This window comes from Macaca fascicularis, chromosome 1 (genome assembly GCF_037993035.2).
Source record: "Macaca fascicularis isolate 582-1 chromosome 1, T2T-MFA8v1.1".
Lineage (NCBI taxonomy): Eukaryota > Metazoa > Chordata > Mammalia > Primates > Cercopithecidae > Macaca > Macaca fascicularis.
Window position 1 is genome coordinate 46,995,497 of NC_088375.1, and position 144,179 is coordinate 47,139,675.

At 33.5% G+C, this 144,179-nt stretch overlaps 1 long non-coding RNA gene across 1 annotated transcript; it reads left to right on the forward strand.

Moving 5' to 3' along the window:
* Positions 1–30,236: 30,236 nt before the first annotated feature.
* LOC123574020 (uncharacterized) lies at positions 30,237–112,857 on the forward strand. The gene is made up of 3 exons (XR_010583407.1): positions 30,237–30,677; positions 78,080–78,146; positions 112,545–112,857. It is a non-coding gene; the product is annotated as an uncharacterized lncRNA (long non-coding RNA).
* Positions 112,858–144,179: the final 31,322 nt, after the last annotated feature.

Consider the following 144,179-nt stretch of genomic DNA (forward strand, 5'->3'; position numbering starts at 1 on the left):
CTAATTCTTAATTTACATTTCCATGGTAAATTTTATAACCCATGAAGCATACAATAGAATAGTCAGAGATCAAAAAAGTTTGTTGCCTGTAGCACAATAAGTAAGCAACAGCCTCAATAATATAAATCATCCTTAAAAATATTAAGATAGTTTGGATTTAATATCTCTATGGAATTTAGAGCAACAGGCAGTAACCTTCATTGATAATTGCATCAATGTAGATTTTAACTTCTCTAAAATATGATAATTTCCACCACTGTTTAATGCATCCTTAAAAGAACAGAGTTACATTTTCTTCTTTTCTATATAGATTTTAAGAAATACAAGACAATTGCACTTTACTTATTATAATGTTCATAATGTTTTATTGATATTTGTATTAAACTTTTTACTATATTTAAAAGACTATTTGTGATGTACTAGAAGAATAAATAACTTAACATTCTACCAGGTGTATCTTAGGGAGGATGTGTGAGAGAGTCTTTGGCAGAATTACATTTACAGAGTTGTTAAATCATATTAATTTAAATTTTAATAGCATATTTCAAAATGGGTATTCACAATGTCAAAACATTTCGTGACATATTTTATGATAATGTCATTATTCAAAACACTAAGAGGAAATAAACATAGAGAAGAACATCCTTTCGTCTATGTCTATATGCCACATACATGTTATTAAAATAAATTACTTATTAGATTTAAAATATGGCATGTATGTTTCAGATGAGTATTAACAAATGCTTCATTAATTTTTTTTAGAGACATAAAATCTGATCACAGTGATTACAACATAAAAATTTAAATGGAATTTTAAAATGACATCATTTTTGATGTTTGACAAATTTTGTTATATTTTAAAACCTTTGAAATATTAAAGGTTATTAACATATATATGTATTTGAAAGATAAAACTATAGCTAGATCACATGCAAAGATTTAAAGTTTACCTGAGTCTGCATATATATTTATTTACAAGAGAAGATAAATATTTATGACAAATCAGAACTTTAGTTTTAACCATATGTTTTGCCTTTAAGAATTACCACAAACAGACTACATAGGTGCTAAATGCTTCTGAAAGTAGAACATAAACTCAGTGATGTGATATTCTACTACATGAGAAGCAATCCAGACAACAAACCTTTGACACAGTCAGGATATTGGCTTTTCTCTTGCCGTGTCAATTTCATGACTACCAACTAATTTTCAGTGGCTTCAGTCAAGATGTTTTGGTTTCCCGAGCCTCTGTTTTCCCATCTGTAAAAGATTGAATTCAAGTATCTTTACTTTAAAGAGAGCATTAAGGCTTTTGTGTACATGTCTCAAATTTTACTAAATAAATCAGTAAATATATTTCTAAAGTTTTATAAATTTTTACAAAAAATAAATATTGTAACAATTACCAATAAAATCTGTATTTTGTAATATTTCTGACAACCTTTAAATGTTCTCATAGATGCTAAATATTTCTGCAGTTTTATATATGTTTAAACAAAATGAGTAATACATATTTACATTTCCATATCTCATATATATGTGTATATATATCTTAACAGCTTATCCAAATAAAGTATAAATTCGAAAGTATTGTCTACATTCCTACCCATGTAAAAATAAGCACAAAATAATAATAAACAACAATCAAACAAAAAGACAAGGTTCCTTCTAGTTCTTTGCTTTTGATATAACTGTACTATCTGGGGATATAGGAGTCATATTTCATGCACTTGTTTTCTCACTTTTTTCTATCCAATTCTATTGTACATCCATGATACTGTACTTCATAAATATCTCTTAAATATGTTATTTTTTAACCAAAAAACTAGAAACATCTCATAAACTGTCACGGCCAAATGAAAACGAAGGAGACAAAATGACTAAATGTAACTTAGCTTCCAAGATGGGATCTTGGAAGAAAAAAGACATTAGGTAAAACCTTAGGAAATCTGAAGCATGTTTGTTCTTTGTTAATAATAATATATCAATATTGGTTCATTAATTGTGAAAATGCCATACTAATGCAAGATGTTAATCATATGGGGAATTTGTTGTGAGCTATATGGGAACTCTTTATTTTTCAGTATTTTACTAAATATTTTGAAATGTTTTAAACTTATTTAGAAATGTCAATGAATTTAAAGACACTGCAATGGTTTTGAAAGCAAAGGGATAACTATCTTTTAACTTTCTGCTCTTCGAGATCCAATGTAGAGCTTAGAATGAATCAGATGAAAGGTATCTGGTCCTCATGAGTAATGAAAACAGAATGGAAATGTTGTTAAATCATCTGACACTATTTTTTGTGTACTTTTCTTCTCATCACGTATTTAGCGGGTTTCTGAAAATCCACCAGTCCACAAGAAGATGTCTCTAGAGCCATTTTGGAGGTTTACGTTTGTTCTTGAATAGGTACTAGCAAAGGAAGAATGGGAAAAAAATTCTGAGTTATGGAATGTTTATAAAAAGTAGTCTTTGAATTTCAATAATTGAAGATCAGTTTGGCTAGATTAAAATAAAAATATAAATACATAGATAAATATGCATATAAAAATAAACATTTATTTCAATTAAAGCAAAATCATGTATATTTTCTTCTTGAGTGTCTCAGATAAGCCACTCAGTTGTTTTCTGGCATTTTTCTATTTAAAAAGCTCTGAGGATATGGATCTGGCTTTTTTCTTTCACAAGCAGCGTTGTCTTTTTGCCTAGATGTTCAAACCTGTTATTTATTTATTTATTTATGTTTAAAGATCAGTCATTTTACTGCATATATTTTTCTCTTTGCTATGTAGTTCAATTTTCCCAGATACTAGGTCTATCCTTTAAAAGCTTATATGATTTCAAGAACTTTTTGAGATTTTAGATAATTTTACATATATTACAATGATGCTTTTTCTGTTAATGGTGAATGTTTCTCTTATTCAGGAAATCATATATATATTATTATATATGTATGATCATGTATTATATGTATCATATGTATATGATTAACTGAAAATATACATATGATTGGTGGACTATATCAATATCTAGAATCAAATTACTCCTTTTGGATGAAGCCGTCCACTGTTAAATATCAATTTAAGTTTTATTTCCTGGATGAATATATATATATGTGTGTTATATATATATATTTATATATATGTTATATATATTTATATATTTTATATATATTTATATATATTTTTATATATTATATATATATTTATATATATATAATATTTACCTGTGTTTTCTATCTATAATTGTTAATGCTTACTATACCTTTGTTAGTTTTACTTGTTATATCATTTTTTTCCTTAGTCATCTTTTAGTTCAGTAAGGCTGGGGTTATTCTCTATTATTTTCTTCATGGTTGTCTTCTCAAAAAAATCATGTTCTTTTGTATTTTCTGACTGAATTCACCTCACTTTTAATTTTTATCTCTAATCATCTAATGTCTGATTTTTTTTTTCTAATTCTGGTACGTTATTTTTCATAGCTTTTATTTTGCTCATTGAAAATATTACTTTATAATACTCTTAGGTTTTGGAGAAGCGTTATTTTCATTATTTTCTGATTTGCTTCAGCCCTTTTTGTGTGGTCTTCAGATCTTTTATTTTTCCATAAAATAACTCACATGATAAGTAACTACGATTTTTTTTTCTGTTACCTATCTAAAATACAATGAACATTATCAATACTTTTAGAGTCAGGTAGCTAACTTTTCCTAAGTTAGCTTTTCTACTTTCATGACTCTAGAGATGTCTTTTGTTGTTTTAATTGTGTATTAGAGATATGGTCTTGTAGTCACTGAGATAATCCTCCACAGTTAACCCCCTCCCATGTTATCTAGAAAGTATCCTTATTTTCTCTTTTGCAACCATCCTGATCGTTTTGAATACTCTATCCAATTGATATTCAATGGTGGGGGGCGTTGTCCAAAAAGAGTAACTTGCTTTCAGACATTCATAAAGCCCACCGATTATTCTTCTGTCTCCTTGCGCTTAAACAAGGTACAGTCTATAGGTCTTTTAGTTTAGATTAATTCCTATTAGTCTTTACTGTTGTTTGAATGACCAGTGGGGACTATAGAAATTGCTACTGTCTGGTTACGCATGCATTATTTTGCCTTTTTTTTTTTTTAATTACTTTACACATATTTTTGTTACATGTGAGTAATACAGCTGTTGGTGGCCTGTCCATATCTGCATACATTGCCATGGATTTTTTGTTTCATTCTAATAGAAACCATGCATGTGTGTGTGTGTGTGTGTGTGTGTGTTTACTCATTTAAAAAAATAACAATTTGTCTGTGTGTGTATACCTAGGTAGAAGCATGAAATATTATGTATTATGTTAGCAACACGATCCCATGAAGTTCTTCAAAGAGGTCTAGAGAGGGATAAAAACGAATTAGTGACTATTCCTGTCTTTTCTGGCCTATTGCATCACGAAAGTATAATTTATATTATTTAAAATATCATAAAGTAGAATGAAATCATAAAGTATGGCATACTGTAAAAGACAGTAAATGACTCTTTGATGTTCTGCTTTTCAAATATGATTTCTACACCACTCATATCAGAGAAAGCTAGTATGATTACTTAAAATGCAGATTCCTGTTTCCCATCTCCTAAGTAACCAACTCAAATTCTGCATTATTAAAATAATCCAAAGGTGATTCCTTCACACATTAAAAATGAGTAACCATTTTCTTAAGGGGAGAAAATTTACAATATTTTCTAAAGTTATCTTTATGGCATTTTGGCATACTTACTTCCTTTTTTACTTCTATGTACAAAGTAAATATGTACAAATACCTTTGTTTAATTATATACCAACTTTTGCTTCAGATCACCATGACAACCAGAGAAGTGACAAGCAATAACATGGCATGCATTTTCCTTATACTGAACATTCATGTCTAGTTCTCATTAATTCACTACAAAAAAGTTTCTCTTTCTATTTCTGCTTTCTTTTAGTTCCACAAGGCAAGCAACAATGCATATTTTAGTAGAGGTTGGTTGATTGTGAAATAGTTCTCATAGATCAGAATTTGATTCCTGGTGTGGGCAATTCAATGAATCATTTATTATATCATGCACAGGTGTTCATTAGGAAAGCGTCATACTCTAGTGGAAAGAACAGCTATTCTCTCAAGATCATTCAAGTGCAAAATTGCATTAGGGACAATGATAAGTGATTAAATGACTATAAGTGCTATCTTTATGCCTGATGTTATAAGCAAAAGAAACGACCCTTATAGTCCCTATGTTTCAGGCAATAATGTATAGTCCTTTTAAAACTGATCCAAAATGATCAGCACTTCCAGAGAATATCACAAACTGGGCAGACTCATACCGGGCTTTCAATACTGTTCCACAGTTTTTCTCTTTTCCTAGTAACCATTTAATTCAAATTTCCAAAATTTCTATTTCATAACTTCTCTATATCTCAAGCCTCTAACCCAGTAGCTCTATCTTCGCTCTTGGCATATGATCTAATCACTTATTCCTTATAGAAAATGGAAATCAATGAAACAGTCACAGCCTTAATCCTCAAATCTATAAATCTATTTTTACTTAGATATTCACTTCTTCGTTTATAGACAAAACAACATAATTCTCCTCTTCAGATGCTATCCATTCCTTTTTCTCCCAGAATAATTTCTTATAAGGTCTTGTGTTTACACGTATTATCTCATTTCTTTATATCCCACTTGTTACACTGTTACAGCATGTTGTAAACAGAAATCTAATTCCATCAGTTGATTTAAAAAGCTTTATTTAAAGTCCAAAATGGTCCGGGAGCGGTGGCTCATGTCTATAATCCAAGCACTTTGAGAGGCCGAGGCAGATGGATTACTTGATGTCCAGAGTTCGAGTCCAGCCTGACCAACATGGTGAAACCCTGTCTCTACTAAAAATAAAAAAAAATAAAAAACAGTTGCCAGGCATGGTGGTGGGCACCTGTAATCCCATCTACTCAAGAGGCTGAGGCAGGAGAATCGCTTGAACACTGGAGGCAGGTTTGCAGTGAGCCAAGATCGCGCTACTGCACTCCAGTCTGGGCAACAAAGTGAGACTCCATTTCAAAATAAATAAATAAAGAAGTCCAAAATGACCTCCATGACAGTACACTGAGTAGGCACATTCAAAACTTCATCTTGCTTGACTCTCATCAATGCTTCATATACCTCACCACTCTTTTCTGCATAAAGTATAAGCCTTCTGTTTTCCATGACACTGAATACTTCTGAATTTCTCTTATTTCTTATTATTCACCTTTACTCTCCAATATTTGCTTCTTAAATGCTAGCTCATATCTCTGCCTTCAACTTCCTGCTTTGTTAAAACACAGGATCTCATTAAGAATTCCATCTACATCATTGGTGTTAATATCACCTGGTCAAGGTTATGTATAATAAAAATGATAATACCATTCAACCCTGTGACTAAGATGAAATTATTATGGCATAATACCCATATATACTTTAAATTGTAAATGAGTGCTTGCAATTAAGTAATATAATCTCAAGATGTGCATCTATTTGTGGAGTGAGAAAGTGGAGAAACAATAGGAAAACAAAGAAATATGTGACTTGAAACCATCAAGAAATTATCATCTATAATATGAGATATGATGTGGAATTATAACTATGTGGTTTGTGTGTATGTATTTAAGTATATGTATATGCCTGTGTGTACATATATATAATCATGTCACATGTGTATATATCATATATCTGTGTGTGTGTGTACTGCAACTTCCACCACATTTTCTATTTCCTTTATAAGTTTATTCTACTTCACAATACTTAGCACCATCTGACGCAAATATATATGATGAAAAGAGAAGAGATTCTTAGTCTAGGAAAATCAGGGAAATTTTCATATTGAAGATTTTAATCATTAACATTGACAATATTATTTTAAGGAAATGTCCCTTTGCAACATGTAGCATTATACTTGAGCCCATACCAAATGTTACAAACCTTAAAAAAGAGGAGACAATAGATATAGACACATTTAGGATAGTTATATGGGTATCAGCCATGCTAATTCAATAGGCAAATAGATAAAGAAAAGTGAGGCTGACTTTTAGGTATGTTTGTTCATGAACTACTGGCACTTGCCCATGCTCTTCGTCACTTCTATGCTATAGATATTCTCTCTATGCTATATTAGCTCTATTCTAATCATGTCTGTTTTATGAAGATTATAACCAAAGAATCATATTCAACTTCTAATATCTTAATTTGTTTCTCATTACTTTTGTCATAATTCTCTTATATATATTAAATTGGTCTGTTATCATACTTAAAAGTCAAATATTAAGAGTGTTCAATCTAAGCAAATGGTGCTGATGATTATGGTGGAATTCTGACAAGTTGATTTCTGCTACCTAAATTTATTCAGCTAATTTGCAGAATTACGCTGTGTTTCTTATTAAGATGGTTAAACAGAAATCACTTTCCATAAATTAAGACTTCCTTCTAGCTCATTCATTCTGTCTCAACACAGTTTTTAAACATTTTCCTGGCTACAGTAGACCCAATTCTCAGACAGTACACCCTATGCTCAGTTACATTGTAGATAAACCTTAATAACTTGATTACTTCTATCACCTAGTTAGTTATTCTGTTATTCTGCTTTTCTTACCAGATTGCAAAATATTTCTACAGGTAATCAAGAATATGTGTGCAAATGAGTGGCCCCCTCCAACATTATGCATTGGGACCGCAAACTTTGGTGAGTTTTTGTTTGTTTGTTTGTTTGTTTGTTTTTAAGATGTAGTCTCTGTCCATTGCCTGGGCTGGAGTGCAGTGGTGCCATCTCAGCTCACTGCAACCTCTGCATCCTGAGTTCAATTGATTCTCCTGCCTCAGCCTCTGGAGTAGCTGAAACTACAGGCACACACCACCACACCCGGCTAATGTTTGTATTTTTTGTAGAGACAGGGTTTCATCATATTGCCCAGGCTGGTCTTGAACTCCTGACCTCAGGTGATCCACTCGCCTCGGCCTCCCAAAGTGCTGGGATTACAGGTGTGAGCCACATGCCCAGCCTCAATGAGATCATTGCTATGACATAGAAAGATTTTTATTCCTTCTTTTATTTCCTTAGTAAATGCCCCCACAGTAAGCACCCTAAACTATGTTGTCTCGGTCATTGGTTTTGTTATTTTTGCTACTTTCAATTTGAGTAGGCAATACCTCTTCATAATCTATTTTAAAATAACAAGATTATTCTACATAACTAGCTATTATTATGCTTTTATTTATTTCAATGTTACTCATATTCCCTCTACTTTCAAAGAAAAATGTTCATTTAATCTAGCAAAAAATAAGATATGTAAAGAAATAGAGTACAAGTATTTAGGTCCAGAAATCTACATTATTGAGGGGATCAGACAGAGTTTAGAAGTTTAGAAGATGAATAGACAGCCAAAACATGAATCCCTGGCCATAAAGGTGAAAAGGAATCCATGGAGACCGTAAGTGAGAATACAATTCTATGTGGCATGACTTCTTATGAATCTTCCCCCATTACTACTGTGACTTAATTGTTTTTCACACTACATGTTACATACCATCCCCCTGACAACCTTATTATTTAAGCATGTCACACACTCCTGCAGTTCCTTTGCGCTTTCTTTCTCTGGCTGGAGTGTGCTTCTGTAAATGCCAGTTACCAACTTTCCTACCTCCTTCCTGTCTTTGTTCAAATGTTTCCACAGCAGAGGAGCAGGCCTTTCTTGATCACTGTATGTAGGTAAAACTACAACCTCTACCACATCTTCTAGCTCCTTTTTGAATTTATTGTACTTCACAGCATTTAGCACTATCTTACAGAACACAGATATGTTTTATTTTATTTCTATCACCTGTCACTTGGATGAAATTTCTCAGAAAGTAAAAACTTCCCCAGTTCCTGTAACAGTGCATGGCATACAATACTCATGCAATATTTAATGAGTGAGTAAAATAAATCTGATATCCATGATACAGGGGCATGTTGAGAGTAAAAATAAGCATCCAGAGCACTTGCAGAAAATAGTCTTACAGGGAAGAGGTCAATAACTCAGTCATAGGTGGTAAGTGAAATTCTCGGTCTGAGAATTGATTCACAAGTAATGAGCTTGACTGTGAGAGACTTATTTTCCTTCCCAGTCTGTATGTAAGTAGAGATGGTGGCATTATGCATTATTAGCTGTCACTGACTGTTTGTGAATTCACATACTTGCTGGAGCAAGGGTGGAGAAATAGGATACAAGTATGTGTTTATATCATTCAAGCATTAGCATCAGGAGCCCTGGCACTAAATCCTTCATCATATAATAAAATTTAGGACTGTTGTTCCACTACTACTGTCATCCAAATCAATCTTTCCATTTTGCTATAGAATTCCAAACAAGCAGTTTCCTTGATTTCAAATGGTGACATTCAGTACTTCCTAATGAGCTATTTCCGTGGTCTACTATTATTTCCTCTCTATCCATAATAAACTTTACAAACAGACATCAAAATTTTATTTTTTTTTTCAAAAACCATCCATATAAAACAGATGTAAGCTTCCTATTCTTCTTGGCATGGTAAGAAATGTAACTATCTACAGGGAGTATAAAAAATTTCAGAAGTTAAGTTCAACTCAGCTGATGATTCAAGCTACCAGTCACCTGCTACTCATCCACAGAGTGTCAGAGTTCTAGCTTGACAAGATGAAAATGATGAAAGGAAGATTAATTCTTGTAATTGTAAGGAAGTAAAAAAAAAATACAATTTGTGCTTTGCATAAGTTTACCCAGTTTGCTGTGATTGTTTCTACTTTCATGTCTTTTCAATTGCAGTGGAATTTAAGGATATTGTGCCAGATTCAAATCCATCAACTGAAATTTTCCTATAGTTGCAGATACCTCACCAGAGGATACACATTATGTAGTCAATTTTAAAAGGGTTTAGTTGGAAAAGATTGTGTAGACTTGTTAGGAAACTATGTTCAGTGTTATGTACCAAACATTAAATTTATAGCATAAAGTTTTATAAACAAAATCTCACCAAAATCAGTAGGCAGATGGTGATGTGGAGAGACAAACAATGTTGTAATGAAGACATTGTAATAGCTGATGTAAATGTGGCACTGCCATTGTCAGCCTATGTAGTTAAGCTGTAATTGCCATCTAAAAGCTCTCTTGATACTTTACTTTAAATATCTGCCATAATTTCCTGGAAAGAAATGTTCTATAATAAACACACAAAGGAGATAGATGTATGAACTTCTGTGATGTTACTGCTGAAAATCTTAGGATTTTATGCTCTATAAGATTGTCAATATATATCAAATGAAGATTTGATAAATGAGGATAGCCAAAATGAATGTTTTAGTAACCTATTCCTCCTTACTGGGTATGCACTCTGAAATAAGCCAGAAGAGAAACAGCTAATCTCTGTCCTCATACTGTGGGAAAAAATCCTTAGGGCATCTCCTGCCTGTGCACTATTACCCACAGTATTGTAGATGAGTCCATCACAACCACACAAGTTTAGTAGCTGGAAAAAAAATAAAGAACACCACCAGTCCTGCCTTTGGGACACTGGCACAACACTACTCTCAGAACTAACCACAGTGGAATTTGAAGGAATATATTGTGAACGTTCTTGTCCACAAATGAAGTTCAGAAATGTTGCTCTGAGCAAACAAAAAAAAACTTGCATTTAGCTACACCACAAATTTTATTTTAGTGAGAAGACAAGACATTTTCATCAATATATTTTTTTAATTATATTAATTTAACTTCATAAAAAATGTATTTGAACCATTTTTTTCTAATAGCCAATATTCTTGAAACTAAAATGTACTTTACATGTAACTATTACTGTACTGCATGGTTCTATATTGAATGATACATGTAATGTAACCACCTCTACTTCCCTAGGAAAATAATTTCAGGGGGAAAAAAAAAAAAACACATGAAAGAAATTATCAAGGACATAAGGACATAAAAAGAGAACCAATAAAATACCAGGCACAACTAAGTACTCAAGGAGTAAAATTATGTTGATTATTCCCTAATGCAACATGCTTATTTTTTCATGAACAATTTGTGTTTCAATGAAAAGAGACATTATTTATAGCAGACATTAGACTAGAGTTGAATATGTACTTTAAACACTCTCAGTAGCTTCTTAATTTTGCATATACTGTTTTATGCAGCTGAGTGTTTTTCTCCCTTTTTTTCCAATGTCTGCATTCTAGTATATTTGAAGATCTTAATTCAGTTGTATATACTATTTAATATTGTTTGTAAAGTTTAGTATTTCAAGATTCAAATATTGTTTACAAAGAAAAGAAAAAAAATAATGAAATATCATTAATCAATTAAAGATTATTGTAAGATCTCTGACTTTAAAATTGTAATAAATAAAATGTTAGTAGCTATTAATATAAAATAATTTTTATATCTTTTGGACTTAGCATCCAACATTTCTTTTCTACTAAAGAAAAGAGTTCTTCTCTTGTGATGTATTATGATTATTTGGGTTTTGAAAATAGATGTTTTCTAAGTATGCAAAGACAAATTCAATGGTTCTAAATTTTTAAAATAATAATGTTTAGATGCCCGCAGTTCTCTTATTATTTCTATCCTTGTTACATAAGTGGGGATATGCAATCTCAGAATATTTCTAATATCTAACCATTGAGCTTAAAGGAGAAAATAATTTTAAGTAAGACTAAACTTTCTAATTACCCAGATTATGGTTGTGTCTTTCCTAGGGCATTAAATGGATGTAGAGAACGATAAATTCTTCCCTTTCATTTGAGCAATAAGTTCTTGTTCTTAACTTGTATCACCCAAAATGACCTTTAATTTTTATCATCAAGTACATCATTATCACTAGACATTTTAGCTTCTAATTTAAATTTTAAAATAATTTTGTAACTGAGAATATATTATTTATTTTGACATGTATATATATTAAACATTATATATTACTTTTTGTTTTTTATTTTTATGGGTACATAGTAAGTGTATATATTTATGGAGTACATTAGATGTTTTGATACAAGCATGCAATGTCCAAAAATCACACCATGGAGAATGGGGCATCCATCCCCTCAAGTGTTTATCCTTTATGTTACAAACAATCCAATTACAGGCTTTTAGTTGTTTTAAAACATACAATTATTATTTGAATATATTCACCCTGTTGTGCTATCAAATACTAGATCCTATTCATTCATTCTATTTTTATTGTATCAGTTAACTATCCCCAACTCCCCCCTGCTCCCCGATTCCCCCAGTGCCCTTCCTAGTTTCTGGTAACCATTCTTCTACTCTTTATGACCGTAAGTTAATTTGTCTATTTTCAGATCCCCAAAATAAGTGAGAATATGCAGTGTTTGTCTTTCTGAGTCTGGCTTTTATCAATTGATCTCCAGTTCCTTCCATGTTGTTGCACATGATAAGATCTCATTCTTGTTTATGGCAGAATAGTACCCCATTGTGTATAAGTATCCCCTTTTCTTTTTTTTTTTTTCTTTTTTTTTTTTTTTTTTTTTTTGAGACGGTGTCTTGCTCTGTCATCCAGGCTGGAGTGCAGTGGCACCATCTTGGCTCACTGCAAGCTCCGCCTCCCGGGTTTGAGCCATTCTCCTGCCTCAGCCTCCCGAGTAGCTGGGACTACAGGCACCACCACAACGCCCAGCTAATTTTTGTATTTTTAGTAGAGATGGGGATTCACCATATTAGCCAGGATGGTCTTGATCTCCAGACTTCGTGATCCACCTGCCTCAGCCTCCCAAAGTGCTGGGATTACATTTTCTTTGTCCATTTATCTACTAATGGATACCTAGGTTGCTTCCAAATCTTGGTTATTGTGAACAGTGATGCACCAAACATGAGAATGCCAATAGCCCATCAATATACTGATTCCTTTCTTTTGAGTATATACCCAGCAATGGGATTGCTGGATCATATTGTAGTTCAATTTCTACTTTTCTGAGGGACCTCCAAAATGTTCTCCATAATTGTTATACTGATTTGCATTCCCATCAATAGTGGGTAAGAATTCCCTTTTCTCCACATCTTCACCAGCACTTTTATTGCCTGTCATTTGGATATAAGCCATTTTAACAGAGTGAGATATCTAATTATAGTTTTGATTTGTATTTCTCTGAGGATAAATGATGCTGAGTGACTTTTCATATACCAGAGATATGGTTAGGCTTTGTGTCCCTACCCAAATCCCATCTTGAACTGCAATGCCTATAATCTCCATAATCCCCATGTGTCAAGGGAAAGACCAGGTGGAGGTAATTTAATCATATGGGTGGTTTCCTCCATGCAGTTCTCATGACAGTGAGTGAGTTCTCAGGAGATCTGACGGTTTTATAAGGAACTCTTCCCGCTTTGTGCAACACTTCTCTTTCCTGCTGCCTTGTGAAGAAGGGACTTGATTCCCCTTCACCTTCCTCCATGACTAAGTTTCCTGAGGCCTCCCCAGCCATGCTGAACTGTGGGTCAATTAAACCCCTTTCCTTTATAAATTATCCAGTCTCTGGCAGTTCTTTACAGTATTATGACAGTGGACTAATATAGACAGTGTGCCATTCATATTTCTTCTTTTGAGAAATGCCTATTCAATTAGATCCCATTTATCAATTTTGGCTTTTGTTGCCATTGCTTTTGGTGTTTTAGATATAAAGTCCTTGCCCATGCTTATGTCCTGAATGGTATTGCCTAGGTTTTCTTTTATTTATTTATTTATTTTTTTCACTGTGATAATATGTTTATTTATTTGGTATTAAGCTTTGAAATATTTTTATGACTATGCATTATTGAAGCATCAAGTAAAGCATAGTAGGTACTTCTCCAAAATAAGAAGGAATTGCTTAATTATTCTCAGGGTTTTATGGTTGTAGGTCTAGCATTTAAGTCTCTAATCCATCTTGAATTAATTTTTGTATAAGGTGTAAAGAAGGGATCCAGTTTCAGCTTTCTATATATGACTAGCCAGTTTTCCCAGCACCATTTATTGAATAGGGAATCCTTTCCCCATTTCTTGTTTTTGTCAGGTTTGTCAAAGATCAGATGGTTGTAGATGTGTGGTATTATTTCTGAGGGTTCTGTTCTGTTCCATGGGTCTATATCTCTGTTTTGGTACCAGTACCATGCTGTTTTGGGTACTGTAGCTTTGTAGTATAGTTTGAAGTCAGGTAGCTTCTGTACAGCAAAAGAAACTACCATCAGAGTGAACAGGCAACCTACAGAATGGGAGAAAATTTTTGCAATCTACTCATCTGACAAAGGGCCAATATCCAGAACCTACAAAGAACTCAAACAAATTTACAAGGAAAAAACAAACAACCCCATGAAAAAGTGGGTGGAGGATATGAACAGACACTTCTCAAAAGAAGACATTTATGCAGCCAACAGACACATGAAAAAAACGCTCATCATCTCTCGTCATCAGAGAAATGCAAATCAAAACCACAGTGAGATACTATCTCACACCAGTTAGAATGGCAATCACTAAAAAATCAGGAAACAACAGGTGCTGGAGAGGATGTGGAGAAATAGGAACACTTTTACACTGTTGGTGGGATGTAAACTAGTTCAACCATGGTGGAAGATAGTGTGGCGATTCCTCAAGGATCTAGAACTAGAAATACCATTTGACCCAGCCATCCCATTACTGGGTATATATCCAAAGGATTATAAATCATGCTGCTATAAAGACACATATATGTTTATTGTGGCACTATTCACAATAGCAAAGACTTGGAATCAACCCAAATGTCCATCAGTGACAGACTGGATTAAGAAAATGTGGCACATATACACCATGGAATACTATGCAGCCATAAAAAAGGATGAGTTTGTGTCCTATGTAGGGACATGGATGCAGCTGGAAACCATCATTCTTATCAAACTATTGCAAGAACAGAAAACCAAACTCCACATGTTCTCACCCATAGGTGGGAATTGAACAATGAGAACACTTGGACACAGGAAGGGGAACATCACACACCGGGGCCTGTTGTGGGGTCGGGGGATGGGAGAGGGATAGCATTAGGAGATACACCTAATGTAAATGATGAGTTAATGGGTGCAGCACACCAACATGGCACATGTATACATATGTAACAAATCTGCACGTTGTGCACATGTACCCTAGAACTTAAAGTATAATAATAAAAAAAAATAACATAACATAAAAAGAGAGAAATGGCTATTCAAGTATTTTGCCCATTTTGTTACTGAATTGTGAGGTTTTCTTTTTTTTTTTTTTTTCCTATAGCTGTTTGATCTCCTTATATTTCTGGTCATTAATCCCTTGTAAGATTGGTAGTTTGCAAACATTTTCTCACATTCTATGGGTTATCTCTTCTTTTGTTGATTGTTTTCTTTGCTGTGCACAGCTTTTTAATTTGGTGTGATCCCATGTGTACATCTGTACTTTGGTTGCCTGTGGTTGTGGAGTGTTGCTCAATAAATGTTTCCCAAGACCAATGCATTTGAGATTTTCACCAATGTTTTCTTGTAGTAGTTTCATAGTTTGAGATGTTAAGTTTAAGCCTTTGACCCATTTTGATTTGAATATTTGTGTATGGTGAGAGATAGGGCATAGTTTTACTCTTCTGCATATGCATATTCAGTTTTTCCAACATCATTTATTAAAGAGATAGTTTTTTCCTCAGTGTATATTCTTAGTACCTTTGTCAAAAATAAGATCATTTTAGGTGTGTAGATTTGTTTTGGGGTTCTCTATTCTGTTCCACTGGTTTAGATGTCTGTTTTTATGCCATAAACATTATTTTTCAAGATTAATTATAAATATATCATTTTCATTGCTTCTTCTTTTTCCTGTATGTGGAAATTTTTATTGAAAGATGGACTTTTTCTGTTCTTGTGATAGTTTGCTAAGGAAACTGAACAATGAGATCACTTGGACTCAGGAAGGGGAACATCACACACCGGGGTCTATCATGGGGAGGGGGGAGGGGGGAGGGATTGCATTGGGAGTTATACCTGATGTAAATGACGAGTTGATGGGTGCTGACGAGTTGATGGGTGCAGCACACCAACATGGCACAAGTATGCATATGTAACAAACCTGCACGTTATGCACATGTACCCTAGAACTTAAAGTATAATAATAATAAATAAATTTTAAAAAAAGAAAGATGGACTTTTTGCCACCTATTTTTTTCTAGTTATTTCATACTTTTATTTCTAAGTTTTTAAAAATGATTTCAACTTTCATTTTAGATTCAGGGTGTACATGTGCAGGTTAGTTACATGGTTATGTTGCATGATACTGAGGTTTAGTATACCAATGATTCTATCATCCAGATAGTAAGCATAGTATCCAACAGCTATTTTTTCAATAATTGTCCCACATCCTTCCTCCCCACCCTATTAGTCCCCAGTGTCTATTGTTACCATCTTTATGTCCATGAATACGCAATGTTGAGCTTCCGTTTATAAGTGAAAACGTGTTATTTGGTTTTCTGTTAGTGTTAATATACAGACACTTCTCAAAACATACAAGTAACCAACAAACATATGAAAATGTGCTCAACATCACTAATCATCAGAGAAATGCAAATTAAAACCAAAATGATATATTTCACCAGTAAGAATGAGTATCATTAAAAATTCCAAATCAACATAGATGCAGGGGAGGCTGTGGAGAAAATAAAATGCTTATACCCTGTTGGTGGGAACGTATGTTAGTTCAGCCACTCTGGAAAGCCATCTGGAGATTTCTCAAAGAAGTAAAAACATAGATACCATTCAACCCAGCAATCTCATTACTAGGTATATATCCAAAGAAATATATAAATCATTCTACCAAAAAAAAAAAAAAATTATACAGTCATATGTTAAATGCAGCACAATTCACAATAGAATATTCTTGGACTCAACCTAGGTGCCCATTATTCAGTGGACTGAATAAAGAAAATATAATACATATACACCAAGGCCATATGAAAGCCATATGAAAGAACAAAATTATGCCATTTGCAGCAACATGAATGCAGTTGGAGTCCATTATCCTAAGCAAATTTCATTGCCTATTGATGATGCTCTACAATCTATTCATATTGCCACTTCCACATAGTAATTACTTTTCTTGTACATGTACTTTTCTTTTTTAAAAAAACTAAATATCCTCTGTTCCTTGTAAAGAATATTATTGTTGGCACTCAAAAGTCAATGAACAATACATAATTAACCTGTGGCCTAACTAATTTCTTCAAGAAATCACGCTAATTACCCATATAGTACAGTTTTATTGATGCATTATTTCTAGAAGAAATAAATACTACTAACATGGCATTAGTGAGAGAGTAAAAAAAAAAGTATTTTCTCAAAAATTGCTATCATTTTAGAATAAACTTACAGTAAAAACTTATTTATAAACTCTTTACACACTTTTTATTCTGAGACAATTCAAAAAACTAAAAGAAAAAGAACCATTCTTTATTCACCTTATAAGCCACACTGTTGAAAAGTTAGGGTCTGTATAGCCAGTATAAGCTGTTTTATATTGAGGTAACAGAATAAAAAGCAAATTCCTTCTATTGGGCCTTGCCTTATCCAATAATACTGTTCAGCTTTGACTTTTTTTGTACATAACATAATTGAGCTCAGTATTCTGAAATAACATCTTGTCTTTATATTGATAAACATTTAAAATACTAGATTTATTGATACTCTTGTACCTTGATTGTACTGGAAGAAGAATTTTCTCTTGAAGAAGAATTTTTTCTCTCATTCCACAAAACCCAAGCTGCAGGGAAAAATATGTAGACATTCAATTGCAGAGAAATGTGTCTTATTTTCTGTAACTTTAAACTGTATACTGAATGAATTAAGCAATGTTTTCATTTTCATTTTGGCTCTTTGGCAAATATTAACATCCTCAAGTTTGTCAATGTACTATCATCTCTGTAAAAATCTCAAAAAGTTCTTATAATAATCATTTGAAATATATATAGTATAATGTTAAATTTTATGTCTGAGACCATGTTTATTTTTTCACTTCTTGTATTTAGTTCCTTACATATGACCTAACAATACATTATCAAAATGGATCTGCTGGAATTTTTAAAAAATGTATGTAATGTGTGCAATATGTACTGGAAAAAATGTACCAACAATTTTATTTTGTCTGTCTTTTTATTGGAGAATATTTATTGTCTTTAAGAGATAATACAGTTTTCAAGTTTCTACAAGGACTTTGTAGTATTTTTACCTATATAAAATAGTATTTCCAAAAATGTAATACAGTCAAGAAATATACTTTACAATGGTACATTATAATATCATTATATAAAATGCAGATTACATGTAGTCAAACATTCTCTTGAAAAAATTTAAGTGACCTATAAAATGCTGTATTCATACATATAATTCCATTATAATTCTTAAGCAGTTTGCTGTTCTTTTGGCATTAGAACAGATAGTTGTTTGATTGAACATCAAATGCAGATGTTTTTGTTCCTTTAAATGCATATTTTAAATAAATGAATATATTTTAACAACAGAATCATATATAGTGATAACATAGAACTTGAAACCATCTGAAAAAAATGCAGAACAAAATCGTTCATCTATATTCACTCAGGCACATATGTTTATTGATAAAATGAGAAGTGGAAAAATCTGAATTATGTAAAATTATCTCTCCTTTACCTTTTCAAATTTACATAACATAATTAAACTCTTCATTATTTAGTAATGAACAACATAATACTTCATTGCATATGCAATGTATTGTGTGCATAAAATCAATATTAGGTATGAAAAATCCACGGCAATAAGGCTAGAAAGAATGTGCCATAGTAGTGATTATCTCATAGCAAAAAAGTACAACAATATTTTTTCCTTCTGACTCCTGGATTTCTCAATTTTCTAGAAACAATGCAGATTGCTTTTATAATATTTAATTACAAACCTTTTAACATTTAAGATAAGTTTTGAAATATTCCATATACATTCTAATTTTAAAAGTTTTTGTTGTGATTTTGCATGAAGTTTAGGAACATTGAGATTCTACTTAAAAATGTATCATGTTTTGTGGTAACTCTCCATTGCTTTTTTTTTTTTTAAATCTTGAAATTTTACAAGCAGTGCCATCCCAGAGAAGGTGAAAATAAAAACTGAAAATGAAAAAGAATTTTTGGAATTGGATCATTGAAGAACGTGGAGTGGAAAATACCAGAAAAGTAAAGGGAGCCATGGTTTGAAAGCAGAATAAGTCTAATATTAGTATAGTGGATATTGAAAGAGGCAGAAAGACTACTATCGGCAAGTCAAAGCATTCTTGTAAGCCAGAAACACAATTGTGTTTAACTGAAGACAGGTTAGCTGCAACAGCCTCGAATGTCAAACATGGACATGCAGTTAATAGGGAGTCATTAAAGGTTTCAGAAAAGTTCATGATATGATAAATGGTAGTTTTGGGGATTACTATGGCTCATGAAATTTAAAATACATTTTATTCTGATATTTTTGACATTTAAACCTACAAAACAAAGGTTGCAACCACATAATCTTATCGTGATGTATCTTACTAATAAAATTTATATCATGGTTTATATTCAGAAACTAACAACACAATCTGAAATTGAAGCTAATAAAATCAGCATGGCATATGTGATTAGTCATGTGTAGAAGTTTCCTGCCACTAGAAATAGTATGTAAATGTGTTACTGGTATAACTTAAGAAATTTCTAAATTTCCCTCATGAAACTAATCTCAAATCATATTGAGAAGACTAAAGAAGTAACGCAAGATTTGTCTTACATGTTCAACATAAATCTATGGCAAAAGACAAGTGAGCATAAAGATAAGAAATACAAGCCAGGCATAGTGGCTCACCCCTGTAATGCCAACACTTTGAGTGGCTGAGGTGGATGGATCATTTGAGACCAGGAGTTCAAGACCAGCTTGACCAACATGGTGAAACCTCGTCTCTATTAAAAATATAAAAATTAGCCAGGTGTGGTGGCGTACACCTGTAATCTCAGCTACTCCAGAGGCTGAGGCGGGAGAATAGCTTGAACCCAAAAGTCAAAGCTTGCAGTGAGCCACTGCGGAGGGGGAGAGGTTGAACCCAGAGGAGAGGTTGAACCCGGGAGGCAGAGGTTGCAGAGATTGTGCCACTGCACTCCAGCCTGGGCGACAGAGCAAACCTCTGTTTCAAAAAAAAAAAGATAAGGAATATAGAGCTAAACAATGATTTTTTCTGTGTGTGTGTGTTTGCAGCATTGACCAGGAAATGATTTTATGTTTAGTAATGAGTTATGTAACACTAACCAAACAATTACAATAATAAAAATTGATGAATAATCTATTAATTCTTGGCAATAATCTTCACTATAATAATAAACGTTTCTTGGATCCCATGCTACCTTCACCTAGGTCTCTGAAGTGTTTGTATGATTGTTCTATGAACGTGAACTTCCCCAGTTATCTTGTGTCATTTAGTGGTTAGGTAAACATTTTTTTGAAGCTTTTCATACATGAGACAATATGCGCAACCTAAGTAAGGGCCACAAAGGTGCAAAAATCACCATCTGTGCCTTAAGGAGCCCATTGTATATTAAGAGTGGCAAACATGAAAACGGTGGTTTCAATGTAGTGTAATAAATACAATGATTGAAGCAGGTAGAGAGTTAAGGAGTAATTGGTAAGCTTAAATAGTCAAAAGTAGTATCTTCTTATATTTCTCATAAGAAGTTATTATAACAGAAGTCATCTAAGATGGGTATTTAGGAATAAGAAAGCTTTAAAAAGCTATGAAAGTTAAAATTGGCATTATAGACAGAAAGAGTAATTTTTTAAAAGACCTTAAAGTACATAATGAATAGAATAAATAAAGATAGCTCAGCAAAACTGCACGATAAAAATGTAAGTTTAGGCAAGGTGACAGATTGGTTACTCAACGCCAATCACTGAAGGGATGACATTTTTATTTCTTCTAACTCTATGAATTGAAGCTCAGCATTTACAGTGAGGTTAGTATTTTTAGCATCTGCCTGCCCAATTAAATTGATTCATTTTCTTGTATTAGGCAAAATTTTACCATATTCTACCACTTTTCTCAGCCAATCCCTCAGATTCTTTTAAAGTCACTTTTAGTGCAATATTACCCATGATTGCTTTGAGGAATATGAGGTAATTTTCCTGTGCATCCTACACTTGGATCATATATCACATGAAAATCACCTGAGAGAGACATTTCCAATGCATATTAATCGGTTTCTTCTGGAAATTTTGTTTTCATCAGTCTGGGTTTGTGTTAATTTATCTGTACTTATTGTAGGACTTTTGAATAATTCTGATGCAATTAGATAACAAAGCAGAACTTGAAACAATTGGTGTTTGATGTATTTCTGGCAGACATTTGATTATATAAAATAATTACAAAATAAGGTGAGAGGGAATTATGTTTAATGTTTGAATATATTTTAATTTATATATATTATTTATATATAATTTGACCACATATTTGATCTCTACAGTACTAAGATTAGAAATGTGCAGAAATTTGTTTAAAAACAAACAAACAAAAAACAGGCGGCCAAAAACATGGAGGAAAAGAGTTGGAGAGAAAGGAAAACTGACAATTGTGTAGTATGGAGAAAAGAGAAGGGAAGAAAGTGGCATATTTTTTGTACATTATTTCATTGTATCTAAATTACAAGCAAATGGTAATAATAAGAAAGCCAATAATGAAGTGTTCAAATTGTAGAACCAACATTGATTTATGGGAAAGAGAAGTGTACTCAATTTTGCTGCAAAATGTTAAGCAGGAAAAAATAAATAAAAAAAAGAGTCATTCTCCAAGAAGTGTGACTTTTATTACTGCTAAGTTATTTTATTTCATACTTAATTGAAAATAAAAGGTCTAAAAAGTACTCAGGTTGAACACAAAGTCCTTTGCTATAGGTAACATCTTCAGGAACTTTATTAAGTGAAGGGATGGGGTGGCAGTGGTAGAGTGGATGACTATTTGCTTCTGATAGGGTGCCTGTTTATGTATTATACAAAATAATATTGAATATATATTATTAAGAAATTTGTTAAAAATTAAGTAAAACTCATTCATGTTTTTAAAAGACACATTTGCTGTAGCAACAAGATAAAAAAAGTTTAAGTTCCAAAAATGTATATTAACTGCAAACTTTTTCATATAAACAAAACAATGTATCTATGTATATCAATAACTCATATGCCTAAAAATATTTTTTAAAAAGATATAAATAATTTTATACATAATAAACATTACCACTGTATTCTAAAATAATATATATTATTTGCATATATATAATATAAATAATTTATTTTATGTTATTATTAAGTCAACAAATCATTATTTGAAACCTACAAAATGCTGCTTTCTGTTATGGGCACTGAATATAGAATTGATATAAAATGTATTATTATGGGGGAGGGGCCAAGATGGCTGACTAGAAATAGCTGTGGTCAGAACTCCCACCAAGAACAAAAATGGCAAGTGAATTCTGCACAGGCAACTGAGGTATGCAGATTCTCTCATTGGGACTGAGTAGGCAGTTGGCACGACCACAGAGAGTAAGAAAAGACAGGGTGGTGTGACGGCCAACCTGGGAGACACACAGGGCAAGGCGAGCTCCCACTTTCAGACAAGGGAGGCAGGCAGTGATCATGCTATCCTGATGAGAAACCATGCTTTTCTCACAGATTTGTGCAACCCACAGATCAGGAGATTCCTTTTTTGAGCTCATGCCACCAGGACCTTGGGTTCCAATCACAGAGCTACTTGACTACTTGGCAGATTCTCAGTGGCCACTTGGCTGGAGACTGCCTGAGACTACCGAGTTCCCAGGATGAGGGGAAGCCATCATCGCTGTAGCTACCGGCTGCCTAAGACAACTTAGCTCCTGAGGGGAGGGGCAGCAGTCATCATTGCAGCTCCATTCTGCCATTATTCCCCTGCAGATGCCTGAGAGACAGGACCCTTAGAACCCAGAGGGAATTCCCCACAGTGCAGCACAGCCGCTGTGGCAGATTGTGACAAGACTGCCTCTTTAGGCTGGACCCTGACCTATCTCTCCTCACTGGGCAGGACCTCACTGCAAGAATTTCAGCAACTCCAGCCCAGGGTATAGGGACATAACTCTTATCTCCCTGGAATTGAGCCACTTGAGGGAGGGGCACCAGTGGTCTCCAGATCAGCAGATTCAGTCGTTCCCCTGGATGGCTCTGAGGAATCCAGGTAGTTCAGTGGGATTTCCACAGGACAGCACACCCCCTTCACCAAGGGGCAGCCAGAGTGTGTTGTTAAGTGGGTCACAGATCCCATGCCTCCTGACTGGGTGAGATCCCCTAACAGGGGTTGCCAGACATCTTATAGAGGAGTATTCCTGCTAGAATCAGGTCAGTGCCCATCTGGGACAGAAATCCCATAAGAAGAAGCAGACAACCATCTTTGCTGTTATGCAGCCTCCACTGGTGACACCTTCAGGCATTGGAAGGACCCAGGTTAATAGGTTCTGGAGTGGGCCCAGAGCAAACCTATGGAAGAGGGGCCTGATTATTAAAAGAAAAACAAACAAAGCCACAACAGCAACAAAAATGTCTCTACAAAAACTACATCCACATGTTAGCAGCCTCAAAGATTGCAACTAGATAAACGCATGAAGATGTAAATGAATCAACAACAAAACACTAAAAACTCAAAAAGCAACAATGTCTCTGCTCCTCCAAATGATCACAACACCTCTGTAGCAAGGGCACAGAACTAGGTGAAGGATGAGATGGATGAATTGGCAGAAATAGGCTTCAGAATGTGGGTAATAATAATGAACTTCGTTGAGCTAAAGGAGCATATTCTATTCTAATGTGAAGAAGCTAACAGGCATGAAAAAACATTACAGGAGCCATTAACCATAATAAACAATTTAGAGAGGAACATAAGTGACCTGAATGAGCTGAAAAACACAACCCAGGAACTTCACAGTGCAACCACAAGTATCAATAACTGAATAGACAAAGAATTTCAGAGCTTGAAGACTATTTTGCTGAAATAAGACAGGCAGACAAGATTAGAGAAAAAAGAATGAAAAAAATGAACAAACTTCTGAGAACTATGAAATTATTTAAAAAGACTGAACCTATAACTCACTGGGTTACCTGAGACAGGGAGAATGGAACCAAATTGGAAAACATACTTCAGGATATCATCCACGAGAACTCCCCCAACCTAACAATACTGGCCATCATTCAAATTCAGGAAATCCATAGACCCCAGTAAGTCACTCCATGAGAAGATCAACCCTAAGACACTTGATTATCAGATTCTCCAAGGTTGAAATGAGGAAAAAAAATGTTAAGGGCATCCAGAAAGAAAGGCCAAGTCACCCATAAAGCAAAGCCCATCAGCCTACCAGCAGACCTCTCAGCAGAAACACTATGAACTAGAAGAGACTGGGGGCCAATATTCAACATTCTTAAAGAAAATAATTTCCAACCAAGAATTTCATATCCGAACAAACTAAGCTTCATAAGTTAAGAAGAGAGAAATAAGTTTCTTTTCAGACAAGCAAATGCTAAGGGAATTTGCCACCACTAGACCTGCCTTGCAAGAGCTCCTCAAGGAAGCACTAAATATGGAAAGAAAAAACTGTTACCAGTCACTAAAAAAAATACTGAAGTACACAGAGCAGTAACATTATGAAGCAACTACATAAAGAAGCCTACAAAATAACCAGGTAGCATCATGATAACAGTATCAAATTCACACATAGCAATATTAACCTTAAATGTAAATGGACTAAATGCCCCAATTAAAAGACACAGAATGGCGAGCTGGATAAAGAGTTGTGACCCATTGGTGAGCTATATTCAAGAGGCCTGTCTCATGTGCAAAGAAACACATACGCTCAAAATAAAGGGATGGAGGAAAATTTACCAAGCAAACGGAAAGCAGAAAAAAGCGGGAGTTGCAATACTAGTTTCTGATAAAACAGACTTTAAACCAACAAAGATCAAAGAAGACTAAGGGTGTTACATAATGGTAAAGGGATCAACTCAAAAAAGAAGAGCTAACCATTCTAAATATATATGCACCCAGTAGAGGAGCACACACATTCATAAAACAAGTTCTTAGAGATCCACAAAGAGACTTAGACTTCCACACAATAATAATGGAGGACTCTAACACCCCTCTGTCAATATTAGACAGATCTTTGAGACAGAAAATTAACATGGATATTCAGGACATGAACTCATCTCTGGATCAAGTAGACGTGACAGATATCTACAGAACTATCCACCCCAAAACAACAGAATGTACATTCTTCTTAGTGTCACATTGCACTTGCTCTAAAATCAATCACATAATTGGAAGTAAAACATTCCTCAGCAAATGCAAAATAACTGAAATCATAACAGTCTCTCAGACCACAGTGCAATCAAATTAGAACTCAAGGAAACTCACCCAAAATCACACAACTACATGGAAATTGAACAACTTGCTCCTGAATGACTCCTGGGTAAATAATGACATTAAGACAGAAATGAAGAAGTTCTTTGAAACCAATGAGAACAAAGAGACAGTGTATCAGAATATCTGGGACACAGCTAAGACTGTGTTAACAGGGAAATATATAGCCCCACATACACACACCAAAGAGCCAGAAAGATCTCAAATCAATACCCTAACATCACAATTAAAACAACTAGATAACCAAAAGCAAATAAACCCCAAGTCTAGCAGAAGACAAGCAATGGCCAAGGTCAGAGTGGAACTGAAGGAGACAGAGACAAGAAAAAAATATTCAAAAAAATTAATGAATCCAGGAGCTCTCTTTTAAAAAATAAAATAAAATAGACCACTAGATAGACTAATAAAGAAGGCAGAATAATCAAATACACACAATAAAAAATGATAAAGGCAATATCACCATTGCCTCACAAAAATACAAACAACCATCAGAGAATACTATAAACATCTCTATGCAAATAAACTAGAATATCTAGAAGAAATGAATAAATTTCTGGACACATACACCCTCTCAAAACTGAAACAGGAAGAATTTGAAACCTTAAATAGACCAATAACAAGTTCTGAAATTGAGACAGTGATAAATATCATACCAACCAAAAAAAGCACAGGACCAGATGGATTTGCAGCTGAATTCTATTAAAGATACAAAGAAGAGCTGGTACCATTTCTTCTGAAACTATTCCAAACAATTGAAAAGGTGAAACTTCTCCCTAACTCATTTTAGGAGGCCAGCATTATACTAATACCAAAACCTGGCAGAGATACAACAAAAAAAGGACACTTTAAGTCAATATCCCTGGCTAACATCAATGTGAAAATCCTCAATAAAATACTGGCAAACTGCATTCAGCAGCACATCCAACAGCTTATCCACCACAATCAAGTCAGCTTCATCTCTGGGATGCAAGGCTGGTTCAACATACGCAAATCAATAAATACAATTCATCAGATAAACAGAGCTAAAGACAAAAACCACATGATTATCTCAATAGATGCAGAAAAGGCCTTTGATAGAATTCAACATCCCTTCTCAAGTTAAAAACCTCTCAAGGTTTTCAAGAAACATACTTCAAAATAATAAGAGCCATTTATGACAAACCCACACCCAATAACATACTAAATGGCGAAAGTGGAAGCATTCCCTGTGGAAACTGGAAAGACAAGGGTGCTCTCTCTCACCACTCCTATTTAACGTAGTATTGGAAGTTCTGTCTGGGGCAATCAGGCAAGAGAAAGGAAGAAAGTTTTCAAATAGCAAAACAGGGAGTCAAACTGTTTCTCTTTGCAGATTACATGATGCTATACCTAGAAAACCTCATCATCTCAGACCAAAAGTGTCTTAAGCTGATAAGCAACTTCAGCAAAGTTTCAGGATAAAATCAATGTGCAAAATTCACAAGCATTCCTATACACCAACAGTTGCAAGCGGAGAGCCAAATTATGAATGAACTCCCACACAATTGTTACACAGAGGATAAAATATCTAGGAACACAGTTAACAAAGAAAGTGAAGGACCTCTTCATAAAGAACTACAGACCACTGTTTCACAAATGGAAAAAGAGTCAACGCTCATGAATAGGAAGAATCAATATAGTGAAAATGGCCATAGTGCCCAAAGTAATTTATAGATTCAATGCTATTCTGATTAAGCTACCACTGACATCTTCACAGAATTAGAAAAACTACTTAAAATATATATTGAACCAAAGCTGAGCCCATATTGCCAAGACAATACTAAGCAAAAAGAACAAAGCTGGAAGCATCATGCATCATGCTACCTGACCTCAAACTGTACTACAAGGCTACAGTAACCAAAACAGCATGATACTGGCATTAAAACAGACCTAGACCAATGGAAAAGAATAGAGATCTCAAAAGTAGCACTGCACATTTACAACCTTCTGATTCTCAACAAACCTGAAACAAACAAACAAACAATGGGGAAAGGATCCCCTATTTAATAAATGGTGTTGGGAAAACTGGCTAGCCATATGCAGAAAATTGAAACTGGATCCTTTCCTTACACCTTATACAAAAATTAACTCAAGATGGATTAAAGATTTAAATGTAAAATTCCAAACTATAAAAACCCTAGAAGAAAATCTAGGAAATACCATCCAGGACATAGGCACTGCAAAGATTTCATGATGAAAACACAAGCAATGGCAACAAAAGCAAAAATAGACAAATGGGATCTAATTAAACTAAAGAGCTTCTGCACAACAAAAGAAGTGAACAGACAACCTACAGAATGCCTGAAAAATTTTGCCCCCTATCCATCTGACAAAGGTCTAATATTCAGAATCTACAAGAAACTTAAACACATTTAAGAAAAAAAAAAATTAAAAAGTGGGCAAATGACTTGAACAGACAACTTCTCAAAAGAAAACATTTATGCAATCAACAAACATATGAAAAAAAGCTCAACATCACTAATTACTAGAGAAATGCAAATCAAAATCACAATGAGATACCATCTCATGCCAGTAAGAATGGCAATTATTTAAAAAGTCAAGATACAACAGATGCTGGTGAAGCTGTGGAGAATAGTACACTTTTACACTGTTGGTGGGAACATAAATTAGTTCAACCATTATGGAAGACAGTGTGGTGATTCCTCAAAGATCTAGAACCAGAAATACCTTTTGATCCAGCAATCCCATTACTGGGTATACCCGAAGAAATATAAATCATTCTATTGTAAAGATACATGTATGCACATATGTTCATTGCAGCACTATTCATAATAGCAAAAACATGGAATCAACCCAAATGTCCATCAATGATAGACTGGATAAAGAAAATGTGATACATATACAACATGGAATATTATGCAGCAATAAGAAAAAAAAAAAAAAAGATCATGTCGATTTCAGGGACATGGATGGAACTGGAAGCCAGTATCTTCAACAAACTGTCAACAGATAATCAAACATCGTGTTTTCTCATTTATAAGTGGGAGCTGAACCATGAGAGCAGATGGACAAAGAGAGGGAAACAACATACAGTGGGGACTGTTAGGAGGAGGGAAGAGAGAAAGCATCAAGATAAATAGCTAATGCAAGTGGGTTTCATCTAGGTCATGGGTTGATAGGTGCAGCAATCCACCATGACACACATTTACCTATGTAACAAACCTGCAGGTCTTGTACAGGTATCCTGGATTTTAAAATAAAATTGAAGTTATTTTTAAGTATTCTTTGTTCTCAAAGAGTGGTAATTTTTTTTTAAAAATAGAAAATATAATTAGATAAAGGTACTGCTGAAATCAGAGACTTAATTGCTAATAAAAACAACTCAGGCTATGCAGTGTGATTATTTTTAATAACAATGGACATTTTCATATGTCTTTTGTTTTTTTTTCCTCCGGAAATACACTAAAATATAAAATCTGGGGATGTTTGGTATCTTGATGTTTATATATAGCAGGTATTATCAGTTCTCCAAAAATATTTTACCAGCTTACTTGCCCATCAGTAACTCATAAGTTAATATGTGGAGCCACATACTATCCAACAACCTCTAGTATCAATCTTTGTAGTTTGTCAATTAAATAGATGTAGGTTTTATAGTTTATTATTAGATTATTAAAATAGAATAAATAGAATAACTAGATAAATAAAAGCAGAGCACCCATGGACACATGTTTAGAGTGTATCCTAACCCCAGAATTAAAACTAATCCTATTTGTGCCTCTGCTGTCCAATAAAATAATTCCTTAAGAATACAGAGATCACGTATTCATTTGAGGAGCCATTCCAATATGGTTTTCACCTACTGATGCCAACACAATTACTCCTATCAAAGCACAAACAGTATCCATATTGTTAAATTGTGAACTGAAGCACAATTTTTTAGCTTTCATCTTAATTTATGTATCAGCAGCATTTGGCACAGTTGATCTCTCTCCCCTTTTTTGAACAACATCCTTGATAGAATTTCAGAACACCACACTAAACCTACTTTTCCTTCAGCATTTTTAAGTGCTAAAGAACCACTAGGGTCAATACTTTGACTGCATATCTTTCCTATCTTTGATTATTTACTAAGTTTTGTCTCATTATTGTTCCTGTATTTAATGTTACACCTGAACACTAAACACTACACCCAACACTGTCTGACTTCTCCACCTGGATGTTGGCTAGGGATCTCAAAATTAATATGGTCAAACTGAGCTACTGATACTCCTCAGATTTGCTCTTCCCTGTTTTGTTTAGTGTCAAATACCATTTTATAGTTCCTCAGCTCAATGTTTTTGGTGTCTTCTTTTAATTTTCTGTGTCTGTAGCTCTGTCACTGTTACTTTATGTCGCTGATTCTCATTCATGCTCTCTTTCTCACATACATACACATTTTCACATCTGACACATATGAAAATCCTGTTAACTTTACCTTTAAAGTACAGTGATTCCAAAAGGTATTTTTGAATTCACCTTCTCACTCTTACCAATATTACTTCCCTCACAAAGTCGAGACTACTGCAGAGACTTCTTGGGGAAATATCAATGATTTTTATGAATTCTTATTTCAGGGAGCTTCAAAATTGTAGGATAGCCATATTTTATCCTAATTTAAACTTCTGTCATTGCCTTATATTCAATCCCATCTCAACACAGCAACACCGGTGTATAATTAAAAGTCTAAGCTGTATTATGACACTCCTGTTTTGTTTTTTTTTTTTGTTTGTTTGTTTGTTTTTGAGGCGGAGTCTCGCTCTGTCGCCCAGGCTGGAGTGCAGTGGCCGGATCTCAGCTCACTGCAAGCTCCGCCTCCCGGGTTCCCGCCATTCTCCTGCCTCCGCCTCCCGAGTAGCTGGGACTACAGGCGCCGCCACCTCGCCCGGCTAATTTTTTTGTATTTTTAGTGGAGACGGGGTTTCATTGTGTTAGCCAGGATGGTCTCGATCTCCTGACCTCGTGATCCGCCCGTCTCGGCCTCCCAAAGTGCTGGGATTACAGGCTTGAGCCACCGCGCCCGGCCGACACTCCTGTTTTAAAGTCCCTACTTTGATTACTATTTTTTCTCCCTCTGTAGGACTGAAGCTTGATGAAGATGGGCAACTTTACATATGCTTTCACTGCTCTCTCTCTCTCTCTCCATAATATGAAGTTCAGTTGACGGAAGGTAAGTGATCAGTAAATATTTTCAAATAACTGGATCAATAAATAATAGTTTTCTTTCTTTAAGTGCATAGACTTTTAAAAATAGTCTTTTTGTGAAGGAAATACATCAGTCTAGAAAAATCTATTTAATTTGGTTTTATTGCTTGATTACATTATCTCTGTTCCTGTAAATTTTAGTGTAGAAAGCTGTGAGCATTTCCTAAATTTTAAAATAAAATGCATGGAATTTAAAATATTTGCTCCCTTTATTCAAGGAACAAAAAAGGGCAAACATCTTTTTAAATATATTTTATGTAACTTAAATTTATTTTTCCCTATTTCTGAATACGTTTAAAGTCATTTTTATGCCCTCATTATTATATTTAAAAGTCAACTTCAATAATAACATTTTAAAATGTATTTGCAACTTCCCTAAGGATATCTTTGTGTTCTACCAAGTAGCTTGTCAAATAATACAACACTTGCAGTCTCATTTCCTCATGAATATTCTTTAACTTGATTTGTTAAGTTCATAGATTTCCTATTCTCAACCCATAATTTCATTCAGGTATAATATATCCTACTAGTCCTTTATGGGGTTTTCATACCATATATTTATTACTGAAATTGGTTTTTTGATATTTGAATCAGAAATGTTTAATTTTATTGCTGGTTGGCTTGGTCTGTTGAATCTTTGTTTTTACTATATTGTTTATTCGTTACAGGTTAGACGTGAAAAGCTTGAAACACTTTCTAAATTTTAAAACAAAGAGGGTGGTAATTAAATATCTATTCCTTAGTATTTGGAAGACATGTTAACACCAAATAAACCCAGAGTCTGTATTTTTAGAGTAGTAACATGAAGATGTTTTCAGTTTATTCTAATGTTTTTTAAAAATAAACATTTTGTTTTCAGAACATTTTTAATAACAGAATAAATATTTACTGTTTAATTAAAAGAAATGTGGTCTCATTGAAAAGGAAATGGTTAATATAAATTAGATACATTTCTAATTTAAAAACTAATTTAAGAAAAATAATACTTGAAGATCAGTGGTCATGGCATTTAATCCAGAGAAGGGAGGTTTATCCTGTTCTGCTTGTAGTAACAAAAGAAATACGGGCCAATATTATAAGGATAGACATAAAAATATAGCATAACATTTTATTTTAAAAACTAAAGTCACTTTTTTATACATGTATTAAATGTTTGTTAACAAAGAACAAAAAAAGTGAACTTTTCATGCTCACTTTTGGGAGGTATTATGGGACACAAGCACAGAAAACTGTGAGAAATAAAACTTTCATCCTGGCTTTGTGTGGGCAGAACCTAACAGCTTGAGGATGACCTCAGTATGTGAGGTTTTGTTAGGCCATAGTACCTCTGTAAAAGCTGTGCTTATGGCCAGGCATGGTGGCTCACGCCTGTGATCCCAGCACTTTGGGAGGTCGAGATGGGTGGATCACGAGGTCAGGAAATTAAGACCACCCTGGCTAACACGTCAAACCCTGTCTCTCTAAAAATACCAAAAAAAAAAAAAAAAAAAAAAAAAAAAAAATTAGCCAGGCATGGTGGCGGGTGCCTGTAGTCCCAGCTACTCAGGAGGCTGAGGCAGGAGAATGGGGTGAACCTGGGAGGCGGAGCTTGCAGTGAGCCGAGATTGCACCACTGCACTCCAGCCTGGGTGATAGAGCGAGACTCTGTCTCAAAAAAATAAATAAAATAAAATAAAAATTTTAAAAAGCTGTACTTATTTAATGAGAATGGAAGTCTTAGTGAGAAAAATTACTACTACTAACCTCAAAACAGCATGTATGGCTCATCATTTGAGGTACTCTGTGACTATATAACTTGTTCAACTGTGTTACCATTCTATAAGGTTTATAATTTGTATCATTTAAAACCAGAATAATTTCAAATTTGAAATAAATTACTTAGAGATTTAAATGTTAAGATACAAACCCCATATATTTGTTTCATTAATATCTATGTCTATACTTACATGTATGTTTGTGAATATGTGTGTGAGTCTGTTATGTAAATGCTTCCCTCAGACAAACAAGCATTCTTCTACTTGCAATTAAATTTGCTCTTTTTAAATTTGACCTTTTTACCTGAGACATTAGACTGCACAAGTATATAGAATTTTGAAACATAAAATAAGTAAACCTTTCATTCTATAAAAACGTATTAAAATGTTTCAGAATAAAAAATTGAATCAATTGAAAAAGTATTTGCTTTCCAACTAAATAATAAAAGGTTAGGATAATGTCCTCATTACTTTAAAAACTTTGCTTTTCATTATATCAAATACATTTTATCTGCCACAATATTTTATTGAGAGCATAAATTTTCTGATATATGGCATTCATTGACATGTAAATAGTAAAAGATTATTGGTGTTAATATCACATGAGCCAATTCAGCAGAGAAGCAAATGCAAAAGCATTCTTCTGTGTCTTGTCAATTTTATAGGAGCACACAAACGTTGACACGATGGTGACAGACACAGATGTTAATATTATATGGAAAATTGGTTGCACTTATAGTATTATTAACAAGCTATTAAGGTGTTGGTGATCTTAGACATTATTTCCCACAAGGGTCCACATCTTTGCATGAGAAAAATAAGTAACAGAGGAAGAGTGAAGAGAAAACACTATCATTATTCCTAGAGAACTAAACTAGAAAAATATGAAGCAGACTAGAGGATGATTGTCCACATATCACTTTTCATTGAGGAAGCTATCTCACAATTTCTGCTGAATATTTTTACTATAATGATAAATTATTGGTTTGAGTTCATTAAATACAGGTTGGTTTGTTTGGGTTTTTTTTTTGTCTTTTACTGGGTTATAGAAATTGTCTCCATCTAAAATTTTACTGTTTTATTTTTCACCTTTATTGTTCTAATAGAAATTTGTTTTATGCAATTAAAAATTTTAGTGCAGAAATGTAGACATGTTCCAGGTTGATCTGATCTATCAAACAGGCATAAAAGCAGAGGAAAGGAAATATGCAATCAGTGTCATGCAATAAGGATACCGATAGGGTCACATTGACATATTTTTATGTCCAGGTTGTGAGCAAAGATGCCAGTAAATTCTGACAGGAAGCAGGAGTACTTTTGCTAAATTGCTATAATAAATCGTTAAGCTCTTTTAAAAGCTGGGAGGTGTCGTGGGTGGGGGATGTGTAATACAGAACTTTATAACTCGTGAAAATTAACTATAAATTAGGACATGAAAGGAACAGCAAGAGCAAGATGTAGCTTTTTTAAAACTGTACTTAAAGATTATTTGATCTTCATTTATAGATCCTTTAAAATAATATTTCATTAGTTAGCATATATCCTAATGAAGGGTAGGCATAGAGTCAAAATAATTTTATGTAAGATGATATATTTTAATAAATATGTTTTATTTTTCTTTTTGTTTTAGGCTATCTCTGAGTAATGAAATAGACAAGTGAATGATATCAATATTCTCATATTTAAATTTATAACGAATATCTCTTTAAAAGCTAGAATATAACATTTTGTCTTTGTCTATATAATTGAGACCATTGAAAGGAAAAGGAAATGTATCCATATGTACTTGAATGTTGGTTTAAAAAGTAGAGACTAATATGTCTCACCACATATTTTATTAATCATATGTGTTATGCCAGACTGAAGGGATGCGTCTAGTTAATTGACTATGTGTGGGTCATTAATTTCCCACATGTAATAAATAATGGAATTAAAGGATATGGTATTTATAGAGAAGGAAAATAGTACTAAGGACATTAATTGATTTTCCTACTATCAGGCTATGTGCACTCAGAGCAGGATACAGAATTTATAACATGATGCTCATTTTCAACTGTCTCATTCTCAAATTTTGAATGACAATTTGAGTAATTTAAATATTATTTTTAAATTCTATACTTTTAATATTATCTTTAATAATTTAAAAGGCAATGATATATTTTACATCTCTAACATAGTTCATTTCAAATTTTCCCTTTTTAATTTCACATTAATTTAAAACACAGTACATAAATACATTTTTTGGTAAAAATGAAAACATTATGGATATTTCAAAGTTCAGTTTTACTCTCTATTCCCTGTGTTGTTCTCCTCACCAAAAGTAACCTTTTTCAGTTACTATGACTGAATAACATACAAAGTCATAATTTAGAGGTTTATTATAATTTTTTTTTTGTTCAGAAGTCTGTGATTTTTTCAGGGCTTAGGGAAGATACTTAAAGCTAGTGGCTAGAACAATCTTAAGGCTGGTTCAATTGCATTTGATGATGGTAATTGGCTGAGTTATTAGATGAAAGTGTCGGTTGCAACACCTGAACTTTGCTTCTGCATGTGGGCTGTACATTCTCACAAGATGGTGGCTAATTTACAAAGCTAAGTGTTCTGAAAAAAAAAGGAAGTCAGAAACTATCTTCTTTTATAATATGGCCTTAGAAATCACACAGAATTACTTGTGCCACATTCTTGTCTTCAATCACAAAACCACTCCTAGTTTTAAAGGGAGGACATAGAGATTCTACCTCCTAATAGAGGGTGTGCACAATTCTGGAAGTTCATGTGAAACCATACATGTTGCTGTAATCATGTTTGGAGAATGCATTCTGACACAGTTCATCCCCTTTTCACAGCAATTTGCATTGCATCACATGCAAAATGCAACCATCCCTTTCTCAAAGCCTCTTAAATGTTCATCTTATTACGGCTGGAAGGTGAACCAGTCACCTAACAGCTCTGAGAACCAATCCAATTAGGTATGAGTTTATGTGATGCTCCTTGAGTGTACTTCCTTAATTATAGATCCTTGAGTATAATTCTTATCAATCTGAAAAACCTATGTACAAGAGACTTGACACACACCCAACACATGATAGTGAGACAGGCGTAGGATAACCACTACAGTCCCTTCAATTCAAAAGAGAAAGCAAGGGGCCCACATGAGTCAATGGTCCATAGCAATTGCAAAATCCAGGTAGGTATACATTGGCTTAATTCTACTGCCTGAAAAGGATTCTTCACTGTTTTGTAGTTCTTCTTATTTCCTTCTGAAATGTCCTTCCTTTTATATGTATCTCTCTAGCTTCATGTAAGTAGTTTTCTCGGTCTGGCACATCTGGGTCATCTGGGGATGATGTCGAAATATGTAAGAGAAGTATTTTTAGACAGATGCCATGATTAGTCTCAATGACTTAAAGTAAAATATGCTTATAGCAAATGAAAATATATGAAATTTCAGCAGAGAAATACAAATTATAAAAAGGAAACAAATAGAGTTGAAAAATATATCAAATACTAAATTTATGAGTATGCTAAACTACAGAAAGGAGTTAGATAATTGAATCTGTGAACTTGAAAATAGATCAGAAGAAGTGATAAAATCTGAAGAAAAATAGTAGAAAGGTAAAAGTAGAAAACATAGGATGATATTAATGGATATAACTCCCAGAAGTTTAAAGAATAAAATACCAACACATGACAAGTATTTTTGTCCATGTATGTAATCTGCATACTATTATGTGTGTAATGTGTGTGTATATAATAATAATAATATTATTATTATTATTATTATTACATGAAGAACTATTGGGTAATTTTTTCCCAAAATTTAATTTAAATATAAATTGGTAACTAGATATTGTTCCAGCCAATCAATACTCAAATCAGAATTTAAGAGTTGAGTACATGAACTAGTTGTAATAGTAAATAATAAGTTTAAAATTTTTATTGGAGTATGTGTCATGGGTAATCTATAGTATTCAGTGAAATATAGTTACTTAAGTGTATCACTTATGCTCATGAGGTATAATATATGTGCTAAGGAAGTCGTGGCAATTCCAGTGGCCACTACACTAGAACTATTTTAGATATTTCAGGAATACAGCAACTACTGGGAGCAGTAACTGTCTGATTGCACTGGTAAGCTTAGAAAGAAAGCACCTAAGTTCAGGATTTTAAATTATCAATGTAGCTCACTCAGAGTATCAGAAATCTAGTATGACTTACCCCATAAAATTTATCTTTTAGCCAGGTGCAGTGGCTCACAACTGTAATCTCAACACTTTGGAAGGCCGAGGTGGGTGGATCATTTAAGATCAGGAGTTCAAGACCATCCTGGCCAACACGATGAAACCGTGTTTCTACTAAAAATATAAAAAAATTAGCCGGGTGTGGTGGTGGGTGCCTGTAGTCCCAGCTATTTGGGAGGCTGAGACAAGAGAATATCTAGAATCCCAGAGGTGGAGGTTGTAATGAGCCAAAATTGTGTCACTGCACTCCAGCCTGGGTGACAGAGCAATACTCTGTCTAAAAAAAAAAAAAAAAAAAGAAAAAAAAATTATCTTTTAATCACAGCCTAATGTCTGACCCTTCAAGTTGCTAAAGTAGCATTTCATTTCTTTATAATAAGTATTTATTGAGTGTCTTTTATATGCAAGGCATTACTTTGAGCAATGAAATTCAGTTGAATTCTCAGTGATAGGAGGTAAACTAGAGACGAACAAAATAAATGAGAATTTGTGTACTATGTCAAATGTGGAAAAACTCTATGAAGAAAAATAAAGGTTAGGAGTTCCTATGTAATTCCCAGGAAGCAATATCATTTTAAGTAGGAAGATCAGATACTGTTTCACTTGGAAAGGGACATTTAAGAAAAACAATTTCATAAGATATCAAGGTAAAAGAATTCCCATGGATGAGAAAGCCACAAGGAGAGAGAATTGCATATGCAAAGGTTGCGAGGCAGAATTAGTCAAGGTGTTATAAGGAACTATCAGAAGGCTAGCAGGCTGGAATGAGTGAGAGGAAGTAAGAGGGTAAAAATGGTGGAGGATGCATAAGAATTTGAGAGTATTAAAAAGTGGATTGCAATTTATTCTCTGAAACAAACCAAAAAAGCCATTAGAGGATTTGAAAGATGATTTTTAAAAATCTGAGTTACATGTTTAAAATATTTCTCAGTAGAAAATAAACTATAGGAGGATAAGAAAAATGTTTCCCAAAAATGTTAGGGAGTTTTGCAATATTCAAAAAAAAAAAAAAAAAAAAGATTTTGATTTTCACTGAGGTGAAGACAGTGAATATAAAGAAGGCCTGATGAGACTCTATGTATACCTTGGGACTAGAGCTGATACCGATGGCGGAGAGACTAAAGGCATGAGAAAAGGAGGGAAGTTAGAAATGACACCAGGAATTGTTAGTTGAAATAAATGAAAAGATTTTCATTTACTGAGATGGGAAAGACTGTGAATGAGTAGATTTCAGGTTATGGAGGAAACCAGAAAATCAACTTGTAGATGTTAAGTTTGAGATATCCAATGAGGAGTTGCACATGGAAACCTGAAGTCCAGGAAAAAGATCTAGATTGGAGAAATTATCAGTTTATTGATGGTATTTAAAGGCATAATACCAAGAAAGTGAGCAAAGAAGCAAAGATGTATGTGAAGAGACCATGTCTGAGCTATGAGACTCACCAGTATTTAAAAGTCTGGGAATAAGGACTAATTAAAACATGAGGCTTTGAGTAAGTAGGAAGAGGATTGTAAGGATAAGCAGTTGAGCATGGTATACTAAAATCCAAAGAAAAATGTGTCCTTGGAAAAGTATATAATTAATTGCATTAAGTCCTACTGTTAACTAAGATGAGACTGAGAATGCATTCTTATAGTCTATGGGTGTCACTAGTGATTTTGAAGAATCTTTTGGTAGAGAGGTGTACAAAAATGTTGTATTTGACTAAAAGGGGCAGTGGGAAAAGAGGATAAGAGGATGTTGGAACAGTCTACATAAACTTTCAGATGACATTTTGTCTAAAGGTGACTTTGGGCACAAACGAGAAAAGAAATTGGAGCCAAGATAGATTTGATTTTCTACAGAATGGGAGAGATTAAACTGCACATATTTAGAGTGTAATACATTTCCATGTAAGTGTGTACTCCATTAAGGCACCACTACAATCAAGAAAACGAACATATTTCTTGCCTTAAACCTATCCTCATGCCCTTTTATAATTCCTTCCTCTTATTTGTTTTCTCATATCCCCAGGCAATCACTCCTCTGCTTTTTGTCAACACAAATTTGTATTTCCTGTAATTTTATGTAAAGTTATATCACATATACTCCTTTGTCTGATGTATTTCACTCAGTATAATGTTTTATCATTCATCCATTTGTTCAAATCAATAGTTATTTCATTGTTTTGCTGAGTGTATATTTTTCCTCATTTCAGCCTTACAATAGATCCCAGCTCTGCACAACACCTTGATTGCTGCTTAGCAAGAGGCTCTGGAGCAGAGGGTCCAGCTTAGACATACCTAGATTCCTGACCAACAGAGACCACAAGATACTAAAGATGTGTTCTTTAAGCTGCCAAGTGTGTTTTAACATTGCTGTGCAGCAACAGATAGCTAATATACTATTCCTACCTCCTCTTTAGTGAAATATATCTTCACATCTTTTGTCCACTTTCTGATTGGGTTGTTTTCTTTCCTATGTGCTTTGACAGTGCTTTATATATTCTGGAAAAAGCCCACAGTCAGAGATATCTTTTACACATATTTTCTCCCTGGCTTCTCTCATCATTATATTAACAGTGTCTTTCAAAAAAAAAAAAAAATTAACTATGATGAAGTCTAGTTTATCTACTTTTTATTTTATAAATTATGTTTTTGGCAATAGACTGACTAATTCTTGACCAACAGTTATCAGGGAAATTTGCCCACAATATTTCAATGTAGGTCCTTTCTATTTTCCATAAGTGTCAGTTGACTGAGAAATAAAGAGAGACAGTACAAAGAGAGAAATTTTACAGCTGGGCCGCCCATGGTGACATCACATATCGGTAGGACCGTGATGCCTACCTGAGCCTCAGACCAGCAAGTTTTTATTAAGGGTTTCAAAAGGGGAGAGGGTGTAAGAACAGGGAGTAGGTACAAAGATCACATGCTTCAAAGGGCCAAAAGTAGAACTAGTAATAAGGGTCTAACAAAGATCACATGCTTCTGAAGGAACAAGACAAAGGGTAAAAGCAGAACTGCTGATAAGGGTCCAACAAAGATCACAAGGCAAAGGGCAAAAGCAGAACTACTGATAAGGGTCTGTGTTCAGTGGTGCACATATTGTCTTGATAAACATCTTAAATAACAGAAAACAGGGTTTGAGAACAGAGAACTGGTCTGACCACAAATTTACCAGGGAGTTTTTCCCCACCCTAGTAAGCCTGAGGGTACTGCAGGAGACCAGGGTGTATCTCAGTCCTTATCTCAACTGCATAAGACAGATATTCCCAGAGTGGTCATTTATAGACCCTCCCCGCAGGAATGCGTTCCTTTTCCAGGATATTAATATTACTATTCCTTGCTAGGAAAAGAATTTAGCAACATCTTCCCTACTTGCACATCCATTTATAAGCTCTCTGCAAGAAGAAAAATATGATTCCTTTTGCCCGACCCCACAAGCAGTCAGACCTTATGGTTGTCTTCCCTTGTTCCCTAAAAATTGCTGTTATTCTGTTCTTTTTCAAGGTGCACTGATTTCATATTCAAATACACATTTTGCAGTCAATTTATACAGTTAACACAAATATCACAGTGGTTCTGAGGTGATGTACATCCTCAACTTATGAAGATAACAAGGATTAAGAGATTAAAGTAAAGACAGACATAAGAAATTATAAAAGCACTATTTGGGAACTGATAAATGTCCATGAAATCTTCACAACTTATGTTCCTCTGCCACAGTTCAGCCGGTCCCTTCATTCAAGTTCCCTGACAACAAACACACATGCCATAAATATTTAGGATGCGATTTCAAGACACTAATTTTCAGAATTATTTGTATATACACTGAATCTAAATCTGGCGAAACAGATTTTACTTGTATCTGCACATTAAAAGTAAAATATTTGTTGTTGCCATTGCTTTTGTTTGAATAAAATAGAGAACTGTAGTAAATGATATAACATTTTGTCATTATATATTTTATTTAACTTTAAGCAAAAATATTCATTGCAAATAAAGTTCTATAGGTACAAATATATTTAGTTTTTAGTTTTGACAAGGAAATGGGTCGACAATATGTGAATAATGTCATAACTTTTTATGGAAAATATTTAGAAATATTTGAGGAAAATTTTTCTTTGGTGGGATCTAACACCAGGAATCTAATCTATAGATAATGTGATATGTATAATATAACTTAAATAAGATCATTTATTTTATGTTTAAATATCAACATGTTCTTTCTTGATTAATTTTTTAACAGACAAGTAATGCTATGTTTCTCATAATCAGATACAGTTCATGAATCTGATTTATTAAATAAGGTTTTAAAATAGTTGATACTGATATTTTAAAATTATATACTGGAACTAATAGTTATGTTTAGAAAATAATGTATTTCCAAATGTACTAATTAATTATTTATAATTATTTATAAAAACAATACTTTATCATTACATGTGCTTTCCTTAAAATAGTATATTAAAAATTAAAAGTTGATTTTATATAATTATAGGTAATATTTGATATGTCATATATAAAAGTTTATATGACTAATATTGTGTTTAAGGGCCAGGCACGGTGGTTTATGCCTGTAATCCCAGCACTTTGGGGGGCCGAGGCAGGTGGATTATGAGGTCAAGAGATAGATCAAGACCACCCTGGCCTACATGGTGGAACCCCGTCTCTACTGAAAAAACAGAAATTAGCTGGGTGTGGTGGCTTGTGCCTGTAGTCCCAGCTACTCTGGAGGCTGAGGCAGGAGAATCACTTAAACCCAGGAGGCGGAGGTTGCAGTGAGCCAAGATGGTGCCACTGCATTCCAGCCTGGGTGACAGAGCCAGACCCTGTCTCAAAAAAAAAAAAAAAAAAAATTGTGGTTATGTTTTTAGCTGTTTAATGGGCAGATGTTTAGACAAGACTCTATGCAAACTGTAAATAAACTGTAATGTTTTGTCCTATTAAAAATATATATTTATGTCTTAAAGGTCAAGAATAATGCTTGCTAACTATATTGCGATTATTCTTTATTCTTAAATTATTGTTCTCTATAGCATGACACTCTTCCACTCTACCCATAACTAAACACACAGAGTGGCAATGGCATTACAGAACAGCTAATACACAGTTAGGAGGTAGCCTAATTATTTTCTCGTAAACATGTGATCATAAAAGCACTCTATCATAGAGAGTGATGATCAAAAACAGAACCAGAGCATAAAGGAGTTTAAATCTCAGACAGAGAATGAAGTAGGTAATACAATGATGTTGGTGGAGAGAAAAAATTACCTAAAGTCATGACTTACCATTGTCCAACAAATAAATAGAGGTACAAAGAGAACTTAGAAGAGACTAGGGGCTGAGTTAACATATTTGTGGAATATTAAGGGAGGCAAGTACTGAACTTCAACTTCTGATCTGAACATTTGCTAGACAATTTTTTTTTTCAATAACCTTCAAGTACCTGAAAAACACCAGTGTGTTTTATGCCTGTCAAAGTAGTGACTCAAACAGTTTCAAGTGAGAAAAATTTCTGTTCTTTTTTTTTCTGGTATATCCTTATAGAAACTTTAAAAATTAGAATCACCGGGGGATGTGTCTGTTCATTTCAATCTCTTAAATTTTCCAAGTGATTTAGTCAGCCACTTTGTTAATTGTCATTAGAAAGATCATGAACGTTTTGCTATTTAGAACCCTTGTCATGTCAAATTTAGACAAAGTGCAGGCTACAGAAATGACTGTGATGCCAGGCCATTAAATTAATCATAATTTTCAAGATCAGCAGACTAGGCTGTTACTCTTACTGTCTAAGGAGGTCTGTGACCATGTAGATAGCTTCACAATATACTGCATGACTGCCTAAATGCAACCAGAAATCATCCAGTGCTGACACCCCACTGCTTTCGTGTTTTATAATTGTTTTGTAATTCAAGCAAAGCATATTCAAATTAACTTGTTTTTAATTCATGGGTTGGGAGATGTGTCTTTTAACTTGGAAATAGGAGCTTTGAAAAAAATCCTGGAGAAACAACTTGTATTTATAATGCTTTTACAACAGCAAGAACATGAACACAGCTTCTCCTTTGAGCTATTGCTTTTTGCCAGCCTCTTTGTACTCTGTGCCAAGGGCTTTATCAACATTGTCTTATTTAATCTGCACAAACATCTTTGAAGTTAAGCATTATTACTGATATTTTACAGATGATGAATCTGAAACTTAGACAGTTGAATAGCGTGTTCAGTGTAATACAATTATTAAATGGCAGGGCTATCAGTGAACCTAGACTGGTTTGACCTCTAAGCTCATGCTCTTAACCACCTCATTATCCTGACTTCATGCTTTGTAAAGCATGATATGGTATGATATATGCATTACTTCAGTTGGCTAATTCAATATTATATGAAGTAGACCTTCCTAATGTTATCATCATCTTATAGATAATAAAATCAACATATAGAGATTACACTAAAAACAAGATTGTTTATTGAACCATATCAAAGAGTTTAAGGAAAACGTTTACTGTGGCATTGCCATTAGTTTTCTATAATGTTTTGCATATTGTGTATTTTGACTTATTTAAAGGTAAAAAATGAGTGATTAAAGTTTTGAGAGATGGATTGGCAGACCCCATGCTTGGAAATTGACTAGTCCAGAAAATAAATAGAGATAAAAAGATAAACGAATAGAGGTCTAAAGGAGAATGGGAGTAATTGTGAAGCTTCTGTGAATTGTTTGATCAATCTACTTACCAATGATATTGGCCTGGACACATATTGTCCAGTACAGTAGTCACTATTCACATATGGCTACCTCACTCAAATGTAATTTAGTTACAATGATATAAAATTTAAAATTCAGTTAGTCACATTAGACACATTTCAAGTTCTCAAAAGCCACATGTGGGCAGTGGTTAGCATATTTCACAGCGTAGATAGAAAACATTTCCAGCCTCAGAAAAAAACTGTATTGGAGAGTGCTAATCTAGACACTTAAACACACACAGAAATGCCAAATTGGGTTAAGGTTCTATCAAAAGTTAATCTTCTTACTTGCTGTTAGACAAATACACATTATCAATGCCCTGCTGATATGAAAATGGAGAATCAAATGTATGTTCCTGATGTATAGTGAATAAACAGTTGAATCACTGAATACAAACAGATAAATCTAAATTCTTGTATTTGGTGATTTGGCCCTGAAATGTAACTGAGTTTGGCTGAACATGAAAAAACACTCTTCTAATTCTAATCTGCTTATTAAAGATGCTTGAGTTATAGCATTACATGCATTATACAAAATCTATATTTCTGAAGTGTTCTAAAATAGCTTTTTATGTATCACAAGATATGTATAGTATGAGGATCAACTATGAAATGACTATTAGCATTTTTCACTGCTTATTGTGTTTTGTATTAAAAAATCAATAAGGGGGAATTTATAATTGAAGTGTTCCTCCAAAATATTACAATTAGCTAGGAAGTTTAAAGAAACAACTCTGAAGATGGAAACAGAAAGTAAGCAGTATATGTTATGAAATGAAATTGTGTTTTCCCCAAAACTTGTATGTTGAAGTCCTAACTTTTAATGTGATGGTATTTGGAGGTAAGACCTTTAGAGGTAATTAGATTTAGATAAGCTCAAGATGGTGGGGTTCTTTTTTTTTTTTTTTAAATTTATTTATTATTATTATACTTTAAGTTGTAGGGTACATGTGCATAACGTGCAGGTTTGTTACATATGTATACTTGTGCCATGTTGGTGTGCTGCACCCATCAACTCATCATTTGTAGAGGTTTAGTGCCCTGATAAGGAGACAACAGAGAGCTTCCTCTCTCTCTCTCCTCCATGTGAGGACACAGAAAGAAAACAGTGGTCTGCAAGACAAGGAGAGGGAGCCCTTATCAGGAACCAAGCCAGTCAGCACCTTAATCATGGACTTCCAAGTCTCCAGGACTGTGAGAAATAAATGTCTGTTGTTAAAAGCACCCAGTTAATAGTATTTTCTTATAGCTGCCTGAACAGACTAATACAGCATGTAAATATTATATAATGCCAATCAACAAAATAAACAATGTGGTTAACTAACAGATAACTAAATAATTTGGGGCCGTTATGTCCTAAAGTTTGCCACAAAAATTTTTAAAAGATGCAAATTTTCATTAATCCAAAGGCTGGTAGAAAATATAAAAGCAATTATTTAAGTGTGTTTATTGTTTCTCAAGCACATAGTGTAAAATAATGTCTACCCAATATATCATTTAATCTTCTTAACAAAATAGTTTCATTCTCCTCTGTAATAAACAAATGAATACAAAATTCACAATTGGAGCTTAAGAAAAATTCCCAGTATTCCAGTTAGTAATTAGTTGACCTAAAATCAGGAAAATAGACTCTTAATCCAAATATAAGATGAACTACCATAGTGTATTTAATGTAAAAAATATATTTAAAAACTATAAAAAGAGGAAAAATGTTGCTAAGTAAGCTTATAACTCAGCAATAACTAAACTAACTCATAGAGTTATTTCCAATATTAATAAACATGGAGAAATTTGTGCATAACATAAAAAAGTAATAAAAGAATGCCTGATAAATGAATTAAAAATGTGGTCCTTTTAAAATATTGAATAAATATTTAGCCAAACTAATGAAGTAAAAATAAAATTAAGACAATTCAAATTATCAGAAATAAGAATAGAGATATAAAATGAGATACAGAAAAAAATTTTAAAATTCCCACTGTGATTTATTTTGAACACTAAATTGGAAAACATGAAAAACTGATTGTGCAAAACCAAAAACCAAAAAAACACATACATTACCACAAAAATTATACCAAAAATGTAAAGGAGTCTTTCCACTTCCACAGAAAAGTTGTTTACCAGCGAGAGTCAAAATGATTTTTTATTTTTAACTCAAGGAAAAGCTCATTTAAAAGCAATTTTATCTATTCTAGGAAAGTTTCCAAAATATTTAATCAAGTCAGCATAAAACTAATACCAAAATCTGTCAAAAAAAAAAAAGCATAATAAAATAAACTGCTTCAAAATATAGTTCACCTGCATCTCAATAAAATACTAAATAAAATATTTACAAACATAATCCCATAACAGAAAACCAGTAAAACAGAGCACTGAGCATGAGCCAATGACGTTTATTTAAGGAATACAAATGGTTTAAGATTGGGAAACGAGGCAATGTAATTTATTATAATAATATTACTTAGATCATGTGAAAATAAATAAAAAGCATTATTGTAATGTTGGATTTTGAAAAGACATTAGAGAAAAATGTACTTCAATTCCTATATTAAAAAATCAAAACTCTTAATAATGAATGAATGGATGGATATCTCTCTCACATGATATATATGATATATATGTTTCACATGATATATCTACCTTTCGCATAATATATATGTATAAATGCATGCATGTATTTGTATGTATAGCCTTATTTTTATTTTACTCTATGTTTGTAATTAGATTATACTTGTGTATGGGGTTTGTGTGTGTGTTTGTGTGTGAAAGAGAGAGAGAGAGAGATTGAGACTGAAGACATCATTATCCTTAATGTTAAAATATGCACAATAATTTCATTAAATATAAAAGCAAGAATGATATGTCCCTTATTTTTTTGTTCAAAATATTTGCATCCACTTTTTATTAGATCCTTCCTACCCACTTGCCTACATAACATGTTTGTTCAATGAAGTGTGAGTGGAAATGACTGTCATTTCCAAGTAGAATCTAGTTTAATAATTATCCTATGTCTCAGATAACTCTAGTTTTCCATCTGCTAGGAGACCAATTTTATTGAAACAAAGGCTACACCTGTGTCGTTGGTCCTGGGATACAAGAGAAATAGGCTCTTCAGCTAAACCAAGATAGACAAGAATGTACAAAGGTTTGTCATTTGTCACCACAACAAAATAATCTAACTTGGCATACCTAATATCACTCTTATTTAACATTCTTCTAGAAGTTGTGAAAGCTGCAATTGCATAAGAGATGAAAAGAATCAAGTACAAATTTAAAAACAGTGGAGATAATTTTCTGTATATGTGAAAAACATGTGTTTAAAATTAACCAAAATCCCTAGTGAAATGTAAATATTTTAGAATTAAAAAATTCTGAAATTTAGGCATTTTTTATTGCCTATATAAAAATGTAGGCAATTTTTGAGAAATCTTGAGAACTGAGGTTTCTCTTCTGCCAGTCTCATATTTTTGCAGTGTGGAGGAAATGTGGTAAAAGCCTTTTGGTATCACAGGTTGTAAGATTTTCTTTATCATGGGAATAAAATGGCAGCAATTTCTACACTTCTACAACATTTCAACATAATCTTTAAATCTTCCATGTCATTCCCTACCAAAAGTGGGAAGTGCAGAACTTTATGGAGGAGTTTATATTTGCTTCACCTATGCCTGAAAAACTACAGCTAAAATGAAATATCTAAGTGTCAAATATTTTGCTTATCGACATTTACTGTTGCTAATAAAGAATAGAGATGAACTTGTCTATTGAACCATTTCAAATAAAGTGAGATAAAATGGAGTCTCAACAGTGCCAATCATCCTTCCTCCACCTAATATAAATAAGCCACTTTGTAACCAGTAAAATCTTTCATGTCATTCCCTACCCAAAGTGGGAAGCACAGAACTGAAGACATGGAGAAAATAAAGACAGGAAGAAAAAAAATATGTATTATCTTCAGTGGTTTGAAATAACAAAAGCAGCCTGCCAAATCTAGTATGTGAAATCACTGTTGCTTAAATTGATTCAGGAAACAATTACACAGGGAAAATACAAGGAATTAGTTTACTGTTAGACTTTTTGATTACCTGAAAAGTTCCTCTATTTTAAAAAAATAAATTAAATAATTAATGTCTAGTAAAGAAAAAGAAGTTTTGATTCATATTGGCAAAATATTCAAACTATCTCATGGTAGGATATCAAACTACTATAAAACTGCTATAATAAAAGTGTTTAGGATAAATCAGGTATAGTCAGAAGTCTAATAAATGAAAACAAATTCTATTCTTGACCATAAATACATATGGAAATTTAGTAAATACAAACAAAGCATTTGACATTTTATATGGGGAAAGAGAGGTAACTATGTAAATTGCCTACAGGAAATCTTTTTTTTTTTTTCTTTTTTTTTTTTAAAGGCTAGATTCCAATTTTAACTTTTCTAGAAAAAAAGTTTTCTACGTGGATCAATAATTTTAATGCATAATAATAAAAATGAAGTTAAAATATTACTTATATAAATGAAATTAAAAATTTTCAAAAATGGTATTAGAACGCCTAGTAAATGTAATAAATAATATGAAAGACATAAAATATTTTACAAATTGACTACAAAGAAATTAATTCATAGCAGGAAATGTCAACAAGAGATCAAAATATAAAATTCATGATTAGAGTTATTTGTTGCAGTTATATAATACAGTTAATTTCCTACAATCAAGGTACTCTTACAAACTCCAATAAAAGAATAAACATTATAAACCAATTAACATATAAATATATGATAGAACAAGAGATCATATAAGTAGAAACCTCTGCATAAAGAAATTTAAAACGTCATTAAGAACATGTAAGAGTGTTGGCCGGGCGCGGTGGCTCAAGCCTGTAATCCCAGCACTTTGGGAGGCCGAGACGGGTGGATCACGAGGTCAGGAGATCGAGACCATCCTGGGTAACACAGTGAAACCCCGTCTCTACTAAAAATACAAAAACTTAGCCGGGCGAGGTGGCAGGCGCCTGTAGTCCCAGCTACTCGGGAGGCTGAGGCAGGAGAATGGAGTGAACCCGGGAGGCGGAGCTTGCAGTGAGCTGAGATCCGGCCACTGCACTCCAGCCTGGGTGACAGAGCGAGATTCCGTCTCAAAAAAAAAAAAAAAAAAAAAAAAAAAAGAACATGTAAGAGTGTTTAAAAACTTTTAAAAGTCTCATGTGGATTACATGTTTCAGTGAAACAGACTGTCATAACTACTGGCATCAGTACTTGTATTTGAGGGGAATAAAATTCGGTAAGTCATAATTTTATGAGTCTAAATTTTACACTAGCAAAATTATTTCTAGAGTATTTTGCAAATAGCTGACTGCAAATATCAATGATCAATAACATGGATTGCATTATATCACTAGGCCTCAAACTGGCAACAGCTATTCATAAATAGAGTCCAATTAAATAGAAATAGCTTAATTGACATATAAAATATATTGTCTTTTAAGTGAAGTTGCTAAAAAGTAGTCTAAAATTTAATATATAAAAATGAAAACTAAATTGTAGAAAAGTATTTTTGATGTAATGCTTGTTGACCACGAACATACGAACATACACAGAAAATTCCTGAGAATGTGGAGAACAACCCATGACATACAGGCATTTACAGAGAATAGATTATTGTGTGAGGAGTATAATACATGTGTTTATTATTTAGAATATTCCTCTTAAAAATAAGAATAGCACATAAAATTAATAGCAGGTTAATTAAATAGAAATTATCATTAAAAAATATCATGACAAGGTCGGGCGCAGGGGCTCATGCCTGTAATCCCAGCACTTTGGGAGGCTGAGGCGGGCTGATCATGAGGTCAGTAGATGGAGACCATCCTGGCTAACACGGTGAAACGTCGTCTCTACTAAAAATACAAAAAAATTAACCGGGCGCGGTGGCGGGCGCCTGTAGTCCCAGCTACTCAGGAGACTGAGGCAGGAGAATGGCGTGAACCCGGGAGGCGGAGCTTGCAGTGAGCCCCGATCGCGCCACTGCACTCCTGCCTGGGCGACAGAGTGAGACTCTGTCTCAAAAAGAAAGAAAAAAATCTATCTATCTATCTATCTATCTATCTATCTATCTATCTATCTATCTATCTATCCATCCATCTATCTATATATAAATATAAAATAAATAAAAATATCTTGACAAATTATAGAAACTTTTATGGATATTGCTTACATATCTTTAGATTTTTGACCATTCTTTCCTAAGAAGATTAGATTACAAACATTTTCTATTCTTCTAAATATATTCATGATTTCATTGACCTCCTTGATAGTTGAGTAGTAATACTATTCTAAAAATGATTAAAGTTATATTTATTATATGTATATATTCTGATGTATATATATATATATATCATAAGGTTTTCAATTATTTTTGAAATCTTTAAATTTTGGCAAGCATCAATATTCCTTGTAAAAGCAGATATATAATATTCAATGAATTAGCTTCTTTAATTCTTAGTCCCTTTATATTTATGGCTCATCTGTTAATTTATATGTTTCCATTCAGTTTTAGTATAAAAGTGTATACATATTGTATATTTTTTAATCATTTATTTTTATGTCTGTGATAGTTTAGGAAAAAATACAGGTTTCTTTTTTGGGAGGTTATAACAACAGCAAAAACATTTACATGAGTATAAATCACTTCATGAGAGGTTCCTACTCTACTATTAAAATTATTTACAAGAGTAATTAATGACAGGTGAAAAATATATGACTGCAAATTAAAATTAACATCTGTAATACAATTATAATTTTTAAAATTACAAATATATGTAGCTCCATGCCAAATGCCATTTAATATTAAATATTCACAAATTATGAAACTTTAGAAGATTTCTTCATAATTTCTACAAACTTCTAAGAAAGGCTAATTCATCCCTTGTCAATCAAACTAAAGAAGGTTTCCAGTTAATTTTTACATTTGGTATGAAACAAGGATATAATTTATTTATTTATTTATTTATTTATTTTTTTGCATATAGCTATCCAATTTATTCAGCACCACTTATTGAGGAGACTTTCATTTCCCCTTTGGTTATTGTTGGTGCCCTTGTTAAAGATTAGTTGACCATATACGTGTGTATCAATTTCTGGGCTCTCTGTTGTGCTTCATTGGTCTACGTGTCAGTTTTTATGCTAGAACCATACTGTTATGATTACTACAGCTTTGTAATAGTTTGAAATCAGGGGATATGATGTTTCCAGTTTTCTTCTTCTGTCTCAAAAGCACATTGACTATTTGGGGTCTTTTGTGGTTACCTACTAACTTTATGATTGTTTGTACTATTTCTATGAAAAGTATTATTGGAATTTTGATTGAGAATGGCTTGAATATGTAGATCACTTTGAATAATATGAATATTTTAACAATATTAATTATTCCAATCTATGTACATGGGATATATTATACTTTTGTCTCCTTTAATTTCTTTAAGCCCTAGAGCAACCTCTAAAACAAAACAGTTCTGTAATCAATAAGCCAAAGTAGATAAAAATGTAATTATTCAACTTTTTTTTTTTTTTTTACTTAAAAGAAGAAAATAGAACCTAAAATGGGGAGGAAAGGACAAAAAACAGATGGTATCAATAGAAAACAAATAGAATGACATATTAAAGTTAACCATAAGAATAACTACATTAATTTAAATTATTTTCACAGTTCAGTAAAGACAGAAATTATCATATTGGACAAAAATAATGGGTGAAGACCTAACTAAATTTTGTCTAAATGAAACCTACTTTAGCTATGAAGAGTTTTGTTTTTAAAATATATATGTTTATGGTAATAGAATTGTATTTTATAGTTTTTTTTAAGTAAATATTTTATTATGAAAACCTGGATATTTTCATTGCAATATCTGCCATTCCCCTTATTTGTGTTTCTGTTTTTTCTCTCTGCCTAATTTTAAGATTTAAGTTTTATTCCAAGTTTTGAAGATTGATTGTGATATACTTTGCTGTAGATTGTTTTTTCATGTTTTCTTGTGCTTTAATTTTTTATATATTTAGATCTCTGTGTCAGAGGCATTCGAACCAGAGCGACTCCATTTTGAGTGAGGGCTAGGAAAATAAGGCTGGGACTTGCTGGGCTGCATTCCCAGAACGTTAGGCATTCCTAGCCTCTAGATGTTTACAGTTAATGGAACAAATTAATAATGTTTACTTAAAAGACCCAGACCTGAGTGTCCGATATCCCAATAGCTGGAGAAAAAAGTCCTTCCTAATTTTGTTTTAAAGATAATAATATCAATTCCTACAAAATGCAGTAATTGAGAAAATTAATCCTCTATCACAAACCCTTGTAGCAGAGCACATCTCTCCATACATACACCCATTGTACCTACGTTGGATGCCTCCCTTCTCTTACTTTTGGGAATGTCGTACTCTGTCTCTAGAGTAGCTGTCCTTTCACCACTTTACTTTCTTAATAAACTTGCTTTGCTTTGCACTGGGACTCACACTGAATTATTTCTTGTGCGAGATCCAAGAACGCTTTCTTGAGGTCTGAATTAAACCCCTTTCATGTAACATTTGGACTTACATTTTTATCAATTTTGGAAGCTTTAAGCCATTAAAAACAATTATTTTCTGTACCTACATCTTTCTCCTCTTTATCAGAGACTCAAATTACATAAACATTATGTGTTTTGGAATCATCCCACAGCTGGCTAAAGCACTCTTCCTGTCTTTATTTTACTTTTCTCTGTGTTTTATTTTGAATATTTTCTATTGCTAAATCTTCAAGTTCACTATTTTTTTTTCTTCTATAACATCTAATATGCCATTAATCCTGTCTAGTGTATCTTTTTAGTTCAGATATGGTAGCTCTAAAGTCTAAAAGTTCAACTTTAGTATATTTTTAATACCTTCTATGTCTCTATGTCACTTTTAAATACATGAAATACAGTAATACTAATTGTTTATTTGTTGTTTTGGCCAATTCTAAGATGTGTGATAGGTCTTTGTCAGTTTAGATCGACTGAATTTTCTCCTAGTTCTGGAATACATTTATTTTGAAATATTTTCATCCACAAAGACCTTGCTTTTAAGATATTTTAGGAGGTACCAGAGCAATGGTATATCTAAACACAATTATTCCCCTCTATCAGAACAGAACACTTCTGTAAAATCTAGGCAATGCTCAATGAATTTTGAGATTTTTTTCATTCCGACTTTTAGAAAAGGCACCTCTAGGCCAAGCACGGTGGCTCACACCTGTAATCCCAGAACTTTAGGAGGCCGAGGCAGGTGGGCCCTGAGGTCAGGAATTCAGTACCAGCTTGACCAACATGGAGAAACCCCGTCTCTACTAAAAATACAAAAATTATTCAGGTGTGGTGGCAGGAGCATGTAATCCCAGGTACTTAGGAGGCTGAGGCAGGAGAACCGCTTGAACCTGGGAGGCGGAGGTTGCAGTGAACCAAGATCACGCCATTGCACTACAACTTAGGTGACAGAGCAAGACTTTGTCTCAAAAAAAAGAAAAAATAAAATTTTAAAAAAAGTTACCTCTATTCCTTTCAGGTCTTTCAGGTGATCCTTTCCTCAAATTCAGGTAGTTTCTTCCCATTAACCTCCTACCTACAAGAAATACAAATACACAGTGGGGATACTCTGCAGATCTTTAAAAATTTCTATATTTAACTTTCCTCACTCTGGTACTTAGTCCTGTGAATTCTAGTAGCCTTATTCTAGCCAGATTCTCAGCTCTATCTCCTCCTGTCAAGGAATCTGATGTGATCCACCTTATTCTTTACGTTATAGTATAGGAAATCTCAAGGCAGTAACAACGAAAATTAGAGCGCCCATATCCTTTGTTCTCTGTCTGTCATGGATTACTGCACTTTGTTGCCTAATATTGAGGATTTTAGAAAACACTATAGATTTTCTTTGTTCTAATTGTATCAGGTGAAAAGGAACATCTGGTCTATTACTCCATCTTGTTCTGAAGCAGAATTCTCCCTATTATGTTTTAAAGTGTTTACATTTTTAAAAAAAATATTTTGTACTTGTTAACATTTTTGCTATTTAAAGCACTCTTAATTTAGTTGTGATAATCCAAATTTTTATCTGGTATAATAGCTTTCTTCTTGTATATGATGTTTAATCATTTCTTATTGTACAAATCTCCTGGCAATAAATTGTATTAATATGCTTGAGAATAATATTTTACCTTCATTTTAAAAAAAATATTTTCATTGAATATAGAATTCTATACCAGATTTGTTGTCATTTTTTTTTTAAATTTTCTTCTCAGTTTTTAAAGATGCTACTCCATTTTCTCTTGGCTTCATAACTTTAATGATTTGTTTGCTGTTATTCTTATGTTTGAAAAATTTTAAGGTGGAATATCATTCTTCTGTGTATGTTAAATTTCCTAATCCAAATGATTTGCCAGATGTAAATAAGGTTGCAATCAGTTGACTTTTAGTTAATTAAGACAGAGATTATGCAAAACTGACCTAGGAAGTTGAGTTTATAAAAGATGTCAGAGCTATTTAATGCAAGAGATTTTCCCTACTGGCCTTGAAAGATCAAACTATGTGGAGAGGGCCATATGGTAGTGGTCTCTAGGACTTGATAATAGCTTCCCCTTGGCAAACAGAAGAAAAGTAGGGAGACCAAGGTGGGGGGAATTTCCTGAGCTCAGGAGCTCAAGACCAGCCCGGGCAACATGGCAAAATGCATTCTCTACTAAAAAAAAAAAAAAAAAAAAAAAAAAAAAAAAAAATACAAAACCAGGTACGGTGGCTCCAGCCTGTGATCCTAGCTTCTGGGGAGGCTGAGGCAGGAGAATCACTTGAATCCAGGAGGCCAAATTTGTAGTGAGCCAGGATCCCGCCACTGCATTCCAGCTTGGGCGAAAGAAGGAGACTCTGTCAAGAAAAGAAAAAGAAAAAGAAGAAAAAGAAAAAGAGAAAGAAAAGGGAAAAGAAAAAGGAAAGGGAGGGTGAGGGAGGGGAGAAGGAAGGGAGGGAGGGAGGGAGGGAGGAAAAGAAAGGATTATATAGTCTGTTTCTTTATGCTGTTAATATGACATATCATGTTTATTGTTTTGCATGTGTTTCACCATCCCACTTGATCGTGGTGAATGAATGATTTTTTTTTTTTTTTTTTTTTTTTTTTTTTTTTTTGAGACGGAGTTTCACTCTTGTAGCCCAGGCTGGAGTGCAGTGGTGCAATCCTGGCTCACTGCAACCTCCACCTCCCAATTCAAGCATGAATGATCTTTTTAATCTGCTGTTGAATGTAGTTTGGTAGCATTTTGTTGAGGATTATTGCCTTTATGATCAGTAAAAATTTGGACTGTAGTTTTCTTTATTTGTGTGTCTGTCTTTGGTTTTGGATAATGTTGTCTTCATGAAATGAGTTTGGAAGCATTCTCTCCTTTTAATATTTTGTGGGAGAGTTTGAGAAGACAGCATTATTTCTTCTTTCAATATGTGGTAGAATTTAGTAGGAAGTCATCAGGTCCTGGGCTTTTCTAAGTTTAACACATTTTAAAGCCAAACCATTGACTGAAGGGAAATATCAAAATACATACCTGACATAAAATTTGTATGCAGAACAAATAAAGAAGTTTTATAGCTCAGTATCTGAAAAGAGAAAGAACCCAATAAGAAATGCACAAAATACAGGAAAAGACACTTTACTGAGGAAGAGGTAGGAATGACCAGTGAACACGTAAAAATATGTTCAACATCTTTTCTCACCAGAGACATGCCACAATGAAAAAACACAGTGAAAATAAAATGCTTTACATGTATTAGAATGGCTAAACCAACAAAAATAAAGACACAGGCCAAATGATGGTAAGTACAGGAGCAACTGGAACTCTCATATGTCTGGAAGGAACTATTTTGGAAAACAGTTTGGCAGTGTATATACACATACCATATGGCCTAGCTATTCCACTCCTAGGTATTTATATCATATATATGTAAACATATGTCCATATGAAAACTTCTGACTAAATATTTTAGCGACTTTATTGAGAATAGTTAAAAACTGGTGCAGAACCCAAATTTCTATCAAGAGATAAATAGATAAACTTATGGTCACACATCCATTAAAGGGAATCCAACTCAGGGGTTGGGGGTAAAATGCATACGTGCAGCAAAATTTAAAAATTTGGAAAATTTTTCTTCATTTTTATTTGTGTGTATGTGTGTGTGAAAGGGGAGAAACCATAAACCTACATATATATTGCTCCATGAACAGGATATTTGAAATCTGGCAAAAATTGATCCACACTAATGGAAATAAGATCAGTAGTGATCTTAGCTCCTATACCTCTTTAAAAGACCATAAGAGAGCTTTCTAGATGAATAGAAATTTTATATAACTAACTTGAGCACTTGTACCTGGGGTATGAATTTTTCAAAATTATTACCTGTACACTTAGATTGTTGCATTTAATTTCCCTTTGTTGGAGAATGAGAAACCAAGATTTGAATAGTAGGTAAGATTTTTGCAATCAGAATATAGTTGCTTCCAGTCCCTTTAAGCTGACAGAACAAAGGAATACACATTTATATACTACCCTGTGTATATACACTTCTATAAATACATCTCTATATATATTCATCTGTATTTATACAAAGCAATTAGATAAATAGAGCTATGATTGCTGAATAGTAAACACATTTTTAGCTTTGTAAGGAACTGCCACACAGTCTTCAAAGTAATTATAACATTTTGCCTTACCACCAGCAATGAATGTGGTTTTCTGTAGTTCTATAAAAAAATCCCAAGATAATTGTGTAGGTTTACGGATGTATTATATAACTAACTCAATCCCTTGCACATGAGGTATTTATTTCTCAGAATTATTACCTGTACACTCTGATTGTTGCATGTAAAAAAAATAAACTATTTATTTAGAATAGTTTTAGATTAACAGGAACATTGTTAAGGTAGCCCAGAGAATTTCTATATATCCAGCACCCAATTTCTGTTATTAACATTTTCTATGAGTAAGGTAAATTTGATATAATTAATAAACCTATAAGTATATATTAGTATTAACTAAAATTCATACTTGGTCCAAGTTTCCTTAGTTTTTACCTACTGCCCTTTTTCTGTTGCAGGAACCCACATGGGGTGCCATACTACATTTAGTAATGAGGTTTCTTTAAGACAGTTTTGGCTATGACAGTTTCTCATACTTTCTTTGTTTTTCATAACCTTGGTAGTTTTGAGGAGGACTAATCAGCTATTTTGTAAATGTATCTAAGTTGGAATATGCCTGATGTTTTTCACATGATTCAACTGGAATTATTTGTATTTGGTAAGAAGACTAAAGAAGTAAAATTCCATTTTAATCACATCACATCAAGTGTAAGCACTAGTAATGTGGCTTCACTGTTTCTGCTATCATTGAGAAACTAAGGTAATCTTTGTTAGATTTCTCCACTGTAAATTTACTCGTTTAACCCCCTTGGCAGCAAACCCCTAAGCAAATTCACATTCAAGCGAGGGGAATTATGCTCCACCTTCTTGAGAGTAGAGTATATACAAAACCTACTTGACATTTTTCTGAGATTAGATTTGTCTTTTCTTCTATTTATTTATTTGTTCAATAATTTATTTATAACAACATAGAATCATGGATATTTATTTTAGATTGGGGACCATGACGCAGTACCATTTTATTTATTTTTTCCCTAAAATTGTTCCAGGTTTGGCTCAACTCCTTGGGAGTCCTTTTAGATCACACTTGTCCCTCTAACATGCCCCCATCATATGTTTTGACCGAGTTCTTTTTCTCTAGAACTATAAGAGATTCCAGGCTCATCTTGTCTATTTTCTGCCTTGGTCCTATAATTAACTATTTTTTCCTAAACGTCCTAGTTCCTTTTGTTGGAGAATGAGAAATCACGATTTGAACACTAGGTAAGATTTTTTCTATCAAGATAGAGTTGTTTCTAGTCCCTCTAAGCTGACAGAACATAGGAATACCTGCTTGTATACTAAATTGTGTATACAAAAATATCTATGAATACATGTATATGTAACTATCCATATTTATATGAAGCCATTAGATAAGTAACTAGAACTATGATTGCTGAATGGAAAATTTATGTTTAGCTTTGTAAGAAACTGCCAAGGAGATCGAGACCATCCTGGCCAACACGGTGAAACCCCGTCTCTACTAAAAAAATACAAAAATTAGCCAGGCATGGTAACACATGCCTGTAATCCCAGCTACTTGGGAGACTGAGGCAGGAGAATAGCTGGAACCAGGGAGTTGGAGGTTTCAGTGAGCCGAGATAGCGCCACTGCACTCCAGCCTGGTAACAGAGTGAGATTCCATTTCAAAAAAAAAAAAAAAAAAGTAGTTATACCATTTTGCAGTATGACCAGTAATGAATGAGAATTCCTGTAGCTCAGTATTCTCACCAGCAATTGATATTGCCAGTTTTTTTTTCTTTTTTCTTTTTTTTCTGATCCTTTTAATAGGTGTGTAGTTGTATATCACTGTGGTGTTCATTTATATTCCCATAACAACATGATGTTGTATGTCTTTCATATGCTTATGTGCCAGGTGTACATCTCCTTTGGTGAGATATCTGTTCGGAAATTTGACTATTTTTAATTGTGTTGTTTCTTTTCTTAATGTTAGACTTAAAAGTTCTTTGTTCATTCTGGATCCAACTGTTTTCAGATATGTGTTTTCAGATTTGTGTTTTGCAAGTATTACCTCTCTTGCTAAGGCTTGTCTTTTAATTCTTTTAGCACTGCATTTTGCAGAGCGAAAGTTTGTAATTTTAATGAAATCCAACCTATCTATTACTTATTTCACAAATCTTGTACTGCTGTTGTATATTAAAAAACTGAGCCACATGAGGGGATCTTTCTTGGATCTTAAATATGAGAATATGGTGAAGTACCTAGAAATAAACTTCTTGAAAGTGTGGTCATTCCCCTAACACTGCAGCTAAGCAATGTATAACTCCAAGGTAGTTTACAGTCAGCCTCTAGGAATTCATCAAAATTACCATTTAAGTTTTTATATCAGTTTATAGCTCCAACAGCTTCTACTCCAGAAAATCAGAACTTGGCTGTGATTCTCTAGATTCACCTGTTTTGCCAGAGTCCATGGTGGCAATTTGCCTTGCAACCTGTTATCTGATGGACATAAGAAAAGCCACTGATTTCATTGATCTTTTTGTTGTCCCAAATGAAATGTTTTGTAAGAACCCACGTGTCAGTTTCCAAGCTCTTTACATGTTGGAGCTGAAACTGAACATCAGCAGTATTTATCTCAATATAAGTTGTACCTCAGTAAATTTGACTTAAAATGAAAAAAAAAATCAAATTTCACTCAGTTGTAGAATATACACCATGGCAAAAATATATATAAAAAGCAATGCATATGAAATCATTTATGAATATGAATTCTGCTGCCAACATGCCACAATGTTTCTCTAATATACTTGATCAATTTAGGAAATGCACCATAATATGCATGTGTGTCATATTTAATTTATCCCTTCTGTCAAGGGATTTCTTTTTGATTGATCATCTTGAAAAGTACCTAAAAAATACCAACTGTTACATAAATATTTAATAAATGAACAAACACACTAAGTATAAATTTATGATGAACACAGTTAATCAAATTTTTAGAATTCATCTGCCAACAGTGTCAACATTGGTAAATAGAAGAAAACTAATGAAAAAAAGAGAAGTTTTCTGTGTTTACAGTCATGAAAGTTCATGGCAAATCTATCTGTGCTATTAATTCACCAAGGCAAACAATTTTCCATTTTGAGTGAATATTTTAAATAGTTTTGAACTTTTCACTTTTACTTTCATTCGCAAATATTCAAGAGTTTATAATGCATTAAGAGGAAAATATTTCTAAGGCAAACATTACATAGATTCTATATTCATTGTGCAAAGATGTCATAAACACATATAGCAAGCATTGGACAATGAAAGTAAATGTAGGATTTTTAGAGAAAAAACTTAAAGGGGGAGATATAGCATAACTACTGTTTCCTGAGCTTTAATATTTAAATGGTATAAGTTGTGCAGAGCTGTCTGTATTCTCACCAGTCAAGATTCTATCAGGAATGAGCCTTTCTGGATATACTGGTTTGGCTCTGCATGGCACTAAGAACATGTGGATAGAGTGAATCCAAATTTTCCTTTGTCTTACATATTTATTTATGGGTTAGCTTAGTAAGGGTTAGGGAACATTTAGTTTTCCTAAGTAATAGGAAATATATCAGTTGATCTTGAAGCCCAAGGATTATATACAAGAGGGTTAAGGTCTGCACACTAAGTACTTTGGAAAGATCTGGCTGTTCCAGCAATGCTTATATTAGTTTTCCCACATAGACTGGCTCAGTCCAGTTGGGCAATCCCTCTGAGCCATGCACACACACACACACACACACACACACACACACACACACACACACAGAGAGAAAAAAGGTAATTAGTCTCCAAGGCAATACTGATTTGTGTCTCATCGATATGATAACTTTAAACATCATAACAATATTTTAAAAATACAAGCCAAGACTGTTGAAGTACTTTGAGGCATTCTGTATTTCATACATCTAAGTGAAATGTACTAGGGAATATGCTATTGGGGTAATCATTTTACTATTAAAAAGATTATAGGAAAAGAGCCAAAATGTTCATAAAGTTTAGTTTTTGAGTTTGTATTTTCTGAGAATATGAAGTCACAAATTGTCAGTATGTTTTTGTTGATTTGTGTCTGAAAAGATGTGACAGTTACAGGTAGATAATCCAATTGTTCCACCAATATGAATTTATTTAGACAGAAGACAAACTCTCCTGATGTTTTAGAAAATGAATTAACTGAAACTGCCCTACTAGAACCAGCTGTCTTTGTTTGCTTATTTTCATCTCTTCATTACACTACCTATCTATCCTCTTAATAATATCTTCAGTGTGGATCAATTTAAAGTGTTATCTGAAGTAATTAATTAAGTTGAAACTTTTTTATTAATCTGTACATCCTTTGGCTTCTTTTACAACAAAAAGCATGAGTGGAAAAGGATTTTAAAATAAATATGAGGCCGGGCGCAGTGGCTCACGCCTGTAATCTCAGCACTTTGGGAGGCCCAGGCGGACGGATCACGAGGTCAGGAGACTGAGACCATCCTGGCTAACACGGTGAAACATCGTGTCTACTAAAAATATAAAAAATTAGCCGGACGTGATGGTACATGCCTGTAGTCCCAGCTACTCGGGAGGCTGAGGCAGGAGACTGGTGTGAACCTGTGACATGGAGCTTGCAGTAAGTCGAGATCGCACCACTGCACTCCAGCCTGGGTGACAGAGCAGGACTCCGTCTCAAAATAAATAAATAAATGAATAAATAAATAAATAAATAAATAAGAATAGGAGACAGAAATCAAAATCCTAGAAACAGAGATATATGCCAGGTTAAAAGACTTGAAACAATTTCTATGGAAAATTAAGATTTTCATATCTCCTCCGTGTGTCTCTCTTCATACAATGAGACTTAACAATATAGGCTCCTTTGTAACAGCTAATTATTTTGCATTGGTCCATATAGCTCTTGGATGGATTTAAACATTTAGACATGTTAAGAGAAAAGCAGTAGACTTACCATTATACGTAGAATCATAGAGTAGAAGCATGGCATTCTGCCTGGAAGTCATCCTCTGTGACTTGTGGATGCTCCTGGCATGTAGGATGAGTCAGTAGCTTGTTACTCAGCAGATCCCCAGAAAAGTCCTGCCCCTAGTGGATCTCATTCAGCATCCCAACTCTACCTTTGCTTCTATGGAAAAGAAGTGAAAAAAAAAAAAATCATAGCTGGAAGTAATTAGTACAGGATCATAGCCACCTGGTGCTGTCCACTGTTTCTCAGGACTCAGCAGAGACTGCAGGGACCTGCTGCAGCTGGACAAGCTGCATCACAGTGGTCTCAGAGACTATGCCTAGGGATGTATCAAGGCTGGAGTTTCCAGAAAGCAATCCCCTGGATATGGAGAAAAGTCTGAGCAAGAAGTTATTGAGGAACCTATCATGTATTTTTGTTATAAGGGCTTGTAAAGTTGAAAGAGACTCTTCTAAACCATGTTGTCAACATTAGTTATTATTTTTGGTTACTGTAGCCTTGTAGTATAGTTTGAAGTCAGGTAGCATGATGCCTCCAGCTTTGTACTTTTGACTTAGGATTGTCTTGGCAATGCAGGCTCTTTTTTGGTTCCATATGAACTTTAAAGCAGTTTTTTCCAATTCTGTGAAGAAACCCATTGGTAGCTTGATGGGGATGGCATTGAATCTATAAATTACCTTGGGCAGTATGGCCATTTTCACGATATTGATTCTTCCTATCCATGAGCATGATATGTTCTTCCATTTGTTTGTGTCCTCTTTTATGTCACTGTGTAGTGGTTTGTAGTTCTCCTTGAAGAGGTCCTTTACGTCCCTTGTAAGTTGGATTCCTAGGTATTTTATTCTCTTTGAAGCAATTGTGAATGGAAGTTCATTAATGATTTGGCTCTCTGTTTGTCTGTTACTGGTGTATAAGAATGCTTGTGATTTTTGCACATTAATTTTGTATCCTGAGACTTTGCTGAAATTGCTTATCAGCCTAAGCAGACTTTGGGCTGAGACAATGGGGTTTTCTAAATATACAATCATGTTATCTGCAAACAGGGACAATTTGACTTCTTCTTTTCCTACCTGAATACCCTTGATTTCTTTCTCTTGCCTGATTGCCCAAGCCAGAACTTCCAACACTATGTTGAATAGGAGTGGTGAGAGAGGGCATCCGTGTCTTGTGCCAGTTTTCAACGGGAATGCTTCCATTTCTTGCCCATTCAGTTTGATATTGGCTGTGGGTTTGTCATAAATAGCTCTTATTATTTTGAGATATGTTCCATCAGTACCGAATTTATTGAGAGTTTTTAGCATGAATTGCTGTTGAATCTTGTCAAAGGCCTTTTCTGCATCCATTGAGATAATCATGTGGTTTTTGTCTTTGAGTCTACAGTAACCAAAACAGCATGGTACTGGTACCAAAACAGAGATATAGACCAATGGAACAGAACAGAGTCCTCAGAAATAATACTACACATCTACAGCCATCTGATCTTTGACAAACATGAGAACAACAAGAAATGGGGAAAGGATTCCCTATTTAATAAATGGTGCTGGGAAAATTGGCTGGCCATAAGTAGAAAGCTGAAACTGGATCCTTTCCTTACTCCTTATACGAAAATTAATTCAAGATGGATTAGAGACTTAAATGTTAGACCTAAAACCATAAAAACCCTAGAAGAAAAACTAGATAATACCATTCAGGACATAGGCATGGGCAAGGACTTCATGTCTAAAACACCAAAAGCAATGGCAACAAAAGCCAAAATTGACAAATGGGATCAAATTAAACTAAAGAGCTTCTGCACAGCAAAAGAAACTACCATCAGAGTGAACAGGCAACCTACAGAATGGGAGAAAATTTTTGCTCATCTGACAAAGGGCTAATATCCAGAACCTACAAAGAACTCAAACAAATTTACAAGAAAAAAACAAACAACCCCATCAAAAAGTGGGCAAAGGATATGAACAGACATTTCTCAAATGAAGACATGCATACAGCCAACAGACACATGAAAAAATGCTCGTCATCACTGGCCGTCAGAGAAATGCAAATCAAAACCACAATGAGATACCATCTCACACCAGTTAGAATGGCAATCATCAAAAAGTCAGGAAACAACAGGTGCTGGAGAGGATGTGGAGAAATAGGAACACTTTTACACTGTTGGTGGGATTGTAAACTAGTTGAACCGTTATGGAAAATAATATGGCGATTCCTCAAGGATCTAGAACTAGAAGTACCATATGACCCAGCCATCCCATTACTGGCTATATACCCAAAGGATTATAAATCATGCTGCTATAAAGACACATGCACACGTATGTTCCTTGCGGCACTATTCACAATAGCAAAGACTTGGAATCAACCCAAATGTCCATCAGTAATAGACTGGATTAAGAAAATGTGGCACAAATACACCATGGAATACCATGCAGCCATAAAAAAAGGATGAGTTTGTGTCCTTTGTAGGGACATGGATGCAGCTGGAAACCATCATTCTCAGCAAACTATCGCAAGAACAGAAAACGAAACACCGCATGTTCTCACTCATAGGTGGGAACTGAACAATGAGATCACCTGGACTCGGGAAGGGGAACATCACACACCGGGGCCTATTATGGGGAAGGGGGATGGGGGAGGGATTGCATTGGGAATTATACCTGATATAAATGACTGGTTGATGGGTGCTGACGAGTTGATGGGTGCAGCACACCAACATGGCACAATTATACATATGTAACAAACCTGCACGTTATGCACATGTACCCTAGAACTTAAAGTATAATAATAATAAAAAAGAATTTTTTTAAAGATAAACATAATTATTAATCCCTGGGGGAAAAAAACCAAAAAACATTAGTTATTATTTTTTTTACAAAATCAATTAATCATGCTAGAAAAAATAGTTATATTTTCATTCTCACTGCAGAAAGCAATTTACAAAGTTTATATCACATGGAGAAACAAGAGTATCAACTAAAAATTGTAGAAAACAAAATGTCAAGCAGTTAATTCAAAATGATAACCCTAAAACTTTTTTTAAGAGTCTCATGCTCTATGAACTGAACTAGCCAGGCCCTAAAACTTTAGAAAAACATTTTTACGTGATTGAAATCCATTTCTTCTTATCCCCAGTCCCTGGCAACCACTATTATACTCTGCTACTTTAAGTTTGACTACTGTAGATACCTCAAATAAGTGGAATCACCTGGTGGTTGTCCTTCTACGACTGACTTATTTCACTTAGCACAATATCCTCAATTTTGATCTATATTGTGTATTTAGTTAACTATATGGTGCTAGACCCTTAAAAATTTGATAACTGAGTAGGTATGATGTGATTCTTGCCATAGTAAACAAATATATAATCCTAGTTATAATAATAATAATGATAATAACATTTTTCTGAATCTTGTGGTTTAGCTCTTAGCTTTTATTTAATTTTAAAATTTGTTGTGAATTATTTTATTGATATAGATCAGTATTTATTTATTGAGTGAATTTGGTATTAATTTTCTTATTAATGATTTCTACAGATTTTATAATCTTCAGGTCTCTCCAAATCTGGAATTAACTTTTTAAGTGAAGAATAACTTGTAATTAGATTTCTCAATTTGTTTAGCAAGTCTTTATCTGTACAGTTTACTAATTACACATGGGAGATTATTTTATAAAAACATGGTTGTGAGGTGTGTTACCAAATAACTTCATGTACAATTTATAACTAAGCTATTAACACACTTCAAAATAATGATTGAATATTTCGCGTCATTCTTTTAAAGTATTTTGGCGATACCAGGGGAAGTATACAATATTCTATGAAAATAATTTGAATCAAGAGTGAAATGGATTTGACAGATGAGATTTGCAGTCAGGAGAAAAAAAAGTTGACTGGGGAAAGCTGTTTACACTAATAGTTTTACCAAACAACACTAAGAATTTTCATTTTAAGACTTCAGTAGGAGAACATTGGTCAATGCTATTATTACCACACTTGGTAACTGGTATGGTTTGGGTGTGTCTCTACCCAAATCTCAACTTGAATTGTATCTCCCTGAATTCCCCCATGTTGTGGGAGGGACCCAGGAGGAGGTAATTCAATCATAGGAGTCTGTCTTTCCTTTCTTGTGTATTTCTCGTGAGAGTAAATAAGTCTCATGCGACCTGATAGGTTTTTCAGGGATTTCTGCTGTTGCTTCTTCCTCATTTTTATCTTGTCACCACCATGTAAGATTTCCCGCCATGATTCTGAGGCCTCCCCAGCCATGTGGAACTGTATCCATTTAAACATCTTTTTCTTCCCAGTCTTGTGTATGTCTTTATCAGCGGTGTAAAAATGGACTAATACAGTAAATATAAAGGCAACTGAAATCTACCTTCAAACGTGTATGAGAATAGTAAAGGGAAGCTATACTTCTTTCTGCATAAATTTAGAAAAAAAAAAAAATAGAAAGCTTTCCAAGTAAATAAATAATCATTTAACCAAGTAAAAACTTCTGCTGGTGTACCTAAGGAATAGCCTGTTTTTTAAATCCCAGCACTTTGGGAGGTAGAGATGGGTGGATTACTTGAGGTCAGGAGTTCGAGACCAGCCTGCACAACATGGTGAAACCACATGTCTACTAAAAATACAAAAATTAGCCAGGCATGGTGGCACATGCCTGTAATCCAAGCTACTCAGGAGGCTGAGGCAGGAGAATCGCTAGAACCTGGGAGCAGAGGTTGCAGTGAGCTGAGATTGTGCCACAACAATTCTAAGCAAAAAGAACAAGTCTGTAGGCATCACACTACCCAATTTCCAACTATACTACAGGGCTACAGTAACCAAAACAGCATGATACTGGACAAAAACAGACACATAGGTCAATAGAACAGAATAGAAAGCCCAGAAATAAGGCCACACACCTACAACTATCTGATATTTGACTTTCTCTCTTCCTATGTGTCATCTCTGATTTCTTTGAGCATTGAATTTTGAAATAGTTTTTCTTCCAGTTAGATAAATAATGTCATTGGCAGTTTAATAAGAACTGCCCAAAGCAATGTAGAGAATGACTCTTACATTGCTTTGGGAAGTATAGCCCTTTTAACTATGCTGATTCTTCCCATCCATGAGCATAAGATATTTTTCCATTTGTTTGTGTCATCTCTGATTTCTTTGAGCATTGCTTTGTAATTCTCATTGTAGAAAACTTTCACCTTCCTGCTTAGCTGTAATCAACTCAAGATGGATTAAAGACTTGAATGTAAATTCCAAAATTGTAAAAACTCTGGAAAATAACCTAGGCAATATTATTCTGGACAAGGAACAGGCAAAGATTTCATGACAAAGACACCAAATAAAATCACAACAAAAGCAAAAATTGACAAATCAGATCTAATCAAACTAAAAGCTCTGCACAGTGGAAGAAACTACCAAAGAGGAAACAGACAACCTACAGAATGAGAGAACTATGAGACTACAGAATTTTCTAGATATAGAATCATGTCATCTGCAAATAGGGATGGTTTGACTTTCTGTCCTTTGTATTTGGAAGCTCTTTATTCCTTTCTATTACCTTATTTGTTTTGATCCTTCAATACAAAAACAATCAATTGGGAAAAGAAACTCTATTCAATAAATGGTGCTAGGATAACTGGCTAGTCATAAGCGGAAGATTGAAACTGGACCCCTTCCTTATACCATATACAAAAATCAACTCAAAATGTATTAAAGATTTCAATGTAAAACCCAAAAGTATAAAAACCCTGCAAGATAACGTAGGCAACACCATTCTGGTCATAGGAACTGGCAAAGATTTCTTGACAGATACCAAAAGCAATCGCGACAAAAGCAAAAACTGACAAATGGGATCTAATTAAATTTTACAGCTTCTGCACAAGAAACTAACAAAGAGTAACTAGACAACCTACAAAATGAGAAAAAAAAATGTAAACTATGCATCTGACAAATGTCTAACATCGAGCATCTATAAGGAATGTAACCAAATGTACAAGAGAAAAACAACCACATTAAAAAGTGGCCAAAGGACATGAAGAGACGTTTTTTTCAAAAGAAGGTACACATGTGGCCAAAAAACATGTGAATAAAAACTAATATCACTGATCATTAGAGAAGTGCAAGCCAGAACCACAGTGAGATGCCATCTCACAAGAGTCATAATGGCTACTATTAAAAAGTAAAAGGGTAACAGATGCTGGCAAAGTTTCAGAGGAAAGTTAAACTCTTAAATACTGTTAAACTCTTAAATACTGTTGCTGTGAGTTTAAATTAGTTCAAACATTTTGAAAAGCAATATGGTAATTCCTCAAAGAGCAAATATAGAACTACCATTCTACCGAGCAATCCCATTTCTGGGTATATACTCAGAGGAATATAATCATCCTACTATAAAAACATGCACATGTGTGTTTTTTGTACATGGAATGTGTTCATCCTATGAACACACATTCCGTTTCAGAGCAAAGACATGGAATTGTGTCTGGAATTTATTCCTTCTGGTTGGTTCTTAGTCTCACTAACTTCAGGAGTGAAGCCACAGACTTTCGCAGTTAGTGTTACAGCTCTTAAAGGTGGTGCATCCAGAGTTGTTTGTTCCTCGTGGTGGGCTTGTGGTCTGGCTGACTTCAGGAAGGAAGCTCATGGTGAGTGTTACAGCTCATAAAGGTAGTGCAGACCCAAAGAGTGAGCAACAGCAAGATTTATTGTGAAGAGTGAAAAATCAAGGCTTCCACACCATGGAAGGGGAACAGAGCAGGTTGCTGCTGCTGGCTCAGGTGGCCAGCTTTTATTCCCTTATTTGGCCCTGCCCACATCTTGCTGATTGGTCCATTTTACAGAGTGCCAATTGTTCCATTTTACAGAGTGCTGATTGGTGCATTTACAATCCTTTAGTTAGACACAGAATGCTGATTGGTGTGTTTACAATCCTTTAGCTAGACAGAAAAGTTCTCCAAGTCCCCTCTTGACCTAGGACGTACAGCTGGCTTCACTTCTCAGAATCAACCTAAGTGCCCATCAATGTTAGATTGAGTAAAGAAAATGTGGTACATTGTGCACTATGAAATATTTTGCAGCCATAACAAAGAATTAGGTCATGTCTTTTGTGAGAATATGAATGCAGCTGTAGGCCATTATCTTTAGCAAAATGATGCAGGAACAGAAAATGAAATACAGCATATTCTCACTTATAAATGGGAGTTAAATGATGAGAACTCACGCATGCAAAGAAGGAAACAACAGACGCAGGGGTCTACTTGAGGGTGGAAGGTGAGAGGAGGGAGAAGAGCAGAAAAAATTATTCTTGGGTACTAGGCTGAGTATCTGAATGATGAAATAATCTGTAGAACAAACTCCTGTGACAAGATTTTACCTATATAACAAACCTGCCATGTACCGCTGAACCTAAAATAAAAGTAAAAACAAAAATATATCTTTATCAATAGTTTCTAAAAAAGGCTTTGGCTTGTTCAATAATTTCACAAAATGTTGGATCACTGGTTCACATGGTAATGGGGATTGCTTCATGATGCTGCAAATCTGTACTGCTCTAACCTGAAAGCAGTAATCTAACTTTGTGTGTCCCCTATTCTAATAGTTTATCTCTGCCTCTACCTTTGACAGCAGAAGTAACTTCTTAATCCCTGTCCAAGATAAAATGCATAACTTTTTCTTAGTTCCAAGATACATTTAGAATAACACTATTAAATATCACGCAAGCAGAAGCTCAAAGGAACATTATCTAACTTCTTAATATTCATTAGCTCATAAACATTGTGATATACCTAAAGTGAAAAAAAAAGGAAAGAAAATGTTTTATTTAGAAATTATAAGAACTTACAAAGTATGCTATCCACATTCTTATCTATGACCTTGGTGTAGCTTATTATTAGGACGACTTGGACAAAGAAGAAATTGAAGGCCAAAATTCATAATCTAACTTTCTTAATGTCATTTTATTTGTATGTAATATATTTCACATGTAAACCTAGTGCGGCTTTACAATCTAACCATATCCCTAATGCAAGTCATCTGCACCTTTCAAATGTAATATGAGGCCAGGCATGTCGGGTCATGATTGTAATTCCACCACCTCGGGAGGCCAAAACGGGTGGATCACCTGAGGTCTGAGTTCGAGGGCAGCCTGGCCAACAAGGTGAAACTCCGTCTCTACTAAGAAAACAAAAATTAGCTAGGCTTGGTGGCACACTCCTGTATTCTCAGCTACTTAGGAGGCTGAGGCTGGAAAATTGCTTGAACCCAGGAGGCAGAGGTTGCAGTGAGTGGAGATTGCACCATTGCCGTCCAGCCTGGGGACAAGAGGGAAACTCCATCTCAAAAAAAAAAAAAAAAGTAATACGATATAATTAGAGTTTTATATGATTTATATATCTTTATAGTACATAACTGTGCATCTACTCTGTGCTAGTAATAGACTGTAGCAAGTTTCTAGAACATAAAGACATCTGCTACTGTCAAAATGTATAGGATAAGAGGAAAATAAAAAATAAGCCTTATTGCCTAAGCCTAGTTGAAAGACCTTGAAAAGTAAATCAACTATATACTCCATGCATGGGAATAATTTTTCATTAATTCAATTATTGTAATTTCAAATGTTAAAGACCAATATTTAGTTGAATTGTCCCAAATAATTTAGCCATGTATAACTAAACAAAACTTTAATAGACACAATTTAAATTTATTAGTGATTAAGTTATGGAATTACCCCTTTCCACCAAATTTCAAGCCAGTTACTTGAGATAAATAGGCAAATTCCTTGGTTGTAAGAAAATTATATTAGGATCTTATGTTGGGGAAAAGCTGAGTGTTGGGAAAAAGGCTGAGGCAGAGCTTGCATGTCTGACATAATGTAAAAGAGTCTTGGAACATGTCCGGGGTCCAGGGTCTAAAATCCCTCATGGCCTTTGGAACACCAAGCTCTGTGTCAAAGGGTGGAAGGCTGCCCTGCTGCACCACAATCTAAGTCCAGGGCATAAAAGCCCTTGTGGCTTGGACCGAATCCAGGGCTCAGGGCACAAAACACCTCGTGGACTGTGGAATGTGTCTAGAGTTGCTGACTCCTTGCTTCTGGCACTCCCAGGCTTACAGATCGATTGTCTCTTAAACTAGAACATGTTTCTGATTATCTCAAGTAGCAGAACATGTTCTATATGCTTCAAAGGAAATTCTAAACTGTCACAACTGTAGATCATGAGCTTGATGCACAGCTTTCTTTCAACTCCCACATGCTCACCACCTGCTTCTTTGTTTGATCACCAATAAATAGCATGGGCTTCCAGAGTTTGGGGCCTTTGCAGCCTCCATACTAGCACTGGCCTCTTAGTCCCACTTTCACTCTTAACTTGTCTTGTCTCATTCCTTTGGCTCTGCTGGATGTCATAGCCCCCACGGCCTGGTGTTGGGTCTGATCACCCCAATAATCTCACAACGTAAATGCTTAAAAGTAGATATTAAAAATGAAATGCAACAGCAGATATAACATTATTAATCAAATGGTTGCTATTTATAAAATCAAGTTTTAACACTTCTTAAAATGTAATTTTAAGCTGCTTCCCATTTTATAATAATGATGTTCAAACAAGAGTTACATATGTGCAATATTCTGCCTGTGTTAAAATGTTAATTGCATGGAAAGAAAGGGCTACAGAGTGGTGGTGGTCATGAATTTCCAAAAAATTAACCTTATAATCTCCCATATCTGCGTAAGTAGGTATATATTTTATAGTAGAATGATACTATTTTTTAATATGGATTAATGATTTTCAATGTTTTCCATATGATATGAAGAGATTATCACCAGTTAATAAAAAACTCTATGTTTGGTTATTTCTAAAGGGTTGTTTATACTTTAGCATTTTCACATATCCAAATGGCAAGTATTTATCATACTTTAAACATTTATTTCTCAAAATTTATTTTCACTAGCACTCAAATTAATGGTTCTAAGTTATTTTCTTTGTGTGGGGCACCAGGTTTCATAGTTTTGGTAAAGAGCTGAATGCCATATTAATACAGAAGAGCATCTTAATCTGAATCAATAAATTATGTTTCATTCTAATTTAGATAAAACCCATTTAAGTTCTATTGGACATTTATTAATGACTTAAGTAATTCATTTCTATATTTTGTCTATTTATTAACTTTAGTAATTTGATTAAATTATGACTGATTTTTGAGACTTCCTCAACAGTATTCTGTGACATATGGTAAATTAATTTCTGATATATATGCCATTATAAAAACTATTTGTAGAAATAGCCCTCATCTAGGTTATATGTCATTAAGTATCAGTGGACCTAAAATTAATATAGAAGTTTTTACCTTTATAGTTTTCTGTATAAATATTTTTTATGGAGTTTCTCTTTGATCATCTAGAATTACATCTCATCAAAATATGTTCCTATGATCTACAAAGAATAAAATTAGAATCAATTTACTTTTCACAGTGACAACTCTTTCAAATCAAGTGCAAATGCAAATTTCTGCCTGTGCTTCAATGATCCTATAATTCTCCTCCCAAAATATTAATTATTCATAATATAGAAAATGTACTATATGTTCTATGTGAAGACTAAGGCAAGTGAATTTTTTATAATATCTTTTCATAATGTTATTTTAAAACATCAAAAATACATTAAATAATTGTATATAATCTATTCTTCGCATACTTATGATTTGTGTTCTTTATTACATTTACTATTTAGTTTGAGAATTTGTAAAATTGTGTCTTGTCATTTAATTCACAAATTGAAATTTGATATTTTTTATAAAATACTCTTAGTTTAACTAGACAGAAGGTAATCGCTGCCATATATTGGAAAAAAATGTACTTTGTTCTATTTTTTCAGTTTTATCTAGACTTATCTCATTATTATTTGTAGATTTAATTTCAAATCAATTACTTAAGACCAATATTCAACTAGCTTTAGTGTTTGCAATCTGTTCAAGTAAATCTTTCTTACAATTTTATGCTGTGGATTGTTTTATTTTTATTTTTGCTAGAAATAATTAATACTTTCTAGTATATGCAATTAAAGAGCTGACTTAGTGTTAAATATTACTGTAGAATGCCTACATTTATTTTCACCCGATAGTGTGGGTTTTGTCAGATGTTGTTTTATGCCTCTTAGGATCTACTGTTATTGCTATTTTCCTAATAGGTAAGATCATTTTGCCAAAAGTCAGTAATTTGACATCTGAATTAAAACGAAGTGATTAAACTGACTTTATCTGGATTAATAGTAAAATTAATAAATCCTATGAAGTATAGAGATAATTAGTTCCTAAATATTATTTAAAAATTAATTAATTAGCACTGATATATTACTGTTATCACACTTAAATATTTAATCTTTTATAAATATATTACTTTTACATAGGTTATACAATTTTAAGTTAGTTAGCATGATTTCATAATTTCCGAACTTCTTAAGAGATATGCTTTTTAAAAAACCTTTATTCTCTTAATTCAAAGTAACAAATCAAGTGCCCACTCTGTGATAGATATTATACTAAGCTTTAGGAATTCAAAATGGTACCATCCACATCCTCAAAAATTCCCAACTCTTATAGAAAAAAAGTCTCACTCTCAGGATATAACACAAAGAGATTCTGTATTATTTTCTATGCTGCTAATTATGTGAACTTCAAATATTTATCAGGCAATAAGGCTTTTAAAGTGAGAAACTTCAAACTGGAGGACATAAATAGCTGTGACTGAATCAACTGTTAGCATGGACCAGCAAAAACTGTGTATGTTTTAGGGCAAAATGATTTTTTATTTTTGGTGAAATAAAAATTAGTCCTTTCAGGCCAATGGCCAGCTCCAAAATTTCCATTTGCCCTTGAAAAAATGGGTCTGCCTTAACTTCTATCTGAGGGTGCCTACTGGTTTAACAAAATGCTACTGAGAAGAGTGAGACTGTTGGAGACTGCTTAATAAACAAAGTCTAAAAGATCTACTCACTTATTCAACAAAGGTGTGTGTTGGTGTGTGGGTTTCATTTTGAGCGGCTACATCTGTTAGGTACTATTCTCGATGGTGGAAAACAACATTATGATAACAAAAACAAAAAAATCTCTGCCCTTGTAAATCCATGCTCTTATGGGAAGATAAAAAGTAAGCAAATACATAAAAATTTGATGCATAATAAATAAAATACATAGTAGGTTGCATGGTACTAAATGAGGAAAATAAAGCAGGAAAGATAAACAAAAGGTTGTTAGTATTGGTGGAAACGAAGATGTGTTGTTGCAATTGAAAATATAATTAGACACAAATGACCTCAAAGTGTAAATAGCCAATGAGCAACAAAAAGGTGCTGAGGAATTCCTGTAGCAAATATCAGGGGTAACGTAGGCAGAACAACTTCAAATACAAGAAAGCTGAGGTGGAATCATGTCCACCATGTTTATGGAACAAGGATGACAGTATGAATAGAGAAAAGTAAATCAAGAGAGCAGAACATAAAATTCAACCCAACATGCACAAACAAAAACAAAAAGAAACACAACGGAGCTGACTACTTTAGGATAAGCTTTATAAGAAATTCAATTTTTATTGTGAGAGATTACCTTATTGAAATATTTGGGGCAGAGTAGTGTCACAATATGACTTAAATTTTAAATGTATTACTGTGGCTGCCATCTGTAGAAGAGACTGATGAAGGCAAGAATAGAAGTAGGAATATCTGCTAGAAGATTATAGTAATTCATAGAAAAGGTAATTAGGCTGGGTCAAGGTTGTAACATTGAACATTAGCAGTGGGGAGATGTCAAATATTCATTATATATAATTTAGGCAAAATAATGTACTGAAGGAGTCCATGTGAATATTAGAAAATTGTAACTGTTAAGAATGGCTCAGAGACCTTAGGCTTGAGATACTGGAAGGATGGATGTGTCGCTTATTGAGTTAGAGAAGTCTAAAAGAAACAGATTTGGGGGAGTGGTGGTGAGTATGTTAAATTATGATACATAGGGTTTAAGATCCCTGTCAGAATTCCAGGTGGAGATAGGAAATAAAATTATCCACTGTAGTACTCTTGTGATACTACAATAATACATTTGAATTATGACATCTGAAACAATACATGGGAAATATACAGCATAATTAGTTTAAAAGCCACAGTTTCAAAGCTTTTGGTGAGTACTAATTTTCTGCAATTTTCTACTCACCCTAACCAAACTATATTTTTGCTATTTCATTGCTTATTGTTAACAGTTAGAGTACACTGAAATTATCACATCACTATTTCTTTTATCTGATAACCTAACTTTTAAACATATAATCTTAATTGGAAAATGTTAAAAAAAAAAAAAGTAGCGGTACAATTATTTACTATTTTTCAAGAAAAAAACCGTTTTCATCTACTGAATGCGATCATGCAAAAATTGGAAAATAAAAATTAATTTGAATTATTACAAAGTAACACAATTACCACAGAATGTCTTTACTTAATATATGTGAACAGCCTTATTGTAACCTTTCTCTAAGAAAAAAAAAAAAGGTGCAACTTTTGCAAAAACATATGGATAACTAGAATTCTTTAATCAGTGATTTTGAATTCAACACTTGTCAAGATCTTGGAAAAGTAACAGAAATAAAGATGCCCTGGGCATTTTTAATAAATATACTCAGCTGAGACAACATTTTATATTGTGCCATCACCACTGAACATTGTGAAAAACTTTATATATTAGTCTGGTCTTGCATTTCTATAAGGAAATACCTGAAGCTGAGTAATTTATAAAGAAAAGAGGTTTGATTGGCTCCTGTTTCTGTAAGCTGTACAGGAAGCGTGGCACCAGCATCTGTTTCTGGTAGGGGCCTTGAGAAGCTACAGAATTGGAAGAAGGCAAAGCAAGATCAGACACATCACATACCCAGACAGGGAGCAGGAAAGAGAAGAGGGAGGTCCCAGACTCTTTCAAACAACCAGGTCACATGTGAACTAACTGAGGGAGAATTCACTCATCACCAAGAGGATGTCGTTAAGCCATTCACGAGGGATCTACCCCCATAAACCAATACCTACTACTAGGCCCCATCTCCAACACTGGAGGTCACATTTTAGCATAAGATTTGGAGAGGACAACCATCTAAATGATGTCACTCCCTGACTCATCCCTGCAGCCCTCAATACAGACAATTAGGGTAAAGTAACTCAAGTTAACCAATGCCCTGTATAAAAAGTATAGAGGATGTCCATTCAGAAAGTTTCTTGCAATATCCAAGAAGTTCTAAAGCATGATATTTTTATGGAGAAATCACATTATTTATGAAGAAATTCATCAAATTCTGTTGGTGTTAGTACCTGTATCTCAACTAGTTATTATTTACATCAGCATATTGACCTGAATAAAAATCTTCCCTATAGTACTTTGTATATACTACAGATGTTACATACATTAAATTACATTATTGGTGTTACATTATGTTGTATTCTACTGTGATGTGTTATGTGCTATGTTATATTCTTTACTATTATCATATTCTGTTTAGGGGTTAATCCTACCATCATCTAAATTATGAACTTCTCATAGAATTTGGAAATAACTTTCTGGCCGGGCGCTGTGGCTCATGTCTGCAATCCCAGCATTTTGGGAGGCCGAGTCGGGCAGATCACCTGAATTCAGGAGTTAAAGACCAGCATGGCCAACATGGTGAAACCCCATCTCTACAACAACAACAACAACAACAAATAAAAATAAATAAAATAAATTAGCTGGGTGTGGTGGTCCGCACCTGTAATCCCAGGTACTAGGGATGCTGAGGTGGGAGAATTGCTTGAACTTGGGAAACAGAGGTTGTAGTGAGGTGAGATAATGCCACTGCACTCCAGCCTGGGTGACAGGGTGAGATTCCATCTTAATAAATAAATAGATAAATAAATAAATAATAACTTTCTAACATTTATATTTATTTACTTACAACATTGCATTGTACCAATTATATAAGAAAGCACTCAATTTGTTGTTAAAGTATGAATTAAACATATATCTTATTATATAAAGTCAATTTGGCATCCGTGTGGCTATTAAGCATGTTAGACTCTGATAAGTTCACATAGCCATCTAAACAAACAGACTACATCTTCCATTTGAAAGGCATCTGATTAGAAGTTAATTCTGGAAATGGCATTGTCAATTTTTTTTTTCTTTTTTTCTTTTTTTTTTTTTTTTGGTAATGTCAAATTCATCCAAATCTAGTCTTGGCCACACCTTAATCTCAATGGCATATTATGCATTTTAGATACATCATTTTCAGTAATACTGCATGCAATCAGTCTTTTGGGTCATTAAGTATAACTGCATGTCCTGTACCAATAATATGTTGGTAATGGAGCTTCTCATAGAAGGCCCAATTGTCTCTTACTTTTCTCTACTTTGATACCTCAGCGTTCCACCTGTCTCTAAGCAATACTAAAAATACCTTTCTTATCTGGTACTCCAATCACTGAAACACAAAGCTATGCAGAAAATCTTTGACATGTAAAAATTTGTGAATTACAGATTTTTTTTTAAATTGTAACTGAGGTTATAGTACAAAAATTACTTCAATCCAATATGTTCGATTAATTGTATATCTGATCAGTTTCATGTCTAGAAAGTTAGACTTGTTATACTTTACAAAGTAAAGCAAAAGAAACTTGATCACATGGTAGTAAATTATCCAAATATTCAGAAAGAGGATTTTGAAAACCTAATACTGATAAGCTTATAATTGTATGGCTTTTATCATGCTATTTTTCTGTGATAAAACATTAGAAATGAACTACCTAGAGATATCTTACTTATCCTTTCTCAGTTTTTGTGAAAAACTATGGTGTGTCAAATTTAGAAAGTGAGATTTTCAGTAAATTAGAAATTTAAGAGCATTTATACTCCTCTTCGAAACCAAACCATTAAAAGCAACGTCTACACCTCTTATAAAAAAACAAATTTACCTTGTGTGGAGCAATGGTTGAAAATAACGTTAAATATAAATACACTTGCACAAATCTTAAGGAGATAAACATGTTCAGAAAACTTTTAAAATGATGTCTTCACTTTTTTGTTACAATTCTGTGAAAAGAAAATTACACATGGTTTTTGAATTTACTTCCTTTACAAAATTATATCACCTTTATGTAAAAAAAGATATGCTTAAGAAAGTCACTTTAAATTGAACTGTTTATAATTTGTAATAGTAATGGTAAATGAATGCTTTACATGGGTTGTTATCCTCATTAACCCTAACTGGTAATATTCAAACAGATGATTTCTTAAGTGACATACTATGATTTTGTACATTCACTGAAATAAGTATGCCTAATACTATTCAGACACTTCTCTTTTGCCTTCAGGATCATTTCTTTTCTCAATAATATTCCATATGCATGACATGTTAATGGTCTCTTTTCATGGAAATTGATGAAGTGTATGTTCAAAAAGGATAAGTATTAAAATCAAGCAGGTTTGAATTATTGTGTTTAGAAAGATTAATGAGCAATAAGCCTTACTCCTTTTACCAGGCTCTATATGAAAAGCCCTAAAATTTGAGTTTAGTTTATAAAAACATAGTTACTAGCATATAGAAGGGGAATTATTATTGTAACAATGCATTTTGAGTATGACTTTTCAAAAATAACGACAGAGGAAAGAAAGAGTGGCAGGTACATAGCACAACTGTCTGCCAAAATAATACTATTTTTATCAACAGCGTGAATAAAATATTCAGTCAACATTTGCTTATTTTTTGACATCTTGCCAACAGTAGGTTAGAATGAGTTTCTTGTACTGAATAACTGAGGTAGAATAGTTTGACACTGTGCTTAGGGAATGCACAGACTACCTCTGTTATGGTTCTTGCAGACTGCAAAAAGGAAGAGAAAATAACAGATTGAAAGTAGTTTATTGTTTTATTGTCTTATTTTATTTCAAATATAATTTGCTGTTTTATTTTTGTCTTTCAGATCACCTGTAGACCCCAAACAACTTCAAATAGCCATTTCCTTCACTTCCATGAGCAGATGTAGACAGGTATGTGTTCCCATATGTTAGAATTCTCAAGAGGAAAACTAGCAGAGGAAGGGCATGATTGGTAGACAGTATAGACTGTGCTCTTGGATCAATGTCTAACTCCCTTTACAAAAACATGCCTTTAAAAAGAAAGTGCGGCAGAATTTTTCTCACACAATCAAAATTTACAATCAAATGTTACCAAACCTAATGGTGTTGGGACAACTGTATATCCATATAGAGAGGAATGAAATCAGACACTTATTTCACACTATATACAAAAATCAACTCAAAATGGATGAAAGCGTTAAGTGTAAGACACAAAACTGTAAAATTACTAGAAGAAAACATAGAGAAATTTGTCATAACATTGGTTTGGGCAATGCTTTTTTGGGTAAGACCTCTAAACCACAGGCAGCAGAAGCAAAAATGGACATATGCAATTACATCAAAAAGCTTCTGTACAGCCAAAGAAAAAAATCAAGAATGCAGAAATAGTCCACAAAATGGGAGAAAATACTTGCAATCCACATATCTGATAAGTGGCTAATATCCAAAATATATAAAAAACTCAAACAATTCAATCAATAAAACAACAACAACAACAGCAACAACAATGACACAATAGATTAAAAACTGGTCCATAGACTTGAATAGACACTTCTCAAAAGAAGATATACACATGACCAGCAGGTGTATGAAAAACTTCTGAACATCATTAGTCATCAGAAATGTAAATGAAATCCACAATGAGATATCACCTTAAACATGTTAGAATGGCTGTTGTCAAAAAGACAATAGATAACAAGTGTTGGTGAAGATGTGGAGAAAAGGGAACCTGACCAACTCTTGGTAGGAATGCAAACCATTATGGAAAATAGTATGAGAATTCCTCTGAAAATTAAAAATAGAACTACATCGTGATCTAGCAATCTCACTCCTGGTTATATACGAAAAGGAAATAAAAACAGTATGTGAAAGAGATACCTGCCTTTCCATGTTAATTGCAATGTAATTTACAATAATCAAGTTATTGAATAAACCTGTGCCCATCAACCCATGAATGAAAAGACAAAATGTGGTATATACATACAATGAAATACTATTCAGCCTTTAAAAATAGAGAAATCTTATTTGTGACAACATAGGTGAACCTAGAGGACATTAGGTAAATTAGAATAAGCCAGACACAGAAAGGCAAACTCTACATCAACTAACTCAAATGTGGAATCTAAAAATGCTGAAGTCATAGAAGTAGAGAGTAAGACTGGTTGTTACCAGGGGGTTGGGGAAGGGTGGTTGCAGTGATATTGGTTAAAAGATAACAATTTTTAGTTAGATAGGAGTAATAATAATTTGAAGGGATTCATTCATAACAAAGTGACTAATTAATAACAATACATCGTATTCTTGAAAATTGCTAAGAATGTAGATTTTAAGTGTTCTCACCACAAAAAGATGAGTATGTGAAGTAATGCATATGTTAATTCACTCCCTTTGGTCATTCCACAATGTATGCACCTTTCAAAATAACATGTTGGTACACAATAAATATATACATGTTTTATTTGTCAACTAAAAACAAATGAATAAAAAAGAAAAACAAACAAACAAAAACAAAATAAACAAATAATGTTACCAAACCTGTCAGAGAAGACACACACATCTGTGACCCATTTCTTAAATATTTTGAAATTTTAGCAGAAGAACATCATTCAAAAATTTTCCACTTATAAAAAAGCTAAGCTTGATATGAATTTTATGAGTTTTATTTGATTTTAGCAAACGTGTTTCTGGAATAAAATGTCAGTCATAATCATTTTTCTTTTAAAGCCTGAAAAATAGTATAATCCTTCCTACAATAATTATTTGCAGAGGTCCATGGTTACATATGTCCAGCATATCAATCAATGATTCTGTGTCTGTTAGCCTCCTAACAGAGGAAAACTTCATTTACTCTTTCCCTGTCCCTTTGTGTGTGTCTGGGGAAATGTGTGTTTGCACATGTAGGGATTTAGTGGAGTATTTTCCCATGTCTCTATCACATTTATGTAAAATTATCTAAGAATGAGAGTCTAACAATAACTAGCAATAAGATGACCATTCTATGGATGATTACAAAAATCACTTTACTTGATATTCAACTTACTGGATATGATCTTTGAAAATAAGTTAGTTACATGAAGAAATGCTGCAAGCATTATATTTCACTCAAACAACTTTAAAACCACCTTAGAAGCTACCAAATCATTTCATTTAATTATATACTTCCCTCTTTTGATATTCTTCACTTTCAACAATAAATTTAGATAGATGATCATGTGAACACATTTCAATATTGCTGGAAAGCATTTCAGTAACTTTATTGAAAAAAAATAATAACATAGAATGTAACTTAATGATAATAAGAGACTTGTTTGCCCCGTTCAATACTGAGTAATCAGCTCCTGGTACATGAAAAGAGTTTTGTTGTGTTTTGTTTTGTTTTGTTTTTTAATTGTATGTATGTAAGTTGTCAACAAGTTAGGGTAAAATAAGAGAAATTTTATGTATATATAATAAAAAATAAATATTTTGAAACAGATTTTATTTTTAAAATACTGATTTGATTTATAATCTATAGAAAAAACATGAAAATAGATATTTATTAAATAGAAGAAGCTGTTTTGAGAACATGGATAAGTGAGTATTTTCTAGTGCAAAGTTATTTACATTTAAGAAATAAATTAGATATAGAAATATACAATTTATATTTCTATATATAGTATAGAAATAATTTATATTTCTATATATAATATTGAAATATAAAATTAGTAATAAAATTTAAAAAGTGTAAGACAAATCATACTCTGTATAATAAAGAATTAAAACCTAAATACTTCAATATGTCATAAATATCAAGTAACAATAAATAAATATATTAACTTTTATAGGATGCATGATTTCTGCTTAACAGTTTTAAGTGACTACAAAAGAATACCTTTTTTGGCAGGTCAATATTACTATTTTAATGATCGCATTATGTTGTTTATGCCATAGGTCTCCAAAAATGTCCTGACCTACATATATGTTTTGTATATTAATCTTGGAATAATAATCCCTTATTGGCGATAATTTTTAGAAAGAAAAAGTTTAAAGGAAAAATTACATTTTATGCATAATTTTCATATTTTCCCTTAGCCTGCTGCTGTGTTAATTTCCTAAGGCTTCTATAACAAATAACCACAAACTCGGTGGCTGTATTAGTCCATTCTCACACTACTATAAAGAATTACCTGAAACTGGTAAGATATAAAGAAAAGAGGTTTAATTGACTCAGTTCCACAGACTGTATACGGGACATGGCTAGGGAGACCTCAGGAAACTTGCAATCATGGCAGAAGGGTGAAGGGGAAACAAGCATGTCTTCACATGGTGGCAGGAGAGAAAGAGTGAACGGAGAAGTGTTACACACTTTTGAATAACCAGATCTCATGAGAACTCCCTCATTGTCATGAGAACAGCAAGGGGAAAATCTACCCCCATGATCCAATCCCCTTCTACCAGGTATCTCCCTCAACACTGGGAATTATCACATAAAATTTGAGTGAGGACACAGAACCAAATCATATCAGTAGCTTAAGACAATAGAAACGTATTATTTCATAGTTCAGGAAGCCAGATATTCAATAGGAATGTGATGGCATGATTGATTTCTTCAGGAGGCTTTCACGGGAGATCTTTCTTAGCTTCTGGTGGTTACCAGCAATCCCTGGCATTCCTTGACTTTAAGCAATGCAACTCCAATCTCTGCCTCCTTGTAACATGGTATTCTTTGCTTTATGTGACTGTGTATTCACATAGCCTTCTTACAAAGATACCAGTCTTTGGGTTTAGTGTCTACATTAATCCAGCATAGTATGACATCATCTTAACTAAGTGCATTTGCAGAGACCCTGTTTCCAAATAAGTTAACTTAGGATCTAGGTGGATAAGACTTTCTGGAAGACACAATTCAACCCAGTACATTTGCCTTACTGATATATATGTATACATATGTGTGTGTATATATATACACACAAACACGCAGACCCTATATATTTATACATACAATTATATATACAGTATATAGTATAATTGTATATACATTTAGTATGTTACATCTGTATAATTGCGTATGTGTGTATATATACATATGTATAATTTTTTAAGGAAATAATAAGTTTTGCCTCTGCCATAAAGTCTTTCATTCTTCTTGTTAGTGTAAACAAATGGGAGAAGAAATAAGATTAGACAAATAGGTCAGGGCAAGATTACAGAAGGACATATACATTGCAGTAAAAAAAAATAATAAAAGTTATTGCTCTTTTATGGTAAGAAGGAGCAATATAAATTTGAAAGTACTTATTTAGCATCTACTCTGTGGCAATATTATACAAGAATATTCTGAAGAGAGGATAAGAAGTTAAAAAGAAATATGGCTTGATATGTGCAGTGCAAAAGGGAACCATTTTCTATGATAAAAATCATTGGTAAAAGTAGCACATTTGGGATTGTTAAGCTTGAAATTGGGGGAAAAAAAAATCAGGTTAAAAAAAATCAGGTCTAGCCAAGCTGAAATATACCTAGTGTAAATAAAATAATAGGATGAAACCCCATGAAATCTCAGTGAGAAGGCATAAATACATGATCAGGGACAGGATTCAGAGCTCTGTAACTTCGGCAAGTTTTTTTACCACAATTATGGTATTTCTTGGTGAAAATAAAAAGCATGGGAATATAAAATGAGAAAGGCAGTTAGAGTTATAACTGGGTGTTGAATAAAATTAGCAGAGAGGTGAAGGAAGGAAAGAATAGATCAACTGCAAGAGTAGAAGTTGAAAAACAGAAAGTATGAGAACATTTTGTTTAATGGAAAAATATTTTATCAAAGAATAGAGATAGTAATATTTAAACATCCTCTTCTTGGAGTAAACGAGGCAAGTACTATTGTTAAAAAAAATCTCCAGTTCTAAGAAGTTTCTGTGTTTGTAGCGTGGCTAATTTCCAGTACTTACGTCCAGAGCAGTCCCTGATGTTAGTCACAGTGCTGTCAAATTGAATGTTGTTTACAAGCTATTGACAAAATGTCACATTTACTTCAAGTGTATTTTACTATGTAGTTCGAAGACTTTTCCAAGATACTCGTTTCTGGGAAAATTATTAAGGGGTGTACAGTTGGCATAGAACACAGAGTATTTGATTTTAGATTGTATTTTTCCCCAAATCTTTAAGGTTTTGGCTCAAACATTATTGTGAATTTAGAATTTGCTTTGTAGGGGAGTACATGTTATTTTAACAAAGATATGATAAACTGATATGCCTATTAAAATTTCATTGAATCAATTAAGTTAAATTTAATTCATTTATTAACATAAATTTGGATTTCCTTAAATAAAAAAACACCCTTAAGTTGCCCTTAGCATTTAGTCTTTTAGCATAACTTCATGCTAGTGAAGATAATTTACAGACAGTGCAGTCCTGTAATTTTAGTGTTACATTATACTTTATGTAAAATACATATTAAATATAAATGTTGCTTCCTTGTTTGGTATTGTAGAACTTTATAGAAATTTACCTGTATTATCAACTTACAGGTGAATTTACTTTAAATTATAATAGTTGCCAAAATAGATGACAACTATTATTGCTTTAAAAATAATGAGCATTAAGGATATACAACATTTCATACTACCATATTGTAATTTAGATTTTAAAAATCTTTCTTGTGTATTCTGGTTTAAAGTCGTGGAATACTTATTGATATCTTACTTGTTTCATGATAACAAGGTTGCAGCTAACTATACTGTGCTTCCAAGCAAATGTCTGTACCAGAAGATAAATGTTGAAATTAAGCAAGAACTGTATTTTACTCAAATAGAAAATGCTATTTACACTTAGAAAACAAAATGAAGATTTGATGTACTCATATAGAAAATAATTACCTTCATGCCCGAAAGGGGTTCACTTACAGCACACATTTATTCATTCTGTCAGATAGTTGGTTAAACAGGTCTGAGCATCTCCGAGTTGGGCACACAGTTGCATGTTGTCCAAGCTTTTCACATCTGCTATAATGAAGGGTACAGAAAATTTCATTGACTTTATCTTTTGAATTTGTTGTTGAATACTAACATGACCTTCTCACATATAATTGTCAATATTGCTCTTAAATAGGTAGTATCAACTGGATATTTACTATACTTAATCACCGTGACTGGCTGTAGATACATCTATATCTAATGCATAGTATGCTAACTTTCCACCCATGTTCAACAAGCTTTAAGTATTTTCTTTTAATATTAAGTATCCCATGGTTTTTTTTTTGTTTTTAAATTAAAAGCTCTTGGAGCAGATAGTTTCTGCTTTGTTTTTGTTCTTTTTTTTTTTTCTATAAAGTCAAATGGATAAAGATTCTAGAAGCACAAATGTATGCCACTGTCTCAGTGAAAAGGTAAACTGTTAACTCCCCATTTACAACTTTCGGCTATTTAACACATCATCAGGCATAAGTAACTTTTGGAACATTAAAACAGGAAGCTGCAATTCAAGTCTTTTTTTTTTTTTTTTTTTTTTTTGAGACGGAGTCCGGCTCTGTCGCCAGGCTGGAGTGCAATGGTGCAATCTCGGCTCAGTGCAAACTTCACCTCCCAGGTTCAAGCCATTCTACTGCTTTAGTGTCCTGAGTAGCTGGGACTACAGGCACGCGACCACACACAGCTAATTTCAAGTCATTCTTAATCACTGATAATCTCTATGTGCAATTTAATAGTATGTACTCCCCTCATACAGCCAGAGTGACCGTGTTTGGATTGACTTTTTAAAACAAATTACATCCTTTTGCCCTTTGTAGGCAAAAAAATTAGAGTATCCATGATAATAGTTTCAAGACAGTGTTTTTTTTGTAAAACAAAAATGAAATAAGTATTATATACCTGTGTGTGTGTGTATATATGTGTGTATATATATATAAACAAACAACAATAACCTTTTAAAAAATGTGCTATGTTACTGTGGAAACAATGTCACAGAAAAAAATAGCTAGAGAAAATCTGAATCAGCATGAAATGAGACATTTTGAGGGTTATTGAACACTATTCATTTTCATGGAAATAGGACAAGGTTATTTACAGGTGTTTCTGTAATTGTGATACATTAGCAAAATTAGCTGTGTTCAATGGTCCTCAAACTTGCTCTGCCACCTGTATGCGAAATGGCCTACCATTAATACAAAGAAATTTGTTGTTAAATATGTACTGTAGAATTAAATTCAAAACCTATTTGTGGTTAAGTTGCTTTATTTTGTTAAATAAAACTTCGCTCGCATCGTTGTTGTTTTTTTTTCTTTTTCATCCGTGAGAGAAACAGAAATGAAAGTATGCGCACAATATGCTAAACTCTTTACCAATGGAAGAAAGAAAATATTCAAGAAAAACAAAGCGATTGTGTAGATTATAGTTTAAAACTACTCTAATATTAAAACTGTGTCCAACATTTAAAGCTGTTTTTATGCAGAATGTGATTTCTTTTATATTAATCCCTGAGGATTCTAGATAGAAATTTAAAAGCCCTGGGACCAGCTAATTAAATGTTACTCTTAGAGTATCCCACTGATATTTATTCACTTTCAAGTTTTCCAATCATAGATCAGATGGTTGCAGATGCGTGGAAGATATGTGATTTTTAAAAATAAGAAAATGTTATTTAAAATATCAATATTCAGTGCTTGCATTTGCAATGAAAAAATAGATATTAAGAAAATTCTTTAATAATCAGCAAGCAGAGATAAAATAAACGTATTACTCTTCTAATTCTGAAAAAAGTAAGAGGATATCATGAAATTATTAATATTTTACTTAAATTTGTTTCCAAATCACTGAATTCAGAATTGAAATTACCAAAGTCACTGGTGTTTGATACTTCAGGATTAACATCTTTCATTGGATTTTTTATAAATCAAGTAAACCTGGGACTATGTAGTATTAACAACTATATTCATTTATTTCAATAGAAATTAAATATATATCTATAGAGTGTTCTTAGGTGAAATAGTTGATTGGATGGCAAAAAACATCTGTTCTCAATAAATTGCTTTGTCATTGTTAAGGTAAATCTTCAGAGTGTAGATTTTTAAAATTAAGATTTAACTTGTAATTTGCATATAAATTTGATAGTTTGATTTGTCATAGACAAATACTGAATGATCAGAGAAAACTGTTTTAATACATCAGATTAGTTCAGTGGTACCAGCAGTTATGTAAATATTAGTAACTGTGTCTTGGCGGGGTAGTCTTTTGTTTAAACTGTCAAGCCCATAAACTATCATTGACAATAATCAATTAATTATTATTCTTTCTTTTGGGACCACATGAAATTTTATCTCTGTCTCCATTTCTAGACAAATCTGGAAAATAGCTTATCATAAGATAGACTTTTGTCAGATAATACAATAATTTCTTAGGGTTTTAATTTCTTGGATAGATATTTCTCCTTTGGAGTTACAAAAGCATCCTATCATCTCAACCATTCCATATACCAGCAATGTTATGGAACTGTGACTTAACATTTGGTTTTTCATTTGGAAAATGAAAAACATTTGGTTTTTCATTTGGAAAATATTATTCATTTGGAAAAATATCATATAATAACTATTCTGTTGACTTAAAAAGATAAATGACATAAGCACTGCAATTACTTCATGAAAAAGATAATGATGTTCTTCAAGACTAAAAATATATGTGTCCATGACCAAATAATAGCTCTGTTTCCTGAACAGATTTTCCTGGAAAATCACAAGTTGCTTACTCAGAACATGGAGCACCATACACATGACTTTTTAAAAGTTAAATTTGCTGAGATTTTCTGATTCTCTTACCTCACTGTGAACTCCCAGTACTAACAGTTAATAAGATAATTTTGAGCTATTTTGGACCTTTTTACTATCTGAGAAACCTTTCCTTGCACTGTCTCTTCATCTTTTATATCTGGATTAAAACTGACCATGATATTTTCCATAGCTCGGGCACTATATTTTAAATTTTAATAAGACCTTTAAAGTTTTTTGTTTGCTTGTTTGTTTGTTTTACTTTTTTATATGTTTAAATTGACAAATAATAGTGTCATATTTTATGGGGTTAAATGTGATTTTTTTAATATAGGTATATATTATGGAATTATTAAATCAAGATAACCAACATCTTTCTCACATACTTATATTTTTGTGGTGAGAACATTTAAAATCTACAGTTTCAGCAGCTGTGAACTATACAATGCAATATTACTCACTACGGTCACACTGCTACAGAGTAGTTCACTAAAACTTCTTTCCCCTTTCTAACTAAAACTCGTACCATTTTACAAACATCTCACCCTTCCCCGTCACCCCTTACCTCCTAACCCCAGCCTTTAGTAATAATTATGCTCCTCTCTATTTCCATGAGTTGGCAGGTTTTAATTCTACATAAAGAAGACTATACTTCAGCACTTGGCTTATTTCACTTAGCATAATATCCTCTTGATTTATTGACATTGTCTCAAATGACAGAATTTCCTTATTTTTTAAGGTTACACAGCTTAATATCAAAGGAAGCACCTTGTTATTGCAGATGCCATTATAATCATTATGATTTTGTCTTAACTAAATATTGTTTGTATTGTCAGCACCATGCCTTACAGATGGCAGGGACTCAACATGTGTATAATAAATCATTGAACAAATGAACACCAACATCAATTTCTGTGCCCAGATCACTCTTTAAAGTATTCTTCTGATGGAGTCAGAGTCCCTTGACAGATCTGGACTAATCATTCTCTTCCTGGGCTTGCACTGATGAGAAAATAACATCACAAAAATCACAATCTACATTGACTAATTCTGAGAGACATCAGTGACTATTACTGACTGTTAGAGCGTATGTCTTTTTTGTTAAACATATTATTTGCTTTGAGAGAACAAAGGCATGTTTATAAATATGAGCATTTTTATTTGCAGTATAGAATATATTTAAATTAGATGCTTGGATAGACATATTGATGAATATTACAATTTCTCTTTTATCATATATATATTTATTAAGCACTGCTTTCTAACACCAGCTTAAAATACATATTTAATTCCTTTCATTTAACCAATTACAATGTAAAAGTTTCAAGAATGGGATAAAGAACAAAACATTCTTAATTTGTTCAAGTGAAATAATATTGTTGGGTATAATCAAGTACATTTTTGAAACATGATTTTGTGAGGTCAACGACAAAACAGATCACAAATGAGAAACAATTTCAAATACCATTGTTTTGTAGTAAATAGTCGTCAAACTTATGCTTCTGATAATGACAAATAAGATACCTTAGAATAATTTAAACCATTTTTGTATGTAAGACAGCATTTTAAGACTATAAAATAAATAGAACGTAATCATTTTATTTATGTATTTATTTTTTCACTAACAGCGACAGAGTTAATGCACAGTCAGGAATTGCCAGGCTCAGATCTAGGACAGAAAAGGCATTTACAGAGATAGGAGCTGCTTTTGCCCTGGAGTCGTTTGTTATTTTAGATAGGACATCTAACCAGTTTAGTGAAACTTTGGCTAAAGACTTGAAAACCTACGGAAGCAAGAGTTGGAAACTAGGCCCAATAAGTTGTGAGGACCCGGTATGGGCAAAGATACTAAAAGTTATTAGTATACTAAATTAGTAAAAGGGAATCAGAATTCAAGCAATTTACCACATGCAGGCTGGCTGTTATTCACTTGAGGGGCCCAGAAAATTTTAAACTCGGAATTTTTATTAAAGTAATTCAGAATTTTGACTGTCCTTATCCTTTTGGCAAAAGCCATTAACAATCATTTGAGAGAACACATTATTCAGGCATCTAAGAACAGACCAAATAAGCTTTTCATATACCACATTTTGCACATCCACTCAAAGAAATGAGGTTTGATGAAGAGAAGACACTGTGAGAAGAAATCAACACACACAAAAGAATAAAAGAAAAAAACCTATGTTAAAGCAACTATTCCTATGTTCAAGGAGATGAAGTCAAGATTAGAAACTTCAACAAGATAGTACATACTGTAAAAGTAGCATATTAGGATAAATAAAACCACACACATTCTAAGACTAAAAATGTGAAGGAAAAACAAACAAAAAAAGATTCAATAAATGAATTGAATAGCAAATTAGACACAGCTATGTAAAAAAGAAGTGATTCAGAATTGATATCATAGGAAACTAACCAGAAAAAAAGTATTCATATATTTATGTATATATATATACACATATACAAAAAAGCATCAATACACATATGTATATGAGAGCTTAAGAGTCACTGAGGATATGTAATAAAATCTAATATAAATTGAAGCAAATGATGAAAATAATGACACATAAAATATTAAAAGCCAATTGCTAAGAATTTTCTAAAATTAATGAAATATATTAACCTACAATTTCAGGACAGCAAATCCCAGTAATGAAACTGCAGAAGAAGCCGGGCGCGGTGGCTCACGCCTGTAATCCCAGCATTTCGGGAGGCCGAGATGGGCAGATCATGAGGTCAGGAGATGGAGATCATCCTGGCTAACATGGTGAAACCCCGTCTCTACTAAAAATACAAAAAATTAGCCGGTTATATAATATATATATATTTCTCCTTCTACTGTTCCTTTTATCTTTCCATGTAGTGGCCTTGCTTATTTTTCAAAAACATATTTTAAAATGCCACACTTCAGTTCAGATTATTGAAATGAGGACAATACCCAGTTTTCTTATGATATTGAACAATTACCATCAGTTTTGCACCTACCATGTTTACCCTACTTGTGATACTGGAACATTTTTGCTTTGCTTTGTCTGTGGCTCATTGTTAAACTTCATCTAGTGCTAGAGGGGCACTGCAGAAGGATGGGACTCTACTTCCTAGTTCCTGAGTGCTTCTCTTACCTTGTTCTTATAGTGCATAGTAGCCAACAGTGGACATCACCTTGCTGGGGACACAGCACCTCACCTGTGGCATCTCAGGAAGCAGCTTCCCAATAAGTTTTGTCAGTTAGTGCCTCAGTAATCTCTGCTACCTAGTAGACCACAACCACACTTTTCCAAGGAAGTCTAGATATCAATTCTGGTGGGTCGAGGGTTCTTTCAGATTTGTATCTTCCTCGAGTACTTGCCTAAATTGCTAGAGGGAGCAGTGGCAGCTCCCTGTATCTGCTATCCCTATATTTTTTAGTGTTCTCTTACCCTTTAATAGATAAATCTCTGTAATAATTAGTTACATTAAACTTCCCCTATTCAAATTACCACGTAGTTTCAGTATCCTAGTTGGAGAGTCATTGGCAATAGTGTTTTCCAAGGCTCTGCATTATTTAGTTCCTGGTATTGCTCTGAAATTTTCAACTACCATGCTCCCCCTATTCATTGGGCTCTGGCCACACTGATGGACACATTGTTGCTAGAACATTCTCCTAATTAAATTTGTTTTGATATTTTCTAGAATATTTTTACTATTATTTGTCTCGTTAGCTGAGTCTTTCCCATTTATATAAAATAGAACTCCCATTACAATACTTTCTCTCTCTTTAGCCTACATTATCTTTTCAAAGAAGCTCTTGTTTCCACATGACCAGTTATAGCTATTTATTTCCTTGTTCACTCCGTGACTTCTCACTACAAAGTAATGCCCTTGAGAGTGGACACATAGTCTGTTTTGTTCTTGGCTAATAGTTGCGCCTGCACCTACATATATTCTACCACGTAATAGACACCAATTAAATGACTGAATGAATGAATGAATAAATGAATTACTTGTTTTTCTAGATGATAAAATGAGAGTCAAAAATGATAAGTAATAAGTATAACATAAAAGTCAGGAGTTTAAGCTCTTCAGGGAGAAAAATGTGTGTTTAAATGTGGGTTTTGTTCCTTCCTAGTGGTGTAATTTAGGTATAGTTCTTAAATACTGTTGGTCTCATTTTCCTTATATGTAAAATGAGGATTATAATAACTAATTTATACTTTGATTGTGTAAATAAAATTATTTATATAATGTACCTAGTACAGTGCTTGACACGTATTAACAATTATACACATTTAGTCATTTCTATAATCACCTACAGTGCAAAACCATAAATACAGGCTTGTCATTTTTCTGGAGAGGTAGTAAGAGAAAGGTTAAGTTTCCAAAGTGAGTAAACAAGGTCTGGTTTTAATATAAATGTATTGGTAGCAGCCTGATAATAAGAACGAACCCTAGGCCAGGCGTGGTGGTTCTTGCCTGTAATCCCAGGACTTTGGGAGGTCAAGGTGGGTGGATCACCTGAGGTTGGGAGTTCGAGACCAGCCTGACTAACATGGAGAAACCCTGTATCTACTAAAGATACAAAAAATTAGCCAGGCGTGGTGGCACATGCCTGCAATCCCAGCTACTCAGGAGGCTGAGGAGGGAGAATCACTTGAACCTGGGAAGCGGAGATTGTGGTGAGCCGAGATCGTGCTATTGCACTCCAGCCTGGGCAACAAGAGTGAAACTCCGTCTCGAAAAAACAACAACAACAACAACAACAACAAAAAAAAACACAGAACGAACCCTAAAATCAAGTAGACAAGAGGACAGTTGAGGAGACTGATGAAATAATATACTATATTGCACGGGGAGTAACCATGTCACAGCAATGGTGTTATATTTCTTTGATTGAATCAGGGCATCATAGATAAGAACAAAGGGACTAAATAGATTAGAGATAGTTAAATGCATACATTCATGCATATATACATGCATATATAGAAAGATTTTTTAACTACTGAACATAAATCAGATGATCTTAAAAGTGAAGTAAGAATATGGTTATATAAAGAGTTTTTCAAGGAATTTTCAACAACATAAATTGTTTTGTTATTGAAACAGAGGATCACTATTGCCTTTCTTTTTTTAAACAAAGATCTGTAACTGAAGTCTTTATGCTTGCAATTGATTTTCTATCTAGTTTTTAGAAATTGAAAAAAATAGGGTCAGGCGCGGTGGCTTATGGCTGTAATGCCAGCACTTTGGGAGGTCGAGGTGGTTGGATCACGAGGTCAGGGGTTTGAGACCAGCCTGACCATTATGGTGAAACCCCGTCTCTACTAAAAATACAAAAATTAGTTGGGCGTGGTGGCGAGCATGTGTAATCTCAGCTACTCAGAAGGCTGAGGAAGGAGAATTGCTTGAACCCGGGAGGCGGAGGTTGCAGTGAGCCAAGATTGCGCCACTGCACTCCAGCCTGGGCGACAGAGTGAGACTTCGTCTCAAAAAAAAAAAAAAAAAAATTGAGAAAAATATTTATTGTGAAATATTAAAGTGTCTCAAGCAACTTTACCTTTGAAAATTATTTTGTGTGACCTTCAAATGTAATTGGTACTTTATTTTGGTTAAATATTTACTGGTTGATTCAAGGATCAAGTGACTGTGTTCTGTATTTTAGAAGCAAATAGGAATCTGTTGATCATGAGCCCTAGAGAAATGTTATTGATGTGACAATGTTTGAGAGAGAAAAACATTACTGGTGTCCATCATTACACAGAGAAAATGAATAAAGATTTTATATAATTATCTCATTAATTTAGATTACACTTGTGTTAATTGAAAACACTCCTAAGTACTACATTATAGAGTTACAAAACAGATTAAACAGTGATTATTTTCAATGTGAAATGATTCCTCTGAATAAAAAATTGATTCATTTAATTAAAGTTGTCCTATTGTTTTAAATTGTTTGTTTACCAACAAATAAATACTAACAAAAAGACTGAGCTAAAACTACTGAAAAATATTTAACTGTTACTGGAACTTGTGAAAATAGATACAACTAAAATTATACCATCAAGACTGGGCATGGTGGCTCAAACCTATAGTCCCAGCACTTTGGGAGGCCTAAGCAGTTGAATTGCCTGAACTCAGGAGTTTGAGGCCATCCTAGGCAACATAATGGGAACTTATCTCTACAAAACATAAAAAAGAAAAAAAAAATTGCCCTGGACATGGTGGTGCATGCGCGTTGTCCCAGCTACTTGGGAGGATGAGGTGGGAGGATTGCTTAAGGCCAGGAGGTGGAGGCTGCAATGAGTTGTGATTATGCCACTGAATTTCAGCCTGAGTGACAGAGCAAGACCCTGTTTCAGTAAATACATACATACATACATACATATATACATACATACATATTATACCATCAGTCAATGGTAAAAATGTAACTGAGTTTACAAAGTTCAGCATTAATTCAAGAATGCTCTAAATATGACAGCATAAATATAGATCATGTTTATTTTCTTTAATATTAGTCTCTTGATTCTGCTATGTATCGAATCTCCCCTTACTCTCACTTACTTATTAAAATGTCCTTTAATAACAAATGAGCCTTGTTTTATACTTTTGGAGTCAATTTTAGTTAATACAGTAGATTTATTCATGATAAAAGCTCAATTTTATTTACGTTAAAACTTACTAACAAACTCCTTTCAAAGTGTAGTTCAATTTGTTTATATTTTAATGGGCTTCAGGTGGTCTATGCTTCATTGACTCCCTCTGTTTCTTTCCATGAGCTCCCATCCTGGTGCTAGGGCAGGGAAGAGTCAGAGGGGATGGATCTCCATAAGTGGCTGCGTGTGGCCAGTTTTCTTCTGTGACTAAGGCTGACTGATGAGCTCTCTGCTGGCTTTCATGATGGCATACTTCAGGAGGTTCTTCTGAAGTCTGTGGGGGGCCTCCCCTACTAATGTTTCTTGATACAGAAAATGGAACTCTATTTTGACCTCTTGCTGCTATTCTTTTTCCTCTCCAACTCTCACCAAATGAGGTACATCTGACATACAATAAAATACATGCATACGTACGTACACTCATATATCTACACATTCATATATGAATGCATACGTGGATAGATTTTTTAAACTACTAAACAAAAATCAGATGATCAATGGAGGTGAAGAATATGGCTGTATAATCTTTCAAGGAAGATGCATATTCACTAGCTTGGTGAATGCCACTTTTTGAAATGTCAACAAGACTGCTCAAGCCCATTCACCTCCCATGGTGAGCTCTCATACCAGGAAAAATTCACATTGTGGAAAAATAAAGTGTGAAACTGCTGCAAAGTCTGTCCATATCTTTCCCTGTGTGCAGGCACTGGAGAACAAGACCACTGTTTAGACACACATCCAACCAGGGAACTAGGCTTTCTCCAGATTTACAGTACGTTTATTGGAATATTGGCCAGTCAGCTTTAGGAAGTAGAAGCACCCCTCATTCAGAAAGAGGAGAAAGAAACCTCTTTACAAGTATTTCAATTGCTCTACACGTAAATATACCCTTTTTCTTCTTCTCTTACTGTTGATGGGAACAATAGTTTATCTTAATCGGTATAGGTGTTGCTATGGTTTTACTCTGTGCCCACCCAAATCTCACCTTGAATTGTAATAATCCCCACGTGTCAAGGGCTGGGCCAGTTGGAGGTAATTGAATCATGGAGGTGGTTTCCCCCATACTATTCTCCTGGTAGTAAATAGGTCTCACGAGATCTGATGGTTTCATAAACGGGAGGTCCTCTGCACAAGCTCTCTTTCCTGCTGCCATGTAAGACATGTCTTGCTTCCCCTTCATCTTCTGCCATGATTGTGAGGCCTCTCCAACCATGGGGATCTGTGAGTCCATTAAACCTCTTTCCTTTATAAATTAGCCAGTCTTGGGTATGTCTTCATTAACAGTGTGAGACCAGACTAATACTGATCCTAGGAAATTGTAGAGGTAAGTGGCAGGCCTTGACTGCTAAAAGATCATGTAACTTAAGACGTGTAAATAGAGTGTTTTTCCATTAATTTAGACTCTAGCTCCAATTTCAAGACTATAGAAACATCTGAATCCTAAAACAACTTTCTGTCTCTCTTCGTGTGTGTGTGTGTGTGTGTGTGCGTGCATGCACACATGTGTGTGTGTTTCTCTCTGAAATATTTTATTTTAATCATGGCTTCATTAGATGACTAGATCAATAACTCTATAACTTCTGCATCACCTATATTTATCTCCATGGCTATCTGAACACATATATAAACATAAAGATAACTTTACTAGAAGAAGCCCACATGCAACTGGGCTTAATAATTTTCTAGTGAGAATTTTAATAAAAGAGATCTATTTTTTAAAGCTGAATGATATTTTATTATATGACTACACCACACTTTCTTTATCCCTTAATGTGTCAAATAACATATTTATTTTCTTTCCTTTGGGTGTATACACAGGAGTGGAATTTCTAGATCATATAGTACTTCTACTTTTAAGTTTTTGAGGAATCTCCATGCATTTTCACAGAAGCTGCACCATTTTCCATTCCCACCAATGGTGTACAGCCTTCTGATTTCTCCATATCCTCAACCTAGAGGATATTATACTAAGTGAAAAAAAGACAGTTTTAGAAGGACAAATGCTACATGATTCCACTTGCATAAGATACTTAAAATAGTCAAATTCATAGAAGCAGAAAATAGTACGGTAGTTGCCAGAAACTGGAGACAGGGATATGGGATGTTGTCCAATGGACTTAAAGCTTCAGTTATGCATGATGAATAATTTCTAGAGATCTGCTGTACTGCTTAATATGTAGACTTCAACAACTGTATTGTGCATTTAAATTTTTACCATAACAAATTAATAAAACCATACAAAAAAAAAAAACAAAGAAGCACAAGGAAAGTTTTGGAGATGACACGTATTCATTACTTTGATTGTGTTGATGGTTTCACAAGTATATGCATATGTCCAAACTCATCAAACTGTATGCAATAAATATGTGCAGTTTTTGCATATTAATTATACCTCAGTAAACCTGTTTAAAAATTATAATGAAAAAAGCAACATTCTACTTCCCCTCTTCTGGATTGTAATCACAGACTTTGGCTTTTGTTCCTATGAGAAGGAGAGTGGTTTGGTCTCTGCTCAACAGCCTATGTCATGATTTTGTTGATGGTTCCCAGTGGCAAGTCTCAATTTCCAACTATGTTTTTAAATAATTGCTGTTAGTGAAAATATCTCTTTTCAGAAGCACAGCATCTGTGGTAAGCATATCCATATCATTTCATACAAATTCCAGAAACAGCAATTTTTAGAACAATGATAATAAATCTAAGCATTTCTGTAAGTCGCAATCATGAAGTTTTCCATACTTGGAATTTCTCACCATTCTAAACAGTAATTGATACTATCACTAAACATCTAAGAAATCACTGTCCCCTAGTTTTCTTTATACCTTCATGCCCATTCCATCATTACATATATAATTTCTGTATCTTCTTTCCCCACTCAAATTCTAATTGTTCCTGTCTCCCAGGATCTTTCACTTTGCTCTTAAGATATTCTTATTCTCACACTAAACATTCCTGTCTTCAACTGGCATATGTGTTGCAATAATTTATCAGATCAAATGTTTAGCCCATACACATTTATGCTCCAGGTGCACACAGATATCAGCTCCTCCCGAAAATTAACAGATCAACTCTCAGCACCTAGAGAGTTATTCTGTGGTTATTTTTTTGAGTGTTGAGATCCATCTCAAATTTTTAAATTACCTCTGCACCTACTTATTCACCAAGTTCTTCAGATTCTGATACCACACCATTCTAAGCCATTGTTTTCTTTACATTCTGTCTTTAATTCACCTTTTACTCTTTTTTTTTTTTTTTTTTTTTTTTTTTGAGACAGAGTCTTACTCTGTCACCCAGGCTGGAGTGCAGCTGCGCCATCTAGGGCTCTCCCTCCCGGGTTCATGCCATTCTCCTGCCTCAGCCTCCCAAATAGCTGGGAATATGAGTGCCCACCACCACGCCCGGCTTATTATTATTATTATTATTATTATTATTATTATTATTTGTATTTTTAGTAGAGACGGGATGTCACCGTGTTAGCCAGGATGGTCTCGATCTGCTGACCTCGTGATCTGCCCGCCTCGGCTTCCCAAAGTGCTAGGATTACAGGCATGAGCCACCGCGCCCAGCCACCTTTTATTACTCTTGACCTGATTTATTCCTTTAGGTCTAAGATATGCCACATACTACTCCCTTATCCCCAAGTGAGCAAATCTCCACAATTCTGCAAGAATGTTTCTGCCACAATGCATATGTAATAGTTAAAATAATCTATTTACATTGTCATTCTTCAAAAACATTTTGTTAGGTTCATAATTTTTAACTTATTACACTAAGCCCAAATCAATTTTTTTTTTATATTTGTAAAGGTGACTATGACTATGTCAATAATGTAGTTTTTAGGATATGAATTTGTTAATATTTCTTCTTCATTACATCTTACCAATATGAAAATTATGTATATTACCAATACTTTCATATATTATGCTCATTTATTTGATGTTTTGAACATTTCTAAAATAAAAGAATCTATTATAAATTTAAGATATGTTAATTTTAAACATTACACAAAGATATAAACTAGGAAATTTTGATGTGAATACAAAACATAATTGGCATAATTCTTAAAACTATAACAAGGACTACAGAAATTTTCAGTGAATACATTGAAAGTTTCATTTATTTGTGTATCATAGATGCAATATACAAGTTACTTTTTCCAATATACAAGTTACTTTTTCTGTATATTTAATATTTTCTGGGATGAGAGAATATATGTTGAAAATAATTGCTAATTATTTAAAATATAACAAATCCTGTTGTTAGTAAGATTTGTTCTAATACATGCATGGAATTTTTTAAAAATGGGAAATCTGTTGAGGTAAAATTATGTACGTTGTGAAAACCACATCCTGAACTGCACAAATCAAACTTCAAAATGAAAAGTGTAGTATGTCCATTTATTTATTATTGCATTTATACCTAACTGCCTCTATTAGTAATGATATTAATATTACATAAAAGTCAGAAAAAAGGATAAATAACAGCCAAGAGCTAACTTTTGATTCAAAAGACAAGATATTTAAATTCCGTGTATATATAAAAAAAAATGCATTGAAAGATTGTAATTACCTGTAAAAAATAACCTAGATATCTTTTTATTAATAAAGAATATAAAAACAACACCACAGCAAAAAAACTTAGATGATTATATTTTGATTGTGTGAATAGATATTGCTTTGGGTGAACCCTGGTCTAAGTTGTCTCACTACATCAGTATTCATATACATATTTTTTCCATATTTAAAAGTAGTACTGATGACATTTATTTTATCACTATTTATTAAATGTTTGGTGAAACCTAGAAGTTTTAATGGATATGAAAACAATAAAACTCTGGTTTTTCACCTTCTTGAGCTAAAAATACAAACCTTCAAGCCTGAGGCTGTAAAGCAGCCATTTACAGGCTAAGTTACAGCATACAGTGAGAAAAACAGATTTACTGTATACAGAGTAAACAGGCAACAAATCTGCAAATACTTATCTTTGAGATTTAAAAAGGCATGGAGGAGTAGTAGTAAGGATTACAGAGAAGCATAAGGACACTTTTGGAGATGATTGTGGAGATGGTTTCAGGATGTGTGTGTGTGTGTGTGTAACACTTCTTAGATTTGTTAAATTGTGCACTCTAAATGTTTGCTGTTTATTAAATGTCAATTACAGTGAAATTGTTTTTGCAAAAGCTTTATTCTAAGCTGTAAGTATGTGACTTAAAAAATGGCATTTCTGTCTCCATGTTGCAATGGAGCATTATGGGTCAACAATGTGTCCTAAGGTATCAGGATCTGTATTAGTCTCTGTTTTTTGGTATTATCCTAGAACCAAAAGAGAGTATGTATTTTGGAATATATAAGTGAGCTCCAATTCCTGATATTGGTAATAAACTTTCCCCATCACTAATTTCTGTGAAAATGTTACTTTTGTATACATTAATATGATAATATTGATACATTTTTAATGATAACTTACCAGGTACAAGAAACTACAAAGATAGTTTTTTATTATAGATAAATCATATCCCTACTCTGAATTAGTTTAGAATGAAAGTAGGTCAGGAGTTCCAGAACTGTCTGGGAACATAGTAAAACCACGTCTCTACTAAAAATGCAAAAATTATCTGGGCGTGGTGGTTCACGCCTGTAATCCCAACTACTCCAGAGGCCAAGGCAGGAGAATCACTTTGAATCCAGGAGGCAGAGGTTGCAGTGAGCCAAGGTCACACCATTGCACTCCAGAATGGGCAACAAGAGTGAAAATCTGTCTCAAAATAAAAATAAAAATAAACATAATTGAAATTTCCTTTTTAACAATATAGCTAGGTAAATGTAGAATGAAAAGTGGTGCATTACTCCATGTTCTCCAGAGAAACAGAACCAATAAGAATACAGATATATACCACAAATTATATATATATATACACACACACACATTATCAGTATATATATATGTGTGTGTGCACATGTATGGATTTTTTATGACTAATTTACTCACATGGTTATGGAGGATGGCAAGTCCAAATCTGTAGAACCAATCTGTAGTCCCAGTTTGAATCCAAAGATTGGCAGGTTGCTGAAGACCAGGAAGAACCAATGTCCTAGGTTGAATGAGGAGAATTCTTTAGGCAGTAAAATTCCCTCTTACTCAGGGGAGATTCAAACATTGTTCTATTTGGCCTTCAGAAGACCTGATGAGGCGCACCCGCATTATGAAGGGCAATTTGCTTTACTCTATTGACTTAAACCTTGATCTCATACAAAAACACCCTCAGAAAAACATGCAGAATAATGTTTCACCAGATATCTGAGCACGCTGTGCCCCATTGAAGTTGACACATAAAATTAAGTCTCACAAGAGATCATCTTGATTTCAATTTCTCTAACAGACCTTTATGCACTTTTAAAAGTGTATTGGCTGGCAGTTACAATAAAACTGTTAATAAAAGTAGTTCGTGTAAAATATTGTATCAGTAAAATCTAATATCAATAAAAATGTGTAGAAATGAAAAAGTGCAGTAAATTTGCAGAAAATAGTTTCATTACGTACTTGTTCATCTCATGCCTACTTTTAAGCAGCTGAAGTCTTAACACACTTGACAATGCCATGTAATTTCCAATGCTGGCTTATTTGCTGACACTAAATCTCTGTGTTGCAAGGACAGGATGAGAGTTTAAGAGATCTTGAGCATGGTGGCTTTTCCAATGAATGTCAATTGGAGAAACATCTGTGGTCAGACACTTTGGGCTGATCCCTTAAAGGAATGGGAAATAAATTACTCCAATTCAGGATGGTCCTTGATTTTGTTATTGCACGTTCCATCTGTCTTACAATTATTTTAGAATGATTTATATTTAATGTTTGATATAACTTTAAACTTTTTGTGCACTATTTTATCTATATAATTCCTCTATATATTATTTCATAATTTTAAATGTTAAGCATTAAACATGAAACTCCATACAAGAATTCATTATATGCAGACCTAGACTACAAGAAATATTAAAGTGACTTTTTCAGACTGAAATGTCACCAGATTTTACTTAAACCCAAGGAAGGATAACAGTTAAGTGTGGGTGTAAATGTGTAAAGTATCATGTAAGGACAAAAGACTATACCATAAATTATAACATTGATTTATGGGTCAATAACAGATGTGCATGTAAAATATTTTGTAAAACTACCCCCAAATAACAAGGAATAAGTGTATGTGGCTATGTACTTAGCATTCATTTATCTGAAGATGTACTATTTTCCTCATTTTTTTCCAGAGTAATTTCACTGGTTATAAAATTTGAGTTGACAGTTGTGTGTATGTGTGTGTTTGTGTGTATTCTCTCCCAGCACTGTGAGCATTTATAGCTGTCAGCATTGGGAACATTTATAGCTGTCATTCCATTGTTTTCTCACCTTCCATTGCTTCCTGGGAAGTTGGTTAACATTCATATAATTTTTAAACTACATATAACATGTCTCTTTTCTATAGCTGTTTTCAATATTTTCTTTTTACCTTTGCTTTTCTCATTTAATTCTGATGTTTTATGGAGTGATCCTATTTGATTTTACACTGCTTACTGCTTAGGCTTGATTGGGCTTCCTAGGTCTTCCATTTAACATATTGATATGGTTTGGATCTGTATTCCCACCAAAATCTCATGTCAAATTGGGGGGGCCTGGTAGGAGGTGACTGGATCATTGGGGCAGATTTCATTATAGTGAGTGAGTTCTCATGAGATGTGATGGTTTAAATGTGTGTGGCACTTCCCCCTTTGCTCGCTCTCTCTGTCACCATGTGAAGAAGGTGCTTCTTTCCCCTTCACATTCCTTCATGATAAGTTTCCTGAGGCCCCTCAATCATGCTTCCTGTTAAGTCTGCATAATTGTGAGTCAATTAAACCTCTTTTATTCTTAAATTACACAGTTTCAGTAGTTCTTTATAGCAGTGTGAGAACTGCCTAATCCAGAAAATTGGTACCAAAAAACTGGGGCACCTCTATAAATGTACCTGAAAATGTGGAAATGACTTTGGAACTGGATAACAGGCAGAGGTTGGGGCAATTTGGAGGGCTCAGAAGAAGACAGGAAGATGTTGGAAAGTTTGGAATTTCCTAGAGACTTACCGAATAGTTTTGACAAAATGCCGATAGTGGTATGACAAGAAGTCCATGCTGAGGTGGTCTCAGATGGGGATTAGGAACTTATTGAGAACTGATGTGGTCTCAGATGGGGATGAGGAACTTATTGGGAACTGGTGTAAAGGTCACTCTTGCTATGCTTTAGCAAAGAGACTGGTGGCATTCTGCCCCTGGCCTAGAGATCTTTGGAACTTTGAACTTGAGAAAGATAATTTAGGATATCTGGCAGAAGAAATTTCTAAGCAACAAAGCATCAAGATATAACCTAGCTGTTTCTAAAAATGTATGCTCATATGCATGAACAAAGAGTTCCTCTGAAACTAGAAGTTATATTTAAAAGAAAAGCATAGCATAAAGGTTTGGAAAGTTTGCAGCCTGCCCATGCAGTAGAAAAGAAAAACACATTTTCTGAAGAGAAATTCAAACCTGCTTCAAAAATTTGCATAAGTAAAGAGGAGCAGAATGTGAATAGCCAAGATAAGGGGGGAAATGTCTCCAGGGCATTTCAGAGACCTTCACAGCAGTCCCTCCCATCACAGGACCAGAGGCTTATTAGGAGAAATGGTTTTGTGGGGGAGGGACCAGGGCCCTCCTGTTCAGTGTAGCCTTGAGACATGGTGTTCTGGGTCCCAGCCCCTCTAGCTCCAGCCATGGCTAAAAGGGGCCAAGGGATAGCAAGGGTCATGGCTTCACAGGTTGCAAGCCCCAAGCAGCTTCCATGTGGTCTTGGGCCTGCAGGTATCCAGAAGGCAATAATTGAGGTTTGGAAACCTCTGCTTAGATTTCAGAGGATGCCTGGATGTCCAGGCAGAAGTCTGCTGCAGGGGTGGCGCACTCATGGAGATCCTGTCTAAGGTAGTGTGAAGGGGAAATGTGGGGTCAGAGCCCCCACACAGAGTCCCCACTGAGAAACTGCGTAGTAGGGCTGTAAGAAGAGGGCGACTGTCCTCCAGAGCCTGGAATAGTAGATCCACCAACAGCTTACACTGTGTGCCTGGAAAAGCCACAAGCACTCAAAACCAGGCTGTGAAAGCCATAGAGTGGGTGGTATCCTGCAGATCCACAGGAGCAGAGCTGCCCAAAATCTTGGGAGCCCACCTCTTGCATTAGCATACCCTGTATGTGAGACATGGTGTCAAACGAGTGTGTTTTGAGGCTTTAAGATTTAATGATTGCCCTGCTGAATTTCAGACTTTCATGGGACCTATAGCCCCTTTGTTTTGGCCAATTTCTCCCATTTAAAATGAGCGCATTTACTCAATGCCTACACCCCCATTGTATCTTGGAAGTAACTAAATTGTTTTTAATTTTACAGGCTCATAGGTGGAAGAGACTTACCTTGTCTTAGATGAGATTTCAGAATGTAGACTTTTGAGTTAATGTTGAAACGAGTTAAGACTAAGGGACTGTTGAGAAGGAATAACTGTATTTGGCAATGTGAGAAGGACATGAGATTTGGGAGGGACCAGTGGCAGAATGACAAGGTTTAGATTTGTGTCCCTGCCTAAATAATCATGTCAGATTGGAAGAGGGTCCTTCTGGGAGGTGATTGGATCAGGGGGGTGGGTTTTCCCCTAGCTCTTCTCATGACAGTGAGTGAGTTCTCACAAGATCTGATTGTTTAAAAGTGTGAGGCACTTCCTCCTTCACTCTCTCCTGCCACCATGTGAAGAAGGTTCTTGCTTGCCCTTCACCTTTTGCCATGATTGTAAATTTCCTAAGACCTCCCAATTATGCTTCCTGTTGAGCCTGTAGAACTGTGAGTCAATTAAACCTCTTTTCTTCTTAAATTAACCAGTTCCAAGTACTTCTTTATAGCAGTGTGAGAATGGACTAATACACATATATGTTTTTTAATGTGGGAATGTTCAGATTATTATTTCTTCAGCTATTTGTGTTGTTGTATTCTCATTTTATTTTGTTTCTAAAGAAATTTTATTTAAATAGTATACAATTTTATGTGTATACATCACTTGTCATTATCTTTCATTTCAAAAATTTCCATTTATCAATTTTTTAAATATTGTGTCACTGTGAATAAATCTACATGCTAATTTCAAAATATGGGCTATCATATGTTTGGTTTCTATTGATTTGTTCTTTACCTTTGATGGTGGTTGTTCTAGATATGAGTCAACTTTACTTCTTAATATTCTTACCTAGCAAATTACATTTTCTTAAAATCAGATATCTTGATAGTCATCATAGCCAATGTGTAAGAATTATTTTAATCTCAATGAAAATGTTGGATGAATCATGTTTCTTTAGACATATTATGAGAATATGCAGATGAATCAATAATAACATTTGCCTATTTATTCTGTGTATCCATATATAAAGAAATCTTACAACATATAGAAGCATTTGCCATTGTATTTTTGTGTTATTGTACATAAACCTTGCAGATCACAATTATCTGGATGGATAAAGATGAAGAAACAGTTTGTTTCTAAAGAGATATTTAAGTGGACAACATAATTATTTTCTGATACTATCTTAATTATATAAGTTACAAGAATTAATTCCCACTCCTACACTCACTTTCACACCACTCCAGCCACTCATACACACAACTCTCAATCACACCAGTGTTGCTGAAAATATATATACTCTGAAAATAGAAGCACAAAATCATGCATGATTTGCAAAAAAAAAAAAAAAAAAAAAGGCAAGAAACTTATTAGATCAAGGAGATTATCCTATGAATTGTTATTTATTTCCACAAAAAAAATATACTAGATACAAGTTTAGGTAGCAAAAATAATCAAGGAATAATTTTATAGTGCATTGTGAGAAAATATTCTAAATTTATCATTTTTAGAGAATGTATTAAATATTTTGAAACTGCACTTGATAGCAATATTATTGAATATGAAGTATTCAAACAAATATCCCATTTGGAAAGCTTAATTATTATGTCAATATTGTGATTTAAATACAATGTTGTCCTTCCCTTGGCACCTGCCAATCTCTGACCAATTATTCTTCTCCTCCACTGAAGAATTATTCTTCAGTGAGTGAAGGGCTCACTGGGCAACTTTCCCAGCCTTTGCTGGAGCGCTTCCAGGATTTCTCTAAATGCCCTCAAGTCTCTTTGCCACACAGCTTCCTCATTACTCCTTTCTAATAGTAATGAATCACATTACTATTACTCATGTCTAATAGTAATGTATCACATTATTATTATCACAATTAATATGACTGAATTACTCAATTTAAAATGTATATTGAGGTTTACAAAAAATTCTGTATCTTGAAATTAATTTGAATGTCACAATTAGTAATTTTTTTTGTTTTTCATAATAAAAACTAAATATGAGGCAATTATTAGGGTGTGATCTATATTAATATGAAAATTCAGCTTATAATTATTCTATGTTTTTACCATACTTCTGTTTGGTTGCATTTACATATATTTATCAAGCAAAAAAAAGAGACAGTAATATTTCCAAAATTCACAAAGTCAGTTAATCCCTTACAGTTATGGCAGAGACTTAATTGAACAACTGAGGTTTCCTCAAGATTAAAATGCCAAGAGATGTTTGATTTCTTCATTGTAGAAAAAAATTCTGCTTTCTGCCTCAATTTAAGATATCAACATTAAAACATTAAAAAAAAAAACCACGAAATTTTGATAATACGAAATATTTGTCACAATTCAAACATTAAATTATAAATGGCTATCATATTTTTCTATCATGTTTAAAACCTCCCTGATGCTATGGAGATGCTTGTTTAATGTCAATTAAAATAAATAATCCTAATTTTGATCAATACTTTCCCATTCTTAAGTAGTCTAGGACATTTGTTTGCTGTATTAATGTACCAGAAAAACCATTAGCTAGAATTTAAGTAGAAAACATGGGCAGAAATAAGACCCTCACAGATATATTTCTGTTTATGGCAATTTATGGTATAAGTTAAAATAAGATTAAGTATAATCATGTCAATTATCTCTGAATTTTTTTCTTTGAGAAAAAAAAGGAATGCTGTAACAAAATTGAAAAAGATAAATTGTGTTAAAATAAGCCTTGGTTTGGTATATTTTAAGATATACCGATAAACAATAACATTCCAAATTAGTTAAGTACTTGACTCATAAATTTCACAAATTGTGGTTTTTAATAGACATGACATCCATCTAATATTCTTAATTGAAGAGTTATATGTAGCCACTCCAAGGAAAATTTGTACTGAGCAAATCTACTATATTTGATCTAGATTTAAATATAACCCAGTAAGGCAGAAATGTCCTACTTTTAACTAAAATTTACCTTGCACAATAATTTAAATCCATACTATGAATAAATTTTCTAACAGTGATATTTTAGTTTCTATATCTGTATAAGGTAGATGGAAATGAGCATTAGGCAGTAATTTATAAACATTAAATTTATGATTAGAATTGAGCATTGCAAAATAATGCTAGGACTCATATTGATAATTAAGACTGACAAAATTAATATTTCTGCTATTATTCCTTATAACACATATGAAATACTGCTCTTATTCTAGGCAACTTCTTTCTGAAAAATATCCAAATATTTTAGATGAAGCTATTTTATTCTCCAGGGTACTGGTGATTATCACAGTGTTTCTACTGAGAGAAATTGTTTCTTTCTAATATTTTCATGTTTTAACACTGGAAATACCCAATTATTAAAAACCTGTTATTAAAATTATTTAATATATTTAATGCTGTTTAATTTTAATTTTATCCAGTAACTCACACATTAATACATACATGTTGAATATTTTTTTGAATTTTGCTAATTAAGAATGTCAAATTAGTATTTCCACTGTGATTCTTTATAAAATAAATATTAAATATTCTCTTACACCATGTGCCCTCTTCCCTAAAATATCTTGATGTAAAGCAGTTAATCCTGGCTAACCACTACTATATATGGCCTTTACAACCTAATGGTCTCAGAGTTGTTGAATTTCTCCTGTGAAGTTTGTGTCCAAAATCTCAAAAAGATCTAAGTGCACAAAGCTGGTTCAAAAAAGTCCAAGTGTTCAAAAGGTCCACGCAAAAGGAGTTTGGGCTTTTCTCACTTAGCATTAGAAGCTACATAGCACCATTTTTGCCATATTTAATTGTTTGAAGTATTCATAAATTTACCCAGATTCAGCAAGGGGAGATTAGGTACTACTTTTGGGGGAGAAGTGGTAAATTGACATTGTAGAAGATCATGCAGAATGGGTGATACTGATGAGGCCAGTTTTTGAAAATGCAATTCTGCCACGTGAATATAACAGTTTTCAAACTAGTTTATGAAAAGAATAGTGTGTGAGAGTCTGTGGCATACTTTCTATCAGTTAACTCGACAGAGTGGGAGAGATGGGTAAAAGACAAGAGCATAACTTAATATACTCAAGTGATCGGTATGTTTCTTAAAATAACTCTTATGGTTATTCACAGTGATGACAGGGCTTTATGAAACTGACAAGTTTGTAAAGAATTATTTCAATTTGGCCGGGCGCGGTGGCTCAAGCCTGTAATCCCAGCACTTTGGGAGGCCGAGACGGGCGGATCACGAGGTCAGGAGATCGAGACCATCCTGGCTAACATGGTGAAACCCCGTCTCTACTAAAAATACAAAAAAAATAAATAAATAAACTAGCCGGGCGAGGTGGCGGGCTCCTGTAGTCCCAGCTACTCGGGAGGCTGAGGCAGGAGAATGGCGTGAACCCGGGAGGCGGAGCTTGCAGTGAGCTGAGATCGGGCCAGTGCACTCCAGCCTGGGCGACAGAGCAAGACTCCGTCTCAAAAAAAAAAAAAAAAAAAAAAAGAATTATTTCAATTTGACATTGGTTTTAACATCTCGATATATATATATTTTTTTTTTCTTTTTTTAGACACAAGGTCTCCCTTTGTCACCCAGGCTGCAGTGCATGCATTGTGAACATCATAGTCCTGTGCAGCGTAGAACTCCTAGACTCGAGCAATTCTCCTGCCTCAGCCACTCAACCAGCTGGGATTAACGGTGTAACCCATGGTCCCATATACACACACATATATATACACACACATACATATACACATATATATACACAGTAATATATATACACATCTTATATATATTAGACGAATAATATATATATCTAATATGAATGTTCATAAAAAGAAAAAATATTAACTTTGTTCAAAAAGCCCTATTCTAATTTTAACCTATTTTGTACATTATTAATACTTGTTCATATATTCTATTGGAAAGTGGGATTCCAGAGATTTAATGTAAAATCTTCATTCATCCTGTATGTATACATAAAGGGGAGTTTATTAGGTATTAACTTACACAATTATAAGGTCCCACAACAGGCCATCTGCAAGCTGAGGAGCAAGGAGAGCCAGTATGAGTCCCAAAACTGAAGAACTTGAAATCCAATGTTTGAGGGCTGGAAGCATCCAGCACAGGAGAGAGATGTAGGCTGGGGACTAGGCCTGTCTCTCACTTCACATTTTTCTGTCTGCTTTATATTCACTGACTGCTGATTAGATGGTGCCCAAATGATTAAGGGTAGATCTGCCTTCCCCAGCACACTGACTCAAATGTTAATCTCCTTTGGCAACACCCTCTCAGACACACCCAGGATCAATATTGCATCCTTCAGTCCAATCAAGTTGACAACAGTATTAACCACCACAGACGTAAAATATTTTAAATCTTGAAATCATGTTAGAAAAACACAAAAGGGGAAAATTTTAGAGAACTCCATGTAAGAAGATTTAAACTACACCTTTTGTTTTGGAGAAAGAGGATGACAGCATGTCCATCGCTGTAGGAAAAGATCTGTTTTAAAAAGCAGAGGTTATGAGAACAATATTGGAAAAATTCTAGTTTTTTTTTTTTTTTTTTCTCTCTGTCACCAGACTGGAGTGCAGTGGCACCATCTTGGCTCACTGCAACTTCCGACTCCCTGGTTCAAGCCATTCTCCTGCTTCAGCCTCCCAAGTAGCTGGAATTACAGGCAAGGACCCCCATGCACAGCTAATTTTTGTATTTTTAGTAGAGACTGGGTTTCACCATTCTGGCCAGGATGGTCTGGATCTCCTGACCTCATGATCCACCTGTGTTGGCCTGCCAAAGTGCTGGGATTACAGGCGTGAGCCACTGCGCCCAGCCAAAAATTCTAGTTTTAAGCAGAGACTAATACAATGCAACAACAACAACAAAAAGTGTAAAGGAAAATTGATCTCAGAGTATAATGATTTAGCAGTAGTAACAAAGTCTAATAAATATTAGATGAATCTTTAACCTGAATATAAAGAGAAAAAAAAAAAAAAAACTTTGTTCAAAAAGCCCTATTCTAATTTCAACCTATTGCATGTATTATTAATACTTGATTATATATTCCAACGGAAAGTGAGATTCCAGAGATTTAATCTAAAATCTTCATTCTGCATACATACATAAATTTATGGATAATATAAATACTTGAGATGTGAGGTGTATAAATTAAAGATAGTATACACAAATGTAGAAGAAGGAGAGACAAGCAAGAAAAAGTGATAATTTGCTCTGGGTATCTTGGAATCTTATCTACATCCATTAAATATTGGACCCCTTGAGGCTGCTTTCAGCACTGAATGTTTTTTCTCTGTGGAACATGATCTTTTTTAAACAAACATCTATTATAGATTGGATTCCCCAGAAAACAGATTCTGAAATAGAGATTTGGTTGTATTGGGTTAATAGGGAATATTCCCATGAACAAAAGTTAAGCGAGTGCAGGAAAAAGGATAGAGCAGAGTGAGAAGCAACTACAATCCAGTTGCTACCGAAGGCCAACTAGTCTAGTTTGCTTATGGCACTCCCTGTTTTTGTGTTGAAAAGCTTTTTTCAGGGAAACTGTGGTTTGGTTAAACCTGAACAGGATGAACCCATGTGCCATGTGAAACTCTGGAGCTGACATGTCGCTTTAGACATGTTCTAAATTAAAATAAGAGGACCTTGATGCCCTCCACTAATCAATGTTTGCGAGCTGATTTTCAGGAAGGGGTATCACTTTGAGTGATGTAGGTCCCTTCTGCTGAGGGCAATTCAATAATGTCTCAAACAGTTCAAATTCAACATGATTATCACAGAATCCACAAGCCTTCCCCAAACCTAATTTTCTCCTTTACTGGAAGAACGGTACTGTATGCCCCACCTATCTCTTGCTCTCTCCACTTAAAAACTTTCATAAAATCTTGTTAATTTTATTTCTCCATTATCTTTCCAGTATAAGTCATCATATGTATGTATGTATGTGTATGTGTGTGTGTGTGTGTGTGTGTGTGTATATATATATGTATTTTTTTTTAACTCAGTCACAAAGGCTGGTGTGCAGTGGCACGATCACTGTTCACTGCAACCTCCATCTCCCAGGTTCAAGCGATTCTCCTGCCTCAGCCTCCCAAGTAGTTGAGATTACAGGTGCCTACCACCACACCTGGCTAATTTTTGTATTTTTAGTAGAGATGGGGTTTTGCCATGTTGGTCAGCCTGGTCTCCAACTCCTGACCTCAGGCAATCTGCCTGCCTCAGCTTTCCAAAGTGCTGGAATTACAGGCATGAGCCACCCTGCCTGCCCCTTTTTTTATTTTTATTTTTAGACAAGGTGTCCCTCTGCTCCCCACTCCAGGCTGGAGTACAGTGGCATGATCATAGCTCACAGTAGCCTCTTGAACTCTTGTGCTCAAGCAATTTTCTTCACCTGCCTCAGCCTCCGGAGTAGCTGGAATTACAGGTGTGTACCACCATGCCTGTCTAATTTTTGTATTTTTAATAGAGGTGACATTTCCCCATGTTGACTAGGCTGTTCTTGAACTCCTGGCCTCAGGTAATTTGCCTGACTTGACCTCCCAAACTCTTCGAAGTTTCTTAACACATGAGGATATGAAATAGTAGGAAAATATTTCCTGGAGCTGATTTTCATATCTATATATGATCCACTGTTCTCACTAAATTATTTCCATTGTGTTACAATGGAATCTTCTCCAGTATGCCTTAGTCTGTGAAAACAAGACTAAATTTCTGACAGACATAAAGATTACAATGCAGACATTCTGAGGAGAAGAGAGAGAGAGGGTATACAGAGGAAAACTCCAGAGACCTGGCTGGAAAACCAGTTTGATACTGGGAAGTAGGCCTTATTTGTAGGAAGCACCACAGGCCAACAGAGCTATCAGCTCTGGATGTAAGCAACACACCTTTGCATCTAAAACTTTACCTTCCTCTCTCTTCTTATGTGTAAATGGCCCGTTTTCCATGGTTATTCTGCAGTCCAGAGACCTCAACACTCTTGAGCCCTTACAATTGAAGGTGAAGAAATTGACAACTTTTGGGTACGACTAAGAGGAAATATTTAATTATGATAATGGAGGAACTATATTAAACTAGTTTAAAACTATTCACTCAGCTAGTTAAGTGAATCACTTCGTATCTGTTCCATTGATATCAATCCAGATGTAATAAAATTGTAATATTGTGATATTTAGCAAAATAGCTTCCATTTTGGAATGGGAAAGTATATTATTGCACTTATAAATCTTGTGTAACATGCAAAATGTGATCAAAACCTGTGTTAAATTAAAAAAAAATATTAGAAAAAATTATACTTATTTTGGAAAGAAAAAATATATAAATTGCTTGTTCTACTTTAAGTTATCAGAAGTTTTCCAAATGACAATCATGGTTAACAAGTCCCCAAGTGTGTCAATTGGCACTTATTAAAATGGGTTTGTAATCTCCTGATTAAATACGATTTTGAAAATCTAATTAAAATTCTGATGTTTCTTTATTCAGATTTTTCTTAGTGTAAAAACAGGATACTACTGCTCAGAAAGACAATCTCTTTCATAAATTGGTAATAAAATTTACACTTTACAAATTGGTGAGAAAGAAAAAAACAGATTATAAAGGATAAAAATCAAATTACTTAAGCTTTGTATAATGCTTAAAAATGGGGTAATACATACAAATTCACCAATCTTTTACCTAATGATTTAGATAAGGAACAAATAGTCATAGGAATGCCTCAAATCACCCTTACCTTACTAACTTTGTCAATATCTTACTGAATATTGTTACACATTTATTTTTCTACCAGGTACAAGTTTGTCTGCTTTTACTAGCAGGCTTATTCATACACCTATTAATTTTTAAAATGTAAAATCAATAGAGAGATTCACAAGATAACACGTATATGTAAATGTGGGTGTGCATACAAGTGTGTATGTGAATATCAATGTATATGTGTGAATGAATTATACTGTGAAAACTCTATCCCCCAGCCTATAGCTTCATCACCTTTTTTCCCATTTATTCATACTGTATAACTTTTCCCAGTATTCATATTGTATAACTTTTATAAATTAGTTCTTATATTTATTTAAATTCCAATAAGCAGTTTAAAATGAAAAGGTGTAGTGTTTTCTTTAATATTTTAATACGAAGAATATAGAACACATAACTAGCATATAATGTGTATAACACATATTTCTTTTGCAACTTGAATTTGTTTTACGATTTAATACAGCCAAGCTAATAATCCCAAAGGTGTTGATGCTGACATACGAAATCTATAAAATTTTCCTTGTTTATTTTTTAAAAGGAATTAAAACAGAATCCTGGTCTTGCAAATAAAAGGTATTACATTTTAAAGTTGAAAGACTTCATGTTTTGTTCTGTTTCAGGTCAAGCAAACAATGTAAGTAACATTTATTGACTAATTTCAATGTCAGGCATTGTTCTAAGTGCTTTACTTATACTAATTTATTTAACGTTTGTAATTCCTTAAGTTAAACTATTTCAATATCTCTCTCGTACAGATAAGGAAATGAAGGCACAAAGAAGTCAAGTGCTTTTCCAACGCCAGAGAATTAAGAGAGCTGGGTTGTAAGTCATTATACTCTCTGCCCTTCTGGAATTGTTGGATAGGATTCCTTGACTCCACAGAGCTGGTGATAGGCTATTAACTATAGATTTGCAATCAGGTGCCAAAAGCTCACCTTGAACTGGGCTGTCTTAATATTTTTCCCTGTTTGTGACATAATATGCTATGTTAATTATATGATAACATTGGTGTTAACTGAGAGTAAAATACATCCTTCAAGTTGCTTTTCTAAGACTGGTCATAAATTTTTATTGACTCACCCTTTAAGTCATTGATTTTCAGTGACTAGTATTACAACCTTGCAGAACTTAATGCCATGCTTACCTACATTTACCATAGCATTGCTTGCCAGAAATCATTCTGCCTTATGTACAAAGAAAATAAAATGGAAAATTAAAAACTTGATGATTAAACATTGACTAGAAGAAATTCATTAGAAAGTGGTAAAACAAGTTTTAATGAGGGCCCTAATCTTTGAAGATATGGTGATATAGGCTACAAAGTTAGGCTTGGCTGAAACTGCCTTTATTTTTCTTAATACAAAGTAAGCACTTAAAGTAAGTTTTACTCTACTACATGGAAAATGATAGCATGTAAATTTTATAGTTTTTTTATTTGATGTTTACAGAATGTTTTAGCAATGACAAGTTGAAGTTTACTTCAAATACATTTGGAATTAGAGCTGATTTACTATAGCTGTATATTTTGAATTACATAGGCAATATATTTCAAGATATAGATATATATTGCCATTGCAATGTAGAAACAGATTCCTTATTTTATCATGGCAGAATTATTTTGCTTTGGGGACAGAATGTTAAATTCTATGAATATTTGTGAAGCCTATTTCTCTACATTGAAGAAAATGTTTCTCCCAAATGTTTTAAATTAAAATGCAATACAATTCTATCTTCTTCACATGAGGTACCACTGATGCATCAGTACATCATACTCAGTACTTCAGGGGGGAATAACTTATCTGCCAACTCTAACACATGGCTCAATCCTGACTGTGTTAAGTATCAAGCTAGTAAGGGTCATATCTTAAAAACTGAACGTTCCTTCTCATAACGTAAGATCCTCTCAAATTCTCATTAGGTCATTTTGCTTGAGGCATTGCCTGCTTTACTGGTTCCTGATCTATAATTTCACTATTAATACTTGACTACCTTAACTCATTTAATTCTATTAACAACCCAGTGTGATGAATATTGTCTCTCTTCATTTTATAAATGAGGAAACTTTGGATCATTCGAGCCTAAGCAGAGTTAATAAGTGTCCTTAACCTCTACTTTCTTCATATTTTCATGACCGCTGCCCAAGAACAGGCGTAGCAAACATTTATTTTCATTCATTTTGTTGAAATGATGCAATGTAAAAATACAACTGTAAATTATGATTCTTCATAAAATCATTAACAATTTACTACTTTCTTAGTAGAAAAAAATTGTAAGCAAAAAGCAAAGCAGCCTTTTTCAGAACTTAAATATTAAGAGAAAAACTGATGTAAATAACCCATGTGTATTAGAGCTGGCTTGTGCTGGCTTATGAAAGTCAATTATTAAGTTTTCATAGATTTCATGGGTATGTTTTTAAATACAATCACTTTTTAAAATTGAATCTTATGAATGTGCAATTACAGATTACTAAAAATGAAGGTGGCAAATACTCAATATTTATCACTTTCTCATAAGTTTACTATGTTAACTATAACCTATGTTTTTAAAGTTATTTGTGCTCATTATGTCTGTAGGATAAAATACTAAATAATCATGTATTCCTGCACATCTCTTCTTGGTTCTGTGTTAGGTGACATCATGTTGGCAGATTGAAATTAGTCATGATGGAACCATATTTACATCATAGAATCTAACAAATGCTTGGAAACAAAAATTCGATTCACTGTTTTGTTGATGCTTAGACTTAAGAAAGTGATGTGAAAACATTAATAATGCAAATTAAACTTAAAAAGCTGCCAGGTTTGTAATCATTACATTGTGACTAGCGCGTGCGCGCGCACACACACACACCCCCCCCCACAAAAATGAGAACATATGCTTCTAGTAGTCAAACATTATCATCTGATTCATCAAAGAACTCATACATATTCTTGACAAATGAGTGAATTGCCAAAATGCCTTTCTGTTGTTTCACTCTCATCTTACTTGTTAAACAAATAAAATTATCAACTAACATTCATGTCGTGAAAACATGCTCTCATCAATGATGTGAATGAATGCTGAATTGGACAGTGATTCAGCATCTATTTATAGTCTGATTTTGTTAAATCATAGTTAAATTGCAAACATAACTTTGCCTCAGATACAAGAGGTCAGCGAAAATCAATACAAATGTACTGTAAAAATCAATTGGCTACATGGAATTGCAATACAGTATTGTATTTTTATTATTATTTGTAAACTGTGTCCTATATTATATCAGTAAAAATATAATAAACTCAAACTTTTTTTCAAGGTCTACTGTTAAACATTTACCAGCATACCACTGCAAAATCTCACTCAGTAAAGGCTACAATACAGAAACGAAATGTATAGTTTAGGAAATCTTAAGAAAATATTCTCAGCATATAAATCAAAATAACATTGAAATGTTCCATTATGAATTAGTAATAGGTAAGTGAGGAAAAAAAGACTAACCAGATAAAGAAGTTTGAGTTTATTTCAAGAACATAATTTTTGTTTATTTTTTTGTTCCTAAGAACAGCTTGGTGATAGGCAGTTTCCTAACCTGGTTTCCAATGATCTCTGCTTCCTGACATTCTGGCCCGTGTGTAATATCCTCCCAATGAATATGGACTTCACCTAGTGGTGTCCTCCCAAAAAGTAGAATATTGCAAAAATGATGGGACATCACATTTGAGACTGGATTATAAAAAACTAACTTCTATATTGCTTGTACCCTTTCTCTCTCTGTGGCTCCTCTTGGGTACTTTTTTTGATAAAGCAAATTGTCATGTTGTGAACTGTTCTATAGAGAGGCTCTCATGGCAAGTAACTGAAGGCAGCCAATGGTCAGTGAGAAACTAAGGCCAACAGTCCAAAAACGTTCAATGCATCAAATTCTGCCAACAATGGTATAAGTGAGCTTGGAAGCAGGTTATTTCCCACTTAAACCTTCAGATGAGATCACAGACTTGGTGGACACTGTGCTTGCTGGAGAGAAGATTCAGCTAATCTTTGCCCAGATTCCTGGATACAGGAATTTTAAAATAATCAATTTTGTTACTTTAAGTAACTTAAATTTGGGATACTTTGTTAAGCAGCACTATATAACTAGTACAGTTATCATAAAAGTAAAATGTAAATTAACATTTCAACAATGTGATTACAAGAAAATGTAGGAGAAGTCATGATCTCCCCATCCTTACTAATACCCTCATAAGTTACACTGGTCTCAAAATAGGATAAACTGATTCTCTCAAAATGCTCTTTGAATTTTATAGCACCTAGTATTAAAGTTTTCCCTTTGTATCTAAGATAATTCTAGTGGCATTTCCACATAGGCATAGGGATATTATAAAAATATTAGTTCTTAAATCTTTCTTTACATGACAAAGTCAAGCAAAGAAATAAAATCATTTTAATGGTATATAGTCTGGAAGTAACTACTCATCAGTTTACCATCCCAACATCCCTAACACACTGGGTTTATGACATAAGCATAATGGGTAATAATATTGGTTCAAATTTCTTGTACATTTTAAGGAAAGACAGTCAAAATGTTATTTCTCTCACTACTTTATCATAGTGAAATCTTCCCAGAGAAAGAGAGACAGAGGAGAGAGAGAGAGAGAGAGAGAGAGAGAGAGAGAGAGAGAGAGAGAGAGAGAGAGAATCTGAGAAAGAAAGGAAAAGATTTAGAGTTATTATGAAGAATTAGCTCATATAATTGTGAAGATGAGAAGTCCCATATTCTGCCAACTGCAAACTGGAGACCCAGAAATTCTGGACTGTGATTTAATCCAAGATTTAAGACCAGAATACCAGGGGAACAGATGATATCAGTTCTAGTCCCAGAGTAGGAGAAAATGAGATGAAATGCTCCAGCTCAAATTGTGAGGCAGAAAAAAAGAAAAGGTGAATTATGTCTTTCTCTGCCTTTTATTCTCTTCAGGCTCTCAATGAATTGGAGGATATCTACCCAGAATGAGGACAGTAATTTACATTACTGAGTCCATTGATTCAAATGCTAATGTAATCTGGAAACACCCTCACAAAGACACTCAGAAATAGTATTTTATCTGGTCACCCCATTGTCCAGTGACATTGACGCATAAATTTCATGATCACACTTGATGATGCACCCACAAATCACCCATCTTTCACAGTGTCACATTAATTATTATGATGAACATATGAATGATATATTTTTCTGAAAGATATCCATCTAATGACTTGAAAGTTTGTGGTAATAAAATACCCAGAAACATCACTCATGGTTTTAACCATACACGGTATTTGTATTTATGTTTATATTTGTTGTTAAATCTATATCAGTGCCTGAATTCCATTTGAATAGCTGTTGCTAGTGATCAGAGTTGTGCACATTAAAACCTACTCAATGTTTTCTCTCTAATCTAGTTCTCCAGTTTCAAACATTATTTCTAATTGTAAAAAATAATTGCGTAATAATTATTTTAAAAGGGAGGCAAGGAACAGATGTTTCCCATGTACATTTAAGAGCTCTGAAATTCAATGGGAAATCCGGGAAGAACTTTCAAGATTATATTCTGAGATGTTTTCTGAGACAGTTTCTATACATACTTGGACATTACCTATACATATTTACATAAATGTGTTCTCCTCTTTGTTAAAGCACAAACCTAGAAGTATGGCCTACTATACAGGTAGGCTATATTGTTTAACCTATTGCTACTAGACTACAAAACAGTACAGCATGTTACTGTACTGAAAACTATAGGCAATTGTAACACATACAATAAAAATATGATATTATAATCTTATGAGATTACCATTGTAAATGCAGTCCATCATTGATTGAAATGTCATTATGGGACACATGACTATATTTAATTAATTAGCAAAAGAAGCCAATGTAATATATGACTATATATTTTATATATATGTAAATTCAAGAAGAGTAGACACATGGTACAACAGAAATACTGTGTTTATTATCAAAAGTGATAGTTTAATGAACTCAATCAGCTTGATTGAAATTCAAGAAAATTTCTAATATGATTAGTTACTACTTTTATCTATATGTTCTGTCAGTATGGATCTAGTAAACCTTTATATCTTATTAGTTGTCCATCTTAACGGGGAAATACTTTTATAGCGATGTTTAAATATCTCCAAATGATGTTTTCTAACCTATAAAATTCATTACTCTGAAAACAATGTGCTTATTATGACTATAAATATTACTAAAAAGTCTTGTATTTGAAGAATAATGACTTTGTCTAGATCGATTTCTAACATACTTACATCTCCATTGCAATGTTAATAAAACCTAAAATGAGGTGATCTTTAACAAGCTTTCCATTCTAGCAACTTTTATTATTTGCATTTATTTATGTGACAGAGCCTGCTAAAAAAAAATCTTTATTAGTTCCAGGGCATATTTTATGAGAATATTTTAATCCAACAAATACCACCAATAGAAAAGTTGTGAAACACAAATTTTAGATTCAAATATTAAGATACAATTACTTTGCAATTTTTTATACAACACCAACTAAAATAAAGAGAAATAAATTTTTTCTGTTGCAATATTTCACATGATAGAATGAGAACAACTAGCAGTTTTGCTATCCGAGGAATCTGCCCTGTTTGAGATTCGATACTGTGTGTACAGTGCATCTATATGAGTTTTTCATGATAATAGTGATTTTGCTCCACTTGTTAGTAAATTAGCTAGCAAGGATCAAATTCAACTGATATAAGTAACAATCAATTATAAATAACACTTATACTGATTATAGTTATTATTTTTTTCAAGCATGTTGATACTGTTGTGAGTTTTGTGTACAAAATTAAAATATATGCAATTATATAAGTTGAATTAAAAATAAATGCTTATTGCAACTACATGGATTTATAATGATGGAGGAGCCTCTTTATGATTCACAAAAAGGATAAAATGTTATTAATAATCATTGCTCCTTTAGAAAACATTTAGATCATAGTGGTTTCCCACATTCTCATATGTGAATTTCTGAAGAGCTCTGTGGTTATAGAATGCAAATCCATAGTATTAAGACAAACTAGATCTGCTTTTGAGTTGTTCCCTCTCTCTTTTTTTGAGACAGGTTGAAGTGCAGTGGCATGATAATAGCTCACTGTAACCTTGAATTTTCAGTCTCAAGCAATCCTATCCTCTTGCCTTGGCCTCCTGAGTAGCTGGGATTACAGGCACACACCACCAAGCCTGGCTAACTTTTTAAATGTTTAGTAGAGATGAAGTCTCACTATGTTGCCCAAGCTGATCTCAAACTCCTGAGCTCAAGCATTCCTCCTACCTTGGCCTCCCAAAGTGCTGAGATTGCAGGACAGAGCTACTAGGTCTGGCCAAGATTTTTATTTATTTTGCTCAATGCTTTCACATTTATATAACTTATTAAAGTATATATGTTTAATTAACTGCAAATAATTGAAACTCAAAACTGAATGTGGGCTTCTTTAAACCACTTGATGAAATTTCTTCCATGCATTTACTCATAACAAAGAGTGTGATTCTCATAATTATTACTGTAATTAAACTACACTTAATTTGACAATAATGATACATTGATAGTAGATCATAGATATAATAAAATATTTGACTGTCTTACTCTAAATTTGTAAAACTAAGTAAAGAATGAAGGCCAATAATGATAGTTAATATTTTTGAGTGCTTATTATTATGCATGTTTTAAGTGCTTTACAAATATTAACACATTTAATCCTCAAAACAACCCTATGAAGTGGTATCAGTTTAATTTGTTTAATCTTATAAAAGAAAGAATAGAGATTTTATGTAATTTATGCCAATATGAACAGATACTAAACATTGAAACATGAATTGTATTCCAGCTTCAAAACCGTAATTCCTAATCATCTGGTTGCACTGTCTATAGGCAATGTTTCAGATACAAAATATACTTGTAAGAAAATATGGACATTTAATATACTATGCTGTTAAAACTACAGACACATTTCCAGAAAACAAAATGTCAAAATATTAAAACTATTTAAGAAAAAATCCTTCTAAGAATAATGAACTCACAATAAATTTAACTTATCTTTTATATGATCCTGAAAAGTTATAATTATATTCTCTTTCACTAGACTCAATGTGGCATTTATTCCATCTATTAAGCTTGTAAAAGACATTCAGCTACCGTAGAAAAATAAGGTATCACCTAAAAGAAACAGAGAAACAGTAAAAATTATTGTTTAGATCCTTCCAATTTACTTCTTATACTTTCAAAGGAGTTTTTGCTGAATCCGTGAAATATTTTCAGTCTGGAAATAACTAGGACATGTAGTATACTGGCGTTTAAATTTTAGGTTTATCATAAAAAGATTATTTGCATTAGTTTTTACAATGAGTTTACAAGAAAATAATTTTTCTTATAATAGTTATCTATTTTTTAAATGTAGAGAGTAGTAAATATTATTTAGCTTATATTAAGACATTTATTATGGCTTAATCCTATTTAATTTTTGATAACTACTCATTCCTTTGAAAATCCTTCACTGAGGCTTTGTGAAGACCACTGGATTAGCTGTTCCAGATAAAGTAAATAGAAGTCAAAGTCCTTGTTTTTAAGTAACCTACACTAATTAAATAGAAATATGCAAAAGTCATATGGCAAATATAATATTACAATATGATATGATATGATATTATGTAGCCGGGTGTGGTGACTCATGCCTGTAATCCCAGAACTTTGGGAAGCCGAGACAGGTGGAACACGAGGTCAGAAGTTCCAGACCAGCCTGGCCAATATGGTGGTACCCTGTCTCTACTAAATTTAGCTGGGCTTGGTGGTGCATGCCTGTAATCCCAGCTACTCATGAGGATGAGGCAGGAGAATTACTTGAACCCCGGAGGCAGAGGTTGCAGTAAGCCGAGATTGCTCCACTGCACTTCAGCCTGGGCGACAGGGCAAGACTCCATCTCAAATAAAATAAAAAAATAAAAAGAGTAAGTTTAAAGAAAGTATTTTGAATTTATACAGACCTAGTCTCTAATTTTGGTTCCGTTACTTTGTGCAACTTAATTTTCCACTCTGAGTCTGAGTCTATTCATCTATAAAATGAGGATACTAATATCTACCTATAGTTATGCTGCATGTAAAAAGCTGAGCATACTGCCTGTCACCTAGGAAGTACTTATAGCTTTTGGTTATTGTAATTATTTATATTTTAACTACAAGTTATTAATTCCTAATCATGAAAACCAACCTGGCATTTCTTATAATTCTGACAACAATTGTTAAATAGAAAGGCAATGATATGTTATATTTTATTTTTACTCAATTCATCCACTTACAAAGTCTTAGAAATTTAAGGTTCTGCATGGCAAAGATAAATTCGCTTCTGAAGCAGGAGATAATTTGATGATTTATTGTGATTGAACAATCTTGCAGTGTTTCAATTCTTCATATATACTCTGATAATAATATGTCATTTTTAAGTTCCCATTCATACTGCAGTAAGTTTCACTGCATTAGTAAATCATATTATAATAATAAAAATTAGAATTGGACTTTAATTTCAAGTTTCAAATTCACTAAAGAAAAAAAAAATAGGTTGTTTTAGTACCACCCCATAAAATTGAAGTTCTGCATATTAAGAAGATAGCTTTATTTTGGATTTAATACTATTGAATATGAGAAAATAGTAGAAAGACTACTTTCAATTAAACAAATAATTGTATTTACATAATATTTGCTTTCATCTATTTTTAGCTACATCTTTGGTAACGAGTTTTGCCTATTTAAGAACATAAGCCAAAAAGTCAAAATTAATATCATATTATTTTCACAATATATTTTTCATCTTTATGACTACTTCTTTTTACTTAAAATGTTTGTTATAAATAAATTGCATTTTGCTTATGATTTACGGAGAAAAACTTCTCTTAAAATCATGAGAATACTAATTAAAATTTTACCAAGTTCTTCAAATATGTTTTGGTCAAATTCTGCGGTGTGCGTGTCTGTATGTATGTGTGTGTGTGTGTGTGTGTGTGTGTGTGTGTATGTGTGGGTGTTTTATCTTTGTCATGTAACTCATTCTTTTACTATGCCTTTTGATTCTGGTTCACCCAGACATGTTAAGTCAAAAAGACTGCAAGGGAGTTGCTTTTATTTTATTATTTTATTTTATTTATTTATTTATTTATTTATTTATTTATTTATTTATTTTGAGACGGAGTCTCTCTCTGTTGCCCAGGCTGGAGTGCAGTGGCAGGATCTCAGCTCACTGCAAGCTCCGCCTCCCAGGTTTACGCCATTCTCCTGCCTCAGCCTCCCGAGTAGCTGGGACTACAGGCGCCCGCCACCTCGCCTGGCTAGTTTTTTGTATTTTTTAGTAGAGACGGGGTTTTCACCGTGTTAGCCAGGATGGTCTCGATCTCTGACCTTGTGATCCGCCCGTCTCGGCCTCCCAAAGTGCTGGGATTACAGGCGTGAGCCACCGCACCTGGACGGGAGTTGCTTTTGTAAGTAAGGCTCTTTTTTTTTTTTTTTTTTTTTTTTTTTTTTTTTGAGGCTGAGTCTCGCTCTGTCGCCCAGGCTGGAGTGCAGTGGCGCGATCTCGGCTCACTGCAAGCTCCGCCTCCCGGGTTCCCGCCATTCTCCTGCCTCAGCCTCCCGAGTAGCTGGGACTACAGGCGCCAAAGCTAGGTAGGGATTCTGTATAATGGATAGTTAGGACTTTGCTTTCATTTGAATGGCTGTTTCTTCCACATAATGGAAAGAAAAATATAAAAGTTTGTAAATTGAGCTCTAAATTGCACACTAGACTCTCTTAACAACAACCACCACCAACATATAAATACATACATATACACATATATATAACGCAATTATATATCTATAACATATATATAGAACGTATTTGTGCATATATGTGATAAATATAAAAATATGTGTTTTAAAGTGCCATATATATATATATAGAGAGAGAGCTTATAAAACAGTGCATGGAAACAGGATCATTACTTGTGTGCTTTACACCAGAAAGAGGAGGGAAGATATCAGTGGTCTGTTTTATATTAAAAACCTGAAAAGTCACCAGAGAGAGCATGAAATCTAGCAAATAACAGCATGAGACTTAGATTAGAGATCTTATCTGTAAAAGAGAAACCAGAACATGAATGGGATATTGTCATCAAACTATTACCAAAAAGTGACTGTAAATAGAAATTCACGATTCAGTAAATATGCCTATCAAAAATGCATCTTGGCAGAAACTACTTGAAAGTTCTTCAGCTTGATCTCAATAGGGACAGCTTCAGTGCCAGTAATGCAGATATGTTTATGAACATGGTTAAAATAGGGGAAGAAGGGTTAAATTCTTGAGGACTGAGTTTTTGTTTTTGTTTTGTTGTTGTTGTTGTTGTTGTTTATTCTAACTCCCTCTAGAAAATGGGGACACATTGACTGTGTACCAAATCTGTTGTTGGAAGGGCAGCTACTCCATGAGGCTTGCCAGGGAAAGCCCTTGTAATTGCCTATGGTCAGCCTTGAAGGAAAAAACACAAGGTTTTAACCTGGGTCCCAACTCCCCAATATCTACTGATCTCATGGAACTTTAATGTGTAATACTTGATTACTATAGACAACACCATGGCCACAGATTTGATGACATAGATGAATTTAAGGATCAATTTTTTAAAATACACAAACTACCAAAATGATACAATTAGAAATAGATAATCTAAATAATTTTATATCTATTAAATAAATTGAATTAATAATTCATAACCTTCCCAAAAAGAAAACACCTGGTCAAAATGATGTTTCTACTGATAAGTTATACTAACCATTTAAGAAAGAAATAATCTTAATTTTTTCAGAAGCTACTCCAAAAACTTGAAGCAGTCTGAGCACTTCCCAATATATTCTCTAACACCAAAGTTGCCCTGAAGCTCAAACCCAATAAAGACATTGAGAAAAACTACAGACCAGTTTTCCTCGTGAACATGGATGCAAAAATCCATGATAATGTACTGGCACATAGAGCCAAACAATAAATTATATAAAAATGACCTAGTGGAACTTATTAAAGTATGTAGGGTTGGATCCAGGTTCAAAAATCAGTCAATGTAATCTACTACATCAACAGCAAAGTAGAAATACGGAGAAGTTTTTGACCTTGACAAAGAGTACCTATAAAAATCCTATAGCAAAACCTGCAGCAAACATCAAACATAATGGTGAGAAACTGGATATTTTCTTCTTAAGATCATGAATAATGCAAAAGTATCCTCTCTTTCCACCCCCTGCAACATTGTACTGTAATTTCTAGCTAGTGCATTAAGGTGAGTAAAAGAAATTAATCTATACAGTTTGGGAGAGAAGAAAGAAACCTGTATTTGTTCATGTGAAATGATTGTTTATGTAGAGAATCATTTTTGAATAAAAATATTCTAGTATTAATAAACAAGTATGGCAAGCTCTCAGCATACAAAATATAACATGCAGAAGTCAATTGTTTTCTTACATACCATCAATAAACAATTGGAATTGAAAACGAAAAATGATTTAAAATAATACACAAAAATGTAATATGTAGTTATAAGTATAGCAAAATATATACAAGATCTGAATGCAGAGAACTTTAAAACTGAAGAATGACATGAAATAAGATCTAAATAATTGGAGATATTTAGTGTTTATGGATTTAAAAATTCAATATTATTAAGATGCAGATTCTTCCTAACTTGTTTTATAAATTCCTCTAAATTCCAATCACAATCTAGCAGTTATTTTGTAGATACTGATAAGCTGAATCTAAAGTTCATATGGAAATAGAGAAGATCTAGAACAGCCAACATAATACTGCAGAAAAAGTGATCAAAACTATATCATACATTGTTAAGGTATACAGGTCCGTATGGATAGATAATTATGAGAGATAAATAGATCAACTGATTGATAGATGGATAGACAGAGACAGAAGGATAGAATGTTAGTTCAGGGTGCTATAACAAAGAACCATAGACTGGGTGGCTTATAAATAACAGAAGTTTATTTCTCACAGTTCTGTGGGCATGACATCTGAGATTAGGCTGCCAGCCAGCATAGTTGTGCTTTGGTGATGCTCTTCTTCTGGGTTGCAGACTGCTCCCTTCTTGCTGTATCCTCACATTGCAGAAAGAGAGCTAAAGCTCTCTAGGGTATCTCTTTATAAGGGCATTAATTTTATTCATGCAGGCTCCACTCTCATGACACAATCACCTCCCAAAGTTTCTATTTCCTAATACCATTACATGAGGTTAGGAATCCAATATACTAATTCTGGGGGAACAAAAACATTCAGTCCATAACATAGACAGATAGGAGAACTAGAGTCGACAGCATGTTACTGAGGCTTTAATTGATTATCATTAAGAATTATAAAGTAATATATATATGCATATCCTTTTTAATGCATCAAATATGTTGTCAGATTTTTAAAAATATACCATTACAACACACAAAAGTACTAGAAAAATATCATTAAATTTTTACCTATGCAGCCATAAAAAAGAACAAAATCATATGTTTTCGACTACATGGATTCAGCTGGATGCCATTATCATAAGCAAATTAATACAGGAACAGAAAACCAAATACTGAATGTTCTCAGCTATTAGTGGGATCTAAACATTGAGTACACATGGAAATAAAGATGGGAACAACACACACTGGTCACTGGGGACTACAAGAGAGGGCAGTGTGGTGGGGGTAGGATTGAAAAACTACCTATTGGGTATTTTGCTCCCTACCTGGGTGACAGGATCATTCTTACACTAAACCTCAGTGATAACGCAATTTACTCATGTAACAAATGCGCACTTATACCCCCGAACCTAAAATAAAACTTGAAAAAAAGTTTAATTAATTAAATAAAATAAATTTTCTATCTAGGAAACATGATTCTATCCAACCACAACTCCATTAAAGCCTATAAAGAAAAAGATATTTATCTAATATGGGTCAAACAAATGTAAAAATGAATACCAATTTCTCCACATTCTCACCAGCATCTTTTGTTTCCTGACTTTTTCAATGATTGCCATTCTAATTGGTGTGAGATAATATCTCATTGTGGTTTTGATTTGCATTTCACTATCGACCAGTGATGATGAGCTTTTTTTCATATGTTTGTTGGCCACACGGATGTTTTCTTTTGAGGAGTGTCTGTTATATCCTTTGCCCACTTTTTGATAGAGTTGTTTGTTTTTTCCTTATACATTTGTTTAAGTTCCTGGTAGATTCTGGATATTAGACCTTTTTAGATGGATAGACTATAAAAATTGTCTCCTAACCTGTAGGTTGCCTGTTCACTCTGATGATAGTTTATTTTGCTGAGCAGAAGCTCTTCAGTTTAATTAGATCCCATTTGTCAATTTTGGTTTTTGTTGCAATTGGTTTTGGTCTTTTAGTCATGAAGTCTTGAAAATGTGGCACATATACATCATGGAATACTATGCAGCCATAAAAAAGAATGAGATCATGTTCTTTGCAGGGACATGGGTGAAGCTGGAAACCATCATCTGCAGCAAACTAACACAGGAACAGAAAACCAAACATCCATGTTCTCAATCATAAGTGGAAGTTGAAAAATGAGAACACATGGATACAGGGAGGGGAATATCACATACTGGGGCCTATTGGGGGGTGAGGGGAAAAGGGAGGGAGAGCATTAGGACAAATACCTAACGCATGTGGAGCTTAAAACCTAGATAATGGGTTGATAGGTGTAGCAAATCACCAGGGCACATGTATGTCTGTGTAACAAACCTGAACATTCAGCACATGTATCCCAGAACTTAAAGTAAAATAAATAAAAAATAAGTTAAAAATAGTAATATTGAAACCTTAATGGAAAATAAAATTTATGTGTAGCAAAAAATGTTTTGCCTGAAAAATATAAACTGATAAAATATATGCACCATATAAAAATAGTTAATATTCTTAGATATAAATTATAGCACATAAATATGTTTGTGAAGCAATACCAGATATAAACAAAACAATGTCAATAAAATATTTGAGAAGCTATAATGAAACTCTTTATGAACCTAATTTACTATCACACCAAAAGACGTAAAAATTACAGCTTTAGTTTGACATAGTAATGAATTATTATATTGTTATTTTTCTTATTAAATTGCAACTTGCACATCTACTTGTTATACCTACAATAGTATGGAGAGTAGAAAATGGTTATTAATATACACATAGTTTAGATATATAAAAATATGCAATATTTCTAGAAGCCATTTTAATTGCATTTTTAAAATGACTGAAAACTTCTTGATTCAGTTGTTTCCTTACGATAAAGTTTCCTAAATTTTTATACATTTTATCAGAAATGTATATGAATATATATGTTTCTAAGTTGTTGCCCCACTTATTTCTAATATTATTTACAAATTGAAACACACTTGAATGCTTGAGTATGAATTACTTAAGTATAATAAAATTTATCAATATATAATAAAATCCATCTAATAAATAATATTTTAAATAAAACACATATGATATGAGGCTTATGATGAAAACAGGTTGTAATACAGAGTGATTTGATTACATTGTGAGTAAATAATCTAGAACAAAGACAGAACTGATACCCAACTAGAGAGTAGTACGATGAGATTTCAGAATATTTAAAAATATTCTAGTCTATAGCTTTCAGTTCCACACACCCTACAGGGTTGATTTAAGACTGTTTTTATATTTGTAAAATAATAATTTTTGTTTTGTTACCTTGAGCAAACCACAAGTTCTCCTCCACAATGCATGCCCATGCACTCAAAGCAAATGATTCACTCACAATATGGCAGCCTTGCAGGATTCTGGCCATCCTAAATAATATGCATAATACAAAGAAGGAAATTAAAACCCTAGAGAACTCGAAGTTTGGACGAAAGTATTGATCTTAAGAAAGGGACATAGTTTTCAAGTAGTCTGAGAAGAAATCTGACTTTGGGAATAGAAGACATATTTTGAATCTGATGACCAGAGGCAGCATCAAAGAACACCCATCCCAGGACAACTGACATGAGGCAGCCCAGCAATTTAACAGCAGATGGCAGAAAGATCAAAGGAAAGTTTAAATGCCTCTTGCATGTTGAGATGATACACAGAACCTGTGTGAAATTATCTATCACTCACATACCAAAGGAGAAAGAGAAGAAAAGTGGATCTCTTGTATGGATAATGATATAATATTGGATTGACCAATTAAAATAGCCAATGTGATTGGGCTACCTTCATTAGGTAATTTAAAATTTCAAAATAAAAAGATAATTATAATGTGCTAACGTCAGTTTAAATGACGCAAACACACACAAATATTTATCTGTATGAACATTTTATACAGACAACCCTTTATTTTGCTTATCAAATGCGTTATCTATTCCAGTCTGCTGTTTGCTTTCCATACTTGACCCAAAGTGCTTTCTTTGAACTAGGATTTGCCCTATCTTATGTTAAGACCACAATTCTCTTAGCAGAAATGTTGTTAACATATACAGTTTTTCAAAATCCATCATAGATGCATCATTACTAACTCTGAAGGCAAAGAAGGGCTGTTTATCGCCAATATAATTTGACAAACTGTGTATTCTTGTTTTACTTGTTTTCCAACATTATCCCTGGCTTACTTAGGATGTATGCTGATAATCTAACCTATGTGTTTTTGTATCTGTATAACAAAAATATGTTTTTTAAGTAAAAAAATAATGGGGGACTATTTTTAAATAATTTTTGTACAAAATTCTCCTTTGGACAGGCACAATACTGCAATAACACAACCATTAAAAAAGCACGACCACTTCTTAAGGTTGTATAAAGTCATGTCCAATTGTAGATCACAAAAAAAAGTTTACTAACTTATTTATTCTTTATTCACAATGGCTGACTCAGTGTTCTTTCTGTAATTATCAACTAACCAATGGATTATGTGGATTAAAGAATGACTTTATGTGCATTTAGAAAGTAATGTGGTACAGGTTATTGCACTTTATAATTTTATTATTCAAATATATATATTGGATTTTATTTATGTTAATGCAGTCACAATATTTAATAATGCAATATAAATTATGAGGGCTTATTTTCTCCCAATATAACAGGATTGAGCCTAAACTGAAATTAGATATACATTCTTGGTGACCATTCACTATATTACCAATACCTTTTTGTGTCTTCTTATTTGCATCTAGTCTGAGAAAACTCCTAGAGAAATAACATAAATGGTAGACCAAGAGGCAATTATTACAAGACAAAAGGGACTCTAATCTCACTTAAAAAGCAATTACCCTAGTTGAAGAAGAATCTGGCATGATGAGCTGGTCTTAGCCACAGAATCTGGGACCAGCAGGTTGTTGTACTTTAAGATGCAAAAAGGTGATCTTTACATAAATCCTTTCCAGACTAGATATCTTCATGTGTTGTTACTCAGTTTAGGTTAAGTATAAGAAGTATCTAGAACCAGAAATACCATTTGACCCAGTAATTCTATTACTGAGTATATATCCAAAGGATTATAAATCATTCTATTGTAAAGACACGTGCACACATATATTTGTTGCAGCACTATTTACAAGAGCAAAGACTTGGAACCAACCCATATGCCCATCAATGTAGATTGGATAAAGAAAATGTGGCACATATACACATTGGAATACTATGCAGTCATAAAAAATAGTGAGTTCATGTCCTTTGCAGGGACATGGATGAAGCTGGGAACCATCATTCTCAGCAAACTAACACAGGAATAGAAAACCAATGTGACACGTTCTCACTCATAAGTGGGAGTTGAACAATGAGAACACCCGGACACAAGGAGGGGAACAACACACACTGGGGCCTTTTTTGGGGACATGGGGAAGGGGAGGGATAACATTAGGACAAATACCTAATTCATGCAGGGCTTAAAACCTACATGATGGGTTGATAGGTGCAGTAAGCCACCATGGCATATGTATACCTGTGTAAAAATCCTGCACATTCTGCACATGTATCCTGGAATCTAAAGTTAAAAAACAAAAAAAGTAATATTTCCAGTAGTGAGTGAGAGAGTAATATATATATAAATCTAAAATATCTATGACGGTTAGCAGTCACTCTCAGTGCCCACTACAAGGAGAGAAGGACACATATTCCCTTTCTAACTGGTGGGTGAAGTGAAATGAGGAAGCACGTGGCAGGCCAATAATAAATAGTAATATTAATAATGTGGTAGAGACACAAAGAGGCCCTACAATTACTAATCAGTAAGCTGCCAGGAAATGCAATGCTACAGATTATTGCAGTGAAAGAATATGAGTTTTCTTAGTAGATGGAGTAAAGTCTTATCAGAATACAAGAACCCCAGTCGAACTGAGAAGCTATATACTGCAGCAGTAATGATCCATCCGAGAGAGGAGACAAAAATCAAGGTTGGAAGGGTGGAGAGTCAGTCTTAACTGTGTAGGTAGGAGCAAAGATTGTTGTGTTAGTGATATGTTATATTCTGAAACTATTTCACTTTGCAGAGAAATGATAAATTTAATAACTGTGTGGTTAAAGGAGTTCAATTCTGCATGGGGGCGTCTATTAGTGAAAAAATATTAGGCACGCATATTGATTTATTCTGTATGGTACAAGGATTTGCGAAGTCCAAGGACAGTTGTTTAAACTGGAGAATTAAGCAGTGGGAAATGTAACATTTCTTTATGGTGTGCTGAGTAGGATGGGAAGTCCCTATGACTCAACTACAGAAACTCCTCGAAATAGGTAGCAATAACAGAAGATTACCAAAAATATAACATCGATGAAAATCAAAGAGACTTCAGAAGGGTGCAATCTAGGTATGGATAGTATTAGAGATTAGGGATTACTTTTCTTGAGTGTTCTCCAGAAGTGACCAGTAAAGCTGGCAAGGAGGAAGTAATTTAAAATCAAGATTGACCTACGAAAACAGTTTGCTTAGTATAATTCTTGATCTATTGAAGTTTACTAACATTTGCACAGATTGTAAATTGTATTAATAATGCCCTGCTAAAACTTACTGAGGAGTTTTACCATGGAACCATCAGGTAATTAGATTAGACATGGACTGCTTTGGAAATTTTTAATTTATTTTTTTAAAAATCAAAATTCTATTACCTAAGGTTGAATCAAATTATTTGTCTAATGTCTTCATTCTATTTAATTTGGTGAAAGTGAGAACAAGTGACACTTTCTAGTAGTAAATATTTATAAAATAAAGTACTTTAAAAGTGTAATGATATACTAATTTGGATAAAAAATACAAGGGAAATTGTATGTCGCATGTACCTTAAAAGTGCTTACATTTCAGAGGAAAAAAATTTGAATTATGTTGCAGTCCTTTAAAATAATAGCTGATCATTATTAATTTCCTCAGGTATTTATTGTCACAATATTAATCATGATGAACTCATTTGGTATTAATGTGCATGTCATAACTAGTTCTTTGGGATTACAACAGTGAGTTCGGCAGTGATTAATTGCACAATTATTTTAAAGAGTTACCAATTTTCTTAATGTCTCCTACCTGACAAAAGAGTTTGAGTTGCATTTTTGCAGATATAGAGTATAACAGGTACATTTGTCTTCTATCCATGGAGTCAAAATTAAGCCTTGTGCTTAAATCTCGTGTGGCTACTTGAGCTCATTTGTTGCTATTTTCATTCATAATCTCAATATCCCAACCTGATTAAAATACCATCTTTTAAAGATTAATCATCTAATACAGGTGACTATAGTTTAAATATGGATGGGAGTTGGGACGTAAGGAAATACATCATTAAAAAAAATCCAGCCTAAAATTTAGTTCTTCAAATGTGGGTGCAAGCTGAGAAACAATGAAGATGGTGACTGAAATAAAACAGAAAATAAAAAGTTACCCAACTGAAATAGATCTTCTGTCAGAATTCACAAAATCTTTATAATGTTTCACTCTCAGAAGGCATGAAGTGGATAATTTGATACAATCTTCTTTAAATTACAAGAACATAAGAGAATATACATAACAGGTTTGCCTATTATACTTCAGTGCCATAAGCAACTTAAATATTTAACTTATATGAGACATATAAATATATTCAGAATTGTTATTTTAAAGTAACAAACTTATTCTCAGTGATCATGTTATGCTTTTTGTGGTTATTTTCTGTTCTACTAGTTTTCTTTTTTTTTCCTAAACATTGTAAAATTATTTCAGCAACTTTTAATTCCAAAAAAAAGAATAAGTAAAATATAGTGAGTATGTAAATGAACTTTATATCTCTTCCTTAGGCTTTTATCTTTCCTCTCCCACTAACCCTAACCCAAGCAATTACACACATGAAGAAACAACTTATTACAAACATGAGGACACTGTTTCTCCATAGTTAAGTAGTATTCCTCAACTCCCGGTTATCTAATATCCAAACTAAACTCTACAGTATATTCCAATTCTTCAAGGATGACAGCCCCTGAATTAAAATTTTGATCTTGTGTTTGCTTTACATTACATTAGATGAAATTTTAATCAACCATCTTATAAGTTATGGAACATTAGATACATTTTGGTCAATAGATAACCATCATTATTTCAGTACATCATTTCAGTAGAGCATTTCAATCTAATGTATAGCAGCATATATATATACATATAGCCTTTTTAATATTTCCACATTTTATTTATTTTTAAAGTTTCAAAAATATGCTTAAAATGTACAGTATTCAGGATACATATACTTTAAATTAAATGACTTTTAAATTAAAGATATGAGAGACAATTTACTAGAAAGAGCATGAGGTTTGAGGGAGAGAGGTGATACACTTTGCAAAGATTATGACATAATAATATAAAATGGGCCCACTTCCACTCCAATCACATAAAAACAGAGCAAATATATAACAACAACCACATCAAACATAAAATCATGGAAAACATATTTATGCCTCAAAAAAAGAAAAATAAATCTTTAGGATCTAGAAACATCAAGTTACTTTTCCTCTTTGAAAAGTAATTAAAGTAATTTAAAATGCTCTCTCTCATACTTTGGAGGAGAAACTTATGGGATGCTTGTCACTTACTGGATTTCTGGATAGAATTAAAAAGTCTTACACCTCCTTTCCACCATGTCCATCTGAGTCTCCATCTTTCCACAACCTATGTCCATGTATTTGCATTATTAAGGTCCCATTTGTAAATGAGAAGTTGTCATATTTGTCTGTCTGTGTCTGAGTGGTTTCATTTAAGATGGTGACTTATGATCCAGTTCCATCTATGTTGCTGCAAAAGACGTGATTTCACATAAAAATATACATATATGTATACACCGAATTAAAAAAATCTTCAAGTTTTTCATGCATTACTAGTTAATTCCAAAAATTCATCTCTATGTTCTCTCTCATTTTCTTTCTTTATTTTTTGAGATGGAGTTTCACTCTTGTTGCTCAGGCTAGAGTGCAATGTCCTGGTTTTGGCTCACTGCAACCTCTGCCTCCTGGGTTCAAGGGATTCTCCTGCCTCAGTCTCCCAAGTAGCTGGGATTACAGGCGCCCGCCATCACGCCTGGCTAATTTCTGTATTTTTAGTAGAGACGGGGTTTCACCATGTTGACCAGGCTGGTCTCTAATGCTTGACCTCAGGTGATCCTCCTGCCTCAACCTCCCAAAGTGCTGGGATTACAGGCGTGAGTCACCATGCCTGTCCAATCTCTATATGTTTTCTGCAGTTGAATCTCTCTTTAGAAGCCACGCTCTATGATCTAAATTTTATTTTATTTTATTTATTTTTTTTTATTTTTTTATTTTTTTTTATTTTATTTTTTTTGAGACGGAGTCTCACTCTGTCGCCCAGGCTGGAGTGCAGTGGCCGGATCTCAGCTCACTGCAAGCTCCGCCTCCCGGGTTCACGCCATTCTCCTGCCTCAGCCTCCCGAGTAGCTGGGACTACAGGCGCCCGCCACCTCGCCCGGCTAGTTTTTTTTTTTTTTTTTTTTTTTTTTGTACTTTTTAGTAGAGACGGGGTTTCACCGTGTTAGCCAGGATGGTCTCGATCTCCCGACCTCGTGATCCGCCCGTCTCGGCCTCCCAAAGTGCTGGGATTACAGGCTTGAGCCACCGCGCCCGGCCTCTATAATCTAAATTTTAAAATCAGTCATGAACAAGTAAAAACAATATAAGTCCTCTTGGACTTTTTTGTAAAACTTCTTAAATAAAATGTAATAATTTAAATTTCATTGGCAAAATTATTGGGCAGAATATGCTTTAAAACCATAGATATTCTCTAAAGAAAGTTGAAGATACACATTTGGTTACAGTAGTTTAACATGAAAATTGATCCATTCCCAACCAAACCACAGAGATGCATACAATATACCCCTTTATAATTAAGCTCTAAAGTACACTTATCTTTAGAACAAATTATAAGAATGAGAATCTGCAGACAGTCAAGATTACATGTAAAAATAATAAATAACTATATGTTTTTAAGTATGTACAAATAGTTTAGAAAAGAATATAAATCAGGCAATCCGAGAGTGGGTGGCGAGATGGCAAAAAATTTTATTAGCAAAATCATGACAGTTATTAAATTTTATTACATGCTAGGCAACATTCTCAGTGTGTTAAATGTATTGGTTTATTTAAAACTTACAATAATCTCATGAGATGGTAATATTCCTCCCATTTTAGAGGTGAGTAAACAGGCACCGAGAGATTAGAGAACCTGGCCAAGTTCTCACAGTGAGTGATTTTTGCACCCTGGCAGTCTAGCAATGAACCTAGTCAGTGACACTCCAGAGGGCATGATAAAAAGTGTGACTCTTACAAAAAACAAAATGCAGATATTTGTTTTCTCCAATGGTGATCCTTAAAAATGTTATTGCTGGTTTTAGAATCTCTGTCACTATGAGAATAATGAGGCTTATCTCAATAATATATTTTAAAGGTGAACTTCTTTCCTGGAATGATTGTTAGTGAAGTTGAGAAATTGACATATTAAGCACAAGGCTGGCATAAAACAAAATGATTATCTTATGTACAGATGCACTGATGCATTGAAATGTAATCTGCACAGAGAAAAAATATTTCATTTTGAATAGACAAGCTTATCTGTGTTCTTAGTGTAAAGCCAATTGAAAATTGGCAGGGTTTCTATTCTCCTCTGTTTTGCATTATTTTCAATTGAATGGAAAAGTATTAATGTTATTGAATTGGGTAAAATTATAAGGGAAAAATGTTGCTTCAAATATTTAAAGCAGAATCTATTCTTTATTTTATCTGACTGAGATAGTTAAGGAAAATAATACTAATTTTAATAGCTTCAAGTGTACTCTAATATTTTATTACCCTCTATGAAAAATATTTATTCTAAAATCATCAAAATTCAAAAAATATGTTTAATATTTATTTTAATTTTATTTTATAAGTATTTTTATGTTAATTGTGGCAAAATATATAGTATGTACAGCGTCCTTATTTGTGTAAGATACTATAACAGTGAATCCCTTTGTCCAGACCATAAAATGTACAGTCCCAAGGATAAATCCTAACATAAACTGTGGGCTTTGGATGATAATGAGATGTCCGTGTAAGTGTATAGATTATAAGCAATGTACGACTCTGGTGTGAAATGTCGATAGTGGCAAGTGTTGTGTATGTGTGAAGGGAGAGCATCTTTGGAATCTCTATACTTTCTGCCTGATTTTGCTATGAATCTAAATCTGTTATTAAAAAAATCTACTAAAAATTGTATTGTGCACTAAACAAAACACAATATGTGCTGACTCACTAGCAGATTATGGGTTATGTCCTCTAATTTGAAGGTATTCACTTCAATTTTTTTTTTTTTTTTTTTTTTACTTTACAAATATTTGAAATTCCTATGCAATCAGAAACATAGAAAATAGGACAGCATGCATTTGTGTTGTTTCGGAATAGAATGTGATTTCTTGATACATTTTTGGTGTTTTTGAAGACATGGATGTTATCTGTTTGCATTCCTATGACCTAATGTATGTCTAATGCATAGTAGGCACTGGATTAATTATTGTTGATGAGAGATAAAGTTTTCTGTTTTAAAAAATGTTTTATGTTAAGGAGTCTGGGAATCATGAACCACATTGACTGTTATGGACTTGATTATATCTGCCCCAAATTCATATGTTGAAGTGTTAACCCCCAATATGGGAGATAGAGCCTATAAAGAGGTTATAAACATTAAGTAAGATCATAGGCTGAGACCTTAATATGATAGTAATGGTGTCTTTATAGGAAGAGGGAAGAGACACTGGAGCTCTCTCAGTGAGCACAAAGGGGAGGTCATGTGAGCCCACAGCAAGAAGTCAATCATCTATAGTCAGGAACAGCTTTCACCAGAAAGTGTGTCTGCCAGTACCTGAGTCTGGGATGTTTAGCCTCCAGAACTATGAGAAAATATTTTATATTATCTAATCCAACCAGTCCATGGTATTTTTGTTACAGCTGCCTGAGCAGAATAATACAAATTTTGGTATTATGAAGTGGGGTGCTGCATTAAAAAATAACTAAAATTGTGGAAGTGGCTGAAACTGTCTGATGAGTAGAAACTAGAAGAGATTTGAGGAGCATACTGGCAAAACCTTAGATTGCCTTGATGAGACTGTCGGTAGAAATATGGACATTAACTGTTATTATGTGCTGCTTCAGAAAGAGAAGAGGTGAGCTATTTTTTTAAAAGTCTCTATTGGCTTTGAAAATATGTATATCATCATGAACAGAAACGATGCTAAAATTATGAATATTAAAGGCCATTCTGGTGAATCTCATATGGAAATGAGATGCAGGTTATTAGAAACTGGAGGAAAAGTGATTCTTGTTTTAAAGTGGCAAAGAACTTGGGTGCATGGTGTTCTGACGTTTTGTGAAAGGTAGAACTTGCAAGTGATGAAAACTGGATATTTTGCTGAGGACATTTTTAAGCAAAGTGATGAATGACTAGCTTGGTTTCTCTTTACCACTTACAGTAAAATGCAAGAGAAAAGAGATAAAATAATAGTTAAACTAAAAAGAAAAAAGTTAGAATATTTGGAAAATCCTCAGCCTATATATATTGTGAAACATAAGAAGCACCTTGTGAAGAGAAAAATAAATGTGTGGCTGAAGAGTTATTAGGTGGATGGATAATGGGTGTGACTAATGGATTTAATCAGCCATCTCAGAAAAAGCTAGGAATGAAGACAGAATTACATCAGCAGAGAGAGCGCCAGGTGAACCAAAGAAGAAAGACAAAGGGGGATGGGATAAAGGTAGTCTTTCAAATTTCCTGGATTCTGTAGGACATGGCAGTAAAGGTATTTGACTGGAAACATGTATGGTTGAAGAAAAGAATGACCGGGAACGTGATTCAGAGGTCTTCAGGGTTGCTCTCCCACCACAGGCAAAGGGAGGAAATCAGGACTGACTCCCCTCACTTTTAAGGGTGGGACCATGGTTTTGGGTTTCTTATGCCAGGCTGCTGCTGCACAGAGCCTTGACTTTCCATAGTAAGATTATAGTTTGTCAATGTGTAAATTTTATTTTATTGATCCCATTTGGGATTTATTGATCCTATCAAACCTTTGCATTGATATTTTACTGATTCTAAAAAATCAAACATTTCTCAACTGTTTTCCTTCAAATGTTACTTATGTGTTATTTTCTTAACTTCTCCAGGCATATACCAATTAAAATATATGTTAGACTGTCTCGATGTATTTCCAAAGTTTCCTATCCTCTATTCAGTGTTTTCATTTTTAGGCTACTTTCTGTATATTTTCGTAGGACCTTCCCTCAGGTCCATTAATTTTCTCTTCATTTAAATATAATCTGATATAAATCCCACTTAATAATGAAGAAATGAATAATTTCAGTCATTATACTTTTCGGTCATAAAAATTACACTTCATTCATTTTCAAGTTTTTATACTATTTTCTTCTATTTTTAAAGTAACCAGTTTCCTGATCAAATTGTACTATTTTGGCCTTTTAATCATACTTGCTTAATTGTGTAAGCCTGAAGATCTAAAATGTGAAAAATGTTTAAGAATATTTTTACTATTAGTTACTTTTCTTGATTTTCTTTTTAGTGTCTTGTCTTTATGTATGTCTTTTTATCTTTATGTGCTGAAAATTATATTTCATAATAATATTTTTATATGCTTTGGTGCCAATGGTAATAATATCCTTGAAAGAGCATTTTCATTTACTGTTGCCAGCTACTTACAGGCAGTATCTCTCTGGGCATCCCTTAATTTAGTTTCAAGACTTAATATTTTTGAATTATACAAATGAGAATGACTCAGACCTAGGCAAATGTGATGGTTAGTTTGTTTTTGTTTGCACTATTAGAATAATAATAAAATATATAAGCAGATTATATGTGAAACTAAGAATATTGATTTCTCTAAAGTATGTGACTTTTATATAATGTTTTTAATGCTAAGCTTTTCCTTACATTTTGAGACTTCCATGTTAGTGCTATTATTCTTTAGGATTCATGTATTAAAATAATAGATATTCAGAAATGTTAACATCTAAAATATTTTATTTAATGTCAACAATTGTATAGCTTTTTGGTTTGAAAATTAGTCTTTACAGAAAAATAAATAGATCTTGAATAACATTTTAAGATACCTATATTTGCACTAAAGTATTTTGCAATAATTTATGAAAGAATACTTTGGTGGTACATTTATGATGTACTCTACACATTGGAATTAAGAAAGATAAATAACTTTTGATTATAGATTGACTTCCTTTAACCTTGCCCTCCTCATAAGAATGGGCATCCTTAACTTTAAATATGTTCTACATTTACCAAGTAGGTCAGACTTTATCAAATATAATAATTGTGCTAATTTAAGTTGCAAGTAAAAGAAAACTGAGCTTACATTTATCAGTCAATAAACATGATTTTATTATCATTAACAAAAGTCAAAGAATAGGTTTCAGAACTAGTTTGTTTCAATGTGTTAATAAGATCATAATACCTGGTTTGTTTCCCTGAAGTCGCACTAATTTTCTTCTTTTTAGATCAATTCCCTTGCAAAGTTATCAAGGTGCTGCCAACAATGCATTAGGTATCCACTTTCTAGTCTACAGACAAGGGGAAGGAGGAAAGGTAAATGAAGGAGGAGAGCTTGAAGCTCTCTCAAAACATCAGTACAATCTACTTTCCCATAATCTTCATGCATCTCTTGGCCCAGATTAGTTCATGGCTCTATTTCTGAATACACGGATTGATGATGATGATATTTATAGGGCTGAGATCCCTATAAATCTATTTTATAAATCCCTGAACTCTACTATCCAATATAGTGTTATTTCTCACTCTTCCATAAGAGGAGTATTAGACACCCAGATGAAAACAAAAAAAAACAAACAAAAAAAAAATGGGGGGGGGGTGTAAATCATCCTGTAAATGGACAATGGATTTGGGAGAGGCATTTTAAATATCTACTGTATTAGAGATATGATACAAATTGCAAAAGGTTGCAATTCAAAATATTTATGTTTAGTTTAAAAACCACCATTTTTTGATTAAAGTTTTACTAGGTTGCCGTCATGGGATGGATAGGAAATATTTGTACATAGAAATGAATTTTGTTCTGAGTTTTCAAAAGAGACATGTTTAAGTATTTTTTTGTTGTTTTATTTTGTTTTTCTTTTTTTGAAATTGTGAAGCAAATTAACCATGAATAAAAATAAAAAGAATGCTAATTTTGGCTTTCTCCAAGAAAATCCAAACACAGAAACAACAAAAACAAAAACACACAAAAAAGTCCACAAAAAAAGATCTGATGTATAGTGTAGTAGGTCTAGAATCATACAAAAATATGCTGTCAGCCTTACTCAGACATTGGTCATCTGTTGTGCATTTGGGCAAAACTTGAAACTATATATAGATTAAAATGACATAATCCATTTTACCTGGCTTGAGTTTCATGAGGAAAGCAAATATAATTAATTTCTATAATTTCTATATACTCCACACATAATTATTATATAGATTTATTGATTTATTTGCTTATATTTTAATCTGATTAACTTTATCACAAATGCATATAACATTAATTTAGCCTCTTAGCCATTTTCAGGATACAGTTCAGTAGTTAGTATATTCACATTGTAGTGAATCCAATTTCCATAACTTTTTTACCTTACAGAACTAAAACTATACCCATTAAACGACTCTCCAGTTCCCCCTCCTCCATACCCTGCCAACCATCATTCCACTTTCTGCTTCTATGAATTTGCTTACTTTAGATACTACATGTAAGTAGAATCATATAGTATTTGTCCTTTAATGACTGGCTTATTTTACTTAGCATAATGTACCCAAGGTTGACTTATGTTATAGCATGCATCATAATTCCTTCCTTTTCAAGGTTAAATAATATTCCATTTTAAACCAAAATATATATCACATTTTGTTTATATCATCATTCATTGACGGACAATTGGGTTGCTTCCAGTTTTTCACTATTGTCAAATAACATTGCTTTAAATATGGGTATGAAAATATTTCTCTTGGACCCTACTCTCAGGTTTACTCAGTATATACCCAGAAGTGAAATTGCTGGATTATATGGTAATTCTATTTTTAATTTTTGAAGAACTGTCTTATTGTTTTTTACAGCATCTGAACCATTTACATTTCTACCAATAGTGTACAAGGATTTCAATTTCTCCACATCCTCGCCAACACTTGTTATTTTCTTTCTATTTTTTAATAGTATGTATTTATTATCTATTTTAATCACTAGATTTTCTTCTTCCATGTTTGAGTTTTATAAGAATATCAATTCTATTTTTCTTCTATTATTCTTTTCTTAATATTATATATAATTATTTCATCAAATGTTTACTATGATTTTATTGTTACTGTTTTTATTTCAATACTTTATGGTAAAGGCCATTGAAAATATATAAATGATGTATTTTGCTTTGACTCCTTTGTAAATGGCTATAAATCAAAATTATGTTTTCTAAACCCTACTTTGTGCAAATTACTCCATGATGTTCACAGTAGACTTTGATAATACCATGATAAATTTGTCTACTTGTGATTTCTATAATATAACTAATCAAATGTGGAGCAAGACAGTTTCATTCCTTCATTAAAATGGTGCTGGCTTTAGTTATACCATTAACTCACTTTCCTTGCCACTTTCCTGAAACATTTTTGGTTCACTTATTCAATTCAAATAAATATGTCATTTTTTCAATATTCTACTGCATTCCAGATGTCATGAAAACTATGCAAGAAGTCAAAACATAACACTAGTTATTTTCTGGAGAAACTCAAACAATTTATTAAAGATAAATCATGAAAACATAACTAAAATACAATCTTTTAACTTAAGTAAATGCTTATTTATTGCTTTTCTCAAATGTTCAGCCTTTCTTCTATTTAGCATTTTAGTTTTTAACCTGGTCTTTGGATTTCTGTATTAACTTCTTTAAGAATATATTTTTATTTTGATTTCATTTCTTGTATATTTGACATTCTTATCTGGCAGACTTCCTATGTTATTTAGTACTCTACAAGTCATTTTTTTAGAATTTATATTTTACTATGTGTGACATCTTCATGATTAGTTGCTAATTTATGTCACAATTATTAAAAACTGATTATTATAGCTAAATTTTAAAAATGTTTTCTCAGTTCCATTTCTCATTCTTCTTTAAATCTCTATGCATTCTCTTTATGTTCTGATTCTTATTTTCTAAGCTTCAATAATAACATTATATCACCTTTTAGATTACTTCAGTGGCACAAATATTCTTTAAATTTTATATAACCTTTACATACATTTAGCATTTTCTAAATAATTATATTTTATTAGAAGCTTGAGTATAAATATAAAGTATCTTTATCAGCCCAAGACATTTAATAAAAAGAAATAAAGTTAATATAATTAGAATATATCAGTAGATTAAATGCATAAAGTACTTTTCCACCCATGAATAATGGTACCTCTTTTACTTTGCCACAAAAAAAACATGGCTTATCTAAAGCCTAGTATTTTATTTCTGTCCTATCTGCATATGACGAAAAGATTTTGCAAGCTTTACGCCTGTGATAATTAATTTTAATGTATGTACATGACTAGGCCCAATGTCCAGATGTTTGGTCAAACATTATTGTATATTTTTCTGTGAATGTGTTTTTTTTTTTGGATGAAACTAGCATTTTAAATTGGTAGACTTTGTGTAAAATAGATTACCTTTCATGATGTGGATAGGCCTTATCCAATCAGTTGAAGGTCTTGATAGAACAAAGAATGTTCTTGCCCCAGCAAGAAGGAATTCTTGCAGACTACTTTTGGACTTAAATGGCAACTCTTTCCTGGGTCTTCAGTCTGCTGGCCTACCCTGCGCACCTCTGGAATTTTAAGCAATTGGCTTGCACAATTGTGTGTATTTATCTCTATTTCTATACCTATATCTCTATTATACATTTATATGACTTGTTCTGTTTCTCTAGGGAACTCTGACTACTATATGCCTGTACTAGTCCATTTTCACACTGCTGATAAGATATACCCAAGACTGGATTATTTATTTATTTATTTATTTATTTTGAGACAAAGTCTCACTCTGTCGCCTACGCTGGAGTGCAGTGGCACCATCTTGAGTCACTACAATCTCCACCTCCAGGGTTCAAGCAATTCTTCTACCTCAGTTTTCCTAGTAGCCAGGACTACAGGCACAAACCACCATGCCTGACTAATTTTTGTATTTTTAGTAGAGACAGGGTCTCACTATGTTGGCCAGGCTTCTTTCAAACTCCTGACTTCATGATCTGCCAACCTCAGCCTCCCAACGTGCTGGGATTACGGGTGTGAGCCACTGTGCCCGTTTAAGACTGTATAATTTATAAAGTAAAAGAGGTTTAATGGACTCACAGTTCCACGTGGCTGGGGAGGCCTCACAATCATGGTGGAAGACAAAAGGCATGTCTTACATGGCAGCAAGCAAAAGGGAGAATGAGAGCCGAGTGAAAGGAATTTTGCCTTATAAAACTATCAGATCTCATCAGACTTATTCACTATCATAAGAACAGTATGGGGAAAGTCACCCCCATGAGTCAATTATCTCCTGCCACATACCTCCCAAACACGTGGGAATTATGGCAGATACAATTCAAGATGAGATTTGGTTGAGGACACAGCCAACCCATATCAATGCCCTTGAAGGTAATTCTTCATTGAGTATTTATTTTTGCTGGACAAGATTGTGTTGCACAAAATTACTTGTATTACTTTTCTTAAAATTATGACTTTATTTTTTCTTAAAATGACATCAATATCTTATCTTTCATGTATCAGTGTATTTGTACCTCAGAAACATACACATATGTGTGTGAATATATACACATATGTGTGTATGTGTGTATATATATGTAATATATACACACATATATATGTACACACATATATACACACACACAGAGGTGGCTTTCCCAATACTGTTCTCATGGTATATATGTATACAAATATTATATATATAAAATATTATTATGTTCTGTATAATGGACATATTATATATGATATATAATACTTATATGTCATATATAATATATAATAAATATAATAGTATATATCATATATGATATGTCAATTACATATATAATATTACATACATATATATATATATATATAAAAACAGGTCTCATTTTGTCACCCAGGCTGGAGTCCAGTGGCACAATGAGAGCACCCTGCAACCATTAACTCCTCCCAGAAATCTTAATGCTCTCAAGTAGCAACAAATTGATTGCCTACGAGATGGGTTATCTTGCTCAATCAGGTGATTCTGTGAAACCACATAAGGACCATCTTCACTTTACACAGCTAACCTGAATTGTCAACTAAATAGAATTTTCTCGTCTGATATAGTTATTGATCTAGCTGTTTCCCTGTATTCTTGTACTGGAGACATTTAATATGGTCTTAAGTGAAGATAAGTTACTTCAAATACATATAAAAATGGAATCAGAGTCTAAGTTCTATATTATTTTTAACTTTCCAATAGTGCATGCTTACAGACAATATTAATTTGATTATTGAAACATAATTCTTCTAAATCTATTTTAAGCTACTATAAGCTCTCATTATTACTTGTGTATTACTGCGCTGCTTTATTTTTTAAGTAGCTCTGAGTCATTACACAACTGAAAATATGATAGATTAAAATTGAGATAGTATTGAAAGAAATTTGAAAATTCTAATTTCACTCATGATAAGACTGCAACATAGGAAAATTTAATTTAGAAACACCTTAGGGTAATTTGAAAAAGGTCATACAAAGACTCATTACTAAAAACGCTCTTCAAAAATTCCTTTATCATTTGGCGAT